Raw genomic sequence first — 144179 nt, forward strand, 5'->3', positions numbered from 1 at the left:
GCCTGGAGGTCTGAGTTAGTATCTGCTGGAAGAGGGGCTGCTATTTGAATGGACCAACCAGCAGAAATGGATGCTAGGGACAGGGCAAAGTGTTACCTGGGAACTTAATTGATACGCCCAGCCCCGTTACAGGGAGACACAACACAGGCTCCTGAGTGATGCAGACTAGCATTGTGGATTCCAGGCTGAAGTGTTCATACAGAGGGATACTGCCACTTCAGCATCTGTCCTGAGCTCTGTGAAAGTGCCCGTCTATGCTGGGATATTTCCATGGTTGGAAAGCCAAGGCGTAGCCACTTCAAGGGCTCATTAGACTTTATCCTTATGGGGGAGATTGTGCACTGAGACAATTCATCATTGCCCTGCACTTCCTGTATTCACGTACACCAAAGTAGAGATCTTGGGGCCTGTGGATTCTGGGAATAAAATGCCTACCTGGATGGAGTAGGATACAAACCACACACCCACACCCACCCTCCCCCCACACAGCATTTTTCTTTCATTCTCCTCCAGGCCCCTCCCATGTTTCCTGGGTGTTTGTTTATACATTTGCTCTTTGCCCTCATCTGCTTTTACAGTCCAACGGATTTTGACGGGCTTATTTGTGTCTGCAGAGAGAATTCTGAGGTGAGTACACTAACTTGCTGTGTGTGAATGTAATTTATAATCCAGGGAAGTGATTTCTAAAATAAGTTTCTTATATTTACTGTAGATTTGGGATTTTTTAAAGTTACTTCTTGTTTCTGGAGTAATTGGAATGACTGGAGTTAAAGTTTAGATGCATCACAGGAATGATTTTATAACTGAAGATGGGGGAAAAATGCAATGCATTCATAAAACAATGGCATATGATCAGAAGGAGTTTTATGCAAATACAGAGATTGGACTAAGATTGATCTGTATTAACTGGATCTTGCTGAGTGTGTAGAAGAAAGCAATAGACAGTAATTTCCTTGTCACATAATGTAGGGTTCAGTGTTGTAATGCTAAGGAGAGGCAAGCACTTCATTTTGGGTGTATTTTATTTTATTTATTTATTTTACCAAAAGAGGCAAGTTGTAACCAAAAACTCTCATCTTTTCTTATTAGAGCTTTAAGGCAGAAATTTGCTCTGACAGAGCTGTGGAGATGAGAGAACTAGACGTGTCTTTAGAGCTTTCGAATACAAACATACTTTTATTTTTCACAATAGTTTGCGTATCAGATCATAGAAATCATAGAAAAACAAGAACTGGAAGAGACCTTGAGAGATCAGCAAGTCCAGTCCCCTGCCCTCACGGCAGGACCAAGCACCATCTAGATCATCCCTGATAGATGTCTGTCCAACCTGCTGTCAGTGATGGGGATTCTACAACCGCCCTTGGCAATTTATTCCAGTGTTTCACCATCCTGACAGTTAGGAAGTTTTTCCTAATGCTCAACCTAAACCTCCCTTGCTGCAATTTAAGTCCATTGCTTCTTGTCCTATCATCAGAGGCCAAGGAGAACAATTTCTCTCTCTTCTCCTTGAAACACCCTTTTAGATACTTGAAAACTGTTAAGTCCCACCTCAGTCTTCTCTTTTCTAAACTAAACAAGCCCAATTCTTTCAGTCTTCCCTCATAGCCCATGTTTTCTAGGCCTTTTATCATTTTTGTTGCTCTTCTCTGGACCTTCTCCAATTTTTCCACATCTTTCTTGAAATGTGGTTCCTCCAATTGAGGCCTAATCAATGCAGAGTAGAGCAGTAGAATGACCTCTTGTGTCTTGCTCACAACACTCCTGTTAATGCATCCCAGAATCATGTTTGTTTGTTTTTTGCAACAGTGTCACACTGTTGACTCATATTTAGCTTGTGGTCCACTATAACCCCTAGATCCCTTTCTGCACTATTCCTTCCTATACAATCACTTCTCATTCTGTATGTGTGCATCTGATTGTTCCTTCCCAAGTGGAGTACTTTACATTTTTCCTAATTAAACTTCATCCTATTTACCTCAGATGATTTCTCTAGTTTGTCCAGATCATTTTGAATTATAGCCCTATCCTCCAAAGCACTTGCAACCCCTTCAGCTTCGTATCATCGGGAAACTTAATAATCATACTCTCTATGCCAAAATAGAGACCCCTGTGGAACCCCACTTGCTATGCCCTTCCAGCATGATTGTGAACCATTAATAACTAATATCTGAAGACGTTTTTCAAGCCAATTATGCACCCATCTTATAGTAGCCCCATCTAGGTTGTATTTCCCTAGTTTATTGATAAGAAGGTCATGTGAAACCGTATCAAACGCTTTACTAAAATCTAGATATACCACATCCACCGCTTCTCCCTTATCCACAAGGCTTGATATCCTATCAAAGAAAGCTATCAGAATGGTTGGACATGATTTGTTCTTTACAAATCCATGCTGGCTATTACCTATCACCTTATTGTCTTCCAGATGATTGCAGATGAATTCCTTAATTAATTGCTCCATTATCTTCCTTGGCACAGAAGCTAAACTGACTGGTCTGTAGTTTCCTGGGTTGTTTTTATTTCCCTTTTTTATAGATGGGCACTATATTTGCCCTTTTCCAGTCTTCTGGTATATCTCCTGACTTCCAAGACTTTTCAAAGATGATAGCTAAAGGCTCAGATACCTCCTCTATCAGCTCTTTGAGTATTCTAGGATGCATTTCATCAGGCCCTGGTGACTTGTAGACATCTAACTTTTTAAAGTAATTTTAACTTGTTCTTCTTTTTGGAAAGCCAATGTAAAGATCTTGGGGCCGGTGGATTCTGGAAATAAAACTCCTACCTGGATGGGGTAGGAGACAGATAGACGAACACGCACATGCGCGCACACACACAGCATTTTTCTTTCATTTTCTTCCAGGCCCTTCTCATGTTTCTTGAGAGCTTGTTTATACATTTGCTCTTTGCCCTCACCTGCTTTTACAGTCCAACGGATTTTGGCGGGCTTATTTGTGTCTGCAGAGAGAATTCTGAGGTGAGTACACTAACTTGCTGTGTGTGAATGTAATTTATAATCTGGAGAAGTGATTTTTAAAATAAGTTTCTTATATTTACTGTAGATTTTGGATTTTTAGAAGTTACTTCTTGCATTTCATCAGGTCCTGGTGACTTGCAGACATCTAACTTTTCTTAAAAAAAGAACAGGAGTACTTGTGGCACCTTAGAGACTAACAAATTTATTTCATCATGAGCTTTCGTGAGCTACAGCTCACTTCTTCTGATGCATAGAGTGGAACACACAGATAGGAGATATTTATACTTACAGAGAACATGAAAAGGTGGAAGTATGCATACCAATAGGAAGAGTCTAATCAATTGAGATGAGCTATCATCACCAGGAGAAAAAAAACTTTTGAAGTGATAATTAAGATGACCCATAGAAGGTGTGAGGAGAACTTAACATAGGGAAATAGAGTCAATTAGTGTAATGACCCAACCATTCCCAGTCTCTGTTTAAGCCTGAGTTAATTGTATCATGTTCTCTGTATGCCACAAGTACTCCTGTTCTATTTGCGGATACAGACTAACACGGCTGCTACTCTGAAACCTAACTTTTCTAAGTAATTTTTAACTTGTTCTTTTTTTTATTTTAACTTCTAAACCTACCTCATTTCCACTAGAATTCCCTATGTTATGTGTCCTGTCACCATCAAACTTCTTGGTGAAGACCGAAACAAAGAAGTCATTAAGCACCTCTGCCATTTCCAAGTTTCCCGTTATTGTTTCTCTCTCTTCACTAAGAAATATATCAGAAAGTATATCTTGATGCAAAATATACTATGTGTACATGGGATGGGTAGACAGCTGGGGGTCAGTTAGTGAAAAGAAGAGAGAGACCAAAAAAAGGGGCTTTTGCATAATTCATGTTTAACTGGTGTTGCTTCAAGTGAGGAGATGCATAATTTACAGAATTAATAGCATTCACTCTCCTAGTAGTTGGCAGTTGTTTTTGGAGCTTTAAGGGGGAAGAAAACCAAACTGGGAGGAGTGGTAGATACACTGGAGGGTAGGGATAGGATACAGAAGGACTTAGACAAATTAGAGGATTAGGCCAAAAGAAATCTGATGAGGTTCAACAAGGACAAGTGCAGAGTTTTGCACTTAGGATGGAAAAATCCCATGCACTGCTATAGACTAGAGACTGAATGGCTAGGCAGCAGTTCTGCAGAAAAGGACCTAGGGGTTACAGTGGATAAGAACCTGGATATGAGTCAATAGTGTGCCCTTGTTGCCAACAAGGATAATGGCATTTTGGGCTGTATAAGTAGGCCCATTGCCAGCAGATCGAGGGATGTGATCATTCCCCTCTATTCAACAATGGTGAAGCCTCATCTGGGGCACTGGGTCCAGTTTTGGGCCCCACACTACAAGATGGATGTGGAAAAATTGAAAAGAGTCCAACAGAGGGCAACAAAAATGATTAGGGGGCTGAAGCACATGACTTATGAGGAGAGGCTGAGGGAACTGGGATTGTTTAGTCTGCAGAAGAGAAGAATGAGGGGGGATTTGATAGCTGCTTTCAACTACCTGAAAAGGGGGTTCCAAAGAAGATGGATCTAGACTGTTCTCAGTGGCAGCAGATGACAGAACAAGGAGTCATGGTCTCAAGTTGCAGTGGGGGAGGTTTAGGTTGGATATTAGGAAATACTTCTTCACTAGGAGGGTGGTTAAGCACTGGAATGGGTTCCCTAGGGAAGTAGTGGAATCTCCTTCCTAAGAGGTTTTTAAGGTCAGGCTTGACAAAGCCCGAGCTGGGATGATTTAGTTGAGAATTGGTCCTGCTTTGAGCATGAGGTTGGACTAGATGACCTCCTGAGGTCCCGTCCAACCCTGATATTCTTTTATTCTATTAAAAAGGAAAACAAACAAACAAACAAATAAAAAAATCCGTTATTTGGGGACAGGTGGATTATAAAATGTATATAAGAAAGTTTTAAAAGTGACAGAAGATCAGAGCTAGTTAAACTCCCCAATTTTATTTGTGAGAAATTTTAAACAAATAAACTTAATGTGAAATGTTTCAATTTTTCATAGAAAATTTTCAGAATGAAATTAAATGATGTTTTTCACTTTAATAGAAAACTTTGATTCATTTTGGGGTTTCACAGACCACAACATTCAGTTTTTGCTTTTTTGAGTTTTTGTTTCTCCCCATTTCCTGACCCTTTTCTCCTTTTTCTCATTTTCATTTCTTTCCTTTTTTCTTCTATTCTTCTATTGGAGAAGTTTTGTAAAGTTCTAGAGTGTGGGGAAAAAAAATCAGAAAAAAAAAAGCAGCAAACAAATCATGGACAGTGTTCAGTTAATCTATTGCATTCAGTGGTGAAAAAGATTTCAATTTGAAATGAAACAAAACAAAAACACATTATTATCCCTCAATATTATATCATGGGGATTTAAAAACAAAAACAAAAACCAAACAGCTTTCACAACTTACAAGGCCTTTAAGCATAAAAACAAGAAAACTACTGTGAAAAATGTATCCGTATGAATCACTGATAACTCCTGACTATGAACCAACTGTGTAGGTTTGGTAGCCCAGAGTTTTGTTAAATACTCTGCAGAATTCTGGAATTTTAGACATCCATATGAACTCATTCTTTGACTTCCTTAACATTCTCACAGTTTCTAAGAGTGCTGTCTTCTGGGAGGTCACTCCTAGTGTGTTCTTGGGTTGTTCATTTGTGCCCTTAGGGAGCATTCAGGGTGCTCCACTGAAAAATAATGATATAAACCAATATTTTCCCATGAAAAATCTCATGTTTATGAACTCCTATATGTGACTGGAACAGCCACACTGACAATGAATCCTCATGAAAAACTGCAAGCAATAGGGCAGACAATCCCCCAAACTGCTGGTTTACTTTATACTTAAATTCCGGTAACAAAACAGCCTCTGTATTATCATACTGGTTATCAACAAGACAAAATACGGTCTCCTTTAAACATCGCAACTACTGGCTCCCATCCACAAAGCCAAGTCCAGTACAGTGCGGGATTACTACAAATCTTACTCACCATATCTAAAGTTCTACCAATCCCAAAAGTCTGGACACATTGCCCACCAGATCAATGAATATTTCAGATCTCACCAAAATACATGCTTACAGCCAATCCTTATTAACTACATCTAAGATGTATTAATAAAAGAAAAATGAGTTACTGTGGTTAAAAGACATGCATATAGCTATGAGGTAAAGTTCTTAGGTCAGTTTCATAGCAGGGATAGTGAGGCTGCTGATTTGTAAAAGTCAATATCAATTGTAATGATGGTGATCATTCGTCATTAGCACTCTTTGGCTGGTTTGTTAGCTTGTTCAATATCAGTAAGGAATCATTGTGAGACAGGAGCAGAATTTAGGCACCTACAAGCTAATTAGTTCACATTTATAAACTTCAAACAAGATATAGGAAAACATCAAAAAATCTAATAATAGAATCATAGAACTGGAAGGGACTTTGAGAGGTCATCTAGTCAAGTCCCCTCACTCATGACAGGACTAAGTATTATCTAGACCATCCCTGACAGGTGTATGTCTAACCTGTTCCAATGCTTAAGCACCATGATAGTTAGAAAGTTTTTCCTAATGTGCAACCTAAACCTCCTGTGCTGCAATTTAGGCCCATTGCTTCTTGTCCTAAACTCAGAGGTTAAGAAAAACAATTTTTCCTCCTCCTCCTTGTAACAACCTTTTACATACTTGAAAACAATTATCCCGTCTCCTCTCAGTCTTCTCTTCTCCAGACTAAACAAACCCAGTTTTTTTAATTTTCCCTCATAGGTCAAGTTTTCTAGACCTTTAGTCATTTTTGTTGCTCTTCTCTGGACTTTCACTAATTTGTCCACATCTTTCCTGAAATGTGGCTCCCAGAACTGGACACAACACTCAAATTGAGGCCTAATCAGCATGGAGTAGAGCAGAATTATGTCTCGGGTCTTGCTTACAACACCCCTGCTAATATATCCCAGAAGAATGCTCACTTTTTTTGTGAGAGCATTAAACTCATGTTTAGCTTTTGATCTGCTATGACCCCCAGATCCCTTTCCATAGTACTCCTTTCTAGGCAGCCATTTCCCATATTGTATGTGTGCAACTGATTGTTCCTTCCTAAATGGTGTACTTTGAACATGTCCTTTTTGAATTTCATCCTATTTGAAATTTAGTGTTGATAAATGCAAAGTAATGCACATTGGAAAGCATAATCCCAACTATATCTTATAGTAGCTCTGTCTAGGTTGCATTAAACAACAAACCAGTGAGTATCTGTGGTGAACTGCTGCACACAGCTATACTGTGTTCTCACCCTCTGTTTTCAGGGCACAGCTCAAAATTCCTATTTTGCAGAGCAATAAATCCACAGCCCTACCTGCTCCCTTTCCACCCTCCCCCCGCCCCGAGAAAGCTGCTTTCATTATTCATTCCTCACTTAACAAATAACTTTGGGAAATAACCGCTCTGGCTTCACTAGCAGCAATTACCCAGTGGCAGAGTTTAAAGGTAGCAGTCAGGTGAATGAAGTGTTAAATTCCTGTTCTAGCAGCATTGTACTTTGCACTTTGTAGGAGGAAGTAACTGATATTTGAGTTTCTTATGTTTGTGAAGCCCTCTGGGAAGAAAAATACTGCAGTAGCTGTACAGAAATTATTACTACATGGCTGATTTTTCCAGGCTCATTCATGAAGACATTAAATATTTAGTTCTCCTATGTTGCTCTCTACTTTACAGGGTGTGTGACTGTCCTCTGAGTAGCAGCTGAATCAGCATCTCTGGAAACAGAAATACAGTGAATTTACAAGACAATACGCTGTGAGTTAGAATTTGAATTTTTTCTTTTAAATAATTTTTGTGTTAGTGAAAAGTTCTCATGTGAGATCAGCGGAGATCATAACATCTGCCGCAGAAATAATAATAATTATTAATAATAATAATTAAAAAAAAGAAGCACAAATTCCCCAGTCTTGTTCTACAGACCACAATGGTGATGCCATGTCATATCTGCACTACACAAACCCCATTCAGCAAAGGAGGAGATTAGTACTAATTGGTTTGTTTTGTTTCACTTTTTTAGTGAGACCATTTTGCTGTTAGCACCTTGGCTTGAAAAATCAGCATATTTCACATAATCCAGAATAGAATCACTGAATGTGCTGAGTTTACATGCAGCCACTGACAGGGGAAAGTGTCCAGGGTTAAGTAAATATTACAGGAATTACCATGTCTTCCCTCAGTCTACTTCCACAAAGGATAATCTTTTCTTAGTGTTTTGTTTTTCAGGAAAGTAAAAGTTGTCATGTAAAATGAATGCAGTTTTGTATAGAGCTGGTCAAAATTCAAAACTTCCATTCTGTTGTAAAGTCTGAAATTTTGAAAGTTTTAATTTTGATTCAGAACAAAAAGTGGAAAGGTTGAAATTTCTCACATAAAGGAAATTCTGAAAAAAATATTTATTTAAAATCAAATGGTTTTAATTCAGCTTTCCCAAAATTAAATCGAGCAGCTGGCTGCCCCAAGTTCTAGAGACTCCTTTGGATGTATGGGGAGTCCCCCAAAGTTTGGGAAGTCCTCTGATACAGGAGTCCAGACCCCCCTGGCCAGGCCTGTTGTTTGGTTTTGATGAATAAGCATTTCTGGATGCAGTCACATTGTAGAAGAATTCCTGACCAGCTCTAGTTGTGTGTACACCTCATGCTACAGTTTGTGATGTTTTCTATTTCCATTAGCAGAGAGTTGGATGAATTATATTGCAATCACTTCACAATGCACCTAGGAGTCAAAATATTGTCCATCTCCAGTGTTCCATTGCTTTTTGTCTTGAAATGGTTTTGGGGTAAGAACACCATTTTTTATTAATTATTATTCAGATAATAAATATATACATATCCATTGCTGCCTATCTAAAAACTTTGTAAGGAAACCATGATGCAATAAAAAGAAGGAAATCCAACCAACATTTGATAGATCTAATAGCATTGTGGTGGGTATAACATCACTGTGTTCTGGAGCCTGTCTATCTCCTCAGCTGTTTTTACATGATCTCAGATGTGTGTAAAATCTCTGTGACCCTGCTTCATTAACCGAGGGAGAGGGGAATGACCATACAAGCTCCTGGTCTGAACACAAGTCATTAGTCACGCTCCTCAAGCTGCTGAAAAGTACAGAGAGCCGTGTTTCAGGATGAAAGCACAGTGACACTGCTGCTTAGAAGGGACATTACCCTACCAGTAGTTATTGTTAGGAGAAGCCTAAAATAACAGAATGATTGATATGATTCCAAAGTAACAGAAAGATTGGCAATGGCCAGGTACAATTGCTTTTCTTGCATCCAGGGACTACTCTCTCCTACTTCTTCTGGAGGCACAAGCCACCCAAAGGGGTTAGGCAGAAAGCAGGACCATAACTAAGCTTGGAAGGATTAGATTTTTATTGGTATCAGTAAATGCTGATAAATGTCGATTTCACTGAATGCACACAAACTGATGAGAAAATATTTCCGTTGCTGCTAATCAAAATACTCAGAGAGGTAAAGTAACAGAAATGGGGCTTGAGAATTTCTTAGAGTTTGATTTAAGGCTAAGATTTCAACATACGCTTTTAACAGTTTCTGTTTTAATGGTTAAATGCTTTCACTTTTGAATCCCAGAATCTATAGTCATTAAATAATTGGCTGTGTTTGTCTCCCTTCAAATTTCATGAATCTCTGAAATTTTAAATTGATACAATTTTTTTAAAAAGTCTAAACCCTATAATTCTGCAAAACTCTGAAAATTTCAATAAGCATAAAAAATGCTTAAAAATAAACATTGTGTGTGTGTGTGTATAACTCTAACCCGGCTGTCCATCCCACCATGCAAGAATTGTTTGCTCCTTAACTGCTGAGGTTTCAGTTTTCACCATGAAATGTTCTGGAGCTGCCTTCCATGGGGAGACTTTTCTGTTCTGTCTTGGAGCAGCCCAGGTGTCAGGACAAAAGCAGAAAGGCAAATTTGCTATAAACAGGGAATACGGCACAGAGGAGTTTCATAATAATGTAGAGGTTAGGCATCTGTGCTTTCCCACATCACAGTCTAAAGGGGAGTTTCAATTGTTGGCAGAGACCCCCTCCACAGTGCCCTGTGAACTTTCAGAGCTACTAAGCTAAACAGAGTTAACCCTGGTTACAATAACTCATTCACTAATGGAGTCAATTGTTTCCAAAGAAAATTTCAATTTTCGTTGTAAACTTAATTACCAAAATTTTGTGGCTGAAACAGAAATAAACCAAAAACATCAGCTGAAAAAGGAGGTATTTTTGCTTATTCTCTATCTCATCTTTTTGGACTGTCAGACTTGATTCCATTGTGATAAGCCATCTTTGTTCTGCTTTGAGTAATTGCCTATGCCCATTACATTAGGTGTGTTTCTCATGTGCCAGTTCCAGAGAGTTTTTGCTAATGTTACCAGAAGAGGGGACCTCGCTTGTGCCCTGGTTTCCCTCATGCTCTGGGCCAGGGGGATAAAGGGTGGAGCATCCTTCATCCATGCATCCTTCAGTTCCTTCTTACTGTGCAGGCTCAATGGTGGGACCATGCTCTCAGCTTGTTCCCTCTTTGAATGTGCTGTTATAATTAGTAGTTGTTGTCAGTTAGCGTCATTTCATGTCCTTGACCCCCTCATCTCCCTCACTGGATGAGACACTGGTACCAGCGCTGTCTTCTGGATATTATTGAAGAGATACAAAAACAAATACAGAAAACCAAAGGCTGAGAGTAGCAAATGAGTTCTGATGGAATTGTAGTTTTCTCTTCATGTGTGAACTTAAAATTCATAATAAAGAGATACATGAGATACACTAGCTCTTTTGGGCTCAGGAAAGGGACAGCTCCAGGAGAGGACTGGAACACTGTAATATATTTACATGTTACTGTCATTGTCCTGCAAATAGAGTCCTGTGGGAATTCCATATATTTTCTTTCTTTTCTTGCCATCTTATTAATATAATATATTTATCGCTGAGCAGATGGGGCAGTTGCACACATTAGTTGCTACACAAAATGAGTCCTTCATGTGCCCTTTTGCTGAACTATGCCACCGTTAGTATGGCAGCCATCTGTTAATGACAAAGAACAGTGATATTTGTCCATTTTTGGTTGATTTTTTTTCTTTTAAAGTTTGTGAAGAGTGATGGATTATTCAGGCTGAGACACACTCTGTAAAGGTGCAGTGATTGGGTCTTTGGCTGGAGCTCAGTCTCTCTCTTTGTGGAGCACATGCAATGTAGTGAATATATTCAGGGCAAATTCTGCCCTCTGTTAACCCCATTAGTCCCTTATTAGCTTCACTTCGGTTGTACACGTGTAAATGAGAGCAACACTGGAACCTTTATCTTTGTTCACACACAGTGAAGCACATCTGCTGCTGGAACGAGGAAGATTATTTCTCATTGTTTCCACTGGCTTTTATCTTAAATCACATTCATCAAAACATCCCCCCCCCTTCAGGTAGTTGAAGGCTGCTATCAAATCCCCCCTCACTTTTCTCTTTTGCAGACTAAATAAACCCAGTTCCCTCAGCCTCTCCTCATAAATCATGTGCCCCAGCCCCCTAGTCATTTTTGTTGCCCTCTGCTGGGCTCTTTCCAGTTTGTCCACATCCTTTCTGTAGTGGGGGGCCCAAAACTGGACACAATACTCCAGATGTGGCCTCACCAGTGCCTTATGGAGGGGAATAATCACTCCTCTCAATCTGCTGGCAATGCTCCTACTAATGCAGGCCAATAAACAAAGGGCGCACTGTCAACTCATATCCACCTTCTTGTCCAGTGTAATACTTAGGTCTTTTTTTCTTTTTTATTTTTGCAGAACTGCTGCTTAGCCAGTTGGTCCTCAGCCTCTAGCAATGCATGGGATTCTTCTGTTCTAAGTGCAGGACTCTGCACTTGTCCTTGCTGAACCTCATAAGATTTCTTTTGGCCCAATCCTCTAATTTGTCTAGGTCACTCTGGACCCTATTCCTACCCTCCAGCGTACCTAACTCTCCCCCTAGGTTAGTGTCATCTGCGAAATTGCTGAGGATACAGTCCATCCCATCATCCAGATCATTAATGATGGGGGTCACTCAGGATGAGAGATTGCTTAGAAAGGCTTTTGTATCACCTGCACATGAAGGGGGGTAGCTACCTGCCAATGGTTTTATCAGTGATCTAGGAAAGGAGCTACTGGTTTGTTATATTCATGTGTACAGTCTGATCAGAGAATGGCTACAACCACTGTTGCCACCACCAATGTATTTTTCTCTCTCCCCACCTTCTCTCTCTCTTACTTACATACACACACACCGCCACCACCACCGCCACCCTCAAAACCTGAAGAGCTCATCACAGACTCCAATTGTTATAACTTTTTGGATGAATTTCAGCCATATTTACATACCTAAATAAGACTATCTGACTTCTATTTAAGAGTCTCTCTTTAGGTCCCTATTTGGAATATTTTGGCCAAAAGCTCCAAATCACTCACACTGTATGAGAGCTGGTCAAAATATTATCCATCAGAACTATTTTAGTAGAAAATTGGGGTTTTGACTGAATTATTTTTTATGTAGAAAGTGTCTGCCTCAATCAAATTTTTCTGATGTTTCATTAGAAACACCTTAACCCCATTTTTTTTAGGAAAAGAAAAAAAACAACCTTGCTGACTTTTGTTTAAAAAAAAATCGGTTTTAGTTTAATAACAAAAAAAAACCTCTCCATGGAAGGGAATTTTTTTTCCAACTATAATTATACTGCATTACATATGCTAATGTTGCATTACTTTTATGAATTGGAATGTCTTCCTTTAGGTCTTTAGTGATAAATAGGGCTGAGTGCATATTTCACTATATGTGATGATTGCCCTCTCATTATCTGCCCACACATTTCCCCAAGTAGAAAGTAAAATTCTCAAATATATCTATCATTTGGAATTATTTGCCAAATGGACATTCTATCCCAGGATAACCCTCACCTGCATGGCAGATAATTGGAGACTCCCAAGAAATAATACAAATTACATGACACGGTAAAACCCTACTCTTAGGGTCACCGGTGCACACACAGATAATACTGATGAATTTCCCCAATCACATGACTCAACATAGCAAACATAAAATTGAGTGTCCTGTTAGTCTGTGTACTTTGTAGAAACCCTTGATGACCTGTGACCACAATATCTTCTGTGCAGCAGCAGTTAACAGTTTGGCTAACTGGGCTCAGTGCCGCCCAAATGACTCATATGTGGATAAGGCAGTAAGTCCCTCCACAGGTTTAATGGGCAGCAGGTAATGAAATCTCTACACCCTCACCCCCTGGTTTGAGGACACAGTTCAGGCAGTAGGGGGGGTCTCACAAACAATCTCCCTGACTATCTAACTAAAGATGGTGCACTCTGTGAATGATCCTCAGGGTCAGAGATGGATCTGGCCTCCTCAGTCACTGCAGAAGGGCTGATGATTGCTGCTGGCAGGAATGAGGCTGCTACTGGTCCCAGCATTTCCTCTCATCACAAACGAGGATGGGGAGGACTCAAGGTGCAGATTACAACATCTCCCACCCTAGGGCTCAGACACACTCACAACAGGAGCCATCCCTGAACCAGCACCCAGAGCAGTGGTGCCATGTGGTGACTGAGGCCTTATCTACACTAGGGGCTGAATTGGCACCCCTGTGATCTATGCAGTGGCGTTGATTTAATGGGTCTGGTGAAGACGTGATAAGTCAATAGGCGAGTGCTCTCCGATAGACTTAATTAATCCACCTGAAAGAGAATAGCAGAAAGTATATCAATGGGAGAGCACCTTGTTAAGTTGATGTAAATTACGTGGATGTAAGTGACATAAACTATGTAACTTAACTAGGGTAACTTAGATTGCCTTAGAGCATTAGAAAAGGGCTGAGTTTCCCTACGGAGATGAAAGGTGAACTTAGCCGGGCTGGCTGGGGGAGTTTTCCCAGCAAAACTCTACAGGCTGTTCATCACCTTGAAGACCACAATTGCTTTTCCTGTGCTCAGGGACTTCTCCCTCCTACTTCTTACAGAGGCATAAGCCACCCAAAAGGGTTGGGCAGAAAGCAGGGCAATAACTAGGCTTAGATTTTTAATCAGTATATGTCAATAAAATGTCAATTTTACTGTACACACACAAACTGATGAAAAATATCTCCATCACTGCTAATTAAAATATTCAGAGATGCAAAGTAAGAAATTAGTTTGACTTAATGCTAAAATATTTATATATGTAGTTGACAGTTTCTGTTTTAATGCTTATAAACTTTAATGGTCTGACCAGCCCTGTAGCGATGTGGGACTCACCCCTGCAGGGCCACCTGCTGGTGTCTTGGGAATCAGCTTGTTTCCAGCTGGGTCTGTTTGGGGCATGGCCACAGCTGAGGCTGCCTCCTTAATCAGCCCATCTTAAGGCTTCCAGCCCCAGCCCTCTCCAAGGGCAGGCTTTTAACCCTTTTCAGGCCAGGAGCGGGTGACTACCCCGCTACATGTCCCCATTGTGTGCCCCTCCATAATTTCCTGCAACTGTGAAAATTTAAATTGATACAAATAAAAACATTCTTAAAATCCGTAAATCTGCAAAACTCTTGAAAATTTCAGTGGATTAAAAACAGAAAAAATTATTAAAAATAAACATTGATATTATCCATCAAAATTATTTATTTTAAAGATTGAATTTGGCCAAGTCTAGCCTTAGCTCTGCTTTGCACCTCACCATGCTGGCCAGCCACTGAGATGAGAACATACTGTAACATCTTTAATGATGGCACAGGCTCCTTCTCTGCCTGGAACTTCAGGAGGGACTATGCCTCCTGCACCGACCCCTGAGAAGTTCAGTCTGCTCCACCTCGTGCTCAAATCTGTGCATAGCTGAGCTATCAGTGAGGAGTTCCATTCTGAAGGGGGATAATTAGGTTAGATGGGGTGAGTTTCTCCCAGGAAAGATAGCACTGTTGTTGTGTCTCAGAAATTGCATCTAGTTTTTCTTTTGTTTTCTCTACACCAATGTCAAGCTTTTGAAGAAAATCAGTGATCATGATTTATTTCCTTTCTTGCAGGTGATTTTACTGTTACTGTACATGTTAATCCTGCAGTTGTCTTGGTTGGGCAAGCTGTGACATTGTCCTGCCATCTCATAGGCCAGATCCCCGCTAACATTCAAGTGCATTGGTACAAATTGGAAAGGAACAAAAATACGACATTATATTTTTACAATAGCACAGAAAAAGAGACTGAGTTGGGCTTGGCTGAGGACCAACATAGGATCAAAGGACGATATAGGAATGGAGTCGCTAGGGTGAAGCTCTTTCCAGTGCAAGTAGAAGATAATGGGCAGTATGTGTGTGCCGTGACAAGCGATGGTGTCTATCAAGAAGCTATTGCCCAGGTGACTGTTCCAGGTAAGCATGGAGATGTTGATACAAAAGTGTTGCTGGCAGGGAACAATGCTGCACTGATCACAGTGGCGCTGATTCTCCATTGCCTTGCCCTGTGTGTAGCAGCTGTATTTCCATTTAATCCTTTCCTCCCAACAGGGAGGGTTCATCAGCTGGCAGGGGAAGGAGAAACACTCACGTGTGTGCAATGTTATGGGAGGTGGGCAGAGGAAGTGATGGACTGGGAGTCAGAGAAGCTTCAGCAGTTTGGTGTCCATCTCCCACAGTATATGCAAATTATACCCAGTGTATGCACACAGCATGGATACCTCATGTACCTTTTTCTCTGGCTTTTTGCTGGTGGCATGTGCAAGCCTCATCCCCCTGCATTGTGTGTGCGGCTGTTGTAGAACAGCAATAAAACGACTAAAGCACAGGGGGAAAGCTGGGCCATTACCTCCCATCACACACACACATGCACCCAGGCAGTACATTAGAGTCACTGTCCACCTGAGGTTTGTACACACTGCGTCTGATTCTCTGTTACACTAAGGCCCTTTTACGTGGAAATGAACCATTTATATTACCCCTTGTACAGAGAGAGGTCTCCTTGGCCAGGGCAGAGCTGATGTAAGGGCTCTGTACTGGCCTTGCTTCCGGACGTGGTGTAAGGGGCATGTCAGGATTGTGGGAGAGGGAGCAGGCTAAGGGTTGGTAGGGGTATGGCTGGAGCACACTGTGCTTTGGCGACGCTCTGCTTCCCAGGGCTCATAGGGGACGATGGGAAACAAAGTGTAAGTTAGAATAGCCCTAAAGCTGCTCTGACTTACACTGGGACATAGTGGGGCCCCTAAATGTGCCCAAAATATGGACCCACAGAAAGGTGGATCCCCCCTTTTCTGAAAATACTGTTTCTTGACTAACCTGCTGCCATCCCAAAAGGGAAGCTGTCACATGCATGCGACGAAGTCACGTCTACATACAGTTTGGGATCAGCTGGTGAAGTGTTTGGTGATCTTTTGAGGGGAAATTTCTCTATGAATTTAAGATACTTTAAAATGCAAGATTATAGTTCAGTGCAGATTCAATAGGACATGGCGACAGTAATGATGGTGATCATTCATCATTAGCACTCTTTGGTTGGTTTGTTAGCTTGTTCTTCAGCCTGTTTAACATTTTTTGAAATTGGTTTTCACTTTAGGTTTTGGATCTGCACCTCACGTAACTATAGAACATCAGCAGAATAATTCAACCACTCTGAGATGTGCGTCCCAAGGGTGGTACCCACAGCCTGAAGTACGCTGGACGGACAGCACAGGACAAAAAATAACTGTTATGGCTGAAACAAGAATCCAGAAAGATGTGACAGAGCTGTATCAAATCCATAGTACACTCAGGGTAGCAGATACTGCTACTGACACCATCTCATGCACTATAATAAACCCCTTGCTGAAGAGGCACCGCAAAACAGTTATTGCAATTTCAGGTAGGAGATGTAGTACCATCAAAGCAAATATTCCTGCTCTTACTTACAAATTAGGGCTAAACGCACCTGCCTTGTGGCCAACCAGACCGTTCAAAGCTTGCCTACACAGAGCACCAACCCGCATTATTGGGGTGTGATTTCTAAAGCGCATTAAAGTGTTGCACATTAATTAGCCCATGTAGACCGCAGCCGGTGCTCACTAAAGTTTCCCAGTTGTCCTTTACCTTATTATTGTTTCAAACAATAATATGGTAAACCAAAATCAAACCAGAGCCTAAACCAAAATGGAACCAGATTGCTGGCACTTAAAATTAAAAAGGTCTAAATATAAGATGGGTGAACTAGAGTGCCTCGTATTAAATGAGGATATTGATATAATAGGCATCACAGAAACCTGGTACCAGGGCCGCCCGAGGGGAGGGGGGTCTAGTGAGGCAATTTGCCCCTGGCCGCACAGGGCCCCCCGCAAGACTATAGTATTCTATAGTATTGCAACTTTTTTTTTATGGAAGGAGCTCCCAAAATTGCTTTGCCCCAGGCTCCCTGAATCCTCTGGGCGGCTCTGCCTTGTGCAGTGAGGATAATCAATGTTACACAGTAATACCAGGGTTAAAATATATCGGAAGGACAGAACAGGTCGTGCTGGTGGGGGCTTGGCACTATATGTGAAAGAAAGCGTAGAATCAAATGAAGTAAAAATCTTAACTAAATTGTACTATAGAATCTCTATGGACAGTAATTCCACGCTTGAAAAATAAGACTATAGCAGTAGGACTATATTACAGATCACCTGAACAGGATGATGTTAGTGACTTTGAAATGCTCAGGGAGATTAGAGAGGCTATTAAAATAAAAAAATGTAATAATAATAATGGGGATTTCAACTATCCCCATATTGACTGGGTACATATCACCTCAGGACAGGATGCAGAGATAAAGTTTCTTGACACCTTAAATGACTGCTTCTTGGAGAAGCTGATCCTGGAACCCACCAGAGGAGAGGCAATTCTTAATTTAGTCCAAAGTGAAGCACAGGATCAGGTCCAAGAGGTGAATATAGCTGGACCGCTTGGTAATAGTGACCATAATATAATTAAATTTAACATCCCTGTGGTGGGGAAAACGCCACAGTGGCCCAACACTGTAGCATTTAAGTTAAGAAAAAGGAACTACACAAAAAAGAGGGGGGTTGTTAAACAAAAATTAAAGGATACAGTGCTAAAAGGGAAATTCCTGCAAGCTGCATGGAAACTTTTTAAAGACACCATAATAGAGGCTCAACATAAAGGTATACCCCAAATTAAAAAAAATATAGTAAGAGAAACAAAAAAGAGCCACCATGTCTAAACATCAAAGTAAAAGAAGTAGTGAGAAGCAAAAAGGCATCATTTAAAAAGTGGAAGATAAAATCCTAATGAGGAAAATAGAAAGGAGCATAAACTCAGGCAAATGAAGTGTAAAAATATAATTAGAAAGACCAAAAAAGAATTTGAAGAACAGCTAGCCAAAGACTCAAATGTAATAACAAAAACATTTTTAAATACATCAGAAGTAGAAAGCCTGCTAAACAACCGCCAGGGGCGGCTCTAGGCACCAGCAAAACAAGCTGGTGCCTAGGGCGGCCAAATCTAGGGGGCGTCCCCTGCCGCCGAGGGGGGGCGGCAGGCTGGGCCGGCGGACCTGCCGCAGTCATGCCTGCGGGAGGGCCACCGGAGCCCCGGGATGACCGGACCTGCCGCAGGTATGACTGCGGAGGGGGCACTCGTCCCGCGGCTCGGCTGGACCTCCCGCAGGCATGACTGCGGCAGCTCAAGCGGAGCCACCGTGTCCGCGAACCGTCCGCAGCCGCGGGGGTTACAGCCAAGCCACGCGGGACCAGCGGACCCTCCGCAGTCATGCCCGCGGGAGGTCCGCTGCTCCCGCGGCTCCGGGGCGCCTCCCGCGCATGACTGCTTGGGGCGGCCAAAACGCTAGAGCCGCCCCTGACAACCGCTAGGGCCAAAGGACAATCGAGATGCTAAAGGAACACTTAAGCACGATAAGGCCATTGCAGAGAAATTAAATGAATTCTTTGCATCGGTCTTCATGGTTGAGGATCGGAGGATATTGCCAAACCTGAGCCATGCTTTTTGGGTGACAGATCTGAGAAACTGTCCCAGATTAAGGTATCATTAGAGGAGGTTTGTGAACAAATTGATAAACTAAACAGTAATAAGTCTCCATGACCTGATACTATTCACCCAAGAGTTCTAAAGGAACTCAAATGTGAAATTGCAGGACTCACTAACTGTCATCTGTAGCCTATCATTTAAATCAGCTTCTGCAGCAAATGACTGCTTTGAGCAGGGGGTTGGACTAGATGATCTCCTGAGGTCCCTTCCAACCCTAATAATCTATGTTTCTATGACTGGAGGATAGCTAATATGATTCCAATTTTTAAAAAGGGCTCCAGCAGTGACCCTGGCAACTACAGGCCAATAAGCCTCACTTCAGTACTAGACAAACTGGTTGAAACAATCGTAAAGAACAAAATTGTTAGACACATGAACATAATTTGTTGGGAAATAGTCAATATGGATTTTATATAGGGAAATCATCCGTCACCAAAGGCTCTCAAGCAAAATAAGCAGTCATGGGATAAGAGGGAAGGTTCTCTCATGGATTGGTAACTGGTTAAAAGATAGGAAAGAAATGGTAGGAATAAATGTCAGTTTTCAGAATGGAGAGAGGTAAATAGTGGTGTTTCCCAGGATCTGTACTGGGCCCAGTCCTATTTAATATATTCATAAATGATCTGGAAAAAGGAGTAAACAGTGGTACAAATGATACAAAACTACTCAAGATAGTTAAGTCACAGGCAGACTGCGAAGAGTTACAAAAGCATCTCTCAAAACTGAGTGACTATGCAACAAAATGGCAGAGGAAATTTAATGCTGATAAATGCAAAATAATGAACATTGGAAAACATAATCTTAACTATACATATACAATGATGGGGTCTAAATTAGCTGTTACCACTCAAGAAAGAGATCTTGGAGTCATTCATAGAATCATAGAATATCAGGTTTGGAAGGGACCTCAGGAGGAGATCTAGTCCAACCCCCTGCTCAAAGCAGGACCAATCCCCAACTAAATCAAGCCTGACCTTAAAAACCTCTAAGGAAGGAGATTCCATCACCTCCCTAGGTAACCCATTCCAGTGCTTCCCCACCCTCCTAGTGAAAATGTTTTTCCTAATATCCAACCTAAACCTCTCCCACTGCAACTTGAGACCATTACTCCTTGTTCTGTCATCGGCTACCACCGAGAACAGTCTAGATCCATCCTCTTTGGAACCCCCTTTCAGGTAGTTGAAAACCGCTATCAAATAACCTCTCGTTCTTCTCTTCTGCAGACTAAACAATACTAGTTCCCTCAGCTTCGATTCATAAATCATGTGCAGCAGCCCCCTAACCATTTTTGTTGCCCTCTGCTGGACTCTTTCCAATTTTTCCACATCCTTCTTGTAGTGTGGGGCCCAAAACTGGATACAGTACTCCAGATGAGGCCTCACCAATGTCGAATAGAGGGGAATGATCACGTCCCTTAATCTGCTGGAAATGCCCCTACTTATACAGCCCAAAATGCTGTTAGCCTTCTTGGCAACAAGGGCACACTGTCGACTCATATCCGGCTTCTCGTCCACTGTAACTGCTAGGTCCTTCTCTGCAGAACTGCTGCCCAGCCATTTGGTCCCTAGTCTGTAGCAGTGCATGGGATTCTTCCATCCTAAGTGCAGGATTCTGCACTCGTCCCTGTTAAACCTTATGAGATTTCTTTTGGCCCAATCCTCTAATTTATCTAGGTCCCTCTGTATCCTATCCCTACCGTCCAGCATATCTACCACTCCTCCCAGTTTAGTGTCATCTGAGAGTGCAGTCCATGCCATCTTCCAGATCATTAATGAAGGTATTGAACCAAACCGGCCCCAGGACCGATCCTTGGGGCACTTTGCTTGATACCGGCTGCCAACTAGACATGGAGCCATTGATCACTACCCGTTGAGCCTGACGATCTAGCCAGCTTTCTATCTACCTTATAGTCCATTTATCCAGCTCATACTTCTTTAACTTGCTGGCAAGAATACTGTGGGAGACCGTATCAAAAGCTTTGCTTAAGTCTTCCCCTTTTCATTATGGATAGTTCTCTGAAATCATCCACTCAATATGCAGTGGCAGTCAAAAAAGTGAACATTATGTTGGAAATCATCAAGAAAGGGATACATAATAAGATAGAAAATATCATAATGCCTCTATATAAATCCATGTTACGCCCACACCTTGAATACTGCGTGCAGATGTGGTCGCTCCATCACAAAAAAGATATATTGGAATTGGAAAAAGACAACAAAAATGATTAGGGGAATAGAACAGCTTCCATATGAGGAGAGATTAATAAGACTGGGACTCTTCAGCTTGGAAAAGAGGCAACTAAGGGGGGATATGATAGAGTTCTGTAAAATTATGACTGGTATAGAGAAAGTAAATAAGGAAGTGGATGTTAGGGAGATTCCCAAATCTGAGCTGGCTTTTGTAGATGACAAATCTGAGGAACTGTCACAGATTGAAGTGTCACTAGAGGAGGTTTTGGAATTAATTGATAAACTCAACATTAACAAGTCACCGGGACCAGATGGCATTCACCCAAGAGTTCTGAAAGAACTCAAATGTGAAGTTGCGGAACTATTAACTAAGGTTTGTAACCTGTCCTTTAAATCGGCTTCGGTACCCAATGACTGGAAGTTAGCTAATGTAACGCCAATATTTAAAAAGGGCTCTAGGGGTGATCCCGGCAATTACAGACCGGTAAGTCTAACGTCGGTACCGGGCAAATTAGTTGAAACAATAGTAAAGAATAAAATTGTCAGACACATAGAAAAACATAAACTCTTGAGCAATAGTCAACATGGTTTCTGTAAATGGAAATCGTGTCTTACTAATCTATCAGAGTTCTTTGAAGGGGTCAGTCCTAGGACCAATCCTATTCAATTTATTCATAAATGATCTGGAGAAAGGGGTAAACAGTGAGGTGGCAAAGTTTGCAGATGATACTAAACTACTCAAGATAGTTAAGGCCAAAGCAGATTGTGAAGAACTTCAAAAAGATCTCACAAAACTAAGTGATTGGGCAACAAAATGGCAAATGAAATTTAATGTGGATAAATGTAAAGTAATGCACATTGGAAAAAATAACCCCAACTATACATACAACATGATGGGGGCTAATTTAGCTACAACGAGTCAGGAAAAACATCTTGGAGTTATCGTGGATAGTTCTCTGAAGATGTCCACGCAGTGTGCAGAGGCGGTCAAAAAAGCAAAGAGGATGTTAGGAATCATTATAAAGGGGATAGAGAATAAGACTGAGAGTATATTATTGCCCTTATATAAATCCATGGTACGCCCACATCTCGAATACTGTGTACAGATGTGGTCTCCTCACCTCAAAAAAGATATTCTAGCACTAGAAAAGGTTCAGAAAAGAGCAACTAAAATGATTAGGGGTTTGGAGAGGGTCCCATATGAGGAATGATTAAAGAGGCTAGGACTCTTCAGTTTGGAAAAGAGAAGACTAAGGGGGGACATGATAGAAGTATATAAAATCATGAGTGATGTTGAGAAATTGGATAAGGAAAAGTTATTTACTTATTCCCATAATACAAGAACTAGGGGTCACCAAATGAAATTAATAGGCAGCAGGTTTAAAACAAATAAAAGGAAGTTCTTCTTCACGCAGCGCACAGTCAACATGTGGAACTCCTTACCTGAGGAGGTTGTGAAGCCTAGGACTATAACAATGTTTAAAAGGGGACTGGATAAATTCATGGTGGCTAAGTCCATAAATGGCTATTAGCCAGGATGGGTAAGAATGGTGTCCCTAGACTCTGTTCGTCAGAGGATGGAGATGGATGGCAGGAGAGAGATCACTTGATCATTGCCTGTTAGGTTCACTCCCTCAGGGGCACCTGGCATTGGCCACTGTCGGTAGACAGATACTGGGCTAGATGGACCTTTGGTCTGACCCGGTACGGCCTTTCTTATGTTCTTATGTTAAGTGTTATGTACTCCTTTTCATAATACAAAAACAAGAGGCTACCAAATGAAATTAATAGGTAGAATGTTTAAAACAAACACAAGTATTTTTTCATGGAACGCACTGTCAACCTCAAGAACTCCTTGCTAGACAGTATTGTGAAGACAAATACTATAATGGGGTTCAAAAGGGACCTAGATAGATTCATGGAAGATAGGTCCATCAATGGCTATTAGCCAGGAGGGGCAGGAATGTTGTCCCTAGCCTCTGTTTGCCAGAAGCCGGGATTGGGTGACAGTGTATAGGTCAACCCATCTGTTCATTCCCTTTGGGGCACCTGGCATTGGCCACTGTCAGAGGACAGGATACTGGGCTTGATGGACCTTTGGTCTGACCCAGTATGGCTGTTCTTATGTTAACAGTAATTCAGGAAAGCACACTAGGGAACTTTTAGTGTGCATCATCAAGGTCTACACAGACCAATTAATGCACAACACATTGGTGCATTTTATTAATCACTCTTCCATAGTGCACATAACCCCACAGTGTAGGCAAGCCTTTGGTGCAGCATAGTGAAGACCTGTACCACTCAGCATTTCTTTTCAAATACTATTTTTGAGATCACCACAGATGTAAAAGATAGTATAGCTCTGATTCTTTTTTTACTTATCTGTGTACATATTAGGAGTGAATCCCCCGAAACTATTGAATTTACACTATTATAAAAAGAGTATAAATAAGAGGAGAATTAGGTCTGTCCTCTTTTTCACTCACTCTCCCTTACACATTAATATGAGTCATTATGTGCTGCTGGTGCAATTATAACCCCCTGAACATTTTTCAGGTTTCTTTGATGTGGAGGCAGAACACGTCATCATTACTGCTGTAATTGGAGAAAATGCCGTTCTTCCCTGCCGGCTGATTACGAAACATCTCCCCCCCAGCATGAAGCTGCAATGGAAGAAAGTTGGACCTGGAAAGAATAAGACAATCTATCTCTACTGCTATAATGAAAGCAGCCCCCTGGTTAATGCTTATCCCCGGGATGACAAATGCTCAATGGGTTATTTGTCTCCAAATGGAGTCAACAGCAGAGAATGGCTCAGGAAGAAATATGAAAAAAAGGCAGAAGTTTTTAAAGGAAAGGAGTTTGGGAAAGGAAATATTTCTCTGAAACTGAACAATATTCAGGTGGAAGACGAAGGGAAATATGTATGTTCTGCCACAGCCAACTCATTTCACAGAGAGATCATCATTGAAGTCTTGATTAGAGGTAAGAAAGGCCTAGAATTGGAGAAAGCAGATTTATCAAACTCTATTATTCAGCCTCCCAAGGATCCAGCACAGGCTTTTCCTTTCTCCACAGCACATGTTATTGCTTTGTCTATTATTGTTTTAAAACTCCCAAATAATGGAATTTCCACTTTTTCCACTGGGTAGCTATTAGATGGTCTAACGCATGTCACTGTGAGATCAGTTTCCTGATTTCAGAAGCGATTTCAGACTGTCTGCTGTTAGAAGAGATACCAATAATGATCACTCTCCCCTTTATTTGCTTTTAAAATACCAATTCTTGGAGCAGTATTATTAAATCTATCTTCTAAACATTAAAGTGATGTTAGAATGTAATTTAAACTACTTTTTAATAAGCCCTTTTGATGCATTCTTAATTTTACAACAGAGTTTGTTAGCATCCTAAGAACAGGAGAACCTTCAGCCATAACGACATAGAATCAAAGAAATGTGGGGCAGGAAGGGACCTCAAGAACTTTGTGAGAGTTATTATGGCAACAATTTGTTTACAACACAGAGCAGATGTTTTTCTTTCCACAGTCAGGTTGAAAAAAAATACATTTTATTCCATAAGGATAAAATTTTCGAAAGTGGTAAAATGATTTAGGATCTTGACTTCAATTTTCAAAAGTTACTGAGCTGTTGTCTACACAGAAAAAAAACTCTGGACAATTAATTTGAATTAACTGAAGTTTGAATGCAAAGTGGATTAGTTAAATTTCATTATAGACTCATAGACTCATAGACTGTAAGGTCAGAAGGGACCATTATGATCATCTAGTCTGACCTCCTGCACAATGCAGGCCACAGAATCTCACCCATCCACTTCTATAACAAACCCCTAGCCTATGTCTGAGTTATTGAAGTCCCCAAATTGCGGTTTGAAGACCTCAAGCTGCAGAGAATCCTCCAGCAAGCAACCCGTGACTCGTGCCCCATGCTGCAGAGGAAGGCGAAAAACCTACAGGGCCTCTGCCAATCTGCCCTGGAGGAAAATTCCTTCCCGACCCCAAATATGGCAATCAGTTAAACCCTGAGCATGTGGGCAAGACTCACCAGCCAGCACCCAGGAAAGAACTCTCTGTAGTAACTCAGATCCCAACCCATCTACATCCCATCACAGACCACCGGGCATACTTACCTGCTGATAATCAAAGATCAATTGCCAAATTAATTGCCAAAATTAGGCTATCCCATCATACCATCCCCTCCATAAATTTATCAAGCTTAGTCTTAAAGCCAGATATGTCTTTTGCCCCCACTAGTCCCCTTGGAAGGCTGTTCCAGAACTTCACTCCTCTAATGGTTAGAAACCTTCGTCCCCTTGTGTGGACATCCTTATTCAGATTTTAAATTGCCTGAATTTGATTTGTGAACTAAGCTAAATCAAATTAAGGCCACTTTAATTCTGAATAAGAATGTGCACATATGTTTACTGTTGTTTAACTAATCCATTTTAAAAGTTGATCCAGATTAACTTTCCTGAGTGTCCCCATGGAGACAAGTCCTTAGATAGTTTATAGACTAAGTCCCATTAACTTTCCAGGAAACTTAGGTTAGGTCTACACTACAGATCTATGTCAGTATAACTGTGTCACACTGGGGTACTGAAAATCAACACCCCTGAGCGACGTAGTTATACTGACCTAACACCTAGAGCAGAAAGTGATATGTGGGTGTTTCTTCATTTTACTAGGGCTCCCAGCTCCCTTAAAAGGGAGGGCGACCTCTGCCTGATTGCAGCCTGGATTCAGAATCAAATCAGTCACTGGCAGCAAAGGAATTTCCCATCCCCTGCAGTCCCTGACTTCCTGCCAATTTTGTTGTGCCTCACAGGAGGCAGAGGCTCTTTCAGTCCCCCCTGCCGCAGAGACAGCTCTTCGAGGGAAATGCCAACATTGTGTTTCATGTAGCTTCCTTCCCCCCACCCCCACCATGCCTTGTGGCTTAAGCCTCTTCCCTGCTGCTTGGCAATTGGAGTGGCTTGTCTTCCCTCCTGGCATGCATTGGTTCATGGGTTCTTTATTTCAGCACCCTGTGCTTGGGACATACAGATGCTGTCTCTTGGGAAAATGAATAATGCTATTTACAAGAAATATAACCCAGCACATGAACAACACAATACTTTAATGTCCCTGCCCCTTTTGCCTCCCCTGTTGGTGGCCCTGCCAGTACAGACCGCCAACAGGGGGAAGGTGCAACGACATTAAAGCAGTCCTTTGCCACGGCAGTGCTTTGAGGATTCCCCTACCCCCACCCCCTGTCGGCGGCCCTGCTGGTATGGACCCTACTGGCAGGACTGCCAACAGAGGAGGCAAAATGGCCAGGGACATTAAAGCGCTGCCGCAGCAGTGCTTTAATGTGGGCTGGGTATGGGACGGTGCGGGTTCTTAGCGGTACGGTGTACCGGCCTGTACCGGCTCACTTTCACCCTTGCTCTAGGGAAGCAACATAAGAACAGCCATATTCTGTCAAACCAATAATACATCCAGCCCAGTATCCTGTCTTCTGACAGTGGCCAGTATCTGATGCATTGGAAGGAATGAACAGAACAGGGCAATTTATCTAATGATCCATTCCCTGACATCCAGTCCCAGCTTCTGATAGACAGAGGCTTAGGGACACCCAGAGTACTGGGTTGCATCCCTGACTATCTTGGCTAATAGCCATTGAAGGAGCTATCCTCCATCAACTTATCTCATTCTGTTTTTTTTAACCCCATTATATTTTTGCCTTTACAACATACTTTGGCAATGAATTCACAGGTTGACTGTGCATTCTGGAAAGCAGTAATTCCTTTTGTTTGTTTTAAACCTACTGCCTATTAATTTCATTGGGTGACCCCTGTTTATTGTGTTATGTGAAGGGGTTGTCATAAACATACAGTTAAGGGTTAATTCCTCTTTGACCTGTAAAGGGTTAAGAAGCTCACATAACCTAGATGACACCTGACCAGAAGGACCAATAAGGGGACAAGATACTTTAAAATCTGGAAGGGGAAAAAACGTATTTTGTCTGTGCTGGGTGTGTGCTTTTGCCAGAGACAGAGAAAGAAGGAGCCATCCCACTGCTATAGGGTGATGAGTATTTAGAGAAGGAATGTATTAGATTACTTTTATTTTCTATTTGTGATTTCTTTTGCAAATAAGAGAGAGGATAAATTTGGGTTCTTTGTGTAACTTTAAAGTTTTGCCCAGAGGGAAAACCTCTGTGTTTTGAATCTGATGTCTGTGAGATTATCTTTCATTCTAATCTTACAGAGGTACTCCTTTCACCTTTTTCCTTTAATTAAAATTCTTCTTTTAAGAATCTGATTGATTTTTCATTGTTTTAAGATCCAAGGGTTTGCATCTGTGTTCGCCAGGACTAATTGGTGAGGGGGATTCTCAAGCCTTCCCAGGGAAAAAGGGTGTAGGGGCTTGGAGGGAGGAATTATTCTCGTCTGCCCAGAAAAGGGGGGGTTAGGGACTTGGGAGATATTTGGGGAAAGGCAGAATTCCAAGTGGCTATCCCTAAATATTTGAAACACACTTGGCGGTGGCATCTTACTGTTAACCTAAACTGATAAATAAGCTTAGGGGGGTTTTCATGCAGGTCCCCACATCTGTACCCTACAGTTGAGAGAGGGAAGGAACCTTGACAGGGGGTAAATAATGCTTCCTTATTTACTTTCTTCAGCGATTCATGATTTTATAGACTTCTATCATATCCCAGCTAGTCGTCGCTTTTCTAAGCTGAACAGTCCCAGTCTTTTTAATCTCTCCTCATATGGAAGCTGTTCCATACCCCTAATGATTTTTGTTGCCCTTCTCTCTACTTCGTCCAATTCTAATATAAACAGTGTTCAAGGTGTGTGAGTACCATAGATTTAGATAGTGTCCTTATGGTATTTTTTTATTATTATCTATTCCTTGCCTAATGATTCCAAATATTCTGTTAGCTGTTTTGACTGCCACTGCACATTGAGTGGATGTTTTCTGAGAACTATCCACAATAACACCAAGATCTCTTTCTTCAGTGGAAACAACAAATTTACCCCCCGCCCCATTTTGTATGTGTATTTGGGATCATGTTATCCACTTTTCATTGCTTTTCATTTATCAAGCTTGAATTTCATCTGCCAATTTGTTTCCTACTCATCCAGCTTTGTCAGATCCTTTTGTAATTGGGCTATTGGGCATTTTGGGACAAGCACCCCCCCCCTCCATTTTGTGCAGACCTGAGCCTGTTGGCCAGCTCTAACCAAGGCTATGAGATCAGGTCCCCTGACAGGACAGGCAGGGAGATGCCTATTTTGTGAATTCCACTTTGCGGCCACTGGGGATTACACGTGAGTGAGAGCTCCGAGCTGCTCATTAGCTGTGGAGCTGCATCAGGATTTAGTTGGCTTTGTGCCTGCTGACCAGAGAAACGTAGACACCATGCAGACTTTGGTCACCTATGGGGTTAGTTGGTAGATGAGATTTGGGTTTGAGAATGTCAGTGATGCCTCAATATTGGATTTAGGCACCTAAAGAGGCACTGAGATGGCTATGTTCTTCTGTGAATCTGGTGCCAAGTGACTGATTCACAATCCCTGAAGTGAACGGAAAGTCTCCCATTGACTTCAGTGAATTTGGATCTGGTCCTAGGCCATCCTCTGATTTTGTATCACTATAACATGTATGAGGGAGGTTTCCTGTGTCTTCCTTGAGGCCTCTCTCTTCTAGGACAGAATCACATGTAGAAACCCTTGTGTCTGCTTCATAGAACAGAACCAGGGGGAAAATGTGAACTTTACAGTCATACATTTGAAGGGATATCAGTTTGTGCTCTTGCCAGAGAATTATAATTACGTAATCAAGGGCCCAGTTCTTCTCCCAATGAAATCAATGAAAAGATTTACATGAGAAGGAGCAAGATTAGGCTCCTCATCGGATCATACAGTGAATATAATGAAAAGTGTTTGTGTCTTTGCAAACAGGGGCTGCTAACAGGAAGTTTCAAGAGGGAGTTCCCCAGGTGAAGGAGAAGCAAATACAGGACCCTTGGGGTAAGTGGCTGTCTGTAATGTGTGTTTGTGTTTGGGGGTTACTTGCTGTGTGCTGAGCTTTTGTTTGTTTGTTTGTTTGTTTGTTTGTTTGTTTGAAGGACCGTGTGCTGTGGCCGGCAGTTGGAAGCTGAGAGCTTCTAACCAAGGTTTGAAATCTAGAAGCCTCTGTTTATTGGCTGAGCCCTAGTCAGTGGGTGGGGCTATCAGAAAGTCCAGGGCTTTATAAAGTAGCGAGCAAGTGACCAGGGAGCTTTGCAAATAGGGGCCACTAACAGGGAGTTTTGAGAGGGAGTTTGGAAGGGGAGCGGGAATTCTTTAAATTCTTTAAAACCTTTAATTTAAACTATAATCATACTTTGTGATTTAAACAATAACCCTATCATTAACCTATGTAGCTGTAGGAGAGAATGCAGGCAGAAGCCCAGCAGCAGATTGGGGGCTATCCAGTTTATTGCACTGAGTGCAGCATGTATGATTACCTGCTCTGTGGGTGGCTGGTATATGTGTGCATTGAGTGAAAGGAGCTTCTGGCCCTCAGAAACCAATGCGGGCTTTGGAGGCCTGAAAAGGGCAGACAAATAAACAGTGACAAGTTTTTAAAGTGCTTGTACACAAATGCTAGAAGTCTAAATAATAAGATGAGTGAACTAGAGTGCCTTGTGTTAAAGGAGGATATTAATATAATAGGCATCACAGAAACCTGGTGGAGGGGGTACAATCAATGGGACACAATCATTCCGGTGTACAAAATATATCAGAAGGACAGAACAGGTCGTGAGAGGGTGCGCGGGGGGGGGGGGCAGTGGCACTATATATTAAAGAAAATGTAGAATCAAATGAAGTAATAATCTTAAATAAATCCACATGTTCCATAGAATCTCTATGGATAGTAATTCCATGCTCTAATAAGTATATGACAATAGGTATTTATTATCAGCACCTGACCAGGATAGTGATAGTGATGATGAAATGCTAAGGCATATTAGAGAGTCTATCAAAATAAAGAACTCAATAATAGTGGGGGATTTCAATTATCCCCATATTGACTGTGAACATGTCACCTCAGGACCAAATGCAGAGACAACATTTCTTGATATTTTAAATGACTGCCAAGTTATTTTCTCCTATGTGTCTGACAATTTTATTCTTTACTATTGTTTCAACTAATTTGCCCGGTACCGATGTTAGACTTACCGGTCTGTAATTGCCGGAATCACCTGTAGACCCCTTTTAAAATATTGGCGTTACATTAGCTATCTTCCAGTCATTGGGTACAGAAGCCGATTTAAAGCACAGGTTACAAACCTTAGTTAATAGTTCCACAATTTCACATTTGAGTTCTTTCAGAACTCTTGGGTGAATGCCATCTGGTCCCGGTGACTGGTTAATGTTGAGTTTATCAATTAATTCCAAAACCTCCTCTAGTGACACTTCAATCTGTGACAGTTCCTCAGATTTGTCACCTACAAAGGACGGCTCAGGTTTGGGAATCTCCCTAACATCCTCAGCCATGAAGACTGAAGCAAAGAATGCATTTAGTATCTCTGCAATGACTTTATCGTCTTTCAGCGCTCCTTTTGTATCTCGATCGTCAAGGGGCCCCACTGTTGTTTAGCAGGCTTCCTGCTTCTGATGTACTTAAAAAAAACACTTTGTTATTACCTTTGGAATTTTTGGCTATCCATTTTTCAAACTCCTCTTTGGCTTTTCTTATTACATTTTTACACTTAATTAGGCAGTGTTTATGCTCCTTTCTATTACCTCACTAGGATTTGACTTCCACTTTTTAAAGGAAGTCTTTTTATCTCTCACTGCTTATTTTACATGGTTTTTAAGCCATGATGGCTCTTTTTTAGTTCTTTTACTGTGTTTCTTAATTTGGGGCATACATTGAAGTTAGGCCTCTATTACGGTGTCTTTAAAAAGCACCCATGCAGCTTGCAGAGATTTCACTTTAGTCACTGTACCTTTTAATTTCTGTTTAACTAACCCCCTCATTTTTGCATAGTTCCCCTTTTTTAAATTAAATGCCACAGTGTTGGGCTGTTGAGATGTTCTTCCCACTACAGGAATGTTAAATGTTATAATATTATGGTCACTATTTCCAAATGGTCCTGTTGTTATTACCTCTTGGACCAGCTCTTGTGCGCCACTCAGGACTAAATCTAGAGTTGCCTCTCCCCTTGTGGGTTCCTGTAACAGCTGCTCCAAGAAGCAGTCATTTAAAATATCGAGAAATTTTGTCTCTGCATTTCGTCCTGAGGTGACATGTTCCCAGTCAATATGGGGATAATTGAAATCCCCCACTATTATTGAGTTCTTTATTTTGATAGACTCTCTAATATCCCTTAGCATTTCATCATCACTATCACTGTCCTGGTCAGGTGGTCGATAATAGATCCCTAATGTTATATTCTTATTAGAGCATGGAGTTACTATCCATAGAGATTCTATGGAACATGTGGTTCACTTAAGATTTTTACTTCATTTGATTCTACATTTTCTTTCACATATAGTGCCACTTCCACCCGCCGTCCCCTCACGGCCTGTTTTGTCTTTCCGATATATTTTTTACCCTGGAATGATTGTGTTGCATGGATTGTCCTCAGTTCACGAGGTTTCTGTGATGCCTATTATATCAGTATCCTCCTTTATCATGAGGCACCCTAGTTCACCCATGTTATTATTTAGACTTCTAGCATTTGTGTACAAGCACTTTAAAAACTTGTCACTGTTTATTTGTCTGCCCTTTTCTAATGTGTCGGATTCTTTTTATGTGAATGTTTCTTGTCTGATGTGGCCCATACTTTATCCTCTTCCATCCTGACTATAACCTAGAGAATCTCTGTCAATAGACTCTCCCCTAAGAGAAGTCTGTGTCTGATCCACATGCTCCTCTGCAGCAGTCGGCTTTCCCCATCTCCTAGTTTAAAAACTGCTCTACAACCTTTTTAATGTTTAGTGCCAGCAGCCTGGTTCCACTTTGGTTTAATTGGAGCCCATCTCTCCTATATAGGCTCCCCCCATCCCAAAAGTTTCCCCAGAACTGTGCCAAGTTCATTTACTGGACAGTGAACTTGTCAACATGTAGTTTAATACATGGCCTGACTTGGTTCCCAGTATCTGGTTCAGGCCTCATGTCTTGCTCGTGATCCAGGCTCGGTCTGTCAACTACTGGGTGGTGGAAGAGGTGGAGGGAGGAGAGAAAGAAAGAAAGAAAGTGTTTCAGTGAAGTCAAACATTTTTGTTTCCACCTTGTTAAAATGGAACAGTTTGATTTTTTTTTCATTTTGAAATGACTTTTTATTTATTTTTTGAGACAATGACCCTCATAGACACCTATGCTCCACTGGAGCCCGGACATTGTGAGTCAATAGACGGATGCTTGTGAGACAGACCATTAAACTGCATGGGAGCTGGATTCAGACTACAGAACTCAGTCCTGCACAGAACCAGAATGGTCCAAACCTCTCAGATTTCCCAGCTACTTTCACCTCTTTGATTCTACTTTTTCCCAGTTGCTCCCAACTCCTGCATAGTTAGTGTCACATACCTGATAATGTCATGAAAGTTTTAGCAGAAAAAAAATAAAGTACAATTTTTTCTTGGTTTGAAAAATTAAGAATTTTGAGGTCATTGTAACATTTCATGTTCAGAAGCAAATGAGTAAGTCTGCACCGACTTTATGTCCTTTACGCTCAGATACATGAGGAAAATGTAACACTTTCATGTAACATGCTGACCCTGTGCCTCTTGCACAGACCAAATTCCTGAAGAAATTGTTACGGTTCCATTTAAGTACACAATCACATGGGGGCAGAGTGGTGGTGTCAGAAAAAATGAACATCACTTATTCCAAGACATGAACCTTCCTTCATTGATTTCAGTGTTGTCTTCCATTGGCTTCACTGGGAACAGTACTGGGCCCCTAACTGGAAAGCAATAAAGTTCATATATTGAAAAGTGTCCCTTTTGGTTTTCTTTTGCAGCCCAACACAAGGAGGAAAATGGTAAGTTGGCTTCTGCAGTTTGGAAGGGGAAGGGTCAGTGATTTCCCCATTCTCCTTTTGCAGTGAGTGGGAGGAGAATCTGGGTATTTCTTACTGGCAGACTGGAACTAATCAGAGGAAAGAAATGATCATTCATCCAATGTTAAGCAACAACAAAGATGAGTGCCTTGTATTAAATGAGGATATTGATATAATAGGCATCACAGAAACATGGTGGAATGAGGATAATCAGTGGGACACAGGGTACAAAATATATTGGGAGGACAGAACAGGTTGTGCTGGTGGGGGAGTAGCTCTTTATGTGAAAGAAAGTATAGAATCAAATGAAGTCAAAATTTTAAATGAACCAAACTGTACCATAGAATCTCTGTGGATAGTAATTCCATGCTTTAATAATAAGAATATAGCAGTAGGGATATATTACCAACCACCTGATGAGGATGATGATAGTGACTGTGAACTGCTCAGGGAGATTAGAATAATAGAATATCTGGGTTGGAAGGGACCTCAGAAGGTCATCTAGTCCAACCCCCTGCTCAAAGCAGGACCAATCCCCAACTAAATCATCCCAGCCAGGGCTTTGTCAAGCCTGACCTTAAAAACCTCTAAGGAAGGAGATTCGACCACCTCCCTAGGTAACCCATTCCAGTGCTTCACCACCCTCTTAGTGAAAAAGTTTTTCCTAATATCCAACCTAAACCTCCCCCACTGCAATTTGAGACCATTACTCCTTGTTCTGTCATCAGGTACCACTGAGAACAGTCTAGATCCATCCTCTTTGGAAACCCCTTTCGGGTAGTTGAAAGCAGCTATCAAATCCCCCCTCATTCTTCTCTTCCGCAGACTAAACAATCCCAGTTCCCTCAGCCTCTCCTCATAAGTCAAGTGCTCCAGCCCCCCAATCATTTTTGTTGCCTTCCGCTGGAGACTTTCCAATTTTTCCACATCCTTCTTGTAGTGTGGGGCCCAAAACTGGACACAGTACTCCAGATGAGGCCTCACCAATGTCAAATAGAGGGGAATGATCACATCCCTCAATCTGCTTGCAATGCCCCTACTTATACAGCCCAAAATGCCGTAAGCCTTCTTGGCAACAAGGGCACACTATTGACTCATATCCGGCTTCTCCACTGTAACCCCTAGGTCTTTCTCTGCAGAACTGCTTCCTAGCCATTCGGTCCCTAGTCTGTAGCAGTGAATGGGATTCTTCCGTCCTAAGTGCAGGACTCTGCACTTGTCCTTGTTGAACCTCATCAGGTTTCTTTTGGCCCAATCCTCTACTTTCTCTAGGTCTCTCTGTATACTATCCCTACCCTCCGGCATATCTACCACTCTTCCCAATTTAGTGTCATCTGCAAACTTGCTGAGAGTGCAGTCCACGCCATCCTCCAAATCATTAATGAAGATATAGAACAAAACCGGCCCCAGGACCGACCCTTGGGGTACTCCACTTGAAGCCAGCTGCGAACTAGACATGGAGCCGTTGATCATTACCCGTTGAGCCCGGCAATTTAGCCAGCTTTGTATCCATCTTATAGTCTTATTAATGCCTATTAAAATAAAAAACTCAGTAATAATGGGGGATTTCCATTATCCCCATATTGACTGTGTACATATCACCTCAGGACAGGATGTAGAGATAAAGTTTCTTCACACCTTAAATGTCTGCTTCTTGGAGAAGCTGATCCTGGAACCCACCAGAGGAGAGGCAATTCTTGATTTAGTCCAAGATAGAGCACAGGATCAGGTCCAAGAGGTGAATATAGCTGGACTGCTTGGGAATAGTAACCATAATATGACTAAATTTAGCATCCCTGTGGTGGGGAAAACACCACAGTGGCCCAACACTGTAGCATTTAATTTCAGAAAGAGGAACTACACAAAAAAGAGGGGGTTAGTTAAACAAAAATTAAAGGGTACAGGGCCAAAAGTGAAATCCCTGCAAGCTGCATGGAAACTTTTTAAAGACATCATAATAGAGGCTCAACTTAAATGTATACCCCAAATTAAAAAAAATATAATAAGAGAACCAAAAAAGAGCCACCATGGCTAAACAAGAAAGTAAAAGAAACAGTGAGAAGCAAAAAGGCATACTTTAAAAAGTGGAAGTTAAATCGTAGTGAGGAAAATAGAAAGGGGAATAAACTCTGGCAAATGAAGTGTAAAAATATAATTAGAAAGACCAAAAAAGAATTTGAAGAACAGCTAGCCAAAGACTCAAATGTAATAACAAAAACATTTTTAAATACATCAGAAGTAGAAAGCCTGCTAAACAACCGCTAGGGCCAAAGGACAATCGAGATGCTAAAGGAACACTTATTATCCCAACTCTACATATAAAATGTTGGGGTCTAAATTAGCTATTACCATTCAAGAAAGAGATCTTGGAGTCACTGTGGACAATTCTCTGAAAACATCCATTCTATGTGCAGCAGCAGTCAAAATGCAAACAGAATGTTGAGAATCATTAAGTAAGGGATAGATAATAAGACAGAAAATATCATCTTGCCTCTATATAAACCCATGTTTTGAATACTGCATGCAGATGTGGTAGCCCCATCTCAAAAAAGATATATTGGAACTGGGAAAGTTTCAAAAAAGGGCAACAAAAATTACTAGGATATGGAACGGCTTCCATATGAGGAGAGATTAATAAGCCTAGGACTTTTCTGCTTTGAAAAGAGACAACTGAGGGGCACATGATTGAGGTCTATAAAATCATGACTGGTGTGGAGAAAGTAGATAAAGAAGTGTTATTTGCTCCTTCTCATAACACAAGAACTAGGGTCTACCAAATGAAATTAATAGGCATCAGGTTTAAAACAAACAAAAGGAAGTATTTCTTCATACAATGCACACTCAACCTGTGGAACTCCATGCCAGAGGATTATAAGAGGGTTTAAAAAAAAGCTTGATAAATTCATGGAGGATAGGTCCATCAATGGCTATTACCCAGGATAGGCAGGGATGGTGTCCCTAGCCTCTGTTTGCCAGAAGCTGGGAATGGATGACAGGAAGTGGATCACATGATGATGATTACCTGTTCTGTTCATTCCCTCTGTGGCACCTGGAATTGGCCACTGTCGGATGACAGGTTACAGGGCAAAATGGACCTTTTGTGTGACCCACTGTGGCTATTCTTATGTTCTTAAGACAAATATGTAACATGTGGAGGTGTATGTTCTTTTAGAATCATAGAATATTAGGGTTGGAAGAAGCCTCAGGAGGTCATCTAGTCCAACCCCCTGTACAAATCAACGCCAACTAAATCAGATCAGCCAGGGCTTTGCTAAGCGTGGGCTTAAAAACCTCTAAGGATGGAGATTCCACCAGCTCCCTAGGTAACCCATTCCAGTGCTTCAGCCCTCCTAGTGAAATACTTTCCTAATATCCAGCCTAGACCTTCCCCACTGCAACCTGAGATCATTGCTTCTTGTTCTGTCATCTGCCACCACTGAGAACAGCCTAGCTCCATCCTCTTTGAAACCCCGCATCAGGTAGTTGAAGACTGCTATCAGATCTCCCCTCACTCTTCCCTTCTTCAGATTAAATAAACCCAGTTCCCTCAGCTCTCCTCATAAATTATGTGCTGGACTCTCTCCAATTTGTCCACATCCCTTCTGTAATTGGGGGACCAAAACTGGACACAATACTCCAGATGTGGCCTCACCAGTGCTGAATAGAGGGGAATAATTATTTCCATCAATCTGCTGGCAATTCTTCCAGTATTACAGCATTTTTGCAAAGCAATAGCTGGATTACTATAGCGAGTTTGCTTTAATTTCTCAGATGATCAAACACAGTGGGGTTTTATCAGGGAAATGTTTAGCAGCTTGCTCTAGATTGCACCAAGCAACTTTCTGTAGGACTCAAACCACTCTGTGGGGTTTAATACCCTGCTCCAAGGGGGAACTCTTCACAGTGAAGTGCAAGAGCATCCCCTTGGATGGGAAATGTCTGCTGGGAACTTCAGGGGCCTTCACTGTACTTCACTGTAACCTCTCCTGATGAGGAGGGCTCTCCCCTCACACAGCAGAGTGCAGAGCATCCTGGAATCACAGCAAAGCTAAAAAGTCTGCTGGAAGCCAGGCATCATGCTCAGTGATCCTATGCCTTTCTGAGAGAAGAGTGCCCTGGCCTTCCGTGCCCTTGGTATCATGGTGCTTAAGATGCTGTCCCCCTCCATGCCTGGAATCTCCAGGAGGAGCTGTTAATCTCTTGAGGCACAATCCCACCCAGAGCTCTACAGGGCGGTACAGTTTAGCAACCCACTCACATTTCCTGACACAAATCTCGGCCTATCCCACAAACATTGTCTGTGATAGGAATAGGTGGAATTCCTGTCTCAGCAAAGCTGTAACCCCTTGACTGGAGCTCACACATCCCCTTCAGTAGGAAAGTGATCACTAGGTTCCAAACCAGAGGACATGGGGATAATCTGAATTAGGACTATAGGGGTTATATTAGCTCTGTATTTCACTGTGTTGCTGGAATACTGAGTGCAGTTTCGCTGTCCCCAATTTAAGAAAAAAGTTGTCAAACTGGAGAGGGTTCATAGAAGAGCACCAGAATGATTAAAGGATTAGATAACGTGTTATAGTGGTAGACTGAAAGAGCTCAACCTGCTTAATATAACAAAGAGAAGGGGTGACTTGATTGCACTCTATATGTGTGTACAGAGTGAACAAATATTTGATACTGGGCTCTTTAGCCTAGCAGAGAATAGTCTAGCAAAATCCAATGGCTAGAAATTGAAATTAGGAAAGTCAGACAAGAAATCACGCATACATTTTTAAGAGTGAGGATGATTAAACACTGTAACAATTTACTATGGGTTCTGCTGGATCCTCCATCACTGATTTTTTTTAATCAAGGTTGTATGTTCTTTGTAAAGAATCTGCTCTAATGCAAACATGAATTGTTTGTGAGAAGTTCTCTGGCCCATTTATAGAGGTCTGATACAGTATGATGTTCATTGTGTCACTTGCTCCCTCACAGCTCTTCTGCAATAAACACAGCTTTTGATATTTTTCTCTAGGAGAGTGGTGAACCACTAGAATGAGTTGCCTAGGGAGGTGGTGGAACCTCCATCCTTAGAGGTATTTAAGGCCTGGCTTGAGAAAGCTGTGGCTGGGATAATTTAATTGATGTTGACGGTTATGTTTTGAGCATGGGTTTGGACTATATTACCTCTTGAGGTCTCGTCCAACCCTAATCTTCTATGGTTCTATGATTCTATGAACTTACAGTTACCTTTGTTCTTGGCCATATTATTACAAAAGGTGCTATTGTTATCTTTAAATATATATATATATTTTTTCTTTTTTAGGAGACTTGGAAAAGAGAATAAGTAAGTCTTTGTCCTTTTTCTTTTGTGTGCTCTACTGTTGTGTAGGAATCTTGTAAAATGAAAAAAAATGATTGAGTTATTAGACCTCACCCCACTTTCCTGTTTTCAATAGAGCAGATTACTTGGCTAATTTTGTCAATAGCATATATGAGCATGTGCTGGTTCTGAGCAGTGCTGCTTATACATTGTTGAAATTTAAATAGACTCACCCACTCCTGGTCTGTAGTCTCCAAAAAACATAACACTCTTGCAAAGACATGGTATGAAAGGCAATGTACACATTGAAAGGACTCTGTATTGAAACAGCAACTGGAATGCAGCTCATAATGTAAATGGTGTTACTGATACTTTCATAGCAGAACCCATATTAGCAGAAGAGCGTAATGTGTCATATTAACCTTTTGCTAATTAGTTGTGGCAGCCATGAAGCTTCTTCTTAAATTGATTAAAGCTAGAATATTATCTTCCTTATCTACTACGTAGTGGGATAGGAATGGGGCTAGCCCATGGATTGAATAGTTAGCTCCATACCCATGGCCAGTATTTATGCTAATCGACTAGAAAGACTCTCATTCACCCACTTCAGCATATTCATAAATGATCTGGCAAAAGGGGTAAACAGTGAGGTGGAAAAATTTGCAGATGATACAAAACTACTCAAGATAATGAAGTCCTATGCAGACTGCATAGAGCTACAAAAGGATCTCTCAAAACTGGGTGAATAGGCAACAGAATGGTAGATGAAATTCAGTGTTGATAAATGCAAAGTAATGCACATTGGAAATTATAATCCCAAATCTACATATAAAATGTTGGGGTCTAAATTAGCTGTTACTACTCAAGAAAGAGATCTTGGAGTCACTGTGGACAATTCTCTGAAAACATCCATTCTATGTGCAGCAGCAGTCAAAATGCAAACAGAATGTTGAGAATCATTAAGTAAGGGATAGATAATAAGACAGAAAATATCATCTTGCCTCTATATAAACCCATATCTTGAATACTGCATGCAGATGTAGTAGCCCCATCTCAAAAAAGATATATTGGAACTGGGAAAGTTTCAAAAAAGGGCAACAAAATTACCAGGATATGGAACGGCTTCCATATGAGGAGAGATTAATAAGCCTAGGGCTTTTCTGCTTTGAAAAGAGACAACTGAGGGGCACATGATTGAGGTCTATAAAATCATGACTGGTGTGGAGAAAGTAGATAAGGAAGTGTTATTTGCTCCTTCTCATAACACAAGAACTAGGGTCTACCAAATGAAATTAATAGGCATCAGGTTTAAAACAAACAAAAGGAAGTATTTCTTCATACAATGCACACTCAACCTGTGGAACTCCATGCCAGAGGATTATAAGAGGGTTTAAAAAACAGCTAGATAAATTCATGGTGGACAGGTCCATCAATGGCTATTAGCCAGGATAGGCAGGGATGGTGTCCCTAGCCTCTGTTTGCCAGAAGCTGGGAATGGGTGAAGGAAAATGGATCACATGATGATGATTACCTGATCTGTTCATTCCCCCTGTGGCATCTGGAATTGGCCACTGTCGGATGACAGGTTACAGGGCAAAATGGACCTTTTGTGTGACCCACTGTGGCCATTCTTATGTTCTTAAGACAAATATGTAACATGTGGAGGTGTATGTTCTTTTAGAATAATAGAATATTAGGGTTGGAAGAGAACTCAGGATCTAGTCCAACCCCCTGTTCAAATCAACACCAACTAAATCATATCAGTCAGGGCTTTACTAAGCGTGGGCTTAAAAACCTCTAAGGATGGAGATTCCACCAGCTCCCTAGGTAACCCATTCCAGTGCTTCAGCCCTCCTAGTGAAATTCTTTCCTAATATCCAGCCTAGACCTTCCCCACTGCAACCTGAGATCATTGCTTCTTGTTCTGTCATCTGCCACCACTGAGAACAGCCTAGCTCCATCCTCTTTGAAACCCCGCATCAGGTAGTTGAAGACTGCTATCAAATCTCCCCTCACTCTTTCCTGCTGCAGATTAAATAAACCCAGTTCCCTCAGCCTCTCCTCATAAATTATGTGCTGGACTCTCTCCAATTTGCCCACATCCCTTCTGTAATTGGGGGACCAAAACTGGACACAATACTCCAGATGTGGCCTCACCAGTACTGAATAGAGGGGAATAATTATTTCCATCAATCTGCTGGCAATTCTTCCAGTATTACAGAATTTTTGCAAAGCAATAGCTGGATTACAATAGCGAGTTTGCTTTAATTTCTCAGATGATCAAACACAGTGGGGTTTTATCAGGGAAATGTTTAGCAGCTTGCTCTAGATTGCACCAAGCAACTTTCTGTAGGACTCAAACCACTCTGTGGGGTTTAATACCCTGCCCCAAGGGGGAACTCTTCACAGTGAAGTGCAAGAACATCCCCTTGGATGGGAAATGTCTGCTGGGAACTTCAGGGGCCTTCACTGTACTTCACTGTAACCTCTCCTGATGAGGAGGGCTCTCCCCTCACACAGCAGAGTGCAGAGCATCCTGGAATCACAGCAAAGCTAAAAAGTCTGCTGGAAGCCAGGCATTATGCTCAGTGATCCAATGCCTTTCTGAGAGAAGAGTGCCCTGGCCTTCCGTGCCCTTGGTATCATGGTGCTTAAGATGCTGTCCCCCTCCATGCCTGGAATCTCCAGGAGGAGCTGTTAATCTCTTGAGGTACAATCCCACCCAGAGCTCTACAGGGCAGTACAGTTTAGCAACCCACTCACATTTCCTGACACAAATCTCGGCCTATCCCACAAACATTGTCTGTGATAGGAATAGGTGGAATTCCTGTCTCAGCAAAGCTGTAACCCCTTGACTGGAGCTCACACATCCCCTTCAGTAGGAAAGTGATCACTAGGTTCCAAACCAGAGGACATGGGGATAATCTGAATTAGGACTATAGGGGTTATATTAGCTCTGTATTTCACTGTGTTGCTGGAATACTGAGTGCAGTTTCGCTGTCCCCAATTTAAGAAAAAAGTTGTCAAACTGGAGAGGGTTCATAGAAGAGCACCAGAATGATTAAAGGATTAGATAACGTGTTATAGTGGTAGACTGAAAGAGCTCAACCTGCTTAATATAACAAAGAGAAGGGGTGACTTGATTGCACTCTATATGTATGTACAGAGTGAACAAATATTTGATAATGGGCTCTTTAGTCTAGCAGAGAAGGGTCTAGCAAAATCTAATTGCTAGAAATTGAAATTAGGAAAGTCAGACAATAAATCAGGCATACATTTTTAAGAGTGAGGATGATTAAACACTCTAACAATTTACCATGGGTTCTGCTGGATCCTCATTCACTAATTATTTTTTTTAATCAAGTTTGTATGTTCTTTGTAAAGGATCTGCTCTAATGCAAACATGAATTGTTTGCGGGAAGTTCTCTGGCCCATGTTATAGAGGCCTGATACAGTATGATGTTCATTGTGTCACTTGCTCCCTCACAGCTCTTCTGCAATAAACGCAGCTTTTGATATTTTTCACTAGGAGGGTGGTGAACCACTGGAATGAGTTACCTAGGGAGGTGGTGGAACCTCCATCCTTAGAGGTATTTAAGGCCTGGCTTGAGAAAGCTCTGGCTGGGATAATTTAGTTGATGTTGATGGTTATATTTTGAGCAAGGGTTTGGACTAGATTACCTCTTAAGGTCTCGTCCAACCCTCATCTTCTATGGTTCTATGATTCTATGAACTTATAGTTACCTTTGTTCTTGGCCATATTATTACAAAAGGTGCTATTGTTATCTTTAAATATATATATATATATATATATATATATTTCTTTTTTAGGAGACTTGGAAAAGAGAATAAGTAAGTCTTTGTCCTTTTTCTTTTGTGTGCTCTACTGCTGTGTAGGAATCTTGAAAAATGAAAAAAAAATGATTGAGTTATTAGACCTCACCCCACTTTCCTGTTTTCAATAGAGCAGATTACTTGGCTAATTTTGTCAATAGCATATATGAGCATGTGCTGGTTCTGAGCAGTGCTGCTTATACATTGTTGAAATTTAAATAGACTCACCCACTCCTGGTCTGTAGCCTCCAAAAAACATAACACTCTTGCAGAGACATGGTATGAAAGGCAATGTACACATTGAAAGGATTCTGTATTGAAACAGCAACTGGAATGCAGCTCATAATGTAAATGGTGTTACTGCTCCTTTCATAGCAGAACCCATATTAGCAAAAGAGTGTAGTGTGTCATATTAACCTTTTGCTAATTAGTTGTGGCAGCCATGAAGCTTCTTCTTAAATTGATTAAAGCTAGAATATTATCTTCTTTATCTACTACGTAGCGGGATAGGAATGGGGCTAGTCCATGGATTGAATAGCTAGCTCTCTACCCATGGCCAGTATTTATGCTATTTGACTAGAAAGAATCTCATTCACCCGCTTCAATTCATAAGTCAATGAACATACACTGAACTGTTTTCTTCTCCTCCCCGTTTTTCTTTTGCAGAGGAACTCCAGGAGCAAAAGGGTGAGTTTGCCTACTTTATTCAATACTAACTGTCCACTGTCAACTGTCCCTGTATTGGTTCCAACAACTTCAATGGCGGAAGAGATGCTATCATTGGATGCCTCATGTATCTGGGAAGTGGAGGGTCTGTGTAGATTACTCTGGAATCATGGTATGTCATTGAGCTGAGACCTCACCAGCACTTTGCAAAGAATGTCAGAGGGGAAGGGGTTCAAGGGCAGTTGGGCATGAGAGAAAAAACATCCATGCACTATAGGATCTGAACATATCCATTGAATGAAAAAGCTCTTGCTGGGGAGTGTGGCAGGATCGAGTTGCTACTGCTGTGCCTGACCTCGTAGTAGCTGAGGCAATGCAGACACTTCACTCTGTGCCTCAGGGATGGAGGGAGAAATGTCTTCCCCAAAGAGCTTCCCCCAAACTGTGTAGAGCACCCAGTGCAGGCTCTTTGACAATCCCCCTGCAAAGGAAGTGCTGATAATGACATAGGAATGTTTGCTGGTCACACAGGAATGTTTGCTAGAGCAGGAAATAAAACCTTGATATTCTGTCTGCTGGTCCAGTGTATTCACTATCAGAGCAAGGTGTTGGTAGAAACTTTGCATGGGGATGTGTCTATTTCAGGAGGGGAAAAAAACATTTTGGATGAATAAAAGAACAAGAAAGAAAGAAGCAAAAGCATCTCTGTAGAGTATTATTATTTTTATTATTTAAAAGTTTCTATTTCTTCCATATTAAAATGGAACATTCCGATTTTTCACTTCAAAATGAAGGAGACAATGTTAAGGTTCAATTCAGTTACCCAGTCACGTGTGGTCAGTGTAGGAACAGCCACCAACTCCTTTATTTTCTCCATGGTGCTTGGCCACCACTCCTACTACAGTAACTCCTCATTAAAAGTCATAGAATCATAGAATCATAGAACTTAAGATCAGAAGGGACCATTATGATCATCTAGTCTGACCTCCCACAAGATGCAGGCCACAAAAGCTGACCCACCCACTCCTGAAATAATTCTCTCCCTTGACTCAGCTGTTGAAGTCCCCAAATCCTTCAAGTAGCAGATAATCCTCCAGCAAGCGACCCCTGCCCCATGCTGCGGAGGAAGGCGAAAAACCTCCAGGGCCACTGCCAATCTACCCTGGAGGAAAATTCCTTCCCGACCCCAAATATGGCAATCAGCTGAACCCCGAGCATGCGTGCAAGACTCTCCAGCCAGACACTCAGAAAAAAGACTTTCAATATCCCAACATTGACCCTTGGTACTAATTACCAATGGTCGCACGTTATTGACCTATTGACTAAATCACGTTCTCCTATCAAACCATTCCCTCCATAAACTTATCAAGCTTAATCTTAAAGCCAGAGAGGTCCTTCGCCCCCACGGTTTCCCTCGTCCTGGTTAACGTTGTTTTGTTGTTACATTGCAGATCAATTAGGGAACACCATCATTTAAAGTTGTGCAATGCCTATTACCCTGTTTGGCTGCCTGCTTTCTCCACAGCCGGCAGCCTCCCTATGCCCCTCCACACATACAGTGGCTCCTGCCTGCTGGCAGACCCCATGGATCAGTGACTTCCCCCTCCTCCCCCCACCTCCTACCCGCATCAATCAGGTGGCTTGTGGCATTTAGGAGGCAGGAGGGAGGGCGGAGGAGCAAGGACTCGGTGCGCAGGCTCCCCCTCCCACCCCTGCCTCCTGAACACCGCAAACCATCTGATTGCTGTGGGCAGGAGGTGAAGGGGGGAAGGGGGTGGCAAGCTGACTCATATCCAGCTTCTCGTCCACTGTAACCTCTAGATCCTTTTCTGTTGAACTGCTTCCTAGCCATTCGGTCCCTAGTCTGTAGCAGTGCATGGGATTCTTCCGTCCTAAGTGCAGGACTCTGCACTTGTCCTAGTTGAACCTCATCAGGTTTCTTTTGGCCCAGTCCTCTAATTTGTCTAGTTCCCTCTGTATCCTATCCCTACCCTCCAGCATATCAACCACTGCTCCCAGTTTAATGTCATCTGCAAACTTGCTGAGAGTGCAGTCCACGCCATCGTCCAGATCATTAATGAAGATATAGAACAAAACCGGCCCTAGGACCGACCCTTGGGGCACTCCACTTGAAATCGGCTGCCAACTAGACATGGAGCCATTGATCACTACCCATTGAGCCCGACGATCTAGCCAGCTTTCTATCCACCTTATAGTCCAGTCGTCCAGCCCGTACTTCTTTAACTTGCTGGCAAGAATACTGTGGGAGACTGTATCAAAAGCTTTGCTAAAGTCAAGGAATAATACATCATAGAATCATAGAATCATAGAATCTCAGGGTTGGAAGGGACCTCAGGAGGTCATCTAGTCCAACCTCCTGCTCAAAGCAGGACCAAACCCAACTAAATCATCCCATCCAGGGCTTTGTCAAGCCTGACCTTAAAGACCTCTAAGGAAGGAGATTCCACCACCTCCCTAGGTAACACATTCCAGTTCCTCACCACCCTACTAGTGAAAAAGTTTTTCCTAATGTCCAACCTAAACCTCCCCCTCTGCAACTTGAGACCATTACTCCTTGTTCTGTCATCTTCTACCACTGAGAACAGTCTAGATCCATCCTCCTTGGAACCCCCTTTCAGGTAGTTGAAAGCAGCTATCAAATCCCCCCTCATTCTTCTCTTCTGCAGGCTAAACAATCTCAGTTCCCTCAGCCTCTCCTCATAAGTCATGTGCTCCAGCCCCCTAATCAGCTGTCTAACCTACTCTTAAATATCTCCAGAGATGGAGATTCCGCAACCTCATTAGGCAATTTATTCCAGTGTTTAACCACCCTGACAGTTAAGAACTTTTTCCTAATGTCCAACCTAAACCTCCCTTGCTGCAGTTTAAGCCCATTGCTTCTTGTTCTATCCTCAAAGGGGAAGGTGAACAAGTTTTCTCCCACCTCCTTATGACACCCTTTTAGATATCTGAAAACTGCCATCATGTCCCCTGTCAGTCTTCTCTTTTCCAGACTAAACAAACCCAATTATTTCAGCCTTCCTTCATAGGTCATGTTCTTAAGACCTTTAATCATTCTTGTTGCTCTTCTCTGGACGCTCTCCAATTTCTCCGCATCTTTCTTTGAAGTGCGGTGCCCAGAACTGGACACAATACTCCAGCTGAGGCCTGACCAGTGCAGAGTAGAGCGGAAGAATGACTTCTCATGTCTTGCTCACAACACAGCTGTTAATGCATCCCAGAATCACGTTTGCTTTTTTTGCAACAGCATCACACTGTTGACTCATATTTAGCTTATGGTCCACTATAACCCCTAGATCTCTTTCTGCTGTACTCCTTCCTAGACAGTCTCTTCCCATTCTGCATGTGTGAAACTGATTTTTCCTTCCTAAGTGGAGCACTTTGCATTTGTCTTTGTTAAACTTCATCCTGTTTACCTCAGACCATTTCTCCAATTTGTCCAGATCATTTTGAATTATGACCTTGTCCTCCAAAGCAATTGCAGTCCCTCCCAGTTTGATATAATCTGCAAACTTAATAAGCGTACTTTCTATGCCAACATCTAGATATTGAACAGAGCTGGTCCCAAAACAGACCCCTGCAGAATCCCACTTGTTATACCTTTCCAGCAGGATTGGGAAACATTAATAACTACTCTCTGAGTACGGTTATCCAGCCAGTTATGAACCCACCTATAGTAGCCCTATCTAAATTGTATTTGCCTATTTTATCGATAAGAATATCATACGAGATAGTATCAAGTGCCTTACTAAAGTGTAGGTATACCACATCCACCGCTTCTCCCTTATCCACAAGACTCGTTATCCTATCAAAGAAAGCTATCAGATTGGTTTGACATGATTTGTTCTTTACAAATCCATGCTGGCTATTCCCTATCACCTTACCACCTTCCAAGTGTTTGCAGATGATATCCTTAATTACTTGCTCCATTATCTTCCCTGGCACAGAAGTTAAACTAACTTGTCTGTAGTTTCCTGGGTTGTTTTTATTTCCCTTTTTATAGATGGGCACTATATTTGCCCTTTTCCAGGCTTCTGGAATCTCTCCCGTCTCCCATGATTTTCCAAAGATAATAGCTAGAGGCTCAGATACCTCCTCTATTAGCTCCTTGATTATTCTAGGATGCATTTCATCAGGCCTTGGTGACTTGCAGGCATCTAACTTTTCTAAGTGATTTTTAACTTTTTTTTTATTTTATCTTCTAAACCTACCCCCTTCCCATTAGCATTCACTATATTAGGCATTCCTTCAGACTTCTCGGTGAAGACTGAAACAAAGAAGTCATTAAGCATCTCTGCCATTTCCAAGTTTCCTGTTACTGTTTCTCCCTCCTCACTGAGCAGTGGGCCTACCCTGTCCTTGGTCTTCCTCTTGCTTCTAATGTATTGATAAAAAGTCTTCTTGTTTCCCTTTATTCCCGTAGCTAGTTTGAACTCATTTTCCTTTGCATTTGCCTTTCTAATCTTGCCCCTGCATTCCTGTGTTGTTTGCCTATATTCATCCTTTGTAATCTGTCCTAGTTTCCATTTTTATATGTCTCCTTTTTATTTTTTAGATCATGCAAGATCTCGTGGTAAAGCCAAGATGGTCTTTTGCCACATTTTCTATCTTTCCTACCCAGCGGAATAGCTTGCTTTTGGGCCCTTAATAGTGTCCCTTTGAAAAATTGCCAACTCTTCTCAGTTGTTTTTCCCCTCAGTCTTGATTCCCATGGGACCTTACTTATCAGCTCTCTGAGCTTACCAAAATCTGCCTTCCTGAAATCCATTGTCTCTATTTTGCTGTACTTCCTTCTATCCTTCCTTAGAATTGCAAACTCTATGATTTCATGATCACTTTCACCCAAGCTGCCTTCTACTTTCAAATTCTCAACGAGTTCCTCCCTATTTGTTAAAATCAGGTCTAGAACAGCTTCCCCCCAGTAGCTTTTTCAACCTTCTGAAATAAAAAGTTGTCTGCAATGCAGTCCAAGAACTTATTGGATAGTCTGTGCCCCACTGTGTTATTTTCCCAACTTATATCTGGATAGTTGAATTCCCCCATCACCACCAAATCTTGGGCTTTGGATGATTGTGATAGTTGTTTAAAAAAAGCCTCATCCACCTTTTCCACCTGGTTAGGTAGCCTGTAGTAGACTCCTGGCATGACATCACCCTTGTTTTTTACCCCTTTTAGCCTAACCCTGAGACTTTCAACACTTCCATTCCCTATGTCCATCTCCACCTCAGTCCAAGTGTGTACATTTTTAATACATAAGGCAACACCTCCTCCCTTTTCCCCTGTCTATCCTTCCTGAGCAAGCTGTACCCATCCACACCAACATTCCAATCATGTGTATTATCCCACCAAGTTTCAGTGTTGCTAACAATGTCATAGCTGTATTTATTTATTAGCACTTCCAGTTCTTCTGGCTCATTACCAATACTTCTCGCATTTGTATATAGGCATCGAAGATACTGGTTTGATCTTGTGTCCCAGTTTTGCCCTGATCATCCTTTCTCTCTGCCATTATAGCCCATGCTCCCTCTTGTTTCTGACCCATCTTCCAGGTCTCTATGTTCCCCACTTACCTGTAGGTTTTGCTCACCTATCCCCACCGAACCTAGTTTAAAGCCCTTCTCACTAGGTTAGCCAGTCTGTGTGCAAATAGGGTCTTCCCCTCCTTGAAAGGTGAACACCATCTCTGCCTAGCAGTCCTTCCTCGAGTAGCATCCCATGGTCGAGGAAGCCAAAGATCTCCTGGTGACACCATCTTTGCAGCCAGGCATTCACCTCCATGATGCATCTGTCTCTGCCCGGGCCCCTACCTTTGACAGGAAGAATCGAAGAGAATACCACCTGCGCTCCAAACTCTTTCACCTGTAATCCCAGAGCCCTGTAGTCACTCTTGATCCATTCAGTGTCACACCTCGCAGTATCATTTGTGCTCACATGGATGAGTAGCATGGGGTAGTAGTCAGAGGGCTGGATAATCCTCAACAATGCCTCTGTAACATTTCGGATACGGGCTCTTGACAGGCAGCATACCTCCCAAGATGAAATGTCAGGGTGACAGATGGGCGCCTCCGTCCCCCTCAGCAGAGAGTCTCCGATCACCACCACCCTACATTTCCTGTTCGCAGTGGTGGCAGCAGACCTCCCAGCCTTAGGGGTATGAGGCTTCTCCTCTTTTTCTATAGGGGGTGATTCCTTCTCTCCTGTATCAAGAGATGATCTTAAGTAGATTATGAAGGTTATATTAGCTCTGTCTTTGGCTCTGTCATTGGAATACTGTGTCCAGTTCTGATGTCCCCAAGCGAAGAAGGAAGTTGATAAATAGGAGAGGGTTCAGAGAAGATGCAGGGAAATGATTAAAAGATAAGAAAACATATTATGATGTGATAGATTCCAGGAGCTCAATCTATTTTGCTAAACAAAGAAAAGGCGTGAGTTGATCATACTCTATAATTAAGTACATGAGGAACAAATATTTGACATCAAACTAAATTTTTGCCCACTATACCCTCCTTTTTCCAACTGAACAAACCAATCTATCTTACCTTGTTCTTCCCTAAACCTCATGGGAGCAAACAGGACTAAATAGGATATACTCTGGACATCAGACACGCACTAGCGTTCAACCTTGAGAGAACCAAGACCTGCAGATAGTCACCAAGACTTTTTATTTCAACTTTGGAACTATCTAAAGGTTTTACCATTTTCAAGCAGTGAGTGTGTAAATGGATTTTTGGATGCATCCACCTTTGCTACAACAGGAAGATATAGAACTCCCACCAGGGATCCCAACTGACTCCACCAGGTCATTATCAATCTCAGTAGCCTTTCTCTTACAGTCAAGGACATTTGTAAGTTGGCCACCTGGTCATCCACAAAAATGTTTAAAAAACATTATGCAATAGATCAGAGCTCAAGATCGAACGCATTGGTAGGACTTAGCATATTATTGTCATTTTCTCACGCAACTCTAAAGCCCCTTCCTTTCACCGTGGGATGTAGCTTGACAATCACCTGAAGTGGAGTATCCACAGGGACACTTCTCAAAGAAGAATAAAAGATTACCTACTCTATGTAGTAACTGAGGCTGTTCAAGATGGTGACTCAGTGGGTGCTCCACTACCCACCCTTCTCCCCTCTACATCTGAGTTCAATTTATGAACCAGGTGGTAGAGAAGGAACTGAGGGATGGGGTTGATTGTGCGGCACTAGATAGACACTGACAAAGGTACAAGACAGAGAGATTGTCAGTCTGGTTAGTCAGAGGGAGAGACCTAGACATGCCGCATTTTTGTCTGCATCCAGATCTCCTGAACCTAAAGGAGGACCTTTTGAGGAGCAGGAGGAGAGACTAGAGGAGGAAACTTCACCTGCAATGAACTTCTCATTATCTTCACTGGACGACACAGTGATGCCAACCCCAACTGCCCAACATCTGCTAATGCAATGGACATGGACTTCTTATTTTCACATCCCACACCAAACTCTCTGGTGGTCAATGCGGTGAATGAAAGGGGAGAAACCATCACTCCAAAATGACCCCCAGTGATAAAGACTAGAAGAGGATAGGTCACGACCTGTAGCTTTCCTTCTAGCTCAACAACACTGTGACCTTCAGTGGAGATAACAGAGAGCTTCTTCGAAACGTAGACCGTCCCCATCACAATCATCTATATCTCACCCACCAACCTCAAAACTGCAGTTAGGAGAACTTGGTTGAGTCCCTGAAAGACCTCCATGTAGATCATGTGCTGCCACCATCAGAAACTCTCCATCAGTTTGCTGACCATCTGACCACATTCTACCCAACATGGCATAATATCACCTCAGAAAAGTGGGCATTAGAATTTATCAGATACGGATACCTGATTCCATATCTATGCCTCCTGCCTATCCCTCAGCCCATCCCTCTTTAGGGACCTTTCTCACAAACACCTTTTAGGTCGTGTCCTGGATCACTGGTCTGTAGTCTTGGGGAGGTCCCAGCTGGCTCTACATAGCTGCCGCTGGGTTGGTTTTCTTCCCTTTGATTGCTGATCTCTGCAGGGCTGGCACTCTCCATTCACACAATAGTTCAAAGTCCTGATTTTGGTGGGGACTGGGCATTGAGTACAGACTCTTCATACTGTGGTGCTCATCTCCCAGCTCCAAGCTCCAACAGAGCAAAACTGATACCATGTTGACTTCAGTCACTTGCAAGGTTAGTTGGAAATTGAGATTTGGCTTTGAGAATGTCAGTGATGCTTCACTGCTGGACTTAGGCACCCAAAGAGGCATTGAAATGGCTATGTTTATCTGTGAATCTGGTTTCAAGTGACTGATTCAGAATCCACTGAACTGAATGGAAAGTCTCCCATTGACTTCAGTGAATTTGGATCTGACCCTAGGCCTCCACTGATTTTACATCACAGAATCACAGAATATCAGGGTTGGAAGGAACCTCAGGAGGTCATCTAGTCCAACCCCCTGCTCAAAGCCTGCTCAATACCTAACTAAATCATCCCAGCCAGGGCTTTGTCAAGCCTGACCTTAAAAACCTCTAAGGAAGGAGATTCCACCACCTCCCTAGGCAACCCATTCCAGTGCTTCACCACCCTCCTAGTGAAAAAGTTTTTCCTAATATCCAACCTAAACCTCCTCCACTGCAACTTGAGACCATTACTCCTTGTTCTGTCATCTGATACCACTGAGAACAGTCTAGTTCTTTTCTCTTTGGAACTCCCTTGCAGCTAGTTGAAAGCAGCTATCAAATCCCCCCTCATTCTTTTCTTCTGCAGAATAAACTATTCCAGCCCCCTAATCATTTTTGTTGTCCTATGCTGGACTCTTTCCATTTTTTCCACATCTTTCCAGTAGTGTGGGGCCCAAAACTGGACACAGGACTCCAGATGAGTCCTCACCAATGTTGAATAGAGGGGAATGATCACATCCCTCGATCTCCTGGCAATGCCCTTACTTATACAGCCCAAAATGCTGTTAGCCTTCTTGGCAACAAGGGCATACTGCTGACTCATATCCAGCTTCTCATCCACAGTAATCCCTAGGTCTTTTTTGCAGAACTGCTGCTTAGCCATTCGGTCTCTAATCTGTAGCAGTGCATGGGATTCTTCTGTCCTAAGTGCAGGACTCTGCACTTGTTCTTGTTGAACCTCATGATATTTCTTTTGGCCCAATTCTCTAGTTTTTCTAAATCCCTCTGTATGTGATCCCTACCCTCCAGTGTATCTACCACTCCCAGGGCTGGCTCCAGGCACCAGCTAAGGAAGCAGGTGCTTGGGGCGGCCAATACAAAGGAGTAGCAATCTGTTCGCTATTGGGGTGGCCCATCTGCGTCTTTGGCGGGAATTCGGCTGCAGGTCCCTCAGTCCCTCTCATCCATGTTGAGCTGCTGCTGAAGTACCGCCAAAGAGGAAGAGAGGGAGCGAAGGACCTGCCACCGAATTGACGCCAAAGAATGGAATGGCGCAATTGAGCTGCTGGCGAAGTGTGGCAGAAAACCTGGAGCCAGCCTTGACCACTCCTCCCAGTTTAGTGTAATCTGGAAACTTGCTGAGGGTGTAGTCCACAACAGTCCACACCATCCTCCAGATCATTAATGAGGAAGGTTTTATTACATCCTCACATGTATGAGGCAGTGGTTTCCTCTGTCTTCCTTGAGGCCTCTCTTTCTGGGACAGAATCACATGTGCAAATCCTAGTGCCTGTTTCATAGGACAAAACCAAGGGGGATACGTTTGAGGGTGTATCAGATTGTGCTCTTCAAAGACAATTACGTAATCTAGAATTACGTAATCAAGGGCCCACTTCTTCTCCCTATGAAATCAATGAGAAGATTTACATGAGAAGGTGCAGGATTAGTCTCCTCATCAGATCATACAGTGAATATAATGAAAAGTGTTTGTGGGTTTTTTTCCCAGATCAACTGAGGGAGGACAAACATAAGTTTTCTCCTATTGCTGCAGTTTGAAGTGGGGAAAGTCTGGCATTTCCCCAGTGAGGGACTTGTGGTAGGCAAGGTCCCTTCAACAGAGGGGGAGGAAGGTATATTTTTGCAGTTGGGACTTAAAACATTTTGGACATTTTTCACCCTCTGCTTGGTCAGGGTGAGGGTTTCAGACCAGGACTTCTCAGTGGAAAGATGTGTTTGTTAACCCAATTTGAAGAAAAAACAAAAACAAATGGGGTGACACATTGAGAAGTGTCCGCCTTTGCAAAAACAATGGCAGGAAGGCAAAAGTGGAATTGCTTCAACTGAAAGCCAATCGCACAGAGTGAGGTATCATTATGGAAAAGTTTTGCAGTGAGTTCTAGCTTCCACGACACAAATTTCTATCACAACTTTAGGATAAATATTTTTTTTCTACTAAAGAGAATAATTTCTACTGAAGGACCAGAGCATCCCCTCTTATGAGAAACCTCTGCTGGGAGTCCCAGGAGTCTCTCCCAGGGATGTTTCCTTGGTATCCGGAGAGTTCTCACATCACAAACCAGAGAGTAAAGTGGCCACAGAGCCCAAAATTGAGAGGAAATGAGGAATCGTGCTTGTGAGTCTTGTGCTTTGTATACAAGGGCGCTCTTTTCAAGAACAGTTTCCTGGTCTCCCTTGTCTCTGGCAGCAGGGTACTAAGAGTGCTTTTTCCTCTCCATGCCTGGGATCTCAAGGAGGAACTGTTCACCCCTTAAACCACAATCCCCACTGGAGGTCTCCTCTGGGCAGTGTGGTTCTTCAACTCACTTCCCTTCCCCAGTACAAGTCTGGGCCCATCATGCAGAAATGTTTGATAGTGATAACAGGTGCAATGTCTTGAATGAAAACTTTTCAGCAAAGATACTTCACCAGCTATTCAGTCTATGAAGCTAGTCATATGCCCATCCCCTCTGAATAGAAGATTAGAAGAGAGATTAAAGCCCAACCTTTTTTGAACAATTTTTGCAAGAACTTTCGTAGTTACCATTAAGTAGAAAAAAGCTCAACAGGACACAGTTCAACTCTCCTAATATGGGCATCAGCTATTAAATGTGTTATATTATTTATGTAATGAATGATGTTCCATTTTCTGTTTCCATGTGCAGTCCTTTTCATACATACATTTCCTTTCATACAATATATTTTTTCTGGAGAGTTACATTTCTAGAGGATACTGAACAGCATGGTGGTGTTCATTTAAAAATACCAGAATAGAAAAGCAACTCTCCTCAGATCTAGCAAATATTCAGAGATGCTCTTGTGAAGCCAGGAAAAAGGGATCATGAAAGGAAGAAGAGACCAGAGAAGTTTAAAAATAAATTCTTCCATTTTCCAATATACAAGTTTTGTGTGTATTGACCAGACGATATATAAGAGAAATAAGACACAGACTTACATATTGTCTTCTCTAAGTTTTTGGAAAATGAAACAAATACTCACTGATCATGACTGAAACTTTGATTGTTAAGGGCCAGGTACAAAGGTAGCTACCTATTAAAGGTTAAAGATGTGCGGTATTGTCCTGTCTGTGAAATCAGAGGGGGTAGGAAGGACAGAAATGTGCATTATCCCCACTTTCCTCACACCAGTCTCTCCAGCATTTTGAGGTCTATGGATCCCAGGACCAGCTAAAGGACTTTCTGACATCCTGGTGAAAGGCCACAGCATGGCAGTCAGCTGAAACCTCCTTTTCCATGGGAGCAAAATAAACTTAGTGTGGAGGGGTTTAGTTTGGCTGAGGCTCACTGGAGCATGTAAGAGACACTCACCAGGAAGAGGAGATCACCAACATGTCTTATACTGATTCTATTGTAATCCTTCTGCCAGGTGGAGCTGGCAGCAGCCAGGGCTGGGTTCAATATCTAGGGGTTCCTTTTCAGCAATACAACAGAAAACTGGCTTGAGCCTTGACACAGAAACTTGGGGAAATGACACCCCGGGATGCCTCTGAGAGGCAATACTTCCCCATTCGCAAACACTGAGTGTAGGAAAGAAACTTTTAATGAAAGGAGGGAAGTCACCCAACATTAATTGGGGAAAATGCCACAAGCAGATTTCATAAAGATAAATCTGTGAGCAGGACAACTTCCCCAGGGTGTGTGGAGCAGATTTTTCTGCGTCCTCTTCTTGAGTTCTACAACCAAAACTTCCTTTTCTGTCCCCATCTCTGCTCCTTCACTATACCCCACTCATGGTCATTGCCCTTGCTGAGGGCCCTGGGTTAAGAAGTGCATCTTTGTAAGTTCACCTCACATTTGGGGAAGAAGGCACTTTGTTTGCTCCACCATCTGAGCACTTGCTCTGGCTGGCTGCCCCACCAGTCACTATTCCTCCCTACTGCCCTCCCTGCCAGCCACGCTTTCTCCTCTGCTTACCGCCCTACCAGATGTTATTCCTCCCCGACTTGTTCCAGTTGCTGGTCACCTTCTGCCACCTTCCTCTCTGCTATGACCTCTGCAGATCAGTCTCTTTTGAGTCCACCCAACTCTTAGTGCTTTTCAGGTCTTCCTGACTTTTAGGCTGGGCAGAAACACTGTCCCACCACACGTGATTTCAGCTCTTATTCAGCACTTATAATAATTTTTAAAAAGAGACTCCAAAAGGAGCCTATTTCCCTCTGTCTTTGAATAGCGGGGAGGAACAGGTAAAACCAGACGGGGGACCCTGAGGTAGAGTCCACATCTCCTGGCAGGGACATTTATTCATATCCCATCATAATCAATCAAAAGTCCATCATTGTTTAGGTCCAAAACGGTAACACTTAGAAATGCCTTCCATGTGTGAGGCTACATGGTGGTGACACTAACATGTTCTATCTTTCCATAGTTGCCTTAATCTGTTTATTGCTGCCTAGTGGTGTGATCGTCATCTTTCTTGGAAAATGCACACGTAAGTTAACTTAATTTTCTTTTGTTTAATTTGCATAAGGTGTAAATTTTTAATAGTGAGGGTGATTAACCATTGGAACAATTTACCAAGGGTTGCAGTGGTGTCTCCAACCCTGACAATTTCTGAATCAAGATTGAATGTTATTTAAAACAAAAACAAAAAAAACCCTCTGCTCTAGGAATTATTATGGGGCGGTTCTCTGGCCTGTGTTCTAGAAGTGATCTGACTAGACAATCACAATAGTCCCTTTTAGCCTTGGAATCAATAAAAAAACTGTTATATTGCACGTGAATGAGATTAATTTTGCTTTAAAGAAACACTGCAGAAGCTGACTGACAGCAGCAGAGAGAACACAATGCTGGTCAAATGTACTGATAGCAAAAGTACTGGATCCAAATATTTTTCCACATGAATCTCTCTGAAGGTGGCTAATTTATTATGTTCAAGATCTTTAAAATACAATTAGCTAATTTTAATATCTCCAAGCAATGAATTCCACAGATTGACTGTGTGTTGCGTGAAAAGTACCTCCTTTTGTTTGTTCGTTTGTTTAAACCTATTAATTTAATCAAGTAACCCCTAGTTCTAGTGTAATGCACATGGGTAAATAATATTTCCCTTTTCCCTTTTCTCTTCCTCCACAGCATTCATGATTTCATAGATCTCTGTCATATTCCCCCTTTATCATCTCTTTTCCAAGTTGAACAGTCCTAGTCTTTTAAATCTCTTCTCATATGGGAGCTGTTCCCATTATTTTGGGACAGATCTGTGGCCTGTGTTCTAGAGGTGATCAGAATAGATGATCAGAATGGTCTCTTTTGGCCTTGGAATCAGTGAGAAAACCATCATATTGCAAGTTAAAGAGGTTAATTTTGCTTGAAAGAAACAATGGAGAAACTGACTGACAATGGAGAAGATAAATGACAGCAGCAGAGAGAACACAATGCTGGTCAAATGTCCTGTAGGCAAAAGTAGTAGATCCAAATATGTGTCCACATGGACCTCACTGAAGGTGGCTAATTTATGATGTTCAAGATGTTTAAAATACAATTAGCGAATTTTAATATCACCTAGCAATCAGTTCCAAGGTTGAATGTGGGTTGTGTGAAAAGTACTTCCCTTTGTTTGTTTGTTTTAAGCCTATTAATTTAATCAAGTAACCCCTAGTTCTTGTGTTATGCGAATAGGAAAATAATAGTTCCCTTTTCCCTTTTCTCTTCCTCCACAGCATTCATGATTTCATAGATCTCTGTCATATTCCCCCTTTGTCATCTCTTTTCCAAGCTGAACAGTCCAATTCTTTTAAGTCTCTTCCTGTATGGGAGCTGTTCCATATCCTTAATCATTTTTGTTGCCCTTCTCTATACTTTTCCCAGTTCTATCATACATTTTTTTAGATGGGGTGTCCAGAACTGCATACAGTATTCATTGTGTGGGTGTACCATGGATTTATGTAGTAGCATTATGTTATTTTCTGTCTTATAATCTACTTCTTTTCTTATGGTTCCTTATATTCTGTTAGCGTTTTTGACTACTGATGCACATTGAGCAGATGTTTTCTGAGAACTATCTATGCTTTTGAGAATTTTACCGGCGTTACAACTGAATAAGTTGGATTTGGTCAAATATGAATTGAGGATGCTCAGTACTTCACAGAAACAGGCAGTGGCACACGAAGCTATCAACATAAGCTACCTACCTAATCTAACTCTTACCTTTTTGCAAAAATAGTTTTTTGCACATCTTTTTCTCCTTGTCTCTTCTTTCTCTCTGGTGTGGCTGGGAAAGCTAGAATTGATCTGGAATGAGTGATATCTAAGGCCTTCTTGCCTGCTTCAAAAGCAGCTACTTGGTCTTTTCACAGCCACTAGGAGCCTTACATGCTGCTCTCACAGGTTCAAGAATTGTGCTTGACCATTACATGGCTCATTTGGAAGCCCTCAAGACAGATCTTGATGTAAGGTAGACAAGTGTATTCTTTCACATCTTGTTTACATGTCAAAAACCTCCTTGAAATTGAGTTTCTTTGAGTTTGTTTGCTTCTCCTTCTCTAGAAAAGAAAGAAGAGCATTCTGAATAATGTAAGATTTCCTATGTACCAGTTAATCCCTCAGGAAGGGGCACTTATCACCCAGGCACAAAGATAGAGCAGATATGAAAATATGATTCGTTATTCCATGTGCCAAAAGCCACTATAGGGGAGTATGAAGCTTTAAAATGTTTTTGCTCTTCCAACAGCAGTTAACTGGATAAGGGTATGATTGCTTCCATTGATTTCAGTGGGAATTAGATTGGGCTGAATTAGACTATCTTGACCTTCTGCCTGCCTTTCTTTCAGTGCTATGAACACTGAGAGCTAGATTACGTAAGAGGAGTGTATTTCCATATATTTCTAGTGAATATAGTCATTCACTGGTCTTAAAACTTTTGGACATTGTCACAGAGTGTGGGGGAGTCCGGCCCTGCACCCCTCTTCCTGGGACTCACAGTGACTCTCAGCCAGCCAGTAAGACGGAAGGTTTATTGGACAGCAGGAACGCAGGCTACAGCAGAGCTTGGAGGCACAACCAGGACCCCTCAATCAAATCCTTCTGGGTGTTCAGGGTGCTTGGATCCCAGCTTGGGTGTTATATCCTTGGGGGCAGCCGGTTTAGGAAGAAATCACTTGAGGCCAGAGAGCAGACAGCTAACAAAACTACCATTTTATTTACAGACACAGAGCTCACCCAACCGGCCGAAACAGGCTGAGCTATCCCCTAATAATCTAACTCAGTTGCCATAGCAACAAAAACCATGACAACCAAATACACAACATATTCCTCCCCCCCAATAAGTACATCCCCTAAATAAAACACGCACTAGACTAGAGAAGGAGGGTAGACTGCCTCCATTCCCGGCTAAACCCTGGGGATCATTTTGCCCCATAACTGTGGGTTCACCCTAGCTAAAGATCCAGCCGATGAGGAGGCCTTCTGTCTCTAGGTGGATTACGGCGAACTTCTGGTGTTGTTGCACCCGAAAGTACCATGGGCTCAGGGTCCGCAGCACGAACAGGTGAGGAGGTGGTATCAGCTCGTGCTGGGCAAAGGGGTATCTCAGCCGCCGGCACTGCAGATGTGTCCTGAGGACTGGCATGACCTGGCAACAGCTGATCTACATGTCGCCGCCAGGTAAGATTCTCTGCAGTCCGAACTGTGTTGGAAACAGGTCCTGTTTGAGTGATGATTGTGGCCGGGACCCATTTATCTCTGGAAGTATAATTCTGAGCCAAAACTGGCTGTCCCGGGCTAAAGGTTTGGTCTTTTGCTCTGGGTGCCCGTCTGATGACTTGATATTGCTGCTGATGTTGCACAATTTGTCAGGGTTCAAAAGGTTTCAGCAGATCAAAGCAAGTGCACAGCTGTCGTCCCATCATTAGAAAGGCCAGGGATGCCTGGGTCGTAGCATGAGGTGTGTTTCTGTAGGAAAGTAAAAAGGTATCCAGACGCTTTTGAATGGCGTGTTGTCCCCTTGCTGATGTCAAAGCGTGTTTCATTGTCTGCACAAATCTTTCAGCTAATCCGTTGCTGGATGGATGATATGGTGCTGACGTGATGTGGTGTATCCCGTTTGCCTTCATAAAATTTTGAAATTCCTGAGAGACAAACTGTGGTCCGTTGTCACTCACAAGTTGTTCTGGCAGACCAAAACGACTAAAGAGTCCTCGTAGTTTTTGGATAGTACTCTCTGCAGTAGTGGACTGCATTATAGAGACTTCTGGCCATTTAGAATGGGCATCTACTGCCACCAAGAACATGCTTCCTTCAAGGGGGCCAGCAAAGTCAATGTGAATACATTGCCACGGGTTTTCTGGCCAGTCCCATTGGTGTAGAGGTGTAGAGGTGCCCACTGGGGTGCATTCCTCACACCCTGACATGACATACAAGCTTTTGCCTTCTCTTCAATAGCACTGTCCAATCCAGGCCACCAAAAATAGCTTCGTGCAATTTCCTTCATGCGCACTATTCCACAGTGATCGGAATGTAGCTGTTCTAACATCTGTGATCTCAATGGTGGTGGAATAATGACACGTCTCCCCCACAACAAACAACCAGATTGGACCGATAACTCCGTCCTCCTGGACATGTAGGTAACAAGGTCGGGTGAGACCGGAGAGGTTTGTCGAGATTTTCCATGCATCACCAGGTCCATAACTTGGGAAAATACTGGGTCAACGCGAGTTGCCTTCTTTATCTGAGTAGCAGTGATGGGTGTATTCTCTACCTGTTCAAAGTAGAAGATTTCCTTTTGGGCACTATCTTGATGTTTGACTGGCAAAGGCAACCTTGAGAGGCCATCTGCATTGCCGTGCAGAGTGGATTTCCGATATTTGATTTCATATGTGTGTGCTGAAAGTAACAATGCCCAACGTTGCATACGACTAGCAGCTAATGGGGGAATGCCTGTGTAGGGTCCAAAAATTGACGTCAGAGGTCGATGGTCTGTGAGAAGAGTAAACTTTTGCCCAAACAGATACTGATGAAACTTCCGAATTCCAAAAACAATTCCTAATGCCTCACATTCGATTTGGGCGTAGTTAGTTTCTGCTTTGCTTAGAGTGCGTGAAGCAAAAGCAATAGGTCTCTCTTCTCCCGAAGGCATAATATGTGACACGACTGCTCCCACTCCATAAGGGGAGGCATCGCAGGCCAATTGCAGGGGTAAGGATGGATCAAAGTGCGTTAGAACTTCAGAATTTAGCAATGCAGCCTTAGCTTTGTTAAATGCAACATCACGGGCTTCAGTCCACTTCCAGGCCTTGTTCTGCCCAAGGAGCTCATTAAGTGGTTTTAGCAGTGTGGCTAACTGTGACCTTCTTCGTTAATTACCATTGAAGGAGTTATCCTCCATCAACTTATCTTATTGTTTTTTTTAAAAGCCGTTTTATTTTTGTCCTTCACAACATCTTTTGGCAACATGTTGCCCCTTCTATACCTTTTCTATATTGCTCCCCTCCAGGCCCCACCCCTGCTCCACCTCTTCCCGTTCCCACTCTGCCTCTACCTGCCCCATTACACGCCCTCTTCTAGGAGCTCCACTCCCTCGTTCCGCCTCTTCCTCCCCCTGCTCCTTCCCGCAGAGCCTCCAGCTCTCTGCAGAACAGCTGATCAGTGGCAGGCAGGAGGTTCTGGGTTGGAGGGGGAGGAGCTGATTGGTGGGGCCTGCCTATGAGTGCAATTTCTGTCTCAGAAAAACTGTACCCTGTTCACTGGAGCTCACACAAGCTCTTCGGTAGGAAAGTGTTCACGAGGCACCACACCAGAGTGCATGGGATGACCTTAATTGGGACTATGGGGGTTCTATTAGCTCTGTATTTAGCACTGTTACTGGTATACTGTGTGCAATTCTGGTTTCCCAAACTAAAGAAGGAAGTTTTCAAACTGGAGAGGGTTCATAGAAGAGCACCAGAATGATTAAAGGATTAGATAACATGTGTTATAGTGATAGATTCAATGAGCTCAACCTGTTTAGCTGACCACAGACAAGAGGTGACTTGATTACACTCTATATGTATGTAAATAGAGAAGAACTATTTCAAACAAACTCTTTAGTCTAGCAGAGAATGGTCTATCAAAATCCAATGGCTGGAAAGTAAAACTAGGAAAGTCAGACTAGAAATAAAGCTTATATTTTTCAGAGTGAGTGTGATCACCCATTATAACAATTTATCAAGGGTTCTGGTGGATCCTCCATCACTGGAAATTTTTCAAATCATGTACTTTAGTGTTAACATTAATTTTTGGGGGGAAGTTCTCTGGCCCATGTTATATATGATGAGAGTGCTTCCTTCTGGCCTTAGACAGTATGAGGTTTATTTTGCCACTTGCTCCCTCACAGCTATTCTCCAAATACTACAACTTCATAGCTTAACTATTAGTTATCCTTGTTTTTGACTATACTATTACAAAAGGTGCTATTGTTATCTTTATATATACATTTTTTTCTTTTTTAGGAGACTTGGAAAAGAGAATTAGTAAGTCTGTGGTCTTTTTCTTCCGCATGCTCTACTGCTGTGTAGGAATCTTGTACAATGAAAGGAAAAAAGATTGAGTTATTAGACCTCACCCCACTTTCTTGTTTTTGATAATTTTGTCAATAACATATGAGCACTTGCTGTTTTGAGCAGTGCTGCTCATACATTGTTGAAATTTAAATAGACTCACCCACTACTGGTCTGTATTCTCCAAGAACCATAACGCTCTTGCAGAGATACAGTATGAAAGATAATGCACACATTGAAAGGACTCTGCATTGAAATAAGCAAATGGAATGCAGCTCGTGATGCAAATGGTGTTACTGCTCCTTTCATAGCAGAATCCATATTAGCAGAGGAGTGTAGTGTGTCATACTCATCTCTTGCTAATTAATTGTGGCCATGAAACTTCTTCTTAAATTGATTAAAGCAAGAATATAATGTTCTCTATCTACAATGTAGCGGGGTAGGAATGGGGCTAGCCCATGGATTGAATAGCTAGCTCTGTACCCATGACCAATATTTATGCTAATCAACAAATAAAAATTCTCATTCACCCTCTTCAATAAATAAGTCAATGGACATGCACTGAACTGTCTTCTCCTCCCCACTTTTCTTTTGCAGAGGAACTCACAGAGGAAAAAGGTGAGTTTGCCTACTTTCCTCAATACTTAAAGTTGACTGACCAAACTTTGTGTGCCCTGTATTGATTCCAACAATTTCAGCTGCAGAAGGGATGCTATCATTGTGTACCCCATACATCTGGGAAGTGGAGGGTCTGGGTAGATTACTCTGGAATTGTGGTGTATCATCAAACTGAGACCTCACCAGCATTTTGCAAAGAAAGTCAGAGTGGTAGAGAGCAGTCAGGTATGATAGAAAAAACATCCATGCACTACAGAAACTGAACATATCCGTTGAATGAAAAAGCTCTGGATAGGGAGTGTGGCAGGACCAAGTTGCTAGTGCTGTGCCTGACCTTGTAGTAACTGAGGCCATGCAGACACTCCATCCTGTGCCTCAGGGATGGAGGGAGAATTTTCCTTCCCAAATAGCTTCCCCCAAATGGGGAAACCACATCCTGTGCAGAGCACCCAGTGTCGGCTGTTTGACAATTTCCCTGCAAAGGAAGTGCTTATAATGACATAGGAATGTTTGCTGGAGCACGAAATAGAACCTAGATACTCTGTCTTCCGGTCCGGTGTATTCAGTATGAGAGCAAGGTGTTGGCAGAAACTTTCCATTTAAATGTGTCTATTTCAGGCAGAAAAAAACTTTTTGGATGAAGAAAAGAACAAGAAAGAAGAAAAAGCATCTCAGTAGAGTGGGGGGCAGTGTAGGCACAGGCACCAACTTATTAATTTCTTCAGGGGTGCTTGACCTCCTCTCTACACCAGGCCATGCCCCTACTATACCTATTCCTCAAGGCCTTACACCCGCCCCACTTCTTCCAGCTCCCACTCTGCCTCTTCAAGCAACATCACTCAGCATTATACACAGCACAGAAGAAAAAAAATGGATAGATATCACCCTATCCCAAGATCTTGACCTCTGGCTTTCCTTCTAGCTCAACGACATTATGACCTGCAGTGGCGATAACAGAGACCTCCTTTTAAATGTAGACAGCCCCCACCACATTCATCTACATCTCACCCACCTATCTCAAAACCACAGTTATGAGAACTTGGTTGAGTCCCTGAGACACCTCCACCTAGACCTTGTGCTGCCACCATCAGAAACTACCCATCAATTTTCTGACCATCTGACCCCATTCTACCCAACATGGTGGAATATCACCTCAGACAAGTGGGCGTTGGAATTCAACAGTAACGGAAACCCGATTCCATATCTATGCCTCCTGCCTATCCCTCAGCCCATCCCTCTTCAGGGACCTTTCTCACAAACACCTTTTAGGTCCTCTCCTGGCTCCCTGGTCTGTAGTCTTAGGGAGCTCCTAGGTAGTTTCCCCTGGGTTTGTTTTCTTCCCCTTGATTGCTGGTCTCTGCAGGGCTGGCACTCCCCAGTCATACACTGAACTGCACAATAGTTCACAGTCCGAATTTTAGTTGGGAGTGGGAGTTGAGTACATACTCTTCAGGCTCCAAGATGCAACAGAGCAAAAGTGAAACCATGGGGAATTCAGTCACTTACAGGATTAGTTGGTAATTGAGATTTAGCTTTGGTAATGTCAGTGATGCTTCAGTCCTGGACTTAGGCACCTAAAGAGGCACTGAGATGGCTACGTTCTTCTGTGAATCTGGTGTCAAGTGACTGATTCAGAATCCACTGTAGTGAATGGAAAGTCTCCCATTGACTTCAGTGAATTTAGATCTGGCTCTAGGACTGCACTGATTTTATATGACTGTCACATGTATGAGAGGGAGGTTTTCTGTGTCCTTGAGGCCTCTGTCTTCTGGGACAGAATCATGTGTGAAAACCCTTGTGCCTTTTTTGTGGGAGAAAACTAAGGGGAAAAAGTGAACTTTACAATCACATATTTGAGGACGTATCAAGTTGTGCTCTTGCCAATTATAATTATGTAATCCAGGGTCCAGTTTTTCTACCAATGAAATCAAGTAAAACGATTTACATGAGAAGGAGCAGGATTAGGCTTCTCCTCAAATCATATTGTGAATATAATGAAAACTCTTTGTATTTTCTTTTTTCAAGATAAACCGTGGGAGGACAAATGTAAGTTTTCTCCGATGGCTGCAGTTTGAGAGAAAGAGCCTGGCATTTCCCTAGCATGGGACATATGATAGCCAGAGTCCCTCCCAGGGATGTCTCCTTGGTATCCAGAGAGTTCTCACCTCACAAAGTAAAGTGGACACAGAGCATGAGATTGAGGGGAAATGAGGCCTCGTACTCGTGAGTCTTGGGCTATATGTACCAGGATGCTCTTTTCCAGAGCAGTTTCCTGGCCTCCCTTGTCTCTGACAGCAGGGTGCTAAGAGTGCTTTGTCCTCTCCTTGCCTGAGATCTCAAGGAGGAACTGTTCATCCCATAGACCACAATCCCCACTGGAGGTCTCTTCTGGGCTCTGTGGTTCTGTAACTCACTCCCTTTCCTGGGCCAATCATGCAAAAACATTCAATAGTGGAAATAGGTGCAATGTCTTGAATGAAAAGTTTTCAGCAAAGAGCCTTCCTCTGCCATTTAGTCTATGAGGCTAGTCATATGCCCATCCCCCCTGTATAGAAGATTAGAAGAGAGATTAGAGCCCAACATTTTTCAGACAATTTTAGCAAGAACCTTCGTAGTCACTATTTTCTTCTCTAAGTTTTCTGAAAATGAAACAAATACTCAGTGATCATGACTAAAACTTTCATTGTGTAAGGGCCAGGCAGGAAGGTAGTTACCTATTAATGGTTATTATGTGCGGTATTGTCCTGTCTGTGCAATCAGAGGGGGTAGTAAGAGGGGCAATGTGCATTATCCCCACTTCCCACACACCAGTCCCTCCAGCATTTTCAGTTGCATGGATCCCAGCACCCGCTAAAGGGCTTTCCGACATCCTGGTGAAAGGCCACATCATGGTAGTCAGCTGAACCCTCCTCTTCCATGGGGCAAAATAAACTTAGTGTGGAGGGGTTAGTTTGGCTGAGGTTCATTGGAGCATGTAAGAGACACTCAACAGGAAGGGGAGATCACCAACATGGCTCATATTGATTGTATTGTAACCCTTCTGCCAGGTGGAGCTGGTAGTGCCAGGGCTCAGTCCAATATTTAGGGATTCTTTTTCAAGAATACAACAGAAAACTGGCTTGAGAGGGCAAAACTTCCCCATTTGCAAGCACAGATTCTGAGTGTAAGAAAGGAACTTTTAATGAAAGAAGGGAAGTCATCCAACCTTAGTTGGGGAAAATGCCGCGAGCAGGATTGACAAAGATAAAGCTGTGAGAAAGACACCCATCCCAGAGTACATGGGGCAGAGTCTACTGCCTCCTGGTCCTGAGTTCTACAACCAAAACTTCCTTTTCTATACCCCTCCCTGATCCTTCACCAAATCCCACTCACAGTGATTGCCCTTGGTGAGGACCCAGAGTTCAGAGGTGCCTCTGTGTGAGTTCCCCTCTCATATGGAGAAGAACGCACCTTTTTTGCTCTGCCATCTGAGCACTTGCTCTGGGTGGCTGCCCCTCCAGTCACTATTCCTCCCTACTGCCCTCCCTGCCAGCCATGGTTTCTCCCCTGCTGGCTGCCCTACCAGCCGTTATTCCTCCCCCACCTGTTCCAGTCGCCGGTCACCTCCTGCCACCTGCCTCTCTGCTGTGACCTTTGCAGGTCAGTCTCTTGAGAGTCCACCAAACTCTTAGTGACTGTCAGCTCTTAGTGACTTTTAGCTCTTAAGAGGCTGGGCAGAAACTCTGTCCCACCACACGTGATTCCGGCTCTTACTGAGTGCTTAAAGTAACAAAAGATTCCTAGTTGATCCTATTTCGCTCTGTCTTTGAATAGTGGGGTTAAACCAGACTAAGGACCCTTAGTTAGAGTCCACATCTCCTAGCAGAGACATATGTTCATATCCCATCATTGTTCATAGCCCATCAAAAATCCATTATTGTTTAGGTCCAAAACTGTAACCCTTAGAAATACCTGCCATGTTTGTGGCTAGATGGTGGTGATAGTAATATATTCTATCTTCCCGTAGGTGCCTTAATCTGTTTACTGCTGTGTATTGCTGATACCATCATACTTTTCCTTGGAATATGTAAAAGTAAGTTAACTTAATTTTCTTTTGTTTAATTTGCATAAGGTGTAAATTTTTATTAGTGAGGATGGTTTACCATTGGAACAATTTATCAAGAGTTGGGGTGCTGTCTCCAAACCTTGCAATTTCTAAATCAAGATTGGATTTTGTTTTTTTTAATTCTGCTCTAAGGATTCTTTTGGGGCAGTTCTCTGGCCTGTGTTCTCGAGATGATCAGACTAAATTATCGCAATGGTCTCTTTTACCACTGGAATCAATGTGAAAACTGTCAGATTGCAAGTGAATGAGGTTATTTTTTCTTGAAAGAAATAATGGAAAAGCTGACTGACAGCAGCAGAGAGAACACAATGCAGGTCAAACTTACTGATAGCAAAAGTACTGGATCCAAATATGTGTCCACATGAACCTCACTGAAAGTGGCTAATTTGCAATGTTCAATATGTTTAAAATACAATTTGTGATTTTAATATCCCCTAGCAATGATTTACAAAGGTTGATTGTGTGTTGTGTGAGAAGTACTTCCTTTTGTTTGTTTGTTTGTTTTAGACCTATTAATTTAATTAAGTAATCCCTAATTCTTCTTGTGTTATATGAATGGGTAAATAATATTTCCCTTTTCCCTTCTCTCTTTCTCCACAGCATCCATGAGTTCAGAAATCTCTGTCATATTCCCCCTTTATCATCTCTTTTCCAAGCTGAACAATTCTAGTCTTTTAAATCCTTTCTCGAATGGGAGCTGTTCCATACCCTTAATCATTTTTGTTGCCTTTCTCTGTACTTTTCCCAATTCTAACATACATTTTTTAGATGGGTATCCAGAACTACACACAGTTTCAAGGTGTGGGCATACCATGGATTCATATACTGGCATTCTGTTATTTTCTCTGTTATTATCATTCTCTTTCCTAATGGTTTCTAACATTCTGTTAGCATTTTTGACTGCTGATGCAAATTAAGCGGATGTTTTCCAAGAACTATCTACAATTTTGAGAATTTACCTGAGTTACACCTGAATAAGATTTATTAATTTGATCAAATATGAATTGAGGATGCTCAGTACTTCACAGAAGCAGGCCGTGACACACACAGAGCTATCAACATAAGCTACCTACCTAATCTAACTCTTTCTTTTTGGCAAAAATATTTTTGCACATCTTTTTCTCCTCATTTTTTCTTTCTCTGTGGTATGTCTGGGAAAGCTAGAATTCCTGTAACAAGTGTGGTTGATCATTTCATGGTTCATCTGTGAGCCCTCAAGAGAGATGTTGCTGTAAGGTAGACAAGTGTATTCTTTCACATCTTGTTTACATATCAAAAACCTCCTTAAAAATGAGCCTCTCCTTGTAAACTGATCCAGGGTGTATTAATTATATTGATTTAATGTATCATTTAAAAATACTTTTAATTACGAATATTAATAATATTTAACTATTAATATAAATTAGTATGAGTTTTAGGCTCTCCAGTCTCTTTGATGAGAACATAAAAATTCTTGTCCCAAACCAGGCTTTACAGAATTTACAAAGGACCCGTGGGGGTATTACAGGAAGCTCACAGTGATACAGATATAGTTATATTGATTTTTTATTAAAATCAATGAAATAATAAGCAAACACTAAAATAGTAAGAGTTACAAGGTTACTATTACATTGCTGTGGCTTAAGCCTCCTCCCTAATCCAGGTGGCTTGTCTTCCCTCCTGGCATGCATTGGTTCTTGGGATCTTTATTTCAGCACCTGGTGCCTTCACCCAAGGTGATTCCTATTTGGGCTTGGAACACAGGGGTGCTGTCTTTTGGAAAAATAACTAATGCTACTTATCTATTTACAAGAAACGTAACTCAGCACATGAACAACACAATACACTCATACAGTAGGGGATCTGCCATTCAAAATCTCCAAACTATTCTCCAACTGAATTAATGAATCTCTGCATTCCTTAAAAGCAACATGGAGATCACTCAACATTTATACACAGCACAGAAGAAAAGACCAGGTAGAAATCACCCTACCCCAAGTTCTTACATAAGAACATAAGAACATAAGAAAGGCCGTACCGGGTCAGACCAAAGGTCCATCTAGCCCAGTATCTGTCTACCGACAGTGGCTAATGCCAGTTGCCCCTGAGGGAGTGAACCTAACAGGCAATGATCAAGTGATCTCTCTCCTGCCATCCATCTCCATCCTCTGACGAACAGAGGCTAGGGACACCATTCTTACCCATCCTGGCTAATAGCCATTTATGGACTTAGCCACCATGAAATTATCCAGTCCCCTTTTAAACATTGTTATAGTCCTAGCCTTCACAACCTCCTCAGGTAAGGAGTTCCACAAGTTGACTGTGCGCTGCGTGAAGAAGAACTTCCTTTTATTTGTTTTAAACCTGCTGCCTATTAATTTCATTTGGTGACCCCTAGTTCTTGTATTATGGGAATAAGTAAATAACTTTTCCTTATCCACTTTCTCAACATCACTCATGATTTTATATACCTCTATCATGTCCCCCCTTAGTCTTCTCTTTTCCAAACTGAAGAGTCCTAGCCTCTTTAATCTTTCCTCATATGGGACCCTCTCTAAACCCCTAATCATTTTAGTTGCTCTTTTCTGAACCTTTTCTAGTGCTAGAATATCTTTTTTGAGGTGAGGAGACCACATCTGTACACAGTATTTGAGATGTGGGCGTACCATGGATTTATATAAGGGCAATAATATATTCTCAGTCTTATTCTCTATCCCCTTTTTAATGATTCCTAACATCCTGTTTGCTTTTTTGACCACCTCTGCACACTGCGTGGACATCTTCAGAGAACTATCCACGATAACTCCAAGATCTTTTCCCTAACTCGTTGTAGCTAAATTAGCCCCCATCATGTTGTATGTATAGTTGGGGTTATTTTTTCCAATGTGCATTACTTTACATTTATCCACATTAAATTTCATTTGCCATTTTGTTGCCCAATCACTTAGTTTTGTGAGATCTTTTTGAAGTTCTTCACAATCTGCTTTGGTCTTAACTATCTTGAGTAGTTTAGTATCATCTGCAAACTTTGCCACCTCACTGTTTACCCCTTTCTCCAGATCATTTATGAATAAATTGAATAGGATTGGTCCTAGGACTGACCCTTGGGGAACACCACTAGTTACCCCTCTCCATTCTGAGAACTTACCATTAATTCCTACCCTTTGTTCCCTGTCCCTTAACCAGTTCTCAGTCCATGAAAGGACCTTTCCTTTTATCCCATGACAGCTTAATTTACATAAGAGCCTTTGGTGAGGGACCTTGTCAAAGGCTTTCTGGAAATCTAAGTACACTATGTCCACCGGATCCCCCTTGTCCACATGTTTGTTGACCCCTTCAAAGAACTCTAATAGATTAGTAAGACACGATTTCCCTTTACAGAAACTATGTTGACTATTGCTCAAGAGTTTATGTTTTTCTATGTGTCTGACAATTTTATTCTTTACTATTGTTTCAACTAATTTGCCCGGTACCGACGTTAGACTTACCGGTCTGTAATTGCCGGGATCACCCCTAGAGCCCTTTTTAAATATTGGTGTTACATTAGCTAACTTCCAGTCATTGGGTACCGAAGCCGATTTAAAGGACAGGTTACAAACCTTAGTTAATAGTTCCGCAACTTCACATTTGAGTTCTTTCAGAACTCTTGGGTGAATGCCATCTGGTCCCGGTGACTTGTTAATGTTGAGTTTATCAATTAATTCCAAAACCTCCTCTAGTGATACTTCAATCTGTGACAGTTCCTCAGATTTGTCACCTACAAAAGCCAGCTCAGGTTTGGGAATCTCCCTAACATCCTCAGCCGTGAAGACTGAAGCAAAGAATCCATTTAGTTTCTCTGCAATTACTTTATCGTCTTTAAGCGCTCCTTTTGTATTTTGATCATCAAGGGGCCCCACTGGTTATTTAGCAGGCTTCCTGCTTCTGATGTACTTAAAAAACATTTTGTTATTACCTTTGGAGTTTTTGGCTAGCCGTTCTTCAAACTCCTCTTTGGCTTTTCTTATTACACTCTTGCACTTAAGTTGGCAGTGTTTGTGCTCCTTTCTATTTGCCTCACTAGGATTTGACTTCCACTTTTTAAAGGAAGTTTTTTTATCTCTCACTGCTTCTTTTACATAGTTGTTTAGCCACGGCAGCTCTTTTTTAGTTCTTTTACTGTTTTTCTTAATTTGGGGTATACATTGACGTTGGGCCTCTATTATGGTGTCTTTAAAAAGGGCCCACGCAACTTTCAGGGATTTCACTTTAGTCACTGTACCTTTTAACTTTTGTCTAACTAACCCCCTCATTTTTGTATAGTTCCCCCTTTTGAAATTAAAGGCCACAGTGTTGGGCAGTTGAGATGTTCTTCCCACCACAGGGATGTTGAATGCTATTGTATTATGGTCACTATTTCCAAGCGGTCCTGCTATAGTTACCTCTTGGACCAGCTCCTGCGCTCCACTCAGGATTAAATATAGAGTCGCCTCTCCCCTTGTGGGTTCCTGTACCAGCTGCTCCATGAAGCAGTCATTTAAAGTATCGAGAAATTTTATCTCTGCATTTCATCCTGAAGTGAAATGTTCCCAGTCAATATGGGGATAATTGAAATCCCCCACTATTATTGGGTTCTTAATTTTGATAGCCTCTCTAATTTCCCTTAGCATTTCATCATCACTATTACTGTCCTGGTCAGGTGGTCGATAATAGATCCCTACTGTTATATTTTTACTAGAGCATGAAATTTCTATCCATAGAGACTCTATGGAACCTGTGGATTCGCTTAAGATTTGTACTTCATTTGAATCTACACTTTCTTTAACATATAGTGCCACTCCTCCCCCTGCATGGCCTGTTCTGTCCTTCCGATATATTTTGTACCCCGGAATGATTGTGTCCCATTGATTGCTCTCAGTCCACCAGGTTTCTGTGATGCCTATTATATCTATATCCTCCTTTATCACAAGGCACTCTAGTTCACCCATCTTATTATTTAGACTTCTGGCATTTTTGTACAAGCACTTTAAAAACTTGTCCCTGTTTATTAGCCTGCCTTTTTCTGATGTGCCAGATTCTTTTTTATGTGACTGTTTATCATCTGATCCGGCCCTTACATTATACTTCTCATTCCTCTGCTCCTGACTATAACCTGGAGATTCTCTAACATCAGACTCTCCCCTAAGAGAAGTCTGTGTCCGATCCACTCGCTCCTCTGCAGCAGTCGGCTTTCCCCCATCTCCTAGTTTAAAAACTGATCTACAACCTTTAACTGCTCTACAACCTTTGGCTTGACCTCTGGCTTTCTTTCTAGCTCAATGACACTATGATCTGCAGTGGAGATAACAGAGACCTCCTTCTAAACCTATACAGCCCCCACCACACTCATCTACATCTAACCCACCTACCTCAAAACCGCAGTTTTGAGAACTTGGTTGAGTCCCTGAGGCACTGCCACCATGCCAGACCATGTGCTACCACTATCAGAAACTATCCATCAGTTTGATGACCATCTGACCACATTCTACCCAACATGGCAGAATTTCACCTCAGAGAAGTGGGTGTTGGAATTCATTGGATACGGATACCCGATTCCATATCTATCCCTTGTGCCTATACCTCCACCCGTCCCTCTTCAGGAGCCTTTCTCACAAACACCTTTTACGTCCTCTCCTGGCTCCCTGGTCTGGAGTTTTAGGTCCCAGCTGGCTCTAGGTAGCTGCCCCCAGGTTGGTTTTCTTCCCCTTGATTGCTGGTCTCTGCAGGGCTGGCACTCCCCAGTCACACAGTAGACCCCACAATAGTTCAAAGTCCAAATTTTGGTGTGGAGCGGGAGTTGAGTACAGACCCTTCAGGCTGTGGTGCTGCTCTACAAGCTCAAACAGAAAAGTGAAACCATGGGGACTTCAGTCACTTACAGGGTTAGTTGGTAATTGAGATTTGTCTTTGAGAATGTCAGTGATGCTTCAACACTGGATGTAGGCACTGAGATGGCTACATTCTGCTGTGACTCTGGTGTCAAGAGACTGATTCAGAATCCACTGAAGTGCATTTGGATCTGGAACTAATACTGCACTGATTTTATATCACTGTCACATGTATGAGGGAGAGGTTTCCTGTGTTTTCCTTGAGGCCTCTCTCTTCTGGGACAGTATCACATGCTCAAACCCTAGTGCATTTTTCATAGCACAAAACCAAGGAAAACGTTAACTTTACCATCACACATTTGAGGGAGTAGCAGGTTGTGTTCTTGCCAGAGAATTATAATTATGTAATCAAGGGCCCTTTTCTTCTCCTAATGAAATCAATAAAAAGATTTACATGAGCAGGAGTAGGATTAGGTTCCTCATCAGATCATACAGTGAATATAAAGAAAAGTCTTTGTGTTTTGTTTTTTTTCCAGATCAACAGTGGGAGAATGAATGTAAGTTTTCTCTGATGGCTGCACTTTGAAGGGGGAAGAGCCTGGCATTTCCCCAGTGAGAGATGTGTGGTAGGCAGGGTCCCTCTCAGGGATGTGTCCTTGGTATCCCGAGAGTTCTCACATCACAAAACAGAGAGTAAAGCGGCCACAGAGCCCAAGGTTGAGGGAAATGAGGCCTTTTACTCGTGAGTCTTGGGCTTTGTATACAAGGACACTCTGTTCCAGAGCAGTTTCCTGGCATCCTTCATCTCAGGCAGCAGGCTGCTGAGAGTGCTTTGACCATTTCCATGCCTGGGATCTCAAAGAGGAACTGTTCACCCCTTAAATCGCAATCCACACTGGAGGTTTTCTGTGGGCAGTGTGGTTCTGCAACTCACTTCTCTTCCATATTACTGGTCTGGGCCCATTACACAGAAATTTTTGATAGTGGAAATAGATGCAATGTCTTGAATAAAAACTTTTCAGTAAAGAGCCTTCACCAGCTTTTCAATCTATGAGATTAGTCATATGCCCATCCCATCAAAAATAAATTCTTCCGCTTTGCACTGTACAAAATTTGTGTGTATGTACCAGACTATATATAAGAGAAATAAGACACAGACTTACCTATTGTCTTCTCTAAGTTTTCTGAAAATGAAACAAATGCCAAGTGATAAGATTGAAACTTTAATTATGTAAGGGCCAGGCAGGAAGGTATTGGTATTGGAAGGAACCTATTGAAGGTTAAAGATGTACTGTATTGTCCTGTCTGTGCAATCAGAGGTGGTAGGGAGGGGAGCAATGTGCATTATCCCCACTTCCCACACACCAGTCCCTCCAGCATTTGCAGCTGTATGGATCCCAGGACCAGCTAAAGGGCTTTCTGACATCCTGGTGAAAGGCCACAGCATGGCAGTCAGCTGAACTCTCCTCTTTCATTTGGGAACAAGCAAACTTAGTGTGGAGGGGTTTAGTTTGGCTGAGGTGCACTAAAAGACACTCAGCAGGTAGAAGAGATCACCAACACGGCTTATATTGATTCTATTGTAACCCTTCTGCTAGGTTGAGCTGGCATCAGCCAGGGCTGAGTTCAATATCTAGGGGTTCCTTTTCAAGGATACAACAGAAAACGGGCTTGAGAGGCAATACTTCCTCATTTGCAAACACAGAGTCTGAGTGTAAGAAAGAAACTTTTAATAAAAGGAGGGAAATCATCCAACATTAATTGGGGAAATGGCACAAGCAGGTTTGATAAAGATAAAATTGTGAGCAGGACACCCACCCCAGAGTGCATGGGGCAGAGTCTTCTACCTCCTGTTCTTGAGTTCTACAACCAAAACTTCCTTTTCTGTGCCCCTCCCTGCTCCTTCACCACATCTCACTCACAGTGATAGCCCTTGGTGAGAACGCAGGGTTCAGAGGTGCATCTGTGTGAGTTACCCACTCATGTGGGGAAGAAGGCACCTTGCTTGCTCCGCCATCTATGAACTTGCTCTGGCTGGCTGCCCCACCAGTCACTGGTCCTCCCTACTGCCCTCCCTGCCAGCCGCAGTTTTTCCCCTGCTGGCCGCCCTACCAGCCATTATTCCTCCCCTACTTGTTCCAGTCACCGGTCACCTTCTGCCACCTGCCCTTCTGCTTTGACCTCTACTGGTCAGTGTCTTGAGAGTCCACCCAAGTCTTAGTGACTGTCAGCTCTTAGCAGGGTTGGCAGAAACGCTGTCCCACCACACGTGATTTTGGCTCTTATTGAGCACTTAAAATAACAAAAGATTACTAGTGTAGCCTATTTTGCTATGTCTTTGAATAGTGGGGAGAAACAAGTTAAACCAGTCTAGGGACCGTTCGGTAGGGTCCACATCTCCTAGCAGAGACATCTGTTCATAGCCCATCAAAAGTTCATCATTGTTTAGGTCCAAAACTGTAACACTTAGAAATACTTCCCATGTTTGAGGCCACATGATGGTGATAGTAAGATGTTCTATCTTTCCATAGGTAATGTATTCTGTTTATTGCTACCTAATGGTGTGTCCGTCTTCCTGGTTCTCCTAAAATGCAAAAGTAAGTTAACTTAATTTTCTTTTGTTTAATTTGGAAAAGGTGTACCTTTTTAATAGTGAGGGTGATTTGGAACAATTTATCAAGGGTTAGGTACTGTCTCCAAACCTTGCAATTTCTAAATCAAGATTAGATTTTTTTTTTCTTTTAAAGTCTGCTCTAAGAATTATTTTGGGGCAGTTCTCTGGCCTGTGTTCTAAAGTTGATCAGACTAGATGATCACAATTGTCTCTTTTGGCCTTGGAATCAATGTGAGAACTGTCATATTGTAAGTGAATGAGGTTACTATTACATGAAAGAAACAGTGGAGAAGCTGACTGACAGCAGCAGAGAGAACACAATGCTGGTCAAATTTACTGATAGCAAAAGTACTGGATCCAAACGTGTGTCCACATGAACCTCACTGAAGGAGGCTCATTTATGATTTTCAAGATGTTTAAAATGCAATTAGCGAATTTGAATATTCCCCCAGCAATGAGTTCCACGGGTTGACTGTGTGTTCTGTGAAAAGTCCTTTCTTTTGTTTTTTCAGTTTTTTGTTTGTTTTAAGCCATTAATTAAATCAAGTAACCCCTAGTTCTTGTGTTATGTGAATGGGAAAATAATAGTTCCCTTTTCCCTTTTCTCTTCCTCGACAGCATTCATGATTTCATAGATCTCTGTCATGTTCCCCCTTTCGCTTCGCTTTTACAAGCTCAAAAGTGCTAGTCTTTTAAATCTCTTCTCATATGGGAGCTGTTCCATACCCTTAATCATTTTTGTTGCCCTTCTCTATATTTTCCCAATTCTAACATTTTTTTAGATGAGGTATCCATAACTGCACATAGTATTCAAGGTGTGGGAGTACCAAGGATTTATATAGTGGCATTATGTTATTTTCTGTTTTATTATCTATCTCTTTCCTTATGATTCCTTACATTCTGTTAGCGTTTTTGACTGCTGATGTACATTGAGCGGAAGTTTTCCGAGAACTATCTACACTTTTGAGAATTTTATGAGTTACACCTGAATAAGATTTATGGATTTGGCCACATATGAATTGAGGATGCTCAGTTCTTCACAGAAGCAGGCAGTGACTCACAAAATTATTAACATAACCTACCTACCTAATCTAACTCTTTATTTTTTGAAAAAATATATTTTGCACACCTTTTTATTTTCATCTCTTCTTTCTCTGTGTTGTGGCTGGGAAAGCTAGAATTGCTCTGCAACGAGTGAGATCTGAGGCCTTCTTGCCTGCTTCAGAGGCAGCTATTTGGTTATTTCATAGCCTCTAGGATCCTCATCTGCTGCTCTCATGAATACAACAAGTGTGGTTGACCATTTCATCTGGGACCCCTCAAAGGAGAACTTGCTGTGAGGTTGACAATGTATTCGTTCATGCAGAGGAAACTAATGCAAAGAGCTGTCAAAGCTAACTTGGAGTTTACTTATCCAACTTAAATGTAAAATTAAAACCTAATAAATAAAACTAAGAACAAAAGTTTAGGGAAACAAAGCTTAGCCTAGTCCCCTTGGAACTTAAAGTTTGAAAAGAAAATGAGTCCGGCCTACTCATAGTTAGTAGCCATCGTGGAAGGATAGCATTGACAGTTAGTTGAAGATGAAGATAAGATAGTGAAGTGGGTCACCTCTTTCATATGGCACACGTGCTGGAAATCCTTCCTCTTATGCCCAAATTTCATTCCTCATCCACAGAAATGTTAGGGTAAACTTACCCCATAGGCTAGTATGTATGTGGGTATTGATGACATGTACGTACACAAATAAGTTCCTTTGTGGTGTATTTGTTAAGTCTGTGGGTATGACTCGGATCAACCCCTTATGCCATTCTTCACTGTCTATTGGTCTAGGTACAAGGTCTTAGACATAGTTGTGGGTACTTATCTATTTAGGTAAGAAGATGTAGGTTAACTTTATTTTCTGGATCAAAAGGTCTTAATATGGATATGCAAACTTTGCCTTAGCTTAACATGCAGGTTTTTGGACTGTAGGTCTCTTGCGTTACAGCTAAACTTGTTTTAATCTAAATCTATAAACCTATTACAATAAATCAAATATTAAATTTATGAGAAAAGATATATCTATGCAAGCTATTAGATTAAACCTTTAGGCTACATCCTCCTCTAGGAAGGAAGGAAGAGCATTCCGAAGAACGTAATATTTCCTAAATGACTAATGTTACTTATCTATTTACAAGAAATTTGTCTCATAACATGGACAACAGAATACACTAATACAAATCCCAACAAATGCATGGCCACACTCAAAAATAATAGTAGAACACAGGGAACTTTACTGGGGACAGAGAACAAAGGCTGTAGGGAGACAACGTAAGAACATCCATACTGTGTCAGTCCAATAATCCATCCAGCCCAGTATCCTGTCTTCTGACAGTGGTCGGTGCCTGATGCATCAGAGGGAATGAACAGAACAGGGCAATTTATCTAATGATCCAGTCCCAGCTTCAGATAGACAGAGGCTTAGGGACACCCAGAGCACTGGCTTGAATCTGTGACCTTCTTGGCTACTAGACATTGAAGGAGCTATCCTCCATAAACTTATCTTATTTTTTTTAACCCCATTATATTTTGGTCCCTCACTACATCCTTTGGCAACATATTGCCCCTTCGTAACCCCTTCCCCCAAGGCCCACCCCTGTCCCACCTCTTCCCGCTCCCACACCGCTTCTCCCTGCCCCATTGCACCCCCTCTCCCAAGAGCGCCCCACCCTCTTTCTGCCTCCTCCTTCCCCTGCTGCTCCCCCCAGCACCTCCTGTCATCTGCAGAAGAGCTGATCTGTGGCAGACAGGAGGCGCTGGGGTGGAGAGGGATATAGCAACCAGCTCTAGGTTGCACCCAGCAAATCATGGTCAGTCTTAAACATCTCTGTGGGGTTTCATTCAGTGCCCTGAGAGGGAACTCTTGAAATTGAAAGGCCAGAGCATCCCCTTGGATGCTCAGAGGTCTTGTGTCTTTCTACCAGAACAGTTTCCTGGATGCCTGTGCCCCTGGCAGCAGGATTTTGAGAGTGCTGTCCCCCTGCATGCCTGGAAACTCCAGGAAAAGCCATTAATACCTTTATATACAATCCCACCTTCTGTTCCCCAGGCTGATATCATTCAAGAACCCACCTACCATTCCTGTGCCATGACAGGGCCAGCCAGACACACATTGTCTGTACTCTGAACAGGTGCAATTTCTGTCTCAGCATGGCTGTACCCTTTTCCTTGAACCTCTCAAAACCTCTTCAGTAAGAATGGGTTCAGTAGGCCGTGGGCCAGAGGGCATGGGGATGATCTTAAGTAGGACTATGAAGGTTACATTAGCTCTGTCTTTGTCTTCGCCATTGGAATACCGTGTCCAGTTCTGATATCCCCAAGTGAAGAAGGAAACGATTAAAAGATAAGAAAACATATTTTGAAGTGATAGACTTCAGGAGCTCAATCGATTTTGCTACACAAAGAAAATGGGTGAGTTGATCACATGCTATAATTAAGTACATGAGGAGCAAATATTTGACATCAAACTAAATTTGTGCCCACTATATCCTCCTCTTTCCAATTGAACCAACTAAACCATCTTCCCAAAGCTTCATGGGAGCAAACAGGACTAAATAGGATATACTCTGGACATCAGACACTCACTAGCGTTTCACTTTGAGAGAACCAAGACCTGCAGATAGTCACCAAGACTTTTTACTTCAACTTTGGAAAGATCTAAAGGTTTCACCATTTTCGAGCAGTGACTGTGTAAATGGATTTCTGGATGGATCCACCTTTGCTACAACAGGAGGATATTCAACTCCCACCAGGGATCCCAACCGACTCAACCAGGTCATTATCAATCTCAGTAGCCTTTCTCTTATCATCCAAAGGTATATGTAGAATGGCCACCTGAGAATCCGCAAACACACTTACAAAACATTAGATAAGAGCTCAAGATCGGATGCATTGGTAGGACTTACTGCATTATTGTCAACTACCCAGGCAACTCCAAAGCCCCTTCCATCCACCGTGGGACGCTGCTTGACAATCACCTGAAGTGGAGCACCCACAGAGACACTCCTCAAAGAAGAAGAGATGGTTACTCACTCTATGTAGTAACTGAGTCTGTTCAAGATGGTGACTCAGTGGGTACTCCTTCTCGCCTCTACATCTGAGATCAATTTATGAACCAGGTGGTAGAGAAAAAACTGAGGGCTGGTGGGGGGGGGGTGCGGCACTAGATAGACATTGACAAAGGCATGAGACAGAGAGATTGGCAGTCTGGTTAGTCAGAGGTAGAGACCTAGACATGCCTCATCTTTGTCTGCATCCAGATCTCCTGAACCTAAAGGAGAACCTTTTGAGGAGCAGGAGGAGAGACTAGAGGCGGAAACTTCACTTGCCACCAACTTCTCAATATCTTCACCAGATGACGCAGTGATGCCAACCCCAACCGCCCAACATCTGCTAATGCAATGGACATGGACTTCTTATTTTCACATCCCACACCAAACTCTCTGGTGGTCAATGTGATGAATGAAAGGGGAGACAACATCATTCCAAAATGACCCCCTGTGATAAAGACTGGAACAGGATAGATCTCTCAATGACAACTCTATAATTCAGAATTTCCTATTATGAATATGTGTCAATAGGAACATCAGTGGTCATGAGATGGAGTACGTGGCTATTGGAATTTCTGAAGAAAGTGAAGGCCGCAGTAGAGGATTTATCAGCAACTGACACCTGATTCAATATCTATCCCTCCTGCCTATCCCTCCACCCATCGCTCTTCAGGAGCCTTTCTCACAAACACCTTTTAGGTCCTCTCCTGGCTCCCTGGTCTGGAGATTTAGGGAGGTCCCAGCTGGCTCTAGGTAGCTGCCCCTGGGTTGGTCACTTACAGGGTTAGTTGTAATCAGGGCCAGCTCCAGGCACCAGCATTCCAAGCTGGTGCTTGGGGCGGCAATTTGCAAGGGGCAGCAGTTCCTGTTGTTTTGTCCCCAGGCAGCGCGCCGAATTGCCGCCTGGGTTGGTTTTCTTCCCTTTGATTGCTGGTCTCTGCAGGGCTGGCACTCCCCAGTCACACAGTATACACCAAAATAATTCAAAGTCCCAATTTTGGTGTGGAGTGGGAGTTGACCACAGACTCTTCAGGCTTTGGTGTTCCTCTCCCAGCTCCAACAGAGCAAAAATGAAACCATGGGGTCTTCAGTCACTTAGAGGGTTAGTTGATTGTTGAGATTTGGCTTTGAGAATGTCAGTGATGCTTCCATGCTGGACTTAGGCACCTAAAGAGGCACTGAGATGGCTACGTTCTTCTGTGAATCTGGTGTCAAGTGACTGATTCAGAATCCACTGAAGTGAATGGAAAGTTTCCCATTGACTTCAGTGAATTTGGATCTGGCCCTAGGCCTGCACTGATTTTAAATCACTGTCACATGTATGAAGGAGAAGTTTCCTGTGTCTTCCTTGAGGCCTCTCCCTTCTGGGACAGAATCTGATGCGCAAACCCTTCCGCCTTTTTAATCGGACAAAACCAATGGGGAAAAGTAAACTTTACAATCACACATTTGATGATATATCAAGTTGTGCTGTTGCCAGAGAATTATAATTATGTAATCAAGGGCCTGGTTCTTCTCCCAGTGAAATCAATACAAAGATTTACATGAGAAGGAGCAGAATTAGGCTCCTTATCAGATCATACTGTGAATTTATTGAAAGTGTTTGTATTTTCTTTTTTCCAGATAAACTGTGGGAAGACAAATGTAAGTTTTCTCCGATGGCTGCAGTTTGAAGGGGGAAGAGCCTGGCATTTCCCCAGTGAGGGATGTGTGGTAGGCAGGGTCTCTCCCAGGGATGTGTCCTTGGTATCCCGAGAGTTCTCACATCACAAACTAGAGAGTAAAGCGGCCACAGAACCCAAAGTTGAGGGAAATGAGGCCTTTTACTCGTAAGTCTTGGGCTTTGTATACAAGGACACTCTGTTCCAGAGCAGCTTCCTGGCATCCCTCATCTCTTGCAGCAGGGTGCTGAGATTGCTTTGTCCTCTCCATGCCTGGGATCACAAGGAGGAACTGTTCACCCCTTAAATCTCAATCCCCAGTGGAGGTTTTCTGTGTGCAGTGTGGTTCTGCAAATCACTTCCCTTCCCCACTACAGGTCTGGGCCCATCACACAGAAATGTTCGATAATGGAAATAGGTGCAATGTCTTGAATGAAAACTTTTCAGCAAAGAGCCTTCCCCAGCCATTCAGTCTATGAGGCTAGTCATATGCCCATTCCCCACCCCCACCCCTGAAGATTAGAAGAGAGATTGGAGCCCAACCTTTTTAAGCAATTTTGGCAAGAACCTTCATAATCACAGTTAAATAGAAAAAAGCTCAATTGGACACAATCCAACTCTCCTAATATGGGCATCAGCTATTAATATTGTAACAATATCATATATGTAATGAATGATGTTCAATTTTCTGTTTCAATGTGAGTCCTTTCATATGTATATTTCTTTTCATATAATATTTTTTTTTCTGGAGAGTTACATTTCTAGAGGATATTGAACAGCATGGAGGTGTTCATTTAAAAATACCAGAATAGAAAAGCAACTCTCCAGATCTAGCAACTATTCAGAGATGCTCTTGTGAAGCCAGGAAAAAGGGATCATGAAAGGCAGGAGAGAGCAGCAAAGATCAAAAATAAATTCTTCCACTTTCCACTGTACAAAATTTGTGTGTATTGACCAGATTATATATAAGAAAAATAAGACACAGACTTACCTATTGTCTTCTATAAGTTTTCTGAAAATCGAACAAACACTCAGTGATTATGTCTCAAACTTCGATTGTATAAGGGCCAGGCAGGAAGGTAGTTACCTATTAAAGATTATTATGTGTGGTATTGTCCTGTCTGTGCAATCAGATGGGAGTAGGAAGGTGAGCAATGTGCGTTATCCCCACTTCCCCCACACCCGTCCCTCCAGCATTTGCAGTTGTATGGATCCCAGGACCAGCTAAAGGGCTTTCTGACATCCTGGTGAAAGGCCACAGCATGGCAGTCAGCTGAACCCTCCTCTTTTATATGGGAAAAAAAATTTAGTATGGAGAGGTTTAGTTTGGCTGAGGTGAACTGGAGCATGTAAGAGATACTCAGCAGGAAGAGGAGATCACCAACATGGCTCATATTGATTCTATTGTAACCCTTCTGCCAGGTGGAGCTGGCAGCAGCCAGGGGTGGATTCAATATCTAGGGGTTCCTTTTCAACGATACAACAGAAAACTGGCTTGAGAGGCAATACTTCTCCATTCACAAACAGAGATTCTGAGTGTAAGAAAGAAACTTTTAATGAAAGAAGGGAAGTCATCCAAATTAATTGGGGAAAATGCCACAAGCAGGATTTACAAATATAAAGCTGTGAGCAGGACACCCACACCAGAGTGCATGGGGCAGAATCTTCTGCCTCCTGTTCCTGAGTTCTACAACCAAAACTTCCTTTTAAGTGCACCATATCCCACTCACAGTGATAGCCCTTGGTGAGTACCCAGGGTTCAAAGGTGCATCTGTGTGAGTTACCCGCTCATCTGGGGAAGAAGGCACCTTGCTTGCTCCACCATCTGAGTACTTGCTCTGGCTGGCTGCCCCACCAGTCGCTGGTCCTCGCTATTGCCCTCCCTGCCAATCTCGGTTTCTCCCCCGCTGGCCGCCTACCAACCATTATTCCTCATCCTTGTTCCAGTCACCGGTCTCCTCCTGCCACCTGCCTTTGTGCTGTGACCTCTGCAGGTCAGTGTCTTAAGAGTCCACCCAACTCTTAGTGACTGTCAGCTCTTAGTGACTTTTACCTCTTAGCAGGCTTGGCAGAAACGTTGTCCCACCACACATGACTCCGGCTCTTATTAAGCGCTTAAAATAACAAAAGATTCCTAGTGGAGCCTATTTTGCCCTATTTTTGAATAGTGGGGAGAAGCAAGTTATACCAGACTAGGGACCTTTAGGTAGGGTCCACATCTCCTGGCAGGCACATCTCTTTATATCCCATCATTGTTCATAGCCCATCAAAAGTTTGTCATTGTTTAGGTCTAAAACTGTAACCCTTAGAAATAATTCCCATGTTTGAGGCTGGATGGTGGTGATAGTAACATGTTCCATCTTTCCGTAGGTGCCTTAATCTGTTTATTGCTATGTATTGCTGTGACCGTCATTGTTTTTCTTGGAAAATGCAAAAGTAAGTTAACTTTATTTTCTTTTGTTTAATTTGTTTGAGGTGTACTTTTTTAATAGTGAAGATGATTTACCATTGGTACAATTTATCAAGGGTAGGGGTGGTGTCTCCAAACCTCGCAACTTCTAAATCAAGATTGGATTTTGTTTTTTTTTTAATTCTGCTCTAGGGATTCTTTTGGGGCAGTTCTCTGGCCTGTGTTGTTGAGGTGATCAGACTAGATGATCACAATGGTCTCTTTTACCTTTGGAATCGATGTGAGAACTGTCATATTGCAAGTGAATGAGGTTAATTTTTCTTGACATAAACAATGGAGAAGCTGACTGACTGCTGCAGAGAGAGCACAATGCAGGTCAAATTTAGTGACAGCAAAAGTAATGGATCCAAATATGTGTCCACATAAACCTCACTAAAGGTGGCTAATGTACGATGTTCAATACGTTTAAAATCCAATTCGTGAATTTTAATATCCCCTAGCAATCAGTTCCACGTGTTGACTGTGTGTTGTGTGAAGAGTACTTCCTTTTGTTTGTTTGTTTTATACCTATAAATTTAATGAAGTAAGTCCTAGTTCTTGTGTTATGTGAATGGGTAAATAATATTGACCATTTCATGGTTCATCTGGGAGCCCTCAAGAGAGATCTTGCTGTAAGGTAGACAAGTGTATTCTTACACATCTTGTTTACATATCAAAAACCTCCTTAAAATTGAGCTTCCTTGAGTTTCTTTGCTTCTCCTTGTAGCCTGATCTAGGGTGTGTTTATAATATTGATTTAATTTATCAATTTAATTTATTGTTAAATTATTTAATTACTAATATTAATAATATTTAATTATTAATATTAATTAGTATGCGTTTCAGGCTCGCCAATCTCTTTGATGAGAAAATAAAAACTCTTATCCCGAATCAAGCTCTACAGAATTTACAACGGACCCTTGTGGGTATTACAGGACGCTCACACTGAGACAGATATAGTCATATAGACTATTTATTAAAATCAATGAAATAATAAGCAAATGGTAAAATAGTCAGAATTACAAAGTAACAATTGTACTGCTGCTATTCAAGAGATACAGATGATAATACAATATTATGTGCTGCAAAACTTTGGTTAATATACTCCCACCCTGTCTTGATAATCTGGTGTTGAAAGACACAGGACCTCGCCTCTGGCCATTTCAGTTTCTCACCTTTTGGAAACTAATGCAAAGAGGTATCAAAGCTAACTTGGAGTTTACTTATGAACTTATATTTAAAACCTAATAAATAAAACTAAGAACAAAAGTTTAGGGAAACAAAGCTTAGCCTAATCCCCTTGGAACTTCAAGTTTGAAAAGAAAATAAATATGGCCTACTCATAGTTAATAGCCATCGTGGATGGATAGCATTGATAGTTAGTTGAAGATGAAGATAAGATAGTGATGTGGGCCACTTCTTTTATAGGGCACAAGTGCCAGAAATCCTTCCTCTTACGCCCAAATTTCATTCCTCATCCACAGAATTATTAGGGTACACTTACCCCATAGGCTGGTATGTATGTGGGTATTGATGACATGTATGTACACTCATACGTTTCCTTGTGGTGTACCTTTTAAGTCTCTGGGTACAACTTTGATAACACCCCTGTGCCATCTTCATTGTATATTGGTCTAGGTAAAAAGTCTTAGACATACGTGTTGATACTTATCTATTTAGGTAACAAGATGTAGGTTAACTTTAGTTTCTGGGTAAAAAGGTCTTAATATAGATATGCTAATTTTCCCTTACCTTAAAAATACAGGGTTTTGGCTTGTAGGTCTCTTGCGTTACAGCTAAACTTATTTTAATGTAAATCTATAAACCTATTACAATACTTCAACTACTTAAACTTATAAGAAAAGATATATCTATGCAAGCAAGCAGATTAATCCTTTAGGCTACATCCTCCTCAAGGAAAGAAAGAAAGAAAGAAAGAAAGAAAGAAAGAAAGAAAGAAAGAAAGAAAGAAAGAAAGAAAGAAAGAAAAAGAAAGAGTGTAACATTTCCTATATACGCGTTAAACCGTCAGCAAGGGGCACATTTCACCCAGGCACAAAGATAGATCATTGAAAATATGGTTCATTATTTCATGCGCCAAGAGCCACTATAGGGGAGTATGAAGCTTGAAATGTCTTTTGCTATTCCAACAGCAGTTAACTGGATAAAGGTATGATTGCTTCCATTGATTTCAGTGGGAATTAGATTGGGCTGAACTATACTATCTTGAACTTCTGCCTGCCTTTCTTTCAGTGCTATGAACACTGAGAGCTAGATTAGATAAGAGAAGTGTATTTCCACATATTTCTATTGAGTACAGTCATTCACTGATCTTAAAACTATTAGACATCACAGCTCATATGACCGTCACCTTTCTAGAGAAAGAGGATATGGACTTTCCATTATAAAACTCTACTATTATCAGTTCCTCATTATTTAGTGAAATAATCACAGTTGGAGTTCCAAGTGCTCAGTCACTGCCTTTCCTCAAATGCAGTTATTTTGTTTTTTCTTCTGGACAGTTTAAACAAAAATTTGTCTTCCCTTTTTGATGAACATATGAATAATGGGTGTATTTTCGTTTTACTAGGGCTCTCAGCTCCCTTAAAAGGGTGGGCTTCCTCTGCCTGATTGCAGCCTGGGTCAGAATCAAATCCGTCTGTCACTGGCAGCAGCGGAATTCCCCATCCCCTGCATTCCCTTACTCCCTGCCAATTTTGTTGTGCCTCACAGGAGTCAGAGGATCCTTCAGCTTTCCCTGCTGCAGAGACAGCTCTCCAAAGGAAATACCAACATTGTGTTTCATGTACCCCCTTTCCGCCACCCCCATGTGGCTTACGAATCCTCCCTGCTGCTTGCTAATTGAAGTGGCTTGTCTTCCCTCCTGGGATGTATTGGTTCCTGGGTTCTTTATTTCAGCGCCTGGTGCCTTCACCCAACGTGACTCCTGTTTGGGCTTGGGACACAGGGATGGTGTCTCTTGGGAGAATGACTAATGCTACTTATCTGTTTACAAGAAATGTAACTCACCACATCAACAACACAATACACTCATACAGTAGAGGATCTGCCATTCAAAATCTCCAGACTATTTTGCCCACTGGATTGATGAATCCCTCCATTCCCTAAAAGATTCAAAAGCAACATAGAGATCACTAAACATTTATACACAGCACAGAAGAAAAGACATCACCTACCCGAAGCTCTGCACTACTGGCTTTCCTTCTAGCTCAATGACACTATGATCTGCAGTGGAGATAACAGAGACCTCCTTCTAAACCTATACAGCCCCCACCACAGTCATCTACATCTCACCCACCTACCTCAAAACCGCAGTTTTGAGAACTTGGTTGAGTCCCTGAGACACTGCCACCTAGACCATGTGCTACCACTATCAGAAACTATCTATCAGTTTGCTGATCATCTGACCACATTCTACCCAACATGGCAGAATTTCACCTCAGAGAAGTGGGTGTTGGAATTCATTGGATACGGATACCCGATTCCATATCTATCCCTTGTGCCTAACCCTCCACCCATCCCTCTTCAGGAGCCTTTCTCACAATCACCTTTTTGGTCCTCTCCTGGCTCCCTGGTCTGGAGGTTTAGGGAGGTCCCAGCTGGCTCTAGGTAGCTGCCCCCGGGTTGGTTTTCTTCCCTTTGATTGCTGGTCTTTGCAGGAGTGGCACTCCTCAGTCACACACAACACCCCACAATAGTTCAAAGTCCCAACTTTGGTGTGGAGCGGGAGTTGAGTACAAACTCTTCAGGCTGTGGTGTTGCTCTACAAGCTCCAAGCTCCAACAGAGCAAAAGTGAAACCATGGGGACTTCAGTCACTTACAGGGTTATTGGTAATTGAGATTTGGCTTTGACAATGTCAGTGATGCTTCAGTGCTGGACTTAGGCACCTAACGAGGCATTGAGATGACTACATTCATCTGTGAATCTCATGTCAAGTGACTGATTCAGAATCCACTGAAGTGCATTTGGATCTGGCCCTAATACTGCACTGATTTTATATCACTGTCACATGTTTGAGGGAGAGGTTTCCTGTGTCTTCCTTGAGGCCTCTCTCTTCTGGGACAGAATCACCTGTGCAAACCCTTGTGCCTTTTTCATAGGACAAAACCAAGGGGAAAATATTAACTTTACCATCACACATTTGATGGAGTACCAGATTGTGCTCTTGCCAGAGAATTATAATTATGTAATCAAGGGCCCAGTTCTTCTCCAAATGAAATCAATACAAATATTTACATGAGAAGGAGCAAGATTAGGCTCCTCGTAAGATCATTCAGTGAATATAATGAAGTCTTTTTTTTTTCCAGATCAACAGTGGGAGAATGAATGTAAGTTTTCTCCGGTGCCTGCAGTTTGAAGGGGGAAGAGCCTGGCATTTTCCCAGTGAGGGATGTGTGGTAGGCACGGTCCCTCCCAGGGATGTGTCCTTGGTATCCCGAGAGTTCTCACATCAAAAAGCAGAGGATAAAGTGGCCATAGAGCCCAAGTTTGATGGGAAATGAGGCCTCATACTCATGAGTCTTGGGCTTTGTATACAAGGACACTCTATTCCAGAGCAGATTCCTGGCATCCCTCATCTCTTGCATCAGGGTGCTGAGATTGCTTTGTCCTCTCCATGCCTGGGATCTCAAGGAGGAACTGTTCACCCCTTAAATCGCAATCCCCAATGGAAGTTTTCAGTGGCCAGTGTGGTTCTGCAACTCACTTCCCTTCCCCACTACAGGTCTGGGCTCATTATGCAGAAATGTTCAATAGTGGAAATAGGTGCAATGTCTTGAATGAAAACTTTTCAGCAAGGAGCCTTCGTCAGCCATTTAGTCATATGCCCTCCCCCCCCATATAGAAGATTGGAAGAGAGATTAGAGCCCAACATTTTTTGAATAATTTTGACAAGAACCTTCATACTCACAATTAAATAGAAAAAAGCTCAATAGGACACAATCCAACTCTCCTAATATGGGCATCAGCTATTAATATTGTAACAATATTATTTATGTAATGAATGATGTTCCATTTTCTGTTTCCATGTGCAGTCCTTTTCATAAGTACATTTGCTTTCATACAGTATTTGTTTTCTGGAGAGTTACATTTCTAGAGGATAATGAACAGCATGGAGGTGTTCATTTAAAAATGCCAGAATAGAAAAGCAACTATTCAGAGATGCTCTTGTGAAGCCTGGAAAAGGGATCATGAAAGGCAGAAAGAGCTGAGAAGTTTAAAAATAAATTCTTCCACTTTCCACTATACAAAATTTGTGTGTATTGACCAGACTATATATAAGAGAAATAAGGCACAGACTTACCTATTGTCTTCCTTATGATTTCTGAAAATGAAACAAAGACTCAGTGATTATGTCTCAAACTTTGATTGTGTAAGTGCCAGGCAGGAAGGTAGTTACCTATTAAAGGTTATTTTGTGCGATATTGTCCAGTCTGTGCAATCAGAGGGGGTAGGAAGGGGAGCAATGTGTGTTATCCCCACTTCCCCCACACCCGTCCCTCCAGCATTTGCAGCTGTATGGATCCCAGGACCAGCTAAAGGGCTTTCTGACATCCTGGTGAAAGGCCACAGCATGGCAGTCAGCTGAACCCTCCTCCTTTGTGGGGGCAAAATAAACTTAGTGTGGAGGGGTTTAGTTTGGCTGTGGCTCACTGAAGCATGTAAGAGACACTCAGTAGGAAGAGGAGATCAGCAACATGGCTCATATTGATTCTATTGTAACCCTTCTGCCAGGTGGAGCTGGCAGCAGCCAGGGCTGGGTTCAATATCTAGGGGTTCCTTTTCAAGGATACAACAGAAAACTGGCTTCAGAGACAATACTTCCCCATTCACAAACACAGAGTCTGAGTGTAGCAAAGAAACTATTAATGAATGGAGGGAAGTCATCCAACATTAACTGGGGAAAATGCCACAAGCAGGTTTGATAAAGATAAAATTGTGAGCAGGACACCCACCCCAGAGTTTGCGGGGCAGAGTCTTTTGCCTCCTGTTCTTGACTTCTACAACCAAAACTTCCTTTTCTGTGCCCCTCCCTGCTCCTTCATCATATCCCACTAACAGTGATTGCCTCTGGTGGGGACCCAGGTTTCAGAGGTGCATCTGTGTAAGTTACCCTCCCATCCAGGGAAGAAGGCACCTTGCTTGCTCCGCCATCTGAGCACTTGCTCTGGCTGGCTGCCCCACCAGTCACTGGTCCTCCCTACTGCCCTCCCTGCCAGCCGCAGTTTCTCCCCTGCTGGCCGCCCTTCCAGCCATTATTCCTTCCCCACTTGTTCCAGTCACCGGTCACCTTCTGCCACCTGCCTCTCTGCTGTGACCTCTGCAGGTCAGTTTCTTGAGAGTCCACCCAATTCTTAGTGACTGTCAGCTCTTAGCAGGGTTGGCAGAAACGCTGTCCCACCACACGTGATTTTGGCTCTTATTGAGCACTTAAAATAACAAAAAATTCCTAGTGGAGCCTATTTCACTCTGTCTTTGAACAGTGGGGAGGAACAGGTTAAACCAGACTAGGGACCCTTAGGTAGAGTCCACATATCCTGGCAGGGACATCTCCTCATGTCCCATCATTGTTCATAGCCCATCACTGTTAATAGCCCATCAAAAGTTCATCATTATTTAAGTCCAAAACTGTAACACTTAGAAGTAACTCCCATGTTTGAGGCTACATTTTGGTGATAAGTATCAGAGGGGTAGCCGTGTTAGTCTGGATCTGTAAAAGCAGCAAAGAGTCTTGTGTTAGACTAACAGACATTTTCGAGGATGAGCTTTCGTGGGTGAATACCCACTTCGTCGGATGCTTGTCCTTTTGGTGACAGTAAGATGTTCTATCTTTCCCTAGGTTACGTAATCTGTTTATTCCTGCCTAACGGTGTGACCGTCATCATAGTTTTTGGAAAATGGAAAAGTAAGTTAACTTATTTTTTTTTGTTTAATTTGGAAAAGGTGTACATTTTTAATAGTGAGGGTGTTTAACCACTGGAACAATTTATTAAGGGTTGGGGTGCTGTCTTCAATCCTGGTGATTTCTAAATCAAGAATGGATTTTTTGTCTTTTAAACTCTGCTCTAAAAATTATTTTGGGGTAGTTCTCTGGCCTGTGTTCTAGAGATGATCAGACTAGATGATCACAATGTTCTTTTTTGTTCTTGGAATCAATGAAAAAATTGTCATATTGCAAGTGAATGAGGTTACTATTACTTGAAAGAAACAATGGAGAAGCTGACTGACAGTAGCAGCGAGAACACAATGCAGGTCAAATTTCCTGATAGCAAAAGTACTGGATCCAAATATGTGTCCATATGAACCTCACTGAAGGCGGCTAATTTATGATGTTCAAGATATTTCAAATGCAATTAGCAAATTTTAATATCCCCTAGCAATGGGTTCCATGGGTTGACTGTGTATTGTTTTAAGCCTATTAAATTAATCAAATAACCCCTAATTCTTGTGTTATGTGAATTGGATAATAATAGTTCAATTTTTCCTTTTCTTTTCCTCCACAGCATTCATGAGTTCATAGATCTCTCATATTCCCCCTTTGTCATCTATTTTCCAAGCTGAAAATCCTAGTTTTCTAAATATCTGGTATGGGAGCCGTTCCATACTCTTAATCATTTTTGTTGCCCTTTTATATACTTTTCCCATTTCTAACATAATTTTTTTTAGATGAGGTATCCATAACTGCACATAGTATTCAAGGTGTGGGAGTACCAAGGATTTATATAGTGGCATTATGTTATTTTCTGTTTTATTATCTATCTCTTTCCTTATGTTTCATAACATTCTGTTAGTGTTTTTGACTGCTGATGCACATTGAGTGGATGTTTTCCGAGAACGATCTACACTTTTTGAGAATTTTTTCTGAGTTACCCCTGAATAAGATTTTTTAATTTGGTCAAATATGAATTGAGGATGCTCAGTACTTCACAGAAGCAGGTGTGACTATTAACATAAGCCTAATCTAACTCTTTCTTTTTTGCAAAAAAAAAAATGAGCACACCTTTTTCTTCTTGTCTCTTCTTTCTCTGTGGTGTCACTGAGAAAGCTAGAATTGCTCTGCAACGAGTGAGATCTGAGGGCTTCTTTCCTTGTATAAGTGTGGTTGACCATTTCATGGTTCCTCTGGGACCCCTCAAGAGAGAACTTGCTTTGAGGTAGACAAGTGTATTCTTTCACATCTTGTTTACATATCAAAAACCTCCTTAAAATTGATCTTCTTTGAGTTTGTTTGCTTCTCCTCCCCTAGGAAAGAAAGAAGAACATTCTGAAGAATGTAAGATTTCCTATATACCCGTTAATCCATCAGCAAGGGTTACATTTCAGCCAGTCAAAAAGATACGATATTATGTGCTGCAAAAGTTTGGTTAATGTGCTCCCACCCTGTCTTGATAGCCTGGTGTTGAAAGACACAGGACCTTGCCTCTGACTGTTCCAGTTTCTTACCTCTTACAGAGGTGTGCAGAGGAAACTAATGCAAAGAGCTGTCAAAGCTAACTTGGAGTTTACGTATCCAATTTAAATGTAAAATTAAAACCTAATAAATAAAACTAAGAACAAAAGTTTAGGGAAACAAAGCTTGGCCTAGTCCCCTTGAAGCTTAAATTTGAAAAGAAAATGAGTCCAGCCTACTCATAATTAATAGCCATCGTGGATGGATATCACTGATAATTGAAGATGAAGATAAGATAGCGAGGTGGGTCACTTCTTTTATAGGGCACAAGTGCTGGAAATCCTTCCGCTTATACCCAAATTTCATTCCTCATCCACAGAAATGTTAGGATACACTTACCCCATAGGCTAGTATGTATGTGGGTATTGATGACATGTACGTACGCACATAAGTTCCCTTGTGGTGTACCTGTTAAGTCTGTAGGTACTACTCGGATCAACCCCCTATACCATTGTCTATTCATTGTCTATTGGTCTAGGTAAAAGGTCTTAGACATAGGCGTGGGTACTTATCTATTTAGGTAAGAAGATGTAGGTTAACATTACTTTCTGGGGAAAAAGGTCTTAATATAGATATGCTAACTTTGCCTTAGCTTAACAAACAGGTTTTGCCCCTGTAGGTCTCCTGCATTACAGCTAAACTTATTTTAATTAAAATCTATAAATCTATTACCATAAATCAAATATTAAATTTATGAGAAAAGATATATCTATGCAAGGAAGCAGATTAATCCTTTAGGCTACATCCTCCTCTAGGAAGGAAAGGAGAGCAATCTGAAGAACATAATATTTTCTAAATGACTAAAGTTACTTATCTATTTACAAGAAATATAATCCAGCACATGAACAAAACAATACACTAGTACAATACATTTGTACAAGTCCCAACAAATGAAAGGCCACGCTCAAATATAACAGTAGAACACAGGGAACTTTACTGAGGATAGAGAATAAAGGCTCTAGGGAAGCAATGTAAGAACATCCATACTTTGTCAGTCCAATAATTCATCCAGCCCAGTATCCTGTCTTCTGACAGTGGCCGGTGCCTGATGCATGAGAGGGAATAGACAGAACAGGGCAATTTATCTAATGATCCATTTCCTGACATCCAGTCCCAGCTTCAGATAGACAGAGGCTTAGGGACACCCAGAGCACTGGCTTGCATCCGTGACCTTCTTGGCTAATAGCCATTGAAGGAGTTATCCTCCATCAACTTATCTTATTCTTTTTTTTAACCCCATTATATTTTTATCCCTCACTACATCCTTTGGCAACATGTTGCCCCTTCTATACCTCTTTCCCCAAGGCCCCACCCCTGCCCCTCCTATTCCCATTCCCACTCTGCCTCTTCCTGCCCTATTACATCCCATCCCCTATGAGTACCCTACCCTCATTCTTCCTCTCCTTCCCCAACTATTCTCCCCCAGCACCTCCTGCCCTTTGCAGAACACCTGATCAGTGGTGGGGAGGAAGAACCTGCTTGGAGGAAGTCAGAGGGGAAGGGGTTCAATGGCAGTTGGGCATGTGAGAAAAAACATCCATGCACTACAGGAACTGAACATATCCATTGAATGAAAAAGCTCTGGCTGGGGAGTGTGGCAGGACCGAGTTGCCAGTGGTGTGCCTGAGCTTGTTGTTACTGAGGCTGTCAAGGTTCCTCCCCCACTCTGAACTTTAGGGTACAGACATGGGGACCTGCATGGACACTTCTAAGCTTAATTACTAGCTTAGATCTGGTAACACTGCCACCATCCAGAAATTTCAGTGTCTGGATCACTTTCTGTCCCCCCAAAACCTTCCCCTCCCTGGGCAGCCTTGAGAGGCTTTTTCACCAAGTTCCTGGTGAATACCGATCCAACCCCTTGGATCTTAACACAAGGAGAATTTAACCATCCCCCCTCCCTTCCCCCACCAATTCCTGGTGAGTCCAGATCCAATCCCCTTGGATCTTAACACAAGGAAAAAAATCAATCAGGTTCTTAAAAAGAAAGCTTTTAATTAAAGAAAGAAAGGTAAAAATTATGTCTGTAAAATCATGATGGAAAATACTTGATAGGGTAATCCGATTCATATAGCCCAGAGGAACCCCTTCTAGCCTTAGGTTCAAAGTTACAGCAAACAGAGGTAAAATCCTCTCAGCAAAAAGGAACATTTACAAGTTGAGAAAACAAAAATAAGACTAACACGCCTTGCCTGGCTTTTACTTACAAGTTTGAAACATGAGAGACTGATTCAGAAAGATCTGGAGAGCCTGGATTGATGTCTGGTCCCTCTTAGTCCCAAGAGCTAAGAGCACAAACAAAGAGCACAAACAAAAGACTTCCCTCCAACAAGATTTGAAAATATCTTTTCCCCTTATTTGTCGTCTGGTCGGGTGTCAGCCAGGTTTACTGAGCTTCTTAACCTTTTACAGGTAAAAGAGACATTAACCCTTAACTATCTGTTTATGACAGAGGCCATGCAGACACTCCACCCTGTGCCTCAAGGATGGAGGGAGAATTTTCCTTCCAGAATAGCTTTCCCCAAACTGGGAACCCATATGCTGTGCAGAGCACCCAGTGCAGACTCTTTGACAATCCCCCTGCAAAGGAAGTGCTGAAAATGACAAAGGAATGTTTGCTAGAGCAGGAAATAGAGCCTAGATATTCTCTCTTCCGGACCAGTGTATTCGCTGTGAGAGCAAGGTGTTGGCAGAAACTTTCCATGGGAATGTTCCTATTTGAGGTAGAAAAAAACTTTTTGGATGAAAAACAGAACAAGAAAGAAGAAAAAGCATCTCAGTAGAGTCAAAAGTTTCTATTTCCTCCTTATTAAAATGGAACATTCTGATTTTTCACTTCAGAATAAAGGAGACGTTGTTAAGGTTTTATTCAGTTACACAATCATGTGTGAGCAGTGTAGGCACAGGTGCCAAATTTTTGATTTCCTCGTGGATGCTTGACCACCTCTCTGCCCCAGGCCTGGCCCCACTATACCCCTTCCCTCAAGGCCCCTCCCCTGCCCCACATTTTCCTGCGCCCACTCTGCCTCTTCCCTCCCCATTCCACCCCCTCTCCCTAGAGCACCCTGTCCTCATTCCGCCTCTCGTTTCCCCAGTTCCTCCCCGCACCCATTGCCTCCTGCCCTCTGCAGAAGAGCTGATCAGTGGTGATCAGGAGGCACTGGGGTGGAGGAAATGGAGCTGATTGGTGGGGCCTGCCGGTGAGTGCGATTTCTGTTTCAGCAAAGCTATACCCCTTTCACTGGAGCGCACACAAGCCCTTCAGTAGGAAAATTTTTGCTGGGCCCCAGGCCAGAGGGCATGATGATGATCTTAATGAGGACTATAGAGGTTATATCAGCTCTGTATTTGGCGCTATTGCTCAAATAGTGTGTGCAGTCCTGGTGTCCCCAACTGAAGAAAGAAGTTGCCAAACAGGAGAGGGTTCACAGAAGAGCACCAGAATGATTAAAAGATTAAATACTGTGTTATAGTGATAGACTCAAAGAGCTCAATCTGTTTAGCGGACCACAGAGAAGGGCTGACTTGATTGCACTCTATATGTATGTAGATCGAGAACAAATATTTGATAATGGGCTTTTTAGCCTAGCAGAGAATGGTCTAGCAAAATCCAGTGGTTGGAAATTGAAAGTAGGAAAGTTACACGAGAAATAAAGCATACATTTTAAGAGTGAGGGTTATTATACATTACAACAATTTACCAGGGATTGTGGTGGATGCTGCATCACTGGAAATTTTTCAATCAAGACTGTGTGTTGAAATGTATAAAGACTCACCCACTACTGGTTTGGATTCTTCTGTGCGCTCTACTCCTCTTTTGATAAAGATATTACTTGGCTCGTTTTCTCAATAATGTATATGAGCATTGGCTGGTTCTGAGCAGTGCTGCTCATACATTGTAGAAATTAAAATAAACTCAACCACTACTGGTTTGTATTCTCCAGGAACCATAACACACTTACAAAGATACATTATGAAAGACAATGTACACACTGAAAGGACTCTGCATTGAAATAAGTAAATGGAATTCAGCTCATCATGTAAATGGTGTTACTGCTCCTTTCATAACAGAACCTATATTAGCAGTGGAGCGTAGTGTGTCATATTCCGCTTTTGCTCATTAGTTGTGACCATGAAACTTTTTCTTAAATTGATTAAAGCAAGAATATAATCTTCTCTATCTACTATGTAGTGTGATAGGAATGGGGCTAGCCCACGGATTGAATAGCTAGCTCACTACCCATGGCCACTATTTATGCTAATCAACAAAGAAAGGATCTCATTCACCCTCTTCAATTAATAAGTCAATGGACATACACTGAACTGTTTTCTTCTCCTCCCCATTGTTCTTTTGCAGAACAACTCCAGGAGCAAATGGGTGAGTTTGCCTATTTTACTCAATACTTACAGTTGACTGAGCAAACTATGTGTGCCCTTATTGGTTCCAACAATTTCAGCTGCAGAAGGAACATCATTGCATGCCCTGTGGTTATTGGAAGTGGAGGGTCTGTGTAGATTACTCTGGAATCGTGGTATGTTATCGAGCTGAGACCTCACTTTGCAAAGAAAGTCAGAGCGGCAGGGGTTCAAGGGTTGTCGGGTATGATATGAAAAACATCCACGTGCTATAGGAACGGAACATATTCATTCAATGAAGAAGCTCTGGCTGGGGTGTGTGGCAGGACCGAGTTTCTAGTGCTGTGCCTGACCTTATAGTCACGGAGGCCATGCAAACACTCCACCCTGTGCCTCAGGGATGGAGAGAGAATTGTCCTCTGCAAAGAGCTTCCCCCAAACGGGGAAACCACATCCTGTGTAGAGCATCCAGTGCAGGCTCTTTGACAATTTCCCTGCAAAGGAAATGCTAATATTGACACAGGAATGTGTGCTAGAGGAGGAAATAGAACCTAGACACTTCTGGTCCGGATTATTCCCTATGAGAGGCAGTTATTGGCAGAAACTTTCCATGAGAATGTGGCTATTTCAGGTGGAAAAAAAACTTTTTGGATGAAAAAAAAACAAGAAAGAAGCAAAAGCATCTTAGTCAATTCAAAAGTTCCTACTTCTTCCAAGTTGAAAAGGAATTTTATGATTTTTCACTTCAAAATGAAGGAGACATTGTTAAGTTTTGATTCAGTTACCTAATCACGTGGGGGTAGTGTAGGCACAGGCACCAACTTTTTGATTTCCTCAGGGGTGCTTGACAACCTCTCTGCCCCAGGCCCTGCCTTTCCTAACCCCCTTCCCTTAAGGCCCCACCCTTACCTGATCTCACTCTGCCTCTTCCTGCCCTGTTCCCCCCATCCCAAGAGTGCCCCACCCTCGTTCCAGCTCTTCCCTCTGGTGTTCCCCCCAAAACACACAGAGCCTTCTGCCTTCTCCAGAAAAGCTGATCAGTGATGAGCAGGAGGCGCTGAGGGGGAGGGGGAGGAGCTGATTGGTGGGGCCTGCCTGTAAGTGCAATTTCTGTCTGAGAAAAAGGGTACCCCTTTCACTGGAGCTCACAGAAGCCCTTCAGTAGGAAAGTGTTCGCTATGCCCCAAACCAGAGGGCACGGGGATGATGTTAATTAGGACTCTAGGGGGTTTATTAGCTCTGTATTTGGCTCTGTTGCTGGAATACTGGGTGCGGTTCCGGTGTCCCCAACTGAGGCTTTGGCTACACTTACACTTCAAAGCGCTGCCGTGGCAGCGCTTTGAAGCGCTAAGTGTAGTCAAAGCGCCAGCGCTGGGGCTTTGACCACACTGGCGGTTTGCAGCGCCGCAATTTGCAGCGCTGGAGAGGGTGTGTTTTCACACCCTGCTGCAGCGCTGCAAATTTGTAAGTGTAGCCAAGCCCATAAGAAAGAAGTTGTCAAACTGGAGAGGGTTCATAGAAGAGCACCAGAATGATTAAAGGATTAGATAACATGTGTTAGAGTGATAGACTCAAAGAGCTCAAACTATTTAGCTCACCAAAGAAAAGGGGTGATTTGATTACACTCTAGACGTACGTAGATAGAGAACATATATGTGATAATGGGCTCTTTAGTCTAGCAGAGAATGGTCTTGCAAAATCCAATGGCTGGAAACTGAAACTAGGAAAGTCAGACTAGAAATAAGGTGTAAATTTTCAAGAGTCAGGGTGATTAGCCATTGTTACCATTTTCCAAGGGGTTGTGGTGGATCCTCCATCACTGGAATTTTTTTCTAAAAGTACTGCTCTAATGCAAACATGAATTATTTGGGGAAGCTCTCTGGCCCATGTAATAGATGATGATAGTGTTTCCTTCTGGGCTTAGACAGTATGATGTTTATTGTGTCACTTGCTCACCTCACAGCTATTCTCCAATAAATATAGCTTTTGATATTTTTACTATTAGTTACCTTTGTTCTTGGCCATATTATTACAAAAGGTGCTATTGTTATCTTTAAATATATATTGTTTTCTTTTTTAGGAGAATTGGAAAAGAGAATAAGTAAGTCTTTGGCCTTTTTCTTCCATGTGCTCTACTCCTCTTTTTGATAGAGCAGATTACTTGGCTAATTTTCTCAGTAACATATATGAACACTTGTTAGTTCTGAGCAGTACTGCTCGTACATTGTAGAAATTAAATAGACTCACCCACTACTTGTATGTATTCTCCAAGATTAAAAGAGCTTTAAACTAGACACTGGGGGGAGACGGTTGGGAGAGGTCCTGGTGCTCTCCACGCCAAATTTATACATTGGGAGTGAGAACAACAAGATAACAACAGATATAGCCAGAGGGGGACGGTTAGGTGTAAGGAAGAGGGGGGGGACGGATACTAGATCTACAAGTCATACTGGAAGTACTGTGTCCCTACCGAGTTGGGTGAAAAGAGTGAGAGGAGCCCAACAGGAAAAATTAGGATGTTTGTTCACCAATGCAAGAAGCTTAGGTAACAAAATGGAGGAACTGGAGCTCCTGGTCCGAGAATTGAAACCGGATATCGTAGGAATAACCGAAACATGGTGGAACGGTAGCCATGACTGGAGTACAGGTATGGAAGGGTATGTGCTGTTTAGGAAAGACCGATGCAAAGGTAAAGGTGGGGGAGTAGCATTGTATATCAATAATGAGGTGAAATGTAATGAGATAACTAGCAATGCAATGGATAATACAGAGTCTGTCTGGGCAATGGTCACATTGGGGAAAAAAACTACCAGAGCCTCACCCGGGATAGTGATTGGGGTGTGCTATAGACCGCCGGGATCTAGCTTGGAGACAGATAGAGAGCTCTTTAATGTTTTTAAGGAGGTAAATACTAATAGGAACTGCTTGATCATGGGGGACTTTAACTTCCCGGATATAGATTGGGAAACAAATGCTAGTAATAATAATAGGGCTCAGCTTTTCCTAGATGTGATAGCTAATGAATTCCTTCATCAAGTGGTTGCTGAACCGACGAGGGGGGATGCCATTTTAGATTTGATTTTGGTGAGTAACGAGGACCTTGTTGAGGAAATTGTTGTAGGGGACAACCTTGGCTCGAGTGATCATGAGCTAATTCGTTTCAAAATAAATGGGAGGATAATCAATAGTGCATCTGAGACTAGGGTTTACGATTTCAAAAGGGCTAACTTTACTAAATTAAGGCGACTAGTTAGGGAAGTGGACTGGACTAACATATTTAGGGATCTAAAGGCAGATGACGCCTGGGGTTACTTCAGGTTGAAGTTGCAGGAGTTGTCAGAGGCATGTGTCCCGAGAAGGGGAAAACGGCTCGTAGGTAGCAGTTTTAGACCGAGCTGGATGAGCAAGCGTCTTAGAGGGGTCATTAAGAAAAAACAGAAAGCGTACCAGGAGTGGAAAATGGGAGGGATCAGCAAAGAAACCTACCTTATTGAGGTCAGAGGGTGTAGAGAAGCAGTGAGAAAGGCAAAGCGATGGGTGGAGATGGACCTAGCGAAGGGGATTAAAACCAATAGCAAACGGTTTTTTAGCCATATAAATAAGAAGAAAACCAAGAAAGAAGAAGTGGGACCGCTTAAAAATTTAAACGGAGTGGAGATTAGGGATAATCTTGGAATGGCACAATATCTGAACGAATATTTTGCCTCGGTCTTTAATGAGGCTAATGAAGGGCTAAGGAATAGTGATAGAGGGACCGATGGGAATGAAGATATGGGGGTAGACATTACAGTATCTGAGGTAGAAGCCAAACTTGAACAACTTAACGGAAGTAAATCGGGGGGCCCGGATAATCTTCATCCTAGAATATTAAGGGAATTGGCGAGTGATATTGCTAGCCCGTTAGCGATAATTTTTAATAAGTCTCTAAATTCGGGGGTTGTACCGTTTGACTGGAGATTAGCTAATGTAGTTCCTATATTCAAGAAGGGGAAAAAAAGTGACCCGGGTAACTACAGGCCTGTTAGTTTAACATCTGTAGTATGCAAAGTCATGGAAAAAATCTTAAAAGAGAGAGTGGTTCCGGAGCATGAGGCCGATGGCAACTGCGATAGATTACAGCATGGATTTACAAAAGGTAGATCGTGCCAAACCAACCTAATCTCCTTCTTTGAGAAAGTAACAGATTTTTTAGACAAGGGAAATGCGGTGGATCTAATATATCTGGATTTCAGTAAGGCGTTTGATACGGTACCGCATGAAGAATTACTGGTTAAATTGGAAAAGATGGGGATCGAAATGAAAATCCAGAGGTGGATAAGGAGCTGGTTAAAGGGGAGACTTCAGAGGGTAGTATTGAAGGGGGAACTGTCAGGTTGGAGGGGGGTTACCAGTGGAGTTCCTCAAGGTTCGGTTTTGGGTCCGATTTTATTCAATCTATTTATTGCTGACCTGGGATCCAAGAGTAGGAGTGGGCTGATAAAGTTTGCGGATGACACCAAGTTGGGAGGTATTGCCAATTCGGAAAAGGATCGGGATATCCTCCAGGGAGATTTGGATGACCTTGTAAACTGGAGTATTAGTAACAGGATGAAATTCAATAGTGAGAAGTGTAAGGTTATGCATTTAGGGATGACTAACAAGAACTTTAGTTATAAGCTGGGGACGCACCAGTTGGAAGTAACGGAGGAGGAGAAGGACCTAGGAGTCCTGGTTGATCGTAGGATGACTATGAGTAGGCAATGTGATGTGGCCGTTAAAAAAGCTAATGCGGTCTTGGGATGCATTAGGCGAGGTATTTCTAGTAGGGATAAGGAGGTGCTAGTCCCGTTATATAAGGCGTTGGTGAGACCTCATTTGGAGTATTGTGTGCAGTTTTGGTCTCCCATGTTTAAGAAGGATGAATTCAAACTGGAACGGGTGCAAAGAAGGGCCACTAGAATGATCCGAGGAATGGAAGGCCTGTCGTATGAAAGGAGACTTGAGGAGCTCGGTTTGTTTTCCTTAACCAAAAGAAGGATAAGAGGAGATATGATTGCACTCTTTAAATATATCAGAGGGATAAATACCAGGGAAGGAGAGGAATTATTTCAGCTCAGTGCTAATGTGGACACGAGGACAAACGGATATAAATTGTCAGTCAGGAAATTCAGGCTTGAAATTAGACGAAGGTTTCTAACCATCAGGGGAGTGCAATACTGGAACAGCCTACCGAGGGAAACAGTGGGGGCGAAGGACCTCCATGACTTTAAGATTAAGCTAGATAAGTTTATGGAGGAGATGGTATGATAGGATAACGGGCTTAGTCAATAGGTCAATTAAGTGCCACACTGGTAAATAGTACAATGAGTCAATGATATGATATAACCTTTTTCCAGAGGGTATGGCTGGAGAGTCTTGCCCGCATGCTCGGGGTTCAGCTGACCGCCATATTTGGGGTCGGGAAGGAATTTTCCTCCAGGGAAGATTGGCAGTGGCCCTGGAGGTTTTTCGCCTTCCTCCGAAGCATGGGGCAGGGGTCGCTTGCTAAAGGAGTGGGTGGATCGGCTTATGTGGCCTGCATCTAGCAGGAGGTCAGACTAGATGATCATAATGGTCCCTTCTGATCTTGAATTCTATGATTCTATGATTCTATGAACCATAACACTCTTGAGAGACACACTATGAAAGACAACGTACACATTGAAAGGACTCTGCATTGAAATAAGCAAATGGAATGCAGCACATGATGTAAATGGTGTTACTGCTCCTTTCATAGCAGAACCCATATTAGCAGAGGAGTGTAGTGTATCATATTCACCTTTTGCTAATTATTTGTGACCATGAAGTTTCTTCTAAAATTAATTAAAGCAAGAATATAATCTCCTCTATCTACTACATAGTGGGATAGGAATGAGGGTAGCCCATGGATTGAATAGCTAGCTCATTACCCATGGCCAATATTTATGCTAATCAACAAAGAAAGGATCTCATTCACCCTCTTCAACACATAAGTCACTGGACATACACTGAACTATTTTCTTCTCCCTTCCATTGTTCTTTTGCAGAGGAACCCCAGGAGCAAAAGGGTGAGTTTGCCTATTTTAATTAATAGTTACAGTCAACTAACCAAAGTCCATGTGCCCTGTATTTTTTGCAACAACTTCAACAGCAGTAGGGATGCTCTCATTGCATGGCCCGTGGATTTGGGAAGTGGAGGGTCTATATAGATTACTCTGGAATCAAGGTATGTCATCGAGCCGAGACCTCACTTTTCAAAGAAAGTCAGAGGGGCAGATGTTCAAGGGCAGTCGGGTATGAAAGAAAAAATATCCACGCGCTACAGGAACTGAACATATACATTCAATGTAAAAGCTTTGGCTAGGGTGTGTGGCAGGACTGAGTTGCTAGTGCTGTGCCTGACCTTGTAGTAAGGGAGCCCATGCAGACACTCCACCCTGTGCCTCAGGGATGAAGGGAGAAATGTCTTCCCCAAAGAGCTTCTTCCAAACTGGAAACCCACATCTGTGCAGAGCATCCAGTGTAGGCTCTTTGATAACCCCCCTGCAAAGGAAGTGCTGATAGGCACACAGGATTGTTTGCCCTGCTCCAACACTTCTCCCAAGAGTGCCCCGCCCCCATTCCACCTCTTCTTTCCTTGGCTCTTCCTCCCCAGTGCCTCCTGCCCTCTGCAGAAGAGCTGATCAGTGGCGGGCAGGAGACACTAGGATGGAGAGGGAGGAGCTGATTGATGGTGTCTGCTGATGAGTGCAAATTCTTTCTCAGAGAAACTGTACCCTGTTCACTGGAGCTCACACAAGCCCTTCAGTAGGAAAGTGTTTGCTAGGCCTCAAACCAGATGGCTTGGTGATGATGTTAATTAGGACTATAGCGGTTATATTCGTTCTGTATTTGGCTCTGTTGCTGGAATACTGAGTGCTGTTCAAGTGTCCCCAACTGAAGTAAGAAGTTGTCAAACTGGAGAGGGTTCAGAGGAGTGCACCAGAATGATTAAAGGATTAGATAACATGTGTTAGAGTGATAGACTCAAAGAGCTCAATCTATTTAGCTCACCAAAGAAAAGGGACACAAGTACTTGTGGCACCTTAGAGACTAACAAAGTTTTCGTTAGCCACAGCTCACTCCTTCGGATGCATAGAGTGGAACACACAGACAGGAGATACTTATACATACAGAGAACATGAAAAGGTGGAAGTATGCATACCAACAGGAAGAGTCTAATCAATTGAGATGAGCTATCATCAACAGGAGAAAAAAATAACTTTTGAAGTGATAATTGAGATGACCCATAGAAGGTGTGAGGAGAACTTAACATAGGGAAATAGATTCAGTTAGTGTAATGATCCAACCATTCCCAGTCTCTGTTTAAGCCTAACTTAATTGTATCTAATTTGCATACTAATTCGAGTTCAGCAGTCTCTCTTTGGAGTTGGTTTTTGAAGTTTTTTTGTTGCAAAGTTGCCACCTTCAAGTCTGTCACTGAGTGGTTAGAGAGGTTGAAGTGTTCTGCCCCTGGTTATTGAATGTTATGATTCCTGATGTCAGATTTGTGTCCATTTATACCTTTGCATAGAGACTGTCTGGTTTGGCCAATGTACATGGCAGAGGAGCATTGCTGGCACATGATGGCATATATCACGTTGGTAGATGTGCAGGTGAATGAGCCCCTGATGGTGTGGCTGATGTGATTAGATCCTATGATGGTGTCACTTGAATAGATATGTGGACAGAGCTGGCATCAGGCTTTGTTGCAAGGATAGGTTCCTGGGTTAGTATGTATGTCGTATGGTGTGCGGTTGCTGGTGAGTATTTGCTTCAGGTTGGGAGGCTGTCTGTAAGCGAGGACTGGTCTGTCTCCCAAGATCTGTGAGTGTGAGGGAACATCTTTAAGGATAGGTTGTAGATCTTTGATGATGCACTGGAGAGGTTTTACTTTGGGGCTGTAGATGATGGCTAGTGGAATTCTGTTATTTTCAAAGTGGGATATACATAGCGGGATAGGAATGGGGCTAGCCTGTGGTTTTAGTAGCAAACTCACTACCCATGGCCAATATTTATGCTAATCAACAAAGAAGGGATCTCATTCACCCTCTTCAACACATAAGTCACTGGACATACACTGAACTGTTTTCTTCTCCCTTCCATTGTTCTTTTGCAGAGGAACCCCAGGAGCAAAAGGGTGAGTTTGCCTATTTTAATTAATAGTTACAGTCAACTAACCAAAGTCCATGTGCCCTGTATTTTTTGCAACAACTTCAACAGCAGTAGGGATGCTCTCATTGCATGGCCCGTGGATTTGGGAAGTGGAGGGTCTGTATAGATTACTCTGGAATCGTGGTATGTCATCTAGCCGAGACCTCACTTTTCAAAGAAAGTCAGAGGGGCAGGGGTTCAAGGGCAGTCGGGTATGAAAGAAAAAATATCCACGCGCTACAGGAACTGAACATATCCATTCAATGTAAAAGCTTTGGCTGGGGTGTGTGGCAGGACTGAGTTGCTAGTGCTGTGCCTGACCTTGTAGTAAGGGAGGCCATGCAGACACTCCACCCTGTGCCTCAGGGATGGAGGGAGAAATGTCTTCCCCAAAGAGCTTCTCCCAAACTGGAAACCCACATCCTGTGCAGAGCATCCAGTGCAGGCTCTTTGATAATCCCCCTGCAAAGGAAGTGCTGATAGGCACACAGGATTGATTGCCCTGTTCCAACCCTTCTCCCAAGAGTGCCCCGCCCCCATTCCACCTCTTCCTTCTTTGGCTCCTCCCGCCCAGTGCCTCCTGCCCTCTGCAGAAGAGCTGATCGGAGGCAGGGAGGAGACACTAGGATGGAGGGGGAAGAGCTGATTGATGGTGTCTGCTGATGAGTGCAATTTCTTTCTCAGAAAAACTGTACCCTGTGCCCTGGAGCTCACACTTCCCTTCAGTAGGAAAGTGTTTGCTAGACCCCCAACCAGATTGCTTGGGGATGATGTTATTTAGGACTCTAGGGGTTAGATGAACGCTGTATTTGCCTTTGTTGCTGGAATACTGAGTGTAGTTCAGGTGTCCCCAACTGAAGAAAGAAGTTGTCAAACTGGAGAGGGTTCATAGAAGAGCACCAGAATGATTAAAGGATTAGATAACATGTGTTAGAGTGATAGACTCAAAGAGCTCAATCTATTTAGCTCACCAAAGAAAAGGGGTGATTTGATTACACTCTAGACGTACGTAGATAGAGAACATATATGTGATAATGGGCTCTTTAGTCTAGCAGAGAATGGTCTTGCAAAATCCAATGGCTGGAAACTGAAACTAGGAAAGTTAGACAAGAAATAAGGTATAAATTTTCAAGAGTTATGGTGATTAGCTATTGTTACCATTTCCAAGGGGTTGTGGTGGATCCTCCATCACTGGAATTTTTTTCTAAATGTACTGCTCTAATGCAAACATGAATTATTTGGGGGAAGCTCTCTGGCCCATGTAATAGATGATGACAGTGTTTCCTTCTGGGCTTAGACAGTATGATGTTCATTGTGTCACTTGCTCACCTCACAGCTATTCTCCAATAAATATAGCTTTTGATATTTTTACTATAAGTTACCTTTGTTCTTGGCCATATTATTACAAAAGGTGCTATTGTTATCTTTAAATATATATTGTTTTCTTTTTTAGGAGAATTGCAAAAGAGAATAAGTAAGTCTGTGGCCTTTTTCTTCCATGTGCTCTACTCCTCTTTTTGATAGAGCAGATTACTTGGCTAATTTTCTCAGTAACATATATGAACACTTGTTGCTCGTACATTGTAGAAATTTAAATAGACTCACCCACTGCTTGTATGTATTCTCCAAGAACCATAACACTCTTGAGAGACACACTATGAAAGACAATGTACACATTGAAAGGACTCTGCATTGAAATAAGCAAATGGAATGCAGCACATGATGTAAATGGTGTTACTGCTCCTTTCATAGCAGAACCCATATTAGCAGAGGAGTGTAGTGTATCATATTCACATTTTGCTAATTATTTGTGTTAGGGATTTTAAGGGGTCCTGCTTGCCCCAAGCTGAGTTAGCTGCCAGACCCCCACCCATAGGGTCAGAAGCAGACTGCATCCTAACCCCTGCCTTTCAGGCCTAGGCCTGTTAGCAAATCCAAATTGCTATATAGGACAAAGGTTAACTTCTGCAATTCTTGTTTGTCTATATAACGGGCACCAGGAAGTAAAGCAAAAAGAGGAACCAAGCGGCCCTAAGGTGCCCAGCTGTAATATGCAGAGTCTAGCTAGAGCTTTTGCAGAAGTAACCGCAAGCAGGGGTCTTACAGGCAGGCAGACTACCAACGAAAACTGCCCAGAAACAATAAAAGGAAACACCATGTATGGGAGAAAACTGAAGTAGCTTGCAAATGTTACAATTGATACTCCCAAATAAGGGTATTTTAAGTAAATGCTAATTTGCGGTTTTAAACTTTATAAGCTTGGTAAAATTTGTAACAGGCAGAGGGGAGTTTTAACCCTCTCCCTGCATGCATGCTTGTACTATAATAAAAGTGCCTCAGTGTGTCTGACCCAAAATCAAAGGCGTGGTCAATTTTTCCACGACATTTGTGACCATGAAGTTTCTTCTAAAATTAATTAAAGCAAGAATATAATCTCCTCTATCTACTACATAGTGGGATAGGAATGAGGCTAGCCCACGGATTGAACAGCTAGCTCACTACCCATGGCCAATATTTATGCTAATCAACAAAGAAGGGATCTCATTCACCCTCTTCAACACATAAGTCACTGGACATACACTGAACTGTTTTCTTCTCCTCTCCATTGTTTTTTTGCAGAGGAACTCCTGGAGCAAATGGGTGAGTTTGCCTATTTTAATTAATAGTTACAGTCAACTAACCAAACTTCATGTGCCCTGTATTGTTTGCAACAACTTCAACAGCCGTAGTGATGCTATCATTGCATGGCCCATGGATTTGGGAAGTGGAGCATCTATATAGATTATTCTGGAATCATGGTATGTCATCGAATACTGAGTGCTGTTCAAGTGTCCCCAACTGAAGTAAGAAGTTGTCAAACTGGAGAGGGTTCAGAGAAGAGCACCAGAATGATTAAAGGATTAGATAACGTGTTAGAGTGATAGACTCAAAGAGCTCAATCTATTTAGCTCACCAAAGAAAAGGGACAGGAGTACTTGTGGCACCTTAGAGACTAACAAATTTATTTCAGCATGAGCTTTCGTGAGCTACAGCTCACTCCTTCAGATGCATAGAGTGGAACACACAGACAGGAGATACTTATACATACAGAGAACATGAAAAGGTGGAAGTATGCATACCAACAGGAAGAGTCTAATCAATTGAGATGAGCTATCATCAATAGGAGAAAAAAATAACTTTTGAAGTGATAATTGAGATGACCCATAGAAGGTGTGAGGAGAACTTAACATAGGGAAATAGATTCAGTTAGTGTAATGACCCAACCATTCCCAGTCTCTGTTTAAGCCTAACTTAATTGTATCTAATTTGCATATTAATTCGAGTTCAGCAGTCTCTCTTTGGAGTTGGTTTTTGAAGTTTTTTTGTTGCAAATTTGCCACCTTCAAGTCTGTCACTGAGTGGTTAGAGAGGTTGAAGTATTCTGCCCCTGGTTATTGAATGTTATGATTCCTGATGTCAGATTTGTGTCCATTTATACCTTTGCATAGAGACTGTCTGGTTTGGCCAATGTACATGACAGAGGAGCATTGCTGGCACATGATGGCATATATCACGTTGGTAGATGTGCAGGTGAATGAGCCCCTGATGGTGTGGCTGATGTGATTAGATCCTATGATGGTGTCACTTGAATAGATATGTGGACAGAGCTGGCATCAGGCTTTGTTGCAAGGATAGGTTCCTGGGTTAGTATGTATGTTGTATGGTGTGCGGTTGCTGGTGAGTATTTGCTTCAGGTTGGGAGGCTGTCTATAAGCGAGGACTGGTCTGTCTCCCAAGATCTGTGAGTGTGAGGGAACATCTTTAAGGATAGGTTGTAGATCTTTGATGATGCGCTGGAAAAGTTTTAGTTGGGGGCTGTAGATGATGGCTAGTGGCATTCTGTTATTTTCAAAGTGGGATATACATAGCGGGATAGGAATGGGGCTAGCCTGTGGTTTTTGTAGCAAACTCACTACCCATGGCCAATATTTATGCTAATCAACAAAGAAAGGATCTCATTCACCCTTTTCAATTCATAAGTCACTGGACATACACTGAACAGTCCTGGAGCACCAATGATGTTTGCACCAGGGAGATTGTTGAGAGGAAAGAAATGTTCATTAATGCACTTTTCAGAAAAAAAAAGACAAATAGGTGATATGTGAGCCTGTATCTCATTTCGCAAACAATGGCAAGACAGCAAGAATGAGCTTGCTTTAATTTCTGGGGTGATCACACAGAGTGGGATTTTATCAGGGAGATATTTAGCAGCCAGCTCTAGATTGCACCCAAAAAGTCATGGTAAGTCTTAAACATCTCTGTGGGGTTTCATACAGTGCACCAAAGGGGAACACTTGATATTGAAAGGCCAGAGCATCCCCTTGGATGGGAAACTTCTGCTGGAAACTTCAGGGCCTTTAATTGCATCTCACATCAATGAGAGGGGTTCTCCCCTCACACAGTGGAGTGCAGAGCATGCCAGAAAAACCACAAAGCCCAAGACTCTGTCAGATGCCAGGTCTCATGCTCAAAGGCCTTTTGCCTTTCTGCCAGAAGAGTTTCTTGGATGCCTCTACCCCTGGTAGCAGGGTGCTGAAGGTGCTGTCCCCCTGCATGCCTGAGATCTCCAGGAAGAGCCGTTAACCCCTTTATATACAATCACACCTACTGTTCCCCAGGGTGATATCATTCAAGAACCCACTCACCATTCCTGTGTCATGACTCTGCCAGTCAGACATACATTCTCTGTGCTCTGAACAGATGCAATTTCTTTCTCAGCATGGCTGTACCCTTTTCCTTGAACCTCACAGAACCCCTTCAGTAGGAATGGTTTTGGTAGGCAGTGGGCCAGAGGTCATGCGGATGGTATTGAGTAGGACTATGAAGGTTATATTAGCTCTGTCTTTGGCTCTGCCATTGGAATACTGTGTCCAGTTCTGGTGTCCCCAATTGAGGACAGAAGTTGATAAATAGGAGAGTGTAAGGGTCCGTGTACGGGTCCCCTGGTCAGGTGAGGGGTCGCTCTTCACCTTTGGGGTGCCTGGGAACCAGGCCGCCTCACTACCGGAGGCTGGGTAGCAGTTCAGTCTTACAGTCCACGCCCTAGATCAGGGCGGGACAACAGGCAGTAGTCCTGGGCTCAGACCCTCAGGCAGGGCCGAGCAAACAAGTAGTAGTTCACGGGCTCAGGCCCTCAGGCGGGGGCTGAGCAAACACCCAGCAGTTCAGTTTATCAAAGCCCAAGCCCTAGCTCAGGGCGGGGCAGCAACACAGATACCGGGCTCAGACCCTCAGGCAGGGCTGAGCAGCAGTTTAAGTTTGTGAAGCCCAAGTCCTGGCTCAGGGCAGGGCAACAACACAGATACAGGGCTCAGACCCTCAGGCAGGGGCTGAGCAAACCACAGGTAAGTCCAGGCTTCTAAGCCTGAGCGTTGGGGTGAGGGGGAGACTGCCACCCGTGAGTAGGGGTTGGCAGGGGGGACACAGGCCCACCCACTCCACTGCGTCCTGGCCCAGGGCCCTAGCAGCGGCGTGGATCCGCTGCAGTCAGTGGGGATCCTGGCCGCAACACACTGACATAGGCTCAGTGTCGGCTACAGCCAGACTGGGGTCGGCTATCCCTGGGCCACTTCCAATCTCCCCCTCCGTTGGTACCTGTATCATCGGGGCTTCGGCAGGGGGGTCCACCAGCATCGGCTCCTCAGGATACGGGTGCACGGGAGGGCTCGACTCCTCCTCAGGATACCGGGCTCGGGGCAGGCTCGGCCAGTCCTCCTCAGGGTACCGGGCTCGGGGCAGGCTCGGCCAGTCCTCCTCAGGGTACCGGGCTCGGGGCAGGCTCGGCCAGTCCTCCTCAGGGTACCGGGCTCTGGGAAGGCTCGGTTCAGCAGGTGCTCAGGCACCAGCGTCTGTCCTCTCCAGCAGCTGGGGCCCAACTGAGCGCTGGGCCCGGGCCTTTATACTTCCTGTCCCGCCCCTTGACTTCCGGGGGGGCGGGGACAGGTGGCGGTGGCTCCGCCCACTGAGGCGGCTGTTCTGGCTCATCTCTCTCAGGTGCGGCTGGGAGCCAGGCTGCCTCACTACAGAGAGGGTTCAGAGAAGAAGAGAAATGATTAAAGCATTGGAAAAGATATTTTATAGTGAGAGACTCCAGTAGCTAAATCTGTTTTGCTAAATAAAGAAAAGGGGTGACTTGATCACGGTCTATAATTAAATACATTGGAAACAAATATTTCACATCAAATTAAATTTTTACCCACGATACCCTCCTCTTTCCAATTGAACCAACCAACCCATCTTCCTTCATTATTCCCTTAACCTCATGAGAGCAAACAGGTCTAAATACTATATACTCTGGACATCAGACATGCAATAGTGTTCTACCTTGAGAGAACTAAGACAGATAAAGATGAGTTAATCATTGGACTAGTTTAACAGAAATTTAAAGGCACAGTCCCAAAGTGTTATGTTTGCAAGCTGTAGAAACTTTTTAAATAAGCCACAAGTAAAATGTATACCTTAAATTTAAAAAAAATCATATTAAGGGGACCAAGAAAGTACCTCCAAGGCTAAATAACAAAGTAAAAGAAGCAGTTAGAGGCAAAAAGGCACCCATTAAAAATTAGAAGTAAAATCCTTCTGAGGAACTCTGGGGGACAGATGTGGGGATTGACATGAAAGATCCCCTAAACTTATATTCCACCAGTTTAGGTTAAAAACTTCCCCAAGGAACAAATTATTTTCCTTATCCTTGGATGCTATTCCTGCCACCACCAAGTGATTTAAACAAACATTTAGGGAGGCACCACTTGGAGCTCTGTTCCCCCACCACGCCAAATATCCCCCCAAACCACTTCACCCACAAAGAGGATGGATCTAGACTGTTCTCAGTGGTAGAAGATGACAGAACAAGGAGTAATGGTCTCAAGTTGCAGAGGGGGAGGTTTAGGTTGTATAGGCTGTATATTAGGAAAAACTTTTTCACTAGTAGGGTGGTGAAGAACTGGAATGGGTTACCTAGGGAGGTGGTGGAATCTCCTTCCTTAGAGGTTTTTAAGGTCAGGCTTGACAAAGCCCTGGCTGGGATGATTTAGTTGAGTTTTTTCCTGCTTTGAGCAGGGGGTTGGACTAGATGACCTCCTGAGGTCCCTTCCCACCCTGAGATTCTATGATTCTATGATAAATAAAAAGATTTAAAGCACTTCTGACTCTACTTCCCAGTTACAAAACAGGAATAAAATGATCTCTTAGCATAGGGAAAAATTACAAGCATGAAAGATCCCCTAAACTTATATTCCACCAGTTTAGGTTAAAAACTTCCCCAAGGAACAAATTATTTTCCTTATCCTTGGATGCTATTCCTGCCACCACCAAGTGATTTAAACAAACATTTAGGGAGGCACCACTTGGAGCTCTGTTCCCCCACCACGCCAAATATCCCCCCAAACCACTTCACCCACAAAGAGGATGGATCTAGACTGTTCTCAGTGGTAGAAGATGACAGAACAAGGAGTAATGGTCTCAAGTTGCAGAGGGGGAGGTTTAGGTTGTATAGGCTGTATATTAGGAAAAACTTTTTCACTAGTAGGGTGGTGAAGAACTGGAATGGGTTACCTAGGGAGGTGGTGGAATCTCCTTCCTTAGAGGTTTTTAAGGTCAGGCTTGACAAAGCCCTGGCTGGGATGATTTAGTTGAGTTTTTTCCTGCTTTGAGCAGGGGGTTGGACTAGATGACCTCCTGAGGTCCCTTCCCACCCTGAGATTCTATGATTCTATGATAAATAAAAAGATTTAAAGCACTTCTGACTCTACTTCCCAGTTACAAAACAGGAATAAAATGATCTCTTAGCATAGGGAAAAATTACAAGCTAAAACAAAAGATAATCTAATCCATTTCCTTGCCTTTACTTACAATGTTTGTAACTTTAGGTGTATCATTTCAGATACCTTTTCAGAAGCTGGTTCACCTGCTTGGTCTCTCTCTCTGTCCGAGAGGCAACCAAAAAAGAGAGCACAAACAAAACCTTGCCCCAGCCCAGTTTTGGAAGGATCTTCTTTCACCATTGGTCCTTCTGGTCAGGAGGGATTTATGTTACTGCATACATAAAGGTTGTTACCCTTCTCTTTATATTTATGACAAGAACATGGAAAGGAGTATAAACTCTGACAAGTTAAGTGTTAAATTACAAGTATCAGAGGGGTAGCCGTGTTAGTCTGGCTCTGTAGAAGCAGCAAAGAATCCTGTGGCACCTTATAGACTAACAGACGTTTTGCAGCATGAGCTTTCGTGGGTGAATACCCACTTCTTCGGATGCAAGTCCGAAGAAAAGTACAATTAAAGTACAATTAAGCAGGCCAAAAAAATATTTTGAAGAGCAGCTAGCCGAAGGTTTAAAAACGAAACAAAGAAAACTTAAGTACATCAAAAGCAGGTTTGGGAGGAGAACAGTCTTTCCAAAATAGCTTCCCCCAACTGGAAACCCATGCCCTCTGCAGAACACCCAGAGGAGACTTTTGAAAATTCTCCCGCACAGTCTCACAGGAATGTTTGCTAGAGCAGGAAATACAATCCAGATATTCTGGCTTCCAGCCCAGTGTATTCACTACTAGACCAAGAGCTGTTAAAAACTTTCCATTGGAACGTGTGTTTTTCAAAAAAAGAAAATTGTTTGGGGGAAAATAAAAACAAAACATTTCAGTAAGGTAAAAACTTTCCTTTTTGACTGCATTGAAGTGGAATTTTTTTGATGTTTTTCATTTTAAAAAAGGAACAAAATGTTTCAATATTATCAAAACAGAATGTTTTGGTTGACCTGAACATTTTTGAAGAAATTTTAAAATTCTTTGATTTCGTTCTTTTTAGAAGAAAAAAGCTAATTTTACAATAATGAAATTTCCCATAAAATGGAAATTCTGGTTTCTGCCCAGCTGTAACTAAACCATGTTCTTAGCCTCTTTCTTATAGGGCCATTTTTTATATCTGTACCTCAGCGTGTGATGTCTGTTTCCATAACTCTAACTTTCCATTGAAATCAATATGAATTTTAAATGAACTGTCATTAAGAAGCCTTGTGAATGAAATCTGGTCCAACACTTGTTCATTTTTCTACCTACTCTGATTTCTCTGTTATTTATTCTGTGCTCATCTCCATGGGTTCTGAACACATTGTAATTTCTAATAGTAAACCTATCAAAGTTGCTTTGTCTTTCTCCCTAGCTATGACATCTTGTTTTATTTGGTTAGATGGTTTGGTTTTCCCTTTTTTAACTGAGGAAATGCACAGGTCAGAGCAATGGTTCATATATTTCAGTCTGAAGATGATGAGCTCCAGAGGGGTGTTTTCAATAAACAGTCTGAACTCAATCTTGCTCCCACTGAAGTCAAAAGGTGCTTGTCATGAATCATAAAAGATCAGGACTGGAAAAGATCTCAGGAGGTCATCTAGTCCAACCCCCTGCTCAAAGTTCCAGTGCTTGTGGGACTCGGTCGTGGGAAGCCCAGGGCTCCAGGGCTCTCCAGCCTGCACTAATCAGGATCATTCTGCTTTTGCAGTGAGAGGAAGGTGGGTACGTTTTGAAGTTGAGATTCAGGGCTGTAGAGTATTTTCCACTGGCAGGTGGTCTCTCTAATGCTATAGCATGCAAATTGGTGCAATTTCTTTTATGCAACATTTTCAGACTCTCTCCCTCCTAAGAGTGTCTTACAGGATCTTCTGTGCCAGAACAAAAGTGCATGGGGGGGGGGGAGTTGTGACCCTTCCCCCTACATGGAAGGAGGGTTCAACATGCTCTGCTCTTCTGTTGCTCCTTTTCTTGGTGTTCAAAGCTCCTTCTTCAGATCCATGGAATTTTATGTAGAGAAAGAGTGAGCTGGTGACTGAGCTGGATGTGTGTGAGGATAATGCACATTTTCTCCTTCACCAAAAGAGAGAGTCCCCATAAAACACAATCCGGTTCACAGAATCTTTAGTTTTGTAACTGTCAGTTCTATTTGGGGTGGTTGCAGACGTATATTCCACTCAGGTGTGTTTGTGCTCAGTGCATTGAGGCTGGAGATTTTTCCCCTAGCAGTACCCGTCACTGCAGCGCATGTGTTTAACACCTTCTTTTGGTCCCAACAGAGGCTATATATGGGCAGCACTGCCCTGACCCCCCTCAGTTCCTTCTTGATGCCAGGGGCCATCGTTGGAGTTCCCCGTGCACATTTTCTCTTTGTTTTTTCGCTCTACATAATGCTGTTTTGCTGAGTTTTTCACCTTCAAAATAGTTTTAAATAGTTGTTCGTGGTAGAACCTAAAGTCTAATTAGATTTAGTGTAGTTTTTACGGTTAGTCATTTTTAATGTTTTGTGTTGCCCAGCAACAAGGGCTTCAGCATTGCCGGTCATGTGGGGGCCTCTGTCTACATCAGTGACTTACACACTTGCTGTTTGCTTCACCCTGGGGTGGGTCACATTTCAGAGAGTTGTTGTTCTTTTAAAAAGAGAACACAGATGTCAAGGAAACTTTATCCGAAGCAGCAGTTGGTGGAGCAAGCCATAAGGCCAGTCTCAGTATCAATACCCTCCACTGCCTGTGGGTCTAACCACCCTCAGCTGCCTTCCACTCCTGAAGTGTCAGAGGACAGATCCTGGGACTCTGATTCTCGCTCAAAGAGGGAAGTTGCTCTATGTCTCCGGAACCGCCTTGAAAGAGAACCCATAAGACAGATTGGGGAAAAGGAAGGGTTCATCATCTTCCTTCTCAAAGACAGCCTTGAGATGTCCAGATGGTAACCAGGGTTGTACTGGGACGGGAGTTTTCCTGTACCGTACTGTTGACTCTAGATCCATCTAGGGATGGCTGTGAAATCCAGTACCTACAGACACAGGTGTGGCAGCAATGGACTTGTTTTGTTTGTCATGCCAACCTCAGCACATCTCAGGAATCAGCAGGACTATTGATGCCATCTGCTATTCCAGGCCCTTCAACTTCTTCAGCATTGGGGCGAACGTGGATGCCATCAACCCCCTTGGTATGGGTGATGAAACAGAGAATATCTTCAGCAGAGGGATAGGAAGACGTTTAGGTTGAATATTAGGAAAAACTTTTTCACTAGGAGGGTGGTGAAGCACTGGAATGGGTTACCTAGGGAGGGGGTGGATTCTCCTTCCTTTGAGGTTTTTAAGGTCAGGCTTGACAAAGCCCTGGCTGGGATGATTTAGTTGGGGATTGGTCCTGCTTTGAGTGTGGGGTTGGACTAGATGACCTCCTGAGGTCCCTTCCAACCCTGATATTCTATTAGTCTATAAAAAAAATGGGGCACCCATATCCTCTGCAGAGCACCCAAGATTACTCTCTCTCTATGTGGAAGAAGGGGTCAGATAGCTCTGCAGATCTGCAGTCCCTTACCTGAATCTCAAAGCCCCTTGAGCTCCACACTTTTCCCCCATTCGACATAAATATCTGTGAGATTAATCATCCAAACCATAAACCATCATCACAGTAAATTCTTCCAGCTGTCTGGCTATAAATTTCTCTAGCTCTTTTTAATTTTAAGTCATCATGGATTTTGAACAATTTAATTCATTTACTGGGTGATCTTTGATGCATGGTACCAAGGGAAATACGGAACAAGAGTTTAAAAGGCTGTAATATTTTTTTTCCAGATGAAATGAAGAAGGAATTAGGTGAGTGAAGACCTATGTACACCCTTGCTGGTGTCCCCACTCTCATTGCTTGGGTATTTGGAGAGATGGGCCATTTCTCGTGTCTCTCTTCTATCTCCCTGGCTGCTCCTGATGGAGAAGGGGATCCTGACAGTCCATGTTCTTCCTCATCCATAGCAGGGATACAGCAGCTCCAGGCAGACACATAGCAGCTCCCCACACTGCTCACACATACCAGGCAGCATGGGAGATGTGGCCTGATCCCTGTTGTCTGTCTCAGCCTGAGGAGTGGGACAGACCCACTGTCTCCTTGACAGCCACATATGGGGTGTAAAACACCTCAGTAGCCACAGCTGGAGTGTCACTGATTTAGAGTATGTCTGCACAGCAGCTGGGGTGTGTAATTCCCAGTGCAAGCAGACAGACACCTGCCAGCTCTCCTCGAGCTAGCATACTAAAAATAGCAGTGTAAGTGCAGAGAGACTAGCTGTCTGAACATGTACCCAGAGGTCAGGTGGCCTGAACTCATGCAGCTAACCCTAGTCAGTGTGGTCACAATGTTATTGTTAGTGCACTAGCTCAAACAGTGCTGGACCGTGTTTGTCTACCCATGCTGGGTATTACGCCTCCCCGCTGCAATGTAGACACACATTGGAGGGAATTGTCCTTCTATGTCCTGCCTAGTAGAAGCTGGGTTGCTGTGAATACAGCCCCTGGTGGTTGGAAACACTGTGTGTGTTAATGGGAAGGTTCATTTTTTGTTCAAGTGAGAGGGGAACTGTAAGAGGGAGTTAGATCAAAGCCAGAGAGATCAGGTAACATGGGGAGGTGACGCATTGGCTGGAGGTGCAGAACTGACAGAGCAGATCTTAGCCAGAGCATGACCCCTGCCCTGGTTTCTAATCTTAGCTCAGAACAGCCCACGTGTGTGTGAGTGACAGAGAGAGAGAGAGAGAAAGAGAGAGAATGACAATTCAAGTGCCATTTTTGTCTATATTAATTCTTGCAAAAGGAATCACCCCCTAATGCGTCTGGCATCCTCAAATGCCCTCAGTCTGGAACTTCCCTGCTGCTGGAGAGAGGAAATTTTCAGTCAGTGCCTCTCTTAATTCAATGTCTGTTGCTTTCTTACTTTCATTTCAGAATGGAGAAGGGCTCGGAACAATTCAGGTAAGAGAATACAGAGTACATGGATAGAGGTGCTGATACTATGGTGATAGATGCAGCGTGAGAACCTCAATACATTAGAATCTATTCCATTATTAAGGAAATCAGCAGGTTTGATGCTATAATCAAACAAGAAACACCACCTGTTCTTATCAGAGACACAGCTCCTAAAGGTCCTTCCCAACGCCTAAACTAATTTCAAGGCCTAATTCTGACTTTATTTACATCAATTTTACACCTTTGTAACTCCACTGACCTGCATGGAGTTACTGATGAATTAGTTAAGAATCAGTCTCCAGTGAGAGATTTTCCTGAGTGATGACTGATGGTGCGATATTCAAAAAATCTAAGTGATTGCAGAGCACAAATATCATTGCAACTCAATGGGGCCTTGTATATGGGGCCTATATCTGTTAACACCCCACTGTGGCAGGATGGAGAGATTCACCACCTGACTCCATCCCCCTTATGCCTCCACCCTCAATTGTGTATTTGTCAAGTTCATTCTCTAGCCCTTTCGTTGGGTCCTTAATAGTCTCAGTCCCCTTCAGGATCATGGGGAATTGGAAGTTCCTTGACTCTAGTGGGGTAGAGAGCCCTAGATCTCCATGTTTTGGAGTTTTCTCCTCAAAAACTCCTTGGCTGGAGTAGGTAGGGGAACCTGAGCCCATCCAGTTCACTGGGTTCCATCCAGGGGCGGCTCCAGGCCCCAGCACGCCAAGCGCGTGCTTGGGGCGGCATGCTGCAGGGGGAGCTCTGATGGTTGCTGGGAGGGCGGCAGGCAGGCTGGTCCCGCTAGTCCCACGGCTCCACCAAAGCCGCGGGACCAGTGGACCCTCCGCAGGCATGCCACTGAAGGCTGCCTGCCTGCTGCCCTCCCGGCGACCGGCAGAGCGCCCCTCGTGGCATGCTGCTGTGCTTGGGGCTGCAAAATGTCTAGAACCGCCCATGGTTCCATCTCAGGGTCCTTGTTTGAAACAGCCAGAACCAGTTCTTGTCTCTCCCTTATGGCTTCCTGAGCTGCCTCCTACTGCTCCTGCTCTGGAGATTTCCCCAGCCTCTTGCTCTGCATCTCTCTTTGGCATGTTGGCTTCTCAAGCAGCTTCTCCCCAGTGTGCTGGAGGGATCCTCTCTCTGCAATCCCTCTGCCTCTCTGGCTGCTGCCTTTCTCCCCACGAGCTCCTCACTCACTGAGGCCCTTAACCTTTTCTCAATACCCAGTTTTTCCCCGCCTAATTCCCTTCCCCCAGTTACTCACTGAGGTAACTACTCCCAGGTGAACTTGAGCTTCCTCCTGTCCCCTTGTGGAGCCTGTCAGCGGAAGGCTGGGCCCCTGACCCCTTCAGAGGGCCAGCTACCCTCTAACAGACCTGCGCTCCCAAGTCACTTCGACCCAGCTCATCCAAATTTATGATCCAAATGGGAGTTAGGCACCTAAATACCTTTGAGGAGCTGGGCCTCAGTGCTTACTTGGAGCAGGGTTTTCAGAAGTGCCTACGGAAGAACTTTGGGATTTTGGCCACAGTGAAGGCACAGATGATTTGGTGGCAGGAATGGCGACTGTGATGAGAATCATAATGCAGTGGTGGTGGGACCACGAAGGGGACTGCAGTGGTGACAGGCATGGTCAGGAGCGAGTCGATGAGGTTTATGAGGGCACCATGATGAAGACAGTAGTGGGATCTCTGGCTCTGGTGATAACGGAGACTGACTGTGATGTTGCTGATTATAATAATTATAGTGAGAGAAAATTAAAGTGATGCTGAGGTGAGGAATGACACAGTGATGATGATCTCACAGTGAAGATAGTGCAGATAATAATTTGCTTGTTACAGCAGTTTTCTGCTGACCAGTTCCTTGACTCTAGTGGGGTAGAGAGCCCTAGATTTCCATGTTTTGGAGCCTTCTTCTCCAAATTCCTTGGCTGGAGTAGGTAGAGGAACCTGGGCCCATCCACTCCACTGGGTTCCAGGGGCAGCTCCAGGCCCCAGCACGCCAAGCGCAATCTCAGAGCTTTTTACAAACAAATATAAAACTCCTGATGAGATTAGCACCGTACTGAGCTTACTGAGGAGTAAACCAACTATCAGAGAGCTTATGTAACCTGACCAATGTCACACAGCAGCAGAGATGGGAACAGAACCTAGAATTATTAGGTAAAAGTTTAGTTTATTGAACAATTATAATGCTTTATTTTTTTATATTCATCATATTTATTTACAATGATGGTAATAGGGGTATGTTAACATGACTAGTGTTTGAGATCTTCATAATCCAATTCTGTGTTTTATGATGAACTTTCTCATCATAGATAGCTGTCATAGGAAACATATTTTTGCCATTCGTCCCACACAAAACATCCCATAATGCTGAACACATAGTGGCCTGATTTAGCTCTCAGTTATGATGGTAATGGTGCACTTTACTGGCCATTAGTTTAAGTGAAGTTACTCTGGATCCACACCTGTATAACTGAGCTCAGAATCTGGCCCAATTTGAGTACTAATGTGATAAACAATTCTGGATCATTTTCATTTTTCATCACACAACTCTCATTTCCGACATCGTTCAATGCAACACTGAATTGGCAAGTGTGCAGCGCTGGTCAAGTCCTGCAATCCTTACTCAGGCAAAGCTCCCATTGAAATCAGTGGGAGCTTTGCATGAGGAGAGGCGGCAGGAGAAGGCTCATAGTGTATATTTCACTCCTATTCCAGTTTATACTGGCATTATAGGAGTGGTTCTCAAAAAGAAAACTCTCTTTTTGCAGATGACATCACTCTTCATGGAGTCACGGCCCACCCCAACCTCTCCATTTCTGGGGATAAGAAGAGTTTTACACATGAAGCCCAACCTCAAAAAGTTCCATCAGATCCAGAGAGGTTCGATTCGACTGTCTGTGTGCTGGGCTCTGAAGGATTCTCCTCTGGAAAGCACTACTGGGAGGTGGAGGTTGTGAGCAGCAATGACTGGGATCTGGGAGTGGCCAGAAAGTCAATACAGAGAAAAGGAAAACTGACCTTGTCCCCTAGAGAGGGATTCTGGGCTCTGGGTCTGAGTGGGAGAGATTATTGGGCAAAAACAGACCCATGGACCCTGGTCGTAGTGCAGAAAAAGCCCAAGAAAATTGGAGTTTACCTTAGTTACCAAGAAGGGCGGGTGACTTTTTTCAATGTAACTGACATGTCTGTGTTGTTCACATTTAATGATTGTTCATTCTCAGGAGAGGTTTATCCATTCTTTAAAAATTCACACAAAGAAACAACAATAAGACTTTGTTCAACTAAAGAGGAATAAATATAACATGACTCTGATGCTGATTTTATACTGGTGTAACTGAAATCAAGGTTTTCATTAATGTATTTTGATGTAAAAAAATCTGTTTTTTTAAAATGTACATTGTCATGCTGTCTTCATTACATGTTTTGCAATAAAATGTTTTCATTTCTTATTTATTTTTTGCTTGTCACTTTTGTCTAATACAATATTTGACAAGCAGAGTGTTTTGGGGAAATGTGATGCAGATGTTAAAAACAAGAAAACACCATCCATCCTCTCTATAATAATAACTGGAGCTGTACCTATTGCCTAGAACTGGAAGGGACCTTGAAAGGTCATTGAGTCCAGCCCCCTGCCTTCACTAGCAGGATCAAGTACTGATTTTTTGCCCCAGATCCCTAAGTGGCTCCCTCTAGGATTGAACTCATAACCTTGGGTTTAACAGGCCAATGCTTAAACCACTGAGCTATCCCTTGCCCCTCTTGTTATTAATAGCTTCACCTCAGTGGCAAAATAACAAGAATTTCATTGCTAATTTCAGCATTTTCCTCTATAATAAAAGATAGATAACATGAATATTTCACTAATAACCATATTTTGGGATGATATCATGCTGTATTATGAAGTTGCAGTGGCTGGAACAAAATTTAGACTGAAGATAGATTTCCCCTATAGACACAATTTTTATACACCCACCTCCCCGGTAAAGTTATCCAATCTTCCTGACACTTCCCACCAAGATAGAATTCTTCTGGGAATTCACTCAAAGTGAATTAAGCTAAACTGATTTAATTCTGTGGTCTGGTCTACACAACAGACCTATGTCTGTCCAACTATGTCACACGGGTGTGAAAATTCCGTACCCTGGAGCCAGGTAGTTATAATGATCTTAACATCCCTTTTTAGATAATACTATGTTGATGGGAAAGCTTTTCCCACAGACATAGCTCCCACCTGCCAGTGTTTTAAATGCAGATGTACCCTTAACAAGAGTGTCCACACAGGGGTTTAATGCAGTTTAGCTAATCCACTTTTAATTCACATCTTTAGGGCATGTCTACATTTTGAAACAGTGCAGCTGCAAGGCTGAAGTGGTGCTGCTGTAGTGCTACAGAGTAGACTACCTTGCTGACAGGAGGGGTTCTCCCATTGGCATCGTAGATAATGCTCCTCCCCAAGAGGCAGTCGCTACGTTGAGGGAAGAATTCTTCCATTGACATAGCACTGGCTACACTGAGGGTGGTTAGGTCAGTGAAGCCACGTCTCCCAGGGGTGTGGATTTTGAGAGACCTAGCTATGCCAATGTAAATTCCCAGTGTAGACCAGCCCTTAGTGCCTCTTGTACAAACCCATTGGGTTTATGGGGTTACACACTTGAAAAAAGCTGATCTAAGTTAGTGGGTTTCTTTTCACAAGCAAGGTACAAAGAAACTAACATCTTAAAAGAGCCCAAACACAGCTCAGCGATGTAAAGGGCTCCCATAAAACACCTCCCAAAACTGAAGTACCACGGGGCAGATTCACCAGTACTGTTTGGTTGCTTTGCACCATTCTGTGATGATGAACAGCTGTGCACCCAGTTTAACTGGCTAGTTCATTACAGCTGCTTTGGGACATTGGTGCAGTGTGAGGCAGCCTGAGTGTACTAGGAATTCTGGCCCAATTTAAAGCAGGACTAGGGATGGCTTCACTTTTCCCCATTATTTGATCACAGATTCCTGGGGTTTCCTATGCATTTGCTCCCAGATTACCCTCTTTTTTCTAGCCTTAATCCCATCTACATGGGGCTGGCTCCCAGATTCACAGGGTGTATTTTTTCCTCTGAAAGGCAGTGTTAGCAGCTGCAGCCTTGGAGCTAATTATGATCTTCCTCATCCCTAAACTCTTCATCACTTTCACAAAAGATGTCACAGAATCGCAGCGCCTGTCTCTGCTGGGTGGGATGCTCCATCCCAGTACCGCTCTGCCTCTGCTTCCTTGTGTCTAACCTTTGTTCAAACAGTGGGAGGATGTTGTCCTAAAGATATTTGGTGATTTCTACAAACAAATCAAGGTCAGTGCTGCATTAACCCCTCTCAGCCTCTGTTAGTGCTAAAATGGATGCTTTTATTATTCATTTTCAGAGAGTTGTTATCAGTGTTCCCGCCAAGCTGCAGGCCTGCATGGCCGCACAAGAGTCAATCAAGTCCCGCACACTTTGATTAGCAGAGCCGCGCACATCAGGCAATTTGTGCTTAGGTGCCTCTCGCTCTGCTGCTGCACTGCTCCTGCCCTCTTCCTTGGAGCCCCTGGCCAGCTGCTCCCAGGACCCTTCCGCTGGCTGTGCAGAGCAGGGGAAGGAAGGTGGCAGGGCTTTGGAGTTAGATGGAGCTGCTGGTAGCTGCTGTGGTCTGAAAGAGCCTTCAGACTGGTGAGTGCCACTGTGCTCATGCAGTTCCCCAGCAGCCAGCACACACACACTCTGTCTTTGTGTCTCTCACACATTGCCTCTGTCTCTCTCTCACACATGCAAACTCACACACAGTCTTTCTCACACACACACTGTGGGTATGTCTACACTACAAAATTAGGTCAAATTTATAGAAGTCGATTTTTTAGAAATTAATTTTATACAGTCAATTGTGTATCTTCCCCCCTCCCCCGGTGAAAGCAATGACAATAAATCGTTTCTCGCCTTTTTTCCTGGGTTACCTGTGCAGATGACATACCACGGCAAGCATGGAGCCCGCTCAGCTCACTGTCACCGTACGACGTGCATTATGACTGGTAGCCGTCATCGTCGTCTCCTGGGTGCTCTTTTAGCTGACCTCGGTGAGGTTGGCCGGGGCGCCTGGACATAAATGAGAGACAACAATGGCCATCAGCTGTACTGGTCACTTTGGCTGCTGTGGGATCCTGAGTTTCTGTTATTGGGGCAGGAAGAATAAAGTGTTGTTACCCTGATTATGTGAATCAAGGACAATTAAACTGTTTAATGACAGAGTGACTCACTTTCAACAAAGTAGCATTCTCTAGACAAGGGACATGGGTTCCAAAACCCATGGCCGCCCGGGTGGGCAAGTGGGGCAATTTGTCCCAGGCTCTGCAGGGGCCCCCACAAGAAGGGCTGAGGCTACCTCCCCGGCCCCAGCGTGACCCAACCCCGTCTCCGCCCCTCTCCCAGAGCCTCAGCTCATCCAGAAGCTCCCCTGGACAGCTGCAGCCATGTGTCTCCTGTGGGGCTCCTGAGCGCCGGCCTGCTCAGAGCCGTGTGGTGAGGAGGTGGGGCTGGGAGCTCCAGACTGAGCTCAGCTCCCTCCCTTCAGCATGGAGCTCGCAGCCCTGCCCCCTGACCATGCAGCTCTGAGCGGGGAGGGGCTCAGTGACCCTGCTGGAGCCACGCTGCAGCTGTCCAGAAGCTCCTGGATGCACTGAGGCTCCAGGAGAGGGGGGAGCCAGGGGTAAGGGGCCAGGGCCGGGGGGGTTGGCTAAGGGGCAGGGAGTCCCAGGGACAGTCAGGGAACAGGGAGGGGGCAGAGGTTGGGGGGATGATCAGGAACGGGGGTTGGATCGTGGGCGTTCCGGGGGTCTGTCAGGACTCAGCAGGGGGTGGATAGGGGTTGGGGCAGTCAGGGGACAGGGAGCAGGGGTGGGGTCCCAGGGTGGTGATTGGGTGGGGTCTCTGGGGGACAGTGAGGGGACAAGGAGCAGTATGGGTCGGGGATTCTGAGGGGGGGTGGGCAGTCAGGGGGCAGGAAGCCGGTTGGGGGTCAGATAGGGGGCAGGGCCAGGCTGTTTGGGAGGCACAGCCTTCCCTACCCTAAAGCTCATTCAGCAGTTTGGGGCTTGCAGAAGAGCCAAGCTGTTAGCTTTTCCGTTAGGGCTACCATCCCTTTCACGTCTGAAATGCTAAATTATAGTCTATATTTAATTTCAGTTCCATAGGGAGATTCATGTCAGAGGAGGGTAGCTTAATTTAAAATTAGCCATTGGGGGAGGAATCACATGAGAATATCCTTCCCAACCCTACCAAGGGAGAACCCCCCCGCCCCGTGCATTCCCGGAGGATCCAGAGGGGTTAATTCAGTGGTTCTCAAACTTTTGTCCTGGTGACCCCTTTCACATAGCAAAGCTCTGCGTGCGACCCCCCCCTTATAAATTAAAAACACTTTTTTATATATTTAACACTATTATAAATGCTGGAGGCAAAGCGGGGTTTGAGGTGGAGGCTGACAGTTCGCAACTCCCACTAATAACTTTGTGACCCCCTGAGGGGTCCTGACCCCCAGATTGAGAACCCCTGGGTTAATTTAATTTTAGCACCCTGTGTCCATTCACATGCATGTGCTATTTTGAGCATTTCAGTTTTCACAACCTAGGCTCATTCCAGATTCTGGAACAAGCTCAAATGCTCAGTTCGTGGAGTATGTACATAAGCTATACTAAAGACAAACCCACAGTAACCATCTCCAGTTTGTGAGGGACCCCATGGAGCCAGTATCTAGGAAACAGATAAATGTATGGAGGTTAAGTCTATTAATGGCTATTAGCCAGGATGGGTAAGGAATGGTGTCCCTAGCCTCTGTTTGTCAGAGGGTGGAGACGGATCACAGGAGAGAGATCATTTGATCATTACCTGTTATGTTTACTCCCTCTGGGACACTTGGCATTGGCCATTGTCGGTAGACAGGATACAGGGCTGGATGGACCTTTTGTTTGACCCAGTACGGCCATTCTTATGTTCTAACCTAAATGAACCCAAAGTTATGGAGACAGATATGAGTCAAGGAAGCCAGCAGAGTATCAGAAACCTGGAAAAATCTCTGACTGGATGGGGTCAGGCATTTGGTTACAAGCTGAGGTGGTTCAAAAGTTTTGGATTTGTTTTCAGCAGAATTTTTTTATTGTTTCTTTAAACAATCAAACACAGCAAGCAGCAAATATTTGGCCACACACTTCTGAAACCTCAAACCATGTTCAGGTTTTGGCAGACTAATTTCAGCTTTTCAATTAAACCACAACAAATTTTGATGGAAAGCAGACATTGTCCATGATATTTTTCTGCTTTTTAAAAACCCCTAGTTTTCAATCCAGAAAAAGTTTTGACGGAAAATATATGTCCAACCCTTTTAATGAGCTTTAGTGCCTTTTAGCACTAGCTGATGCTGAGAACTGGGTTTGTGCCGAGATGCAAAAGGCTTATTTTTCCCCAGGGTCACCCATGGAGGGGGAGCAAGTGGGGCAATTTGCGCTAGGCCCCACAGGGGCCCCCATGAGAATACAGTATTGTATATTATTGCAAGTTTTTTTATGGGAAGGGGCCCCAAAAATTGCTTTGCCCCAGGCCCCCTGAATCCTCTGGGCGGCCACGCCAAAACCCAGTGAATTGAGAGGGGCTGGGAACAGGTATTTGTACCTGATGGTAAGGGCCCCTTTTGAAGGCCTGAAATACCAAGTGCTCCTCCTTCTCTCTCTACTGTAGAATATCAGAGCTAATTTTGATTCTATTAGGAGTCTAGTTACAGGTTGCTGAGCTGAATTCACTTTGGGCCGATGGTGCACCAGCACTGAGGCTACCCTACTACAAGCTGAAATCACTAAAGAGCTAAAATTACTAAGAGCTGAAATCACTGATTGCTGTGGGGGGCCTGAAGATTTATTGAGGAGCAGCTAGCAGAGCAGTTTGCGGGAGGACTGGTGCGGCTCGTGGGAAAGCTGGTGGAGGTGATTTTTGGGTTATTGGACTCAAGAGACTTTTGGGACATTGGGTGATTTTTTGGGTTGCTGGACGTAAGACCCTGAGGGGAAAAAGATACTGCCAAACTTACATGGGGGGTGCAGGGGTTGTCTTTTGCTCATGGTTTGTGTTATGAATCCTCTTTGTGGTGTTTCCCCGACATACTGCCACACTGTTTCCCTTCTTTATTAAAAGGATTTTGCTACACTCAGACTCTGTGCTTGCGAGAGGGGAAGTATTGCCTCCTAGAGGCACCCGGGGGGTGGTGGTATGTAATTGTCCCAGGTCACTGGGTGGGGGCTTGAGCCGGTTTTGCATTGTGTTATTGAAACGGAACCCCTGGATACTGAACCCGGCCCTTGTTGCTGCCAACTCAGACAGGCAGAATGGTTACATACATGTTATTCACAAGACCACATGTGAGTGTATGCTTTGTCCTTTATTAACCTATTTCCTTATGCGTCTCCTTCCATTGTTTTATGCCAGGCCAACAGACTTCAGTGGGACCAGGATTTCAGCTAAAGTACTAATTAACATCTTAGCCCTTGTTGAGATGCCTTTATCAACACACAAACTAAGTTTTCTGATTCAGGACCTGGATCTTGATGTCCATTGGACCCTGCACTTTTCATCAGGCCAAATCTGAGGGCCTCATTCACTAATTGACTGAATCCTTACTCAGGGAGTCAGTAGTAATTTGCCTCAGAAGGACAGAATAAAAACCAAAGGCCTATGGATTCAGCCAAATGACTTTATTGGGAGTTGCTGGCACCCAGCACGTCTTGGGGTTTGTCCCATTGGGCTTGATCCTGCCCTTCAATGGGGGAAATCCCAAGGTCATTACTCAAACAAGCTGTTCCTGACTTCAGTGGCAGTTTAGCCTGATTAAAGCTTGAGTAAAGTCCTGAGGATTGGAGTGTACGCAGTGGAGAGAGCTCTGCTGCACGTTGACACATCAGTTACTGCAGGGAAAGTGAAAGGGCAGCGGTCAGATTTCCAAGTTATGGAACTTGTCCTTGTATCACCCACTCTGAGAACGGACTTCGTTACAGTCCTAGACCAGGCTAAGGTCTCTGCCGCTGCGTCTTTGTTCTAAGGAAGAGATGTCAGCTGGCTTGGGGCCAGGAGGAAACAATTTCTGGAAGTGAGCTACAAGCTGCTCCTTTGTGAGCTGAAATAAGGAGCAATATGGAGCATAGTGGCTGTGCGTCACTCTGACTCGTCTGCCCTGCTGTGGCTGGATGGATCCTGGATGTGCTACTCAGTTGCTTCCACTCCTTTAATAAAGAGAAGCAGGATTCTGTCTAAGTGTTGCTATGGACAAATCATTATGAAAAGTACGAAGGATCCAATCCTAAAAAGTGCCGAACTCTCTGGCCCTGCAAAGCACTGAAGAACATGAATAGCTCAGGTTTCAGAGTAGCAGCCGTGTTAGTCTGTATCCGCAAAAAAAACAGGAGTACTTGTGGCACCTTAAAGACTAACAAATTTATTGTAGCATGAGCTTTCGTGAGCTAAAGTGAGCTTTAGCTCACGAAAGCTCATGCTACAATAAATTTGTTAGTCTTTAAGGTGCCACAAGTACTCCTGTTTTTTATGAATAGCTCAATTGACTGCAGCTGCTTTATTGGATCTGGTCAGAGTGCTCAGCATCTTACAGAACCAAACCCTATGTGCTGTATAATGTGCACACACACACATAAATACCTAAAGGAAAAAAATCACACAACTAACCAGAAGGATGTGGATTGCCAGTATAATATTACACATCACAACTGCTTTAAAAACTGCGCTCAATGAGTGAATAAATCCTGGAGTGAATCTCTATTCTGGAATTGCTTTATGTGTCTTTAACTAAGAGGTTTACGTCAGGCTTAATCTTCCAGAGGCACAGTGCATCCCAGAGCTCCCATCATGAAGGGGAGCTGCCAACATGGGACCACCCAGCGGCGCCACGTACTGCTCCTTTCGCCTGTGCAGTTTCAGGGAAAGCCCTGTGGTGTTCAGTGATTACCAAGTGAACAAAATAAAAATAAAACTCACAAGCACTAATGTTGGTAATTTCAGCACTATGGTTAGTGCACATACTATCATTATATACCTTAATCTGTATACATATAAAGATCTCATTACACTTAGCCTTTAGGCTGTAATCCTAAGGAAGACAGAGACAGACTATTTTAATGATTTTGCAAGTGTGTGTATCACCAGTGCATTCTGCTGGATTGAATCAGAACTGTTCAACTGCATTTCACAAGCCCTATACATCTTATAGCTATTGAAGACATTTGTTTAGCTGAAGCAGTAGGTGCCTGTGTTATAGAAATAGGAGAGATCTGGATTCCATCTGTGCTGTCATCACTAAGGTCCAAGTGGCCATGATGTGTAGAATAGTAACATCTGTAGTCCTACTTGAATTGCAATCCCCTTGAGGCAAGGGCTGTCTTTTTGTTCTGTGTTTGTACAGCACCTAGCACAATGGGATCCTGCTCCATAACTGGGGCTCCTAGGTACTATCATAATACACCTTATAAATAATGTAGAGCACCTAACACTATGGGTTCTTGGGTTATGCATGTAGATCCTAGGTGCTACTGTAACTCACCTAATAAATAATATACAACACCTAGAAAGTGCTATTACTGAGGCTCCTAGATGTTATGATAATACAAATAAGTAATAATAAAATATTATTAATAATAATGGTTGTCCACAGTTTTATTGCAATGTATTAAGCAAGACAGACTTATGATCAAAGGAGAATATTTCAGAATCGCACAAGAGAAGAGATAATAGACCACATGACTTGCTTTCACAATGAAAAAGGTAGAGTGTGATGGAGCAGAGTGGCCCCACACTGGTACCGCAGGGGTTAACCATTCTTTCCTAGCAGAGGAAGCCATGCCCCGGAACAGGGCCAGCTCCAGGCCCCAGTACGCCAAGCGTGTGCTTGGGGCGGCATGCTGCGGGGGGGCGCTCTGCCGTTCGCTGGGAGAGCGGCAGGCAGCTCCGGTGGACCTCCCACAGGTGTGCCTGGAGAGGGTCCGCTGGTCCGCAGCTCCGGTGGACCTCCCACAGGCGTGCCTGTGGATGCTCCACCGGAGCTGCGGGACCAGCGGACCCTCCGCAGGCACGTCTGCGGGAGGTCCACCAGAGCCGCGGGACCGGCAACTGCCAGAGCGCCCCCCACGGCATGCTGCCGTGCTTGGGGCGGCAAAATTGCTAGATCCGCCCTTGCCCCGGAAGCTCTGCTGGACATGCTCCAAGTGGAGAACAGGTATAAAAGCCTGCAGAGCAGCTCAGTCTGGGCTGACCACCGGAGGAGAAGGACACATGCTGCTAGCTCCTGAGGAGGGTGAGCCTGCGTGCCAGGATTCGGAGGCCAGCCAAGCTGGGACACTTCCTGATGCCCCGATGGAAGACATCACAGTAGGAGAACAGACCAGAGGACCCCCCGCAGCAGAGAACCTGGCATTTATGGTAGGAAGTGATGCAGGGGATCTTTAGAGGCAAACAGCGTTAGCGATGTATAGGCACTCAGCGTGTTGTGGGCAGATCCCCGCTGAGCAGGTGGCAAGGGGAGCTTGCCACTACCAGGGCCGTGGGTCGGGACCCTATGGAGAGGGCAGGCCTTGGCCCCCCTACCACCTCACCTCCAAACCGTGAAGGCACTGTATGGATTCTGGCAGCTAGACCGCACTATCCTGCTTGCGAGGGGGTTTGCATGGACTCTGGCCATTAGGCTGCACTGCTCCCACATAGGGGAGTGAATTGAATGGACTCCGGCTGCTAGGCCACTTTGCCCCACTGGTGAAGTGGATTGTACAGACTCCGGCCACTAGGCAGCACTACCCCGCTTGTGAGGGTTATCATCTAGATGCCTGCTGCTAGGCTGCAATACCTCACTTGTGAGAGGGATTGTATGGACTCCGGCCGCTGGGGCCACAGTACCCCGCTTGCGAGGGGGACTCTATAGACTTTGGCCATTAGGCTGCACTGCTCCTATGCAGAGAGTGCTTTATGTGGACTCTGGCCATTGGGCCACACCACGCGAGTACTTGGGGCAAGGTACACTGTTGTGTGGAAAGACCATTAGGCCGCGACTGGCCACCCACAGAGAGATGGGCACAGGAACTTGAGAGTGGCGAGATGCCTATACCACATCCCACCCCTGTCACAAAGGGGTGCTGCGGTGCCAGGCCCGCCACATACGGGTCACACATTTAAATTAATAGGCAGGTTCAATACAAAGAAGAGACACAGTTCCTCCATCTGATGAATAAGAGGAACAAACCAGGGTGCTTTTGCCTAAAAGTACTTGTTTGTTAAGTCTTGAACTCATGCACACACACACAAACACACACACATATGCTGTAGCAGTAAATTCAGAGTATCTTAAACCTTTATATTTACCAAAGATAAGATGGTTTCGAGGAACCAACAGTCAGGCTTCCAGGGAGCCCCTTCTTCCATCTAGCTGCTAGAGAACTTAGATCAGATCTGTCAGATCTTTGCCCAAAGAAAAGTTTCCTCAGACTCCTCCAAAGCAAATTCTTTTGCCTAATTTTTTATAGCTAATTTTAAACAAAGCACAGAACCTACAGTGACTCCTAGTGGGTCATCATAGTAATGACTAATGGGTCTCCAATTCTCCTAGTTTCAGCAAACTGTTCATCATCTCTTATCATCAAAGCACTTCTAGTCATCACAGCAATAAAACTTAGATGTCAGAGGGGGTTGGGGCACTTAAGGCTGTCCACACCTATCTTCAGTACATTCCCTTCTTTCCCCAGTCTTCCATTTTGATAGCAAAACTGAAAATTTACAGCTGCACAGCCTTGTCTTTCAGAGTCCTAAACCTTATGTCTAGCTCTGTGATGTCTGGGTTTCAGCCAGCAGTGTTTGACCATGCAAAATCACTGACTGCCGTACTGTCAAGTTCTGTGGTAACACACAGAATTGTCAAGATCTGGGTTACTACTTCATCTGAGGAGAGAGGAGACAAAAAGAACAAGGACACCAGAACCAATATAGAAGAAAGGGAAAGTTTTTTGTTCATTAACATAGAATCAGAAATGTGGAGTGGTAAATAGTAAAAGATAGTCCAAAGACAGAAACAGATACTTCATAAACCCTGAGGTTCTGACCCAGGCAAAATCCCATTGAAATGAACTGAGTAAAAACTAGGGCAAGTCAAATGCACCAATATTTTTTCAGGAAATATTGACTTCAATAAAGAATAAAGTGTGCCTGTGATTGTGTCCATTTTACTTCCACTTTCATCAGGTATCTAGTGGAATATTTTACTAGTAGGAATACTAGTAAATTTTTCCAGCTATCGAGCTATCAATTTCTCTACCTCTTTCTTAAGTCATCAGAGATGTTTCAGAATGTAAATAATTTACTGGGTAATTGTTAATGTATGTTACCAGGGGAAACACTGAATAAGAGTTTAAAAGGCCGTAATAAATGATGGCTTCTCTTTTTCCAGCTACAGTGAGGAAGGTATTAGGTGAGTGAAGACCCATGTTCACTCTTGCTGATGTCCCTACTCCCATTGCTTGGGCCCAACTGAAATGTATACCCCAAATTAAGAAACACAGTAAAAGGACTAGAAAAGTGCCACCATGGCTTAACAACCATGTAAAAGAAGCAGTGAGAGATAAAAAGACTTCCTTTAAAAAGTGTAAGTCAAATCCTAGCAAGGTAAATACAACGGAGCATAAAAACTGCCAAGCTAAGAACATAAGAACGGCCATACCGGGTCAGACTAAAGGTCCATCTAGTCTAGTATCTGTCTACTGACAGTGGCCAGTGCCACGTACCCCAGAGGGAGTGAACCTAACAGGCAATGATCAAGTGATCTCTCTCCTGCCATCCATCTCCATCCTCTGACGGACAGAGGCTAGGGACACCATTCTTACTCATCTTGGCTAATAGCCATTTATGGACTTAGCCACCATGAATTTATCCAGTTCCCTTTTAAACATTGTTATAGTCCTAGCCTTCACAACCTCCTCAGGTAAGGAGTTCCACAAGTTGACTGTGTGCTGCATGAAGAAGATCTTCCTTTATTTGTTTTAAATCTGCTGCTTATTAATTTCATTTGGTGACCCCTAGTTCTTGTATTATGGGAATAAGTAAATAACTTTTCCTTATCCACTTTCTCAACATCACTCATGATTTTATATACCTCTATCATATCCCCCTTAGTCTTCTCTTTTCCAAGCTGAAAAGTCCTAGCCTCTTTAATCTTTCCTCGTATGGGACCCTCTCCAAACCCCTAATCATTTTATTTGCCCTTTTCTGAACCTTTTCTAGTGCTAGAATATCTTTCTTGAGGTGAGGAGACCACATCTGTACACAGTATTCGAAATGTGGGCGTACCATGGATTTATATAAGGGCAATAATATATTCTCAGTCTTATATATTGAGTCTGAGTCTGAATATATTCTCAGTCTATCCCCTTTTTAATGATTCCTAATATTCTGTTTGCTTTTTTGACCGCCTCTGCACACTGCGTGGACATCTTCAGACAACTATCCACGATGATTCCAAAACCTTTTTCCTGACTCGTTGTAGCTAAATTAGCCCCCATCATATTGTATGTATAGTTGGGGTTATTTTTTCCAATGTGCATTACTTTACATTTATCCACATTAAATTTCATTTGCCATTTTGTTGCCCAATCACTTAGTTTTGTGAGATCTTTTTGAAGTTCTTCACAATCTGCTTTGGTCTTAACTATCTTGAGTAGTTTAGTATCATCTGCAAACTTTGCCACCTCACAGTTTACCCCTTTCTCCAGATCATTTATGAATAAATTCAATAGGATTGGTCCTAGAACTGACCCTTGGGGAACACCACTAGTTACCCCTCTCCATTCTGAGAATTTACCATTAATTCCTACCCTTTGTTCCCTGTCTTTTAACCAGTTCTCAATCCATGAAAGGACCTTTCCTTTTATCCCATGACAGCTTAGTTTACGTAAGAGCCTTTGGTGAGGGACCTTGTCAAAGGCTTTCTGGAAATCTAAGTACACTATGTCCACTGGATCCCCCTTGTCCACATGTTTGTTGACCCCTTCAAAGAACTCTAATAGATTAGTAAGACACGATTTCCCTTTACAGAAACCATGTTGACTATTGCTCAACAGTTTATGTTTTTCTACGTGTCTGACAATTTTATTCTTAACTATTGTTTCGACTAATTTGCCCGGTACCGACGTTAGACTTACCGGTCTGTAATTGCCGGGATCACCTCTAGAGCCCTGTTTAAATATTGGCATTACATTAGCTAACTTCCAGTCATTGGGTACCAAAGCCGATTTAAAGGACAGGTTACAAACCTTAGTTAATAGTTCCGCAACTTCACATTTGAGTTCTTTCAGAACTCTTGGGTGAATGCCATCTGGTCCCGGTGACTTGTTAATGTTGAGTTTATCAATTAATTCCAAAACCTCCTCTAGTGACACTTCAATCTGTGACAGTTCCTCAGATTTGTCACCTACAAAAGCCAGCTCAGGATTGGGAATCTCCCTAACATCCTCAGCCGTGAAGTCTGAAGCAAAGAATCCATTTAGTTTCTCTGCAATTTCTTTATCGTCTTTAAGCACTCCTTTTGTATTTCGGTCGTCAAGGGGCCCCACTGGTTGTTTAGCAGGCTTCCTGCTTCTGATGTACTTAAAAACATTTTGTTATTACCTTTGGAGTTTTTGGCTAGCCGTTCTTCAAACTCCTCTTTGGCTTTTCTTATTACACTCTTGCACTTAAGTTGGCAGTGTTTGTGCTCCTTTCTATTTGCCTCACTAGGATTTGACTTCCACTTTTTAAAGGAAGTCTTTTTATCTCTCACTGCTTCTTTTACATGGTTGGTAAGCCACAGTGGCTCTTTTACTGTGTTTCTTAATTTGGGGTATACATTGAAGTTGGGCCTCTATTATGGTTTCTTTAAAAAGGGCCCATGCAACTTGTACACTTTAGTCACTGTACCTTTTAACTTTTGTTTAACTAACCCCCTCATTTTTGTATAGCTCCCTGTTTTGAAATTAAATGCCACAGTGTTGGGCTGTTGAGATGTTCTTCTCACCACAGGGATGTTGAATGCTATTGTATTATGGTCACTATTTCCAAGTGGTCCTACTATAGGTACCTCTAGGACCAGCTCCTGCACTCCACTCAGGATTAAATCTAGAGTTGCTTCTCCCCTTGTGGGTTCCCGTACCAGCTGCTCCATGAAGCAGTCATTTAAAGTATCGAGAAATTTTATCTCTGCATTTCGTCCTGAAGTGAAATGTTCCCAGAGAATATGGGGATAATTGAAATCCCCCACTATTATTGGGTTCTTAATTTGATAGCCTCTCTAATTTCCCTTAGCATTTCGTCATCACTATTACTGTCCTGGTCAGGTGGTCGATAATAGATCCCTAATGTTATATTTTTATTAGAGCATGAAATTTCTATCCATAGAGATTCTATGGAACATGTGGATTCGCTTAAGATTTTTACTTCATTTGAATCTACACTTTCTTTCACATATAGTGCCACTCCTCCCCCTGCATGACCTGTTCTGTCCTTCCGATATATTTTGTACCCCGGAATGATTGTGTCCCATTGATTGCTCTCAGTCCACCAGGTTTCTGTGATGCCGATTATATCAATATCCTCCTTTATCACAAGGCACTCTAGTTCACTCATCTTATTATTTAGACTTCTAGCATTTGTGTACAAGCACTTTAAAACCTTGTCCCTGTTTATTTGTCTGCCCTTTTCTGATGTGCCAGATTCTTTTTTATGTGACTGTTTATCATCTGATCCGGCCCTTACATTATCTTCTTCCATCCTCTGTTCCTGACTATAACCTGGAGATTCTCTATCATCAGACTCTCCCCTAAGAGAAGTCTGTGTCAGATCCACATGCTCCTCTGCAGCAGTCGGCTTTCCCCCATCTTCTAGTTTAAAAACTGCTCTACAACCTTTTTAATGTTTAGTGCCAGCAGTCTGGTTCTACTTTTGGTTTAGGTGGAGCCCATCTCTTCTGTATAGGCTCCGCCCATCCCAGATGTTTCCCCAGTTCCTAATGAATGTGAACCCCTCCTCTCTACACCATCGTTTCATCCACGCATTGAGACTCTGAAGCTCTGCCTGCCTACCTGGCCCTGCGCGTAGAACTGGGAGCATTTCTGAGAATGCCACCATAGAGGTCCTAGATTTCAGTCTCTTTCCTAGCAGCCTAAATTTGGCTTCCAGGACATCTCTCCTACCCTTCCCTATGTCATTGGTACCTACATGTACCACGACCACCGGCTCCTCCCCAGCACTACACATAAGTCTGTGTAGATGCCTCGAGAGATCCGCAACCTTTGCACCAGGCAGGCAAGTCACCATATGGTTCTCCCGGTCAACACAAACCCAGCTATCTATGTTTCTAATGATTGAATCTCCCATTACTAACACCTGCCATTTCCTAGAAACTGGAGTTCCCTCCCCCAGAGAGGTAACCTCAGTGTGAGAGGCAACCCCAGCACCAGCTGGAAGGAGGGTCCCAACTACGGGAAGGTTTCCCTCTGCTCCCACTGACTGCTCTGCTTTCCTGGGCCGTTCTTCCTCCTCAACATTGCAGGGGCTGTCTGAGCGGAGGTGGGACAAATCTACAGTGTCCCAGAAAGCCTCATCAACATAGCTCTCTGCCTCTCTTAGCTTCTCCAGTTTCGCCACCCTGGCCTCCAAAGTCCGTACATGGTCCCTGAGGGCCAGGAACTCCTTGCACCGACTGCACACATATGCCAACCGCCCACAGGACAGGTAATCATACATGCAACACTCAGTGCAATAAACTGGATAGCCCCCACCCTGCTGCTGGGCTTCTGCCTGCATTGTCTCCTAGTTAATGGAAGGGCGGTTTACAGAAAGAGGTTTTGAAATGTGGTTTGGTTTATAGGTTTTAAGGGGACTACAGGGGAAGGGTTAGGACTGACAAGGGACTCCCGCTCCCTTCTGAACTCCCTTGTGAAACTCCCTATTAGCAGCCCCTGTTCGCAAAGATCCCTGGTCGCTTGTGCACGGCTTTATAAAGCCCTGGCCTGTGTGAATGCCCCGTCCACCGACTAAGGCTCAGCCAATTACCAGAGGCTTCGAGCTTTCAAACCTTCCTTTGAAGCTCATTGCCTCCAACTGCCAGCCAGAGTACACAGTCCTTCAAACAAACAACCAACCAAACAGACTGACAAACACAAGCTCAGCACACAGCAAGTAACCCCCAAAAACAAACAAACACACACTACAGACAGTCACTTACCCCTCATGTTAGGATATAGATATTCAGGTCTGTTTGCAAAGGCCTATACTTTAAGAATTTAGGTGTATTCTTATCACTTAGCTAGTTATAGAGGTATAAAAGAAAGAATTAAAATTACTGTCTGTGGAATGGCCTTTCCTTACTGTGACAGGCTAAGGCCATCAGCTAAGATGTAGTTAGGCAGCCATAAGCTGGGAAGTGTATGGTCACATCCTCACATTCCAAACTAGTCACATTGAAATAAGGTGCTATTGGGCTGTTAGGAATACAATCCTGTCCTGATATTCCTCTCACCTCCAGAGAAAAAGAAGAGCCTAGAAGATGTAAAAGAAAACTTAGTTTGATAGCATCCTGTCTGGCAAGAACTCACTTATCAATAGAAACAGCTGGAAAACCCTTATGTCTGTATAGGTGTCAACAGAGGCCAGCCATAAACTGGGAAGTGCATGGTCACATCCACACATTCCAAACTAATCACATTGAAATAAGGCAATCTGGGGCTGTTAGGAAGGTGATTTGATCTATCACCTCAAGAGAAAGGAAAGAGCCTAGAAGATGTAAAATGAAACTTAGTTTGATAGCATCCTGTCTGGCAAGAACTCACTTATCAATAGAAACAGCTGGAAAACCCTTATGTCTGTATAGGTGTCGTTGTGAAATCCTCACTTCTCTATTGTTTTGTATGTTTATTTGCATGATCTCTGTCTGGTTCTGAGATTGTTTCTGTCTGCTGTATAATTAATTTTGTTGGGTGTAAACCAATGAAGGTGGTGGAATATGATTGGTTAAATAACCATGTTACAATATGTTAGGATTGGTTAGTTAAATTTCAGTAAAATGATTGGTTAAGAAATAGCTAAGCAAAACTCAGGTTTTACTATATAGTCTGCAATCAATCAGGAGGGGGCGGGGAAATGGGAACAGGGACTGGGATGGGGGAATTGGGGTCATGTTTTGCTAAAGGGGGAATGGGAACAGGGGATGGGAACGGGAACAGGAACATGGACACAGGCAAGGCTCTGTGGTGTCAGAGCTGGGAAGGAGGACACTGAGGAAGGAAACTGGAATTGTGCTTGCTGGAAGTTCACCCCAATAAACATTGAATTGTTTGCGCCTTTGGACTGTATTGTTGCTCTCTGTTTATGCAAGAAGGACCAGGGAAGTAGAAGGGTGAAGAAATAAGCCCGCAAACATCTTGGTGCCGTGACTCGGATGCATCACATCAGATAGTTGAGTGGCAGCCTGTAAGTCCCCCTCCCCAACAGTCCGCGCAGCGGCTTGGAGGGGGTATAGTGAACTCTCGTGATGGTAGTTGCGGGTTCTGGCAAGCCAGGGTAAAGGATTTTTTGGATAAATGGATAAGGAAGAACCAGGGCCCATTCCAGGTGTTGTGTATTTGGTTGTCATAGTTTTTGTTCCTATGGCAACTGAGTTAGATTATTAGGGGATAGCCCAGCCAGCTTTGGCCGGTTGGGTGAGCTCTGTGTCTGTAAATTAAATGGTAGTTTTGTTAGCTGTCTGCTGTCCGGCCTCAAGTGATTTCTTCCTAAACTGGCTGCCCCCAAGGATATAACACCAGGTGCAGCGATCAGCCTGGGATGAGATTAAAAAGGAAATGGAGGAAGTGTTAGGGGACCCAGAGGAATTGGGGGTGGCTGAGGAGCCCACCCTCCTTTGGTATATGGGTAGTGGAAAAAGGTCCCTGCCCATGGGAACTGGATGCCTTCCAGGGAAAGGAGGCACTTCAGCCTGCTTGTGAGAGGTTTGAAGTAAGGGCAGCAGTATGGGAAGCTGCCAGTAATCTTTCAAGTTTGGTGCTGTTTCAGCAGGGGCTGCTGAAGTGTTGTAAATTAGTTAGGGTGGTTAAAGATGATTTGGCACAACAGGGTTTAGAGTCAGAAGCAAAGTTAACAGACCACTCTTAGAGACAGGAGCTAGGACTTGGTCCTGGGCAAGTGAAGGAAAAAAAGAAAAGGTTTCAAAGTGGAAAATGGCAGGGTTTGCAGGAGCAGGTAACAACCCCAACTCTTCTCCCAGAGCCAGGATGAGAACCTGGGGATGAGAGTTCCCAGCTGTTTCAACCTGGGGAAGCCTACTCTTGGTTCAGAGCTAACTATATCCTTTTCTTCCTTTCCTCCTTCTTTCCCTCAGTTTACTTAATTTGCTGCTGGTAGCCTGTACTTTAAACTGATCTAACAGGCTTAATTGGTTTCTTTCCACCTCTTCCCCCTTCTCTCCCCCTGCCTTTCCACACTTTTGTTTTTCTGAAGTTTTAATGGAGGGTACTTTGGATACTTTATGAGAAATGTGTTTTGGGTTTTGTTTGTTTGTTTTTGTTTTGGACAAAGTATGACAGGTCTGCTGTATTCCACTGGAATTTTTGGAGGAAAACATCCCTGGGCAACCATGGAGACAAATGTTTTACTGCCTTTTCAACAGTCTCAAGGTAAAGACAGAACAGGTTAAGGCAGCTGTGTGGCAATAATTGTACTTGGTGGCTGAGTTGTTAGAGACAAAGTGCACTACCTTAAAGAACTAAATGTAGGAGTAAGTGATTTAAAAAAGTAAGTTAAAAGTTAAAAATACCTTTTGCAAAAATTGATAATACAGGGTTTGGAGGAAAGTAAACATTTGGGAGTTCTGGAAATGGTACAGGTAACAGCTGTGGTGTTAGAAGAAGCAAGTTTTTGGTTTAATAATAAAACCCAGCTATATAAATGTAACTGTGTGTGCAACTCTTTGCAGTCAGATTGGATGGAAGCTTGGTAATTAAATTGTACCGGGGGTCAGATAAAATGGCTACTACTACCACCACTATGCTTCTGTCCCCAGAAGCCTTTACAGCTATTCTGAGGGAAAATGGGCCTTTTCCCATAGAAATGGTCTATAAGGGACTGCTGCAGGTAGCAGGCGGAGGATTAAACTAATCAAAATTATTTAACTATTGGGTAATGTAATCAAAATCACTAAAGGAATGTCAGGGGTTTCTATTGGAACTTAACTTGACTGCCCCTGACTGTCTCTGTAATCGGGGAACAGTTGTGTAAAAAGAGTAATCACAGTGTGAGGCATGTTAGACAAAATATAATTGTGTGTGCATAAGAAAAGGAAAAGGGGAGCAATGATGGGAACACTGACCTTGGGGTGGCTCTGGAACATGGGACTGTCACTTTGGGGGTGCATGAAAACTGTGGGCATGGGGGAGGCAGTCACACCTTGTGTAAAATTAATATGGTTAATATAATTTTATGGAGGTTAAACTATTTCCCAGGACATGTGCAGTGTATATTGGAAAAGGGGTAAAAGAAATGCAAACAAAACATGGTACTTAATTAAAATCTTGTTAGGGCTCCAAAAGGAGCCACAGGAGATTGTGCTTTCTTTTTCAGATCTGTGTGTTTTGGAGCAGGAGATGAAAATCAAAAGTAATCAGAACTCTGGTGGAAGTCGAATGTGTCCCTTTTAAGTCAGTCTCTGAGCTGCTAATAGCTTTGAATCCAGAGGCAAGCCAAGAAAGCCTCTGTGTGGATGCAAATTACCTAGCTGATGGGGGAAGGAGGAAACTGCCCTTTGCAGCACAAAGAACCTGAGAATAATGAATACATCTGGTCAGCAAACAAGCTACCAGAAGACGCAAATTATGGCCCTCCAGAAAAGGGAGATGGGGGGAAAAAAAAAAAGTCAAGCCTGAAAATAAGGGGGACAGGTTAATCCTAAGGAGAGAGAGTGTGTGTTTGTGTCTATAGAGTAGAAATCTGAAGCTGCCTCTCAGCTATTACCTGAGAATAAACGTAAATCTTGGTACAGCAAAGAAACTATTGCAAACCTGGTCTGTTGTACAAGAGGGGAAACTGAGGCACACCACCTCATAAATTTCATAAATGACCAGTGAGTGAGGTAATTCACTAGCCTGACTATAGAACAAAATAAGGACAGCCTGAAGGTAATTCTTCTATTTTTCCTGCAATTAGCAAGGAAATTTGTCAAAGGAATTGGTATTATTATTAAGCAATAATCTGTCCCCACCAGGGGGGTGGAAATTGTTTCTTTTGTTTTTCAGACACTCTACAAGCATGCTGGCGCCAGTGGAAAAAAAACCCAGAATACCATGGATCTATGTTTTGTGTTGTTTGTCTGTAGTTTGTCTTGTTGCTAGCATGACATGGGTAGGGGATGGCTTCAAAAGGCTGACCTGGGGGGAGATGTGCATGGGCATGCAAAATGCTCAACTAGATGGCCAACACCTGTGTAATGGTTACTGTGGTGCCTGGAAATGGAACAGCAACTAAGGTGGGCTCCACAAGCCCTATGGGAATAATGAGAAGAGGAGGAGCTCACTGGGAATCAATGGAGGGGGTGTAAATCAAAGAAGATGTTTGGCTGTGCCCCTCTCCTATGACTATGGAGAAGCAGGATCAATGGCCTATGGCAAGGGGTGGATAATTGGGTGTACTGTGTATGAGGTGTTTTGCTGGAAATGTACATATTACTGGGAGCACAATTACACCAGCCCCAACCAAACTGCACACATCTATATGCTGCTATCTGGACTTTGGTGCACAAATGGATCTGTAAATCTTATTGCTGTGAATAATCAAACCAGGGCATACGTCCTGATTCCATACCAAGTGGTTAAGTTGGTTTGGACAATAACCCATTTCTCAGTGGACATTCAATGGACTTAAGATGTGAACAAAAGCATGTAAAACTTGCAGGGGCAGCTTGTTGCAGCTGCCAGCAACTGGACACATTAAGATCTTAACCCTGTCGAAGGAGGAGAGGCAGTGTTTTGGTCGTGGCTCGGACATTGGACCGTACTGCAGTGGTCAGAACTCGGTGTTGCTGTGCATTGTACATTGTTAACTGTACTTGTGTTACGCTGCATATGGAAATAACCTATAAGTAATGTAGTACGCTCTCCCCACCCCACAGTGTGCAAGACAACCCGGACCCAACCTTCTTGGGCCAATATAATGGGAAGTCTGGGACACTAATTGAAATGGGTGTGGTATGCCCGTACGAGAGAAGGTGCAGGGCACTATACTACACAAGGGGCAGTGGGACAAATGGAATATTGACATCTTCCACCTTGATGCCTGGCCCTATCAGGAAATGTGTCACCATATGTCCTATGCTTTTCCAGGGATACCTGGGCAGGAGGATCCTAAAAGAAAAAAAGGGGTGGAGTGTTAGGATATAGATATTCAGGCCTGTCTGCAAAGGCCTATACTTTAAGAATGCAGGTGTAGTCTTATCACTTGGCTAGTTATAGAGGTATAAAAGAAAGAATCAGAATCACTGTCTGTAGAATGGCCTTCTCTTACTGTGACAGGCTAAGGCCTTCAGATAAGATGTAGTTAGGCAGCCATACGCTGGGAAGTGTATGGTCACATCCTCACATTCCAAACTAGTCACACTGAAATAAGGTGCTATTGGGCTGTTAGGAATACAATCCTGTCCTGATATTCCTCTCACCTCCAGGGAAAGAGAAGAGCCTAGAAGATGTAAAAGGAAACTTAGTTTGATAGCATCCTGTCTGGCAAGAACTCACTTATCAATAGACACAGCTGGAAAACCCTTATGTCTGTATAGGTGTAGTTGTGAAATCCTCACTTCTATATTGTTTTGTATGTTTATTTGCATGGTCTCTGTCTGGTTCTAAGATTGTTTCTGTCTGCTGTATAATTAATTTTGTTGGGTGTAAACCAATGAAGGTGGTGGATTATAATTGGTTAAATAACCATGTTACAATATGTTAGGATTGGTTAGTTAAATTTCAGTAAAATGATTGGTTAAGGAATAGCTAAGCAAAACTCAGGTTTTACTACATAGTCTGCAGTCAATCAGAAAGTGTGGGGAATGGGAACAGGGGATGGGAACGGGAACAGGAACATGGACACAGGCAAAGCTCTGGTGTCAGAGCTGGGAAGGGGGACACTGAGGAAGGAAACTAGAATAGTTTTTGCTGGAAGTTCACCCCAATAAACATCGAATTGTTTGTGCCTTTGGACTTCAGGTATTGTTGCTCTCTGTTCATGTTAGAAGGACCAGGGAAGTGAGAGGGTGAAGGAATAAGCCCCCTAACAGTAGCCACCTCAAGGGCTCATTAGTCTTTATCCTTATGGGGGAGATTGTGCATTGAGACAATTCATCATTGCCCTGCACTTTCTGTAGTCACGTACACCAATGTAGAGATCTTGGGGCCTGTGGATTCTGGGAGTAAAACTCCTACCTGGATGGGGTAGGATACAAACCACACACACACTATTTCTTTCATTCTCCTCCAGGCCCCTCCCATGTTTCCTGAGTGCTTGTTTATACATTTGCTCTTTGCCCTCACCTGCTTTTACAGTCCAACGGATTTTGGCGGGCTTATTTGTGTCTGCAGAGAGAATTCTGAGGTGAGTACACCAACTTGCTGTGTGTGAATGTAATTTATAATCCAGGGAAGTGATTTCTAAAATAAGTTTCTTATATTACTGTAGATTTTGGATTTTTAAAAGTTACTTCTTTTTTCTGGAGTAATTGGAATGACTGAAGTTAAAGTTTAGCTGCATCACAGGAATGTTTTTAAAACTGAAGATGGGGAAAAATTGCAATTTGTTCATAAAACTGTGGCATATGATCAGAAGGAGTTTTGTGCAAATGCAGGGATTGGATTAACATTGATCTGTATTAACTGGATCTTGCTGAGTGTGTAGAGGAGAGCAATAGACACTAATTTCCTTGCCACATAATGTAGGGTTCAGTGTTGTAATGCTAAGAAGAGGCAAGAACTTCATTTTGGGTGTATTTTATTTTATTGTTTTTTTTCAAAAGAGGCAAGTTGTAACCAAAAACTCTCACCTTTTCTTATTAGAGCTTTAAGGCAGAAATTTGCTCTGACAGAGTTGGGGAGATGAGAGAACTAGACGTGTGTCTTTAGAGCTTTCAAATATGAAAAATACTTTTATTTTTAACAATAGTTTGAGTATCAGATCATAGAAATCATAGAAAAACTAGAACAGAAAGGGACTTTGAGATATCATCTAGTCCAGTCCCTTGCCCTCATGGCAGGACCAAGCACCATCTAGATCATCCCTGATATATGTCTATCCAACCTGCTCTTAAATATCTCCAGTGATGGGGATTCCACAACCTCCCTAGGCAATTCATTCCAGTGTTTCGCCAACCCTGACAGGAAGTTTTTTCTAATGTTCTACCTAAACCTCCCTTGCTGCAATTTAAGCCCATTGCTTCTTCTCCTGTCCTCAGAGGCAAAGGAGAACAATTTTTCTCACTCCTCCTTGTAACACCCTTTTAGATATTTGAAAACTGTTATGTCCCGCCTCAGTCTTCTCTTTTCTTAAACTAAACAAGCCCAGTTCTTTCAGTCTTCCCTCATAGCCCATGTTTTCTAGGCCTTTTATCATTTTTATTGCTCTTCTCTGGACCTTCTCCAATTTTTCCACATCTTTTTTGAAAATTGGTACCTCCAATTCAGGCCTAATCAATGCAGAGTAGAGGGGTAGAATGACCTCTTGTGTCTTGCTCACAGCGCTCCTGTTAATGCATCCCAGAATCATGTTTGCTTTTGTTGCAACAGTGTCCAGGGCCGCCCAGAGGATTCCGGGGGCCCGGGGTCTTTGGCGGCGGGGGGCCCTTCCATTCTGGGACCCGCCGCCGAAGTGCCCCGAAGACCTGCGGCG

At 43.0% G+C, this 144179-nt stretch overlaps 1 protein-coding gene across 6 annotated transcripts; it reads left to right on the forward strand.

The window, feature by feature from the left end:
* Positions 1-2860: 2860 nt before the first annotated feature.
* On the forward strand, positions 2861-120646 carry LOC123350278. 6 transcript variants are annotated; one of them, XM_044988771.1, is made up of 31 exons: positions 2861-2974; positions 7728-7808; positions 8723-8829; positions 15079-15420; positions 16598-16882; positions 23799-24227; positions 29211-29279; positions 33269-33289; positions 38619-38639; positions 42447-42467; positions 43116-43136; positions 55924-55986; positions 61979-61999; positions 62624-62644; positions 64670-64690; positions 66651-66716; positions 73111-73131; positions 75106-75171; positions 80903-80923; positions 83311-83376; positions 87720-87740; positions 90251-90316; positions 96219-96239; positions 98298-98318; positions 102262-102282; positions 104373-104393; positions 105861-105881; positions 107027-107047; positions 116033-116053; positions 117176-117202; positions 119970-120646. In XM_044988771.1, the coding sequence occupies exons 3-31, from the start codon at positions 8760-8762 to the stop codon at positions 120494-120496; spliced, it is 2433 nt and encodes an 810-aa protein (XP_044844706.1). In that variant the 5' UTR covers positions 2861-2974; positions 7728-7808; positions 8723-8759; the 3' UTR covers positions 120497-120646. The 6 variants fall into 6 exon arrangements, with proteins under 6 accessions (XP_044844706.1, XP_044844710.1, XP_044844708.1 ...); XM_044988775.1 differs by lacking the exons at positions 2861-2974; positions 104373-104393 and having other exon boundaries at positions 7614-7808; positions 8726-8829; XM_044988773.1 differs by lacking the exons at positions 2861-2974; positions 73111-73131 and having other exon boundaries at positions 7614-7808; positions 8726-8829.
* The last annotated feature ends 23533 nt before the right edge of the window (positions 120647-144179 follow it).

Source organism: Mauremys mutica, chromosome 15 (genome assembly GCF_020497125.1).
Source record: "Mauremys mutica isolate MM-2020 ecotype Southern chromosome 15, ASM2049712v1, whole genome shotgun sequence".
In the NCBI taxonomy this organism is placed as follows: domain Eukaryota; kingdom Metazoa; phylum Chordata; order Testudines; family Geoemydidae; genus Mauremys; species Mauremys mutica.

Excerpts from the sequence above, each read along its gene's own strand:
- LOC123350278 (XM_044988771.1), top strand. The coding sequence starts at position 8,760 with ATGCACCTAGGAGTCAAAATATTGTCCATCTCCAGTGTTCCATTGCTT. Across the intron at positions 55,987-61,978 it reads CTTTCTTGGAAAATGCACAC|GAGACTTGGAAAAGAGAATT; the intron begins GTAAGTTAACTT and ends TTTCTTTTTTAG. Across the intron at positions 90,317-96,218 it reads AGTTTTTGGAAAATGGAAAA|AACAACTCCAGGAGCAAATG; the intron begins GTAAGTTAACTT and ends GTTCTTTTGCAG.